Source organism: Ambystoma mexicanum, chromosome 1q, assembly GCF_040938575.1.
Source record: "Ambystoma mexicanum isolate Mex_15411 chromosome 1q, UKY_AmexF1_1, whole genome shotgun sequence".
Classification (NCBI taxonomy): Eukaryota; Metazoa; Chordata; class Amphibia; order Caudata; family Ambystomatidae; genus Ambystoma; species Ambystoma mexicanum.
In genome coordinates, this window is record NC_090922.1 from 1,379,938,737 (window position 1) to 1,380,082,915 (window position 144,179).

Genomic DNA, 144,179 nt, shown 5'->3' on the forward strand with positions numbered 1-144,179 from the left:
TAGGGGATAAAGAATATTTGTTCCTAGTGGATACAGGTGCGACACGCTTGTGTATACGTGAAGGCAAGTTTTCTTTATCTGGCGATGCCATGAATACCTAAGGTTTTACAGGAGCTACGAGCCGCGTTGCTTTCATAACAGAACTTCCAGTTTCTACAGGAGAATGTGACATGAACGTGCCACTATTAAGTTCGAGACAGACGTCTGTCAATATATTGGGATGAGATTTGATGACAAACCTAAATATGACAATCTCGTTCAGTGAGGAAGGCATAATGTGTTCAACTACAGGAATGCATTATTTAAACGTATGCAAAATTATCAGAACATACGCAGGACGAATGGCCATGAGAGCTATTCCATTAGAAACTGAGATATTTGCATATGGAGTGCACATATTAATGTCATGGCTACCAAGCCTTGCAGACAGAACAATGAGAACACCAGAGGAGTTTCTGTTCAGACCAAGAACACCTATGCATGAGGAAAAGGGACAAGTGTTTCCCTTAACAATACATGCAGCCATAGTGCGAAGAGAAATGGCTTTGCTTGATGGCTGTGATGATGAAGGCAGACAATGTTGCACAGTAATCGCCATTGGAGAAGGTTAGAGGTTAACTGTCATAAGCACTACTCCCGAGGAGCCAGGACTGGCCCAGCGCCCCCGGAAGCAGACCCTTCTTCCACATCTCCGGACCCAGCAGACCCCTACAGGGGCCCTTTGGACCATGTCCTGGCGCCTTTGGCGCCAGGCTCATAAAGGACTTCAGTCCCCGCGCCATAGGCGCCGGGCTCATATTGATAAACTGTGTAATAATTCTTGGGTGGACTTATGAGGCAGACCATGCTGTATACTTACCCAGAACAATCCAGTCTGGCTGAAGTCCCCAGCCATCAGGGCTGGGAGGAACTATTTCCTCTATTCAGGAACTCTTTTCTTACCTGGGTGGGGCCGGTGGAAGAACACACACCTGAAGCACTTCTCTGCTATTTAAACCACGCCCGATGGAATACACGTGCTTCGCGTTATTCTGCATCAGCAGCAGGACGCTCACCGAGTCGGCTCCTGCATCCTGGCTCCTGACACGCCCGCCAGCACCCGGAACACCTGCAAACAGACAAGAAAAGAGAAGGCGAGCATTAGAAATTATACTTACCGGAATCCGGACTCAGCAATCCTACCTCCGACGATCCTGCAAAGGAAAGGTACAAGATTAGCAGCGCTCGCAAACGCTCGCAGCCGCGCCGCCTTGCCTTACCCATCCGTGGCCTCGCCGAACTCCACCGCGGCCACGACGCCGGCAGCATCTCGGCACCTGAAAGACAGAAAAAGACAGTCATTAGAGGTGCCCGCTCTAAAGCGGCCACATTTCTTCCACTTACTTACGTGCTTTATCACGCGCGACAGCGGCTGTGTCGCCGGCAGCATCTCGGCACCTGTAAGCAGAAAAAGACAATCATTAGAAGTAAGCAGTCGCTTTTCTTTCACTTACCTTCCTCCACCGCGGCCACGCTGCCAGCTACATCCCAGCACCTGCATAAGAGGAATACATGGTGAGCACTAACTAAGCACGGAGAACAAATACTCACCAAGAGACTTACCTGCTTTAGGTTTCTGGGCCCCGGCTCCTGTGGAGAAAAGACACTCATACTTACGGCTACCGCAGGAGAGACGAAAGGACACAATGTCCGCAACTATTTCCCATCCAGTGACGTAACTGGATCCTACGCACCCCTGCACCTGAAGCAGGATGGAGAGCTCATCTTTACAATACCTAAGGTGAGAGCTCACAGAAACCAAGTTGGGGGTCAAGAAGAGTGAGAAACGGGAGATTGGTGGGAACACATATCCACCCCAACTGGTAATCAATCCCTTTTCTTCCACCTGCAGAAAACTTACTCTACAAGCCAGGCAATCCAAATTCGGAGGCCCCGTCCAGAGCATCTTCCGGGCCCTGCGCCTCATGATAGAAGAAACGTTAGCAGTCCAGTTCGGGTCAGCGTCTCTGTGGGAATCAGGTGAGCATTACAGAACGCGAAGCCTACCAATAATCTCCTACCCAGGCGCTATGGAAATTTCTGATACAGATCAACTGGCCCAGCTACTGGGGGAATTAAGGGCTGAAGTTCATGCTGCTCGCCAGGAGACGAACGCCCTAAGGAGAGAGTTAATAGTGTCAAAGGAACGAACTGACGATCTTGCCAAACAGTTATTACAGAGCCAAGCGGGGCAAACCAGGGGGGAATTTTACCCCAGTTACTTCAACCAATCCCGTTCAAATCAACCTACCTGGAAATGTGCCACTGGCACCACCTGAACGTTTTGCTGGAGACCCTAAAAGATTTGCAGTGTTCATAAATCAATGCCGATTGCACTTTCTCTGCAGACCCGCGGCCTTCCCGAATGACCAGACCAAGGTAGCATTTGTAATTTCGTATCTTAGCGGCAGTGCCGCTGATTGGTCAGTTCCACTGGTTACACAAGATGATCCAATCCTTCGGAATTTCCAAGCCTTCCAGACGAGTATGGAAAGACTTTTTGCAAGGCATTCCCAGGGGCAGGCCCTGGACAATGAACTCCTTTCCCTACGACAGGGCAACCAGGATCTCTTAGCCTACATTGCATCCTTCAATAGGTTAGTTGTGGAAACTGGATGGCCCGAGGAGAAAAGAATTACGCTATTTCACCGAGGTCTACGCGGCGAACTCAAAGAAGTCCTGGCCCAGGTCGTAAATCCACCTCAGGACTGTTCGGATTATATTGATTTGGTGGTCCAATTAGATCACAGGCTTCAAAACAGGAAGGCGGATCGATCCAGGTTTGAAACCCGAATCTTCACTAAGACTCAGAGCAACTCCAAAAGTGTTGATGGCACCGAACCTATGCAGATTGGGGTTGTAAAGGGCCCCTTTACCCAGAAAGAGCGTGACAGAAGACAGCAAATGCAACTGTGTCTCTATTGTGGGAACTCGGGACATTTCCTTCGAGACTGCCCTGTAAAACCACCTAAGAAGACCGTAGGAGCTTCCGACAAGAATTCCGAAAAGTCTGAGCCGGGAAACGACCTTGCCCGACAAGCGTAGAGGTCCGCTTGCTGAGCTTAAAAACCAGTTCTTTGACCTCGCACTTCATTATGCCAATGGTCCTCGTAAATCCAAAGCAGCCAGAAAGATTGCATGCAATTAAGGCATACGTGGACAGCGGAGCTATAGGAAATTACGTGGACCGCGAGTTGGCTTCCAGGATGAACCTACCTCTTTGCCCAAAAGCTGTTAAAGATGTCATCACCACTGTGGATGGGACTGAGATCGCCTCCGGGCCGGTAACCCATACCACTACTGAAGTGACATTACTAGGCCAAGACGGGCATCGGGAGGTAATAGTGTTCAACGTGATCAAGGCTCCGCAATTTCAAATAATTCTGGGAATCCCTTGGTTGGAAAAACACAATCCTCAGATTGATTGGCGAGCAAAGACGATAACGTTCCCAGAGTGTGCACAAACCTGCTATCTACGATCAGACATTGGCCTAGCGTCAGTAACGGCCGACAGTTTGCAATTACCGCTAGAGTATCGAGAGTTTCAAGATGTTTTCCAAAAGGAACAGGCTAACACCTTACCACCCCACAGGTCATACGATTGCCAGATAGATCTACTACCCGGTGCAACTCCTCCTTGCAGCAGGATCTACGCTCTTACCGAGCCCGAGAACCTTCACCTGTGACAGTACCTGGACCAGTACTTGGCCAATGGTTTTATTCGTCCATCGAAGTCCCCTGCATCCTCGGCTCTGTTAATTCGTGCAAAAAAAAGAAGGTGACCTCAGAACCTGTATAGACTACCGCGCTCTGAATCAGATAACGGTAAAAAACAGATACCCTTTACCTCTGATCCCGGAACTCCTTGACCAGGTGAAGGATGCTTGCATATATACAAAACTAGACCTACGGGGGGCTTATCACTTGGTACGGATCAAGGAAGGCGATGAATGGAAGACGGCGTTTCGCACTAAATATGGGTTATTTGAGTACCAAGTGATGCCTTTCGGACTATGTAATGCACCGGCCGCCTTCCAATATTTTATGAATGATGTCCTCAGGGAGCTCATTGACGTCTGTGTTGTCGTCTACATAGATGACATTCTTGTTTACTCCTCTTCGGAAGCAGATCACCGAAATCATGTTAGAACAGTACTTGAAAAACTTCGCCAACACAAACTATTTGCCAAACTTGAAAAATGTGTTTTCCATGCCACTGAAGTCGAATTTCTGGGTTTTATCCTGACACCCAAAGGAATCCACATGGACTCGTGAAAGGTGGACGCTATTCTCAAATGGCCATCACCTACTTCTGTAAAAGGCGTTCAGAGCATGTTAGGCTTTGCCAATTTTTATCGCAGATTCATTCCGGAGTTTTCACGAGTGGTACAACCCATCACGGCTCTCTTAAGAAAGAGTAAACGTTTTGAGTGGTCTGAAGAAGCTGAACAAGCCTTCCAAGAGCTAAAAGCCAAGTTTACTTCTGCGCCAATACTGAAGCACCCACGCCCAGATCTCCCTTATATCGTCAAAACCGACGCATCCAGCTTAGCAATGGGAGCGGTCCTCTCACAAAGAGACCCAGAGACTAACCAATTACATCCCGTGGCGTTCTGGTCTCGAAAATTCTCGGCGCCTGAGGTTAACTACGCCATCACAGACAAGGAACTGTTAGCTATTAAATCCGCCTTTAAGGCCTGGCGTCATTATCTCCTTGGGGCCAGACACACCATCACGGTGATCACCGATCATCAGAATTTACAGTATCTGAAAACCGCCAAGGCTCAATCCTCTCGACAGCTCCGCTGGGCCCTGATCTTTGCCTAATTTGATTTTGTGATCACTTACCGCCCCGGCAGCAAAAATGGCAAAGCAGATGCTCTTTCCCGGATTGGAATGGGAGACACCATTGTCAACCCAGAGCCTGTACCAATAATTCCTGAACAAAGGATCTTGGGCCTGATTTCTTCACAATCCATCGAGGACATTGAGGCAAAAGTTAAACAATTTCTGAAACCAACAGACTTGCAGAACTGGCTACAAAAAGGAATGGATTTCACTTTAAACAATGACTTGCCTTATTTCCGAGGACGATTATTCCTACCACACGCCGACTTGCAAAGGCAAGTAATCTCCTGCTATCACGATTCATTGATAGAGGGCCACCCTGGCATTGCCAAAACAGAAGAGAAAGTGAGAAGACAATTCTGGTGGCCTTCGTGGAGAAAAGACATAAAAGAATTTGTGATGTCCTGTGGTGTGTGCGCTCAAAACAAGGGTCAAAAGAAAAGACTGGCTGGTCTTCTCCAACCATTAGACATTCCACCGTCTCCCTGGCACACCCTTTCTATGGATTTTATCACAGACTTACCCTCCTGCTCCGGGTACAACACTATTCTCGTTATTGTGGATTTGTTTTCCAAGATGGCCCACTTCATTCCGTTAAAAGGCTTACCCTCAGCTTCGGTACTAGCCAGAAAATTCCTTGAAAACATTGTCCGGTTACACGGATTCCCATCGGTACTAATCTCAGATAGAGGAAGCCAGTTTATTTCCCATTTTTGGCGTAGTTGCTGTCAATTGGCTCAAATCGATGTAAGACTCTCAACCAGCCATCACCCCCAGACCGATGGTCAAACTGAAAGAACTAACCAGACTCTCGAACAATATTTACGATGCATGCTACAACAGTCAGAGAGCAACTGGAAGGACATCCTTTGGATAGCTGAGTATGCATACAATAATTCCGTTCACTCTGGAACCGGGCAAAGCCCCTTCTACACTTTGTATGGAATTCATCCTCGAACTTCCAACCTCGATCCACCTCAAGATCTTGGAACACCCGTCGTGGATCAGTTACACACTGCTATTACCAAAGCCTTCAAAGAAGCTGCTGCACAGTTACAACAAGCTAAAGAAAGGTACAAGAGAGGAGCAGATCAACACCGAAGCGAGGCCCCTCAATACCAGATTGGGGACCAGGTCTGGTTGTCCACCAAACACTTATCACTCAAAGGACCTCGCACTTTTAATCCCAAATATCTGGGGCCATATCCAGTTACGGCCATAATAAACCCAGTGGCAACTAAACTAGGATTGCCTGCTCATATGCGAATACATCCTGTTTTTCACATATCGCTTTTGAAACCCATGCAATCTGGAACCAGACTAACCAAACCTCCAGAACCAATTCAAGTGAATGGAGAACCTGAATTCGAGATGAAAAACATTTTGGACTCTAAGATCATCAGATCAAAGCTGTTCTACCTGATTGACTGGAAGGGTTACGGGCCTCAAGAGAGGTCTTGGGAACCCTATGACCACGTCCATGCTCTTCGTCTAATCAAGAAATTTCACCGAACCTTTCCGGATAAACCAAAACCCCCGGGGAAGACAATTTTGGGAGGGGACTTGACAGGGGGTGCTGTCATGAGCACTACTCCCGAGGAGCCAGGACTGGCCCAGCGCCCCCGGAAGCAGACCCTTCTTCCACATCTCCGGACCCAGTAGACCCCTACAGGGGCCCTTTGGACCGTGTCCTGGCACCTTTGGCGCCAGGCTCATAAAGGACTCCAGTCCCGGCGCCATAGGCGCCGGGCTCATATTGATAAACTGTGTAATAATGCTTGGGTGGACTTACCTGAGGCAGACCATGCTGCATACTTACCCAGAACAATCCAGTCTGGCTGAAGTCCCCAGCCATCAGGGCTGGGAGGAACTATTTCCTCTATTCAGGAACTCTTTTCTTACCTGGGTGGGGCCGGTGGAAGAACACACACCTGAAGCACTTCTCTGTTATTTAAACCACGCCCGATGGAATACACGTGCTTCGCGTTATTCTGCATCAGCAGCAGGACGCTCACCGAGTCGGCTCCTGCATCCTGGCTCCTGACACGCCCGCCAGCACCCGGAACACCTGCAAACAGACAAGAAAAGAGAAGGCGAGCATTAGAAATTATACTTACTGGAATCCGGCCTCAGCAATCCTACCTCCGACGATCCTGCAAAGGAAAGGTACAAGATTAGCAGCGCTCTCAAACGCTCGCAGCCGCGCCGCCTTGCCTTACCCATCTGTGGCCTCGCCGAACTCCACCGCGGCCACGTCGCCGGCAGCATCTCGGCACCTGAAAGACAGAAAAAGACAGTCATTAGAGGTGCCCGCTCTAAAGCGGCCACATTTCTTCCACTTACTTACGTGCTTCATCACGCGCGACAGCGGCTGTGTCGCCGGCAGCATCTTGGCACCTGTAAGCAGAAAAAGACAATCATTAGAAGTAAGCAGTCGCTTTTCTTTCACTTACCTTCCACCACCGCGGCCACGACGCCAGCTACATCCCAGCACCTGCATAAGAGGAATACATGGTGAACACTAACTAAGCACAGAGAACAAATACTCACCAAGAGACTTACCTGCTTTAGGTTTCTGGGCCCCGGCTCCTGTGTAGAAAAGACACTCATACTTACGGCTACCGCAGGAGAGACGAAAGGACACAGTGTCCGCAACTATTTCCCATCCAGTGACGTAACTGGATCCTACGCACCCCTGCACCTGAAGCAGGATGGAGAGCTCCTCTTTACAATACCTAAGGTGAGAGCTCGCAGAAACCAAGTTGGGGGTCAAAAAGAGTGAGAAACGGGAGATTGGTGGGAACACATATCCACCCCCGCTGGTAATCAATCCCTTTTCTTCCACCTGCAGAAAACTTACTCTACAAGCCAGGCAATCCAAATTCGGAGGCCCCGTCCAGAGCATCTTCCGGGCCCTGCGCCTCACGATAGAAGAAACGGTAGCAGTCCAGTTCGGGTCAGCGTCTCTGTGGGAATCAGGTGAGCGTTACATTGACTGACATCACTGATGACAATCTATTTGAAGAACACATAGGTGAAGATGAGATGACACTTGAGGTTAATCTCATCTATTGGGTGAAAATGATTAAACGAGAGGTGTCCCAGAGGATGATGTTGATACAACAACGTCCTGAATATTTTCATGATGACATGGCAAAGGTCCCTGACTCAGTATGGACTACAGGCCCTTATTACGTAGGCTTACTGAAAGGAGTTGGAGAAGTGAAGATTAAATTGAAACCAGGAGCAATTTTACCAAAAACACAACAGTGTCCCATTTCTAGGGAGGCAGATGAAGGGATTTTTAAGACAATTTCTGCCATGATGGATCAAGGTATCTTAGTGACGTCAGAGTCATCATGCAATACTTCGATTTACCCAGTGAAAATAGGGAAGGGGGTCTTGGAAGCTAGTACAAGATCTTTGCCCGATAAACCAGATAGTAGAGGCTGAGTTCCCTCTAGTCCCTAACCCGTCTAAAATTCTATGTAACATACCTGTTGAGGCACGTTATTTCACGGTGATTTGTGCATTTTTCTCAATCCCATTGCACAAAGATTCACATGATTTGACCTCTTTCACGTTCAGGCAAGTTCGTCTGAAAAGCACAAGGTTGCCTCAAGGATATTGTGAGTCTCCTTCAATTTTCAGTACAGTCCTGCAGATGGACTTAAGCAACATTGCATTAAAGAGTATTGTTCTGCAATACGTGGATGACATTTTAGTCTGCAGCACAACAGAGGAAGAGTGCAGACGTGATTCCATTCTGTTATTGACTATACTTGCTGAGAAAGGATATAAAGTTGACAAGGAGAAGTTACAGTATTGTCAACAAGAGATGTTGTACATAGGCCAATTAATTTCACATGAGGAAAAAAAAGGTTACTCCTGAAAGAGTTGAAGTTATTTTGAAAACAGCTAAGCCACACACTGTAAAACAAATGCAAATTTTTCTAGGATTATGTAATTACGTTAGGGCATGAGTCTTTGACTACAGCTCTTACCAGGCTCTTATTATAAGCCTTAAAGAAAGCTCAGGCAACAAAAGAAAAAATAGTTAGGGCTAAGGCCATGGTGGAAGGGTTTGATGAACTAAAAAAAGACCATGTGCAAGGCAACAGTTTTAGGGATTCCCAATTATGGAGATGAATTCTGCCTGTTTTCACACACAGATGGTACTGCTAAAACAACAGTCCTTACACAGACAACCACGTTGGGGTAAAAGACCCTGGCATACTACAGTGGGATTTTAGACCCAGTAATGTAATAAGAGGTCATGCCGCATTCGCCATAGAGAATGCTACAACCATTGTGATGGGGTAACCAATGACATTACTTGTTGAACACACATTATTCGCCATTTTAGAGAAACCGAAAGGTACATTGACATCTAGCGATTAAAATAGTTTGATGCAGAATAGTGAACCCAGGTATGTTTATAGCAGGGCCGGTTACTGAAAGAGAGCCAATACATGATTGCGCAAACTATGAAGAATTCTAGGTTGAGATCCCAAGAGTAAAGGAAAAAGCATTGGCAGAAGGAGAAATCGTCTTCATTGACGGTTCTTCGAGGACCGATCAAAATGATGGACAACGATATACAGGTGCCGCTGTGGTAAAGCACACGGCAAATGGGGAATTATGAGTACTTATTAGGGCACGTTTACCCTCTCATTTTTCGGCACAGGCTGCAGGATTATTGGCATTGATACTTGCGCTTGAGCATCGCGCAGATCAGGAAGTAACGGCATACATATGACTCTGCCTGTATGACGTCAAAAGTACATGCGCTGGAAATGGAGGGGCTACCTTCAGTGCAGCACACCGCCTTAGAGGACAGGCTCATTAAGGCACTACAACTGCCAGTGGGCATATGTAGAACTCAAGCAGCAGATGCTGTAGACAAGCATGTGGAAACTGAAGCTGCCATTTTAATGGATGTGAAAATGCCTGATGTGCATGAGAAAATGATTGTTGTAAGAAGTGAGCAGGAGGTCTACAGTAATATGTCAAAAACACAGTTAATGGAGCCCAAGGGCAGGCACCATAGTTAGAAAAGAACCTTTGGAAGCAAAGAGGTTGTTCTTTAAACCCCTCTGAGGCTGTGTGGCGACAGGACAGCACTGGTAAACCAGTAATACTTATAGCCCTACTGAAAATAGCACTGGAACAGTTATATGATCCAGTGCATATAACAAGAGAGAATCTAGCAGCAACCATTGCCGAAGACTGGTTTGTACAAAACCTAGCGGAGCATGTTGCATTTTTTTATGATAAATTGCATAGTCTGTCAGAAATTCATGGCTGGGCATACACTATGTGTGATCAGAGGAGTCATTCTAATGCATAATGGTCCTTTTCAGCACTTGCATATCGATTATGTCTATATGATTCAAGTATGGGTACAGGTATCTAATTGTTGTGGTGTGTCCGTTCTCTAAATGGATAGAAGCAGGTCCATGTACACACCCAGAATCTACCTGTGCAGCCAAATTCTTGGTAAGGGAGGTGTTTCCCAATTGGGGAGTTTGTGAAGTGATGAGGTCAGATAACGGTACTCATTTTATTAATGCAGTATTTGAACAGATCAGCGTGTTGCTTGGTATAAAGCACAAGTTTTCGTCGGTGTATAATCCGCAAAGGAATGGGATATGCGAGAAGCTCAATGGCTTGTTAAAAGAAAGAAAGGATAGCCAAGTTGAAGCTTACTCTGAGGAAAGGATGGTTTCACTACCTGGTTCTGATCACCATCTTACGCCACATGAAATTTTGATGGGCAGAAGAATGCGGATGCCATTAATGATTTGAACTAGAGCTAGATGTGATGCTCAGTCAACAGGAGAAGTGTTAGGAATGGAAATTCAAAACTACCTGAACGGTATGACTTCCAGTTTTTTTGTAATTTCAGGACAGCTGCAGCGATGGCAAGGAGGGTCTAGGGCAGTACAGAACACAGAAGGAGATAACACAGCTGACAAGATTCCGGAGTTAGGTGTACCCCAATGATACCCTGGGGATACCGTCCTAGTTCGGAATCACACAAGTAAAAGGTGGGACGAGCCAAGGTTCCACTGCCCTTTCATTGTGGAGAATATTACACCATCTGCAGTCAAGTTACAGGGAAGAAGAGCTTGGATCTTCCTTGGAGACATCAAGCCATATATTAAAGAGACCCCTCTGCCCGCACCCCAACCAGAGAAACTGCAGACAATGGGGAAGAACCACAGCACATGCAGACGAGAACTATGACAAGGAAGAAGGATGCATGACCAGTCAAATGAAAAAAGCAAGGAATGCTCTGTGATAAGGTTGTAGCACATTTATAAGACATTTCCTTTGAGAAAAATAAGGGAAAAGGACACACATACTGTCAGGATCAGTTAAACCTCCCTGTTCCATCTCCTCACCTGATACGTCAATGGAGTCTTCAGGACTCTCAGTCCCTTTCTTCCTTCTAGTCTTCTTAGTTTCTTTAGCTTTCCTTTCCTTCTTAACGTGCAAATAAGGGCGTGCTCCCTCAGAGGCCACCTTGTCCTGTGGGGGATCAAGATCAGCGGGGACCCCGAGGAGCAAGCTCCTAAATTGTCCAGGGAAAAGGCCCGTTTTGGATGAAAAAAAACCCTGTGATGTTGTAATGAATAGGTCAGAACCTATAGTCGATGAATCAGGGAAACCAGAATATCCCAATTCCAGGGAAAGGATCTTCAATCCAATAAGAAGATGACAGTCTCTGAAGTGTCTGGGAAGAGTATCAAGTCCTGTGTATTTGTGCATTGTTTGTAATATTTTCATTTTTAATTTGTCTTTGTTCACATACTGATTGAGGAGCTGCCACAAAGATTTAAACGATTGTTTTTGTATGTTGCACATTGAGGTGCACAGCCATTTGTAGACGGGGCGATTGGTTCGGAGGAATGGAGAGTTGATTGTAAGTTTGTTGGGGATATTCTTGCAATCAGCGTTTCTTCTGCCATAATGGTACTGTCAACCTTTTCATACCTTTGGCCACTGCTATATATGGAAATTGGGTTTGTTTGCTCTTGTTTGTATGCCTCTTCATTGAAATATGGCTCTGTGCTGGTTGTGTTAATCCCCTCCCCTGCATAGACTTTTGCAAAGCTATCTATGTTGAAATTGCGTTTGTTGCAAAGTACTTTTTGTAATTTACTAATTAATTTTGTTAGCGGTTTCATTCTGTTTAAAAGCAATATAAATAATTCCCTTTTGAGGAGCATTGCACTGTCCATGAGAGCTTCCAGGATCTTTTTTCTGCAGTAACTTTGAAGGGGTGAGCTTGATTGTTCCCCAGTTTTTATAAGGTTCTGAAGGATTCTATGGTGGAATTTATTTTGTAAAATTCATTTTTTGGAATGCTTACTTGAGGCTAGTTTAATGTTGGTAGATGTAGTGTTAGCACTACTGGTAGTTGCATTCTTCTTAATACATTGAGTTTTGTTTTACATTTTAGAAGATAAGTCACACTTTTTTTCCTGCGGCCTGGTTCTGTTTTGCTCAGTGCCTGTATTAGCTGTTTTGTTTGAACTTTCTGTACAAAGTCTGCCAGAGGTGGATGCCATTTTCCAAAGTTTGAGTTTTATTTGCTCTATTTCTGCTTTGATTTCTGCAGAGTTGTTTTTTGGTAGCCATTGTCTTGTGTCTGTTGGAGAAAAATGGAAAGTGTGGGTTTGGAAGTTGTGCAATGTATTTGTGTGTACTGTGCATGAGTGTCAGAATATGAGGATAGGTGTACGTAGAGGAGTGTGATTGTGCAAAGGGCTGTTACTTTTGGTTGGGAAGGTTGTACTGGTATGTGTGCGTGTTCCTATGGAAAATGTTGTTTCAGTTTGTATGACAGTGTAATGTCTGTTCCCCCACCCCTGCTCATGCCCACGTGTCTCCCCTATTCCCCCCCACCCCTGCTCATGCCCCTGTCTCCCTACTGTTCCCCCCATCCCCCGCTCATGGCCTGTGTCTCTCTCCTTTTCCCCCCCACCCCCGCTCATGCCCCGTGTCTCCCCTGTTCCCCCCAGCCCCCCGCTCATGCCCCATGTCTCCCCTGTTCCCCCCCACCCCCGCTCATGCCCCGTGTCTACCTCCGTTCCCCCAACCCCTGCTTATGCCCTGTGTCTCCCTCCTTTTCCCCCCAACCCCGCTCATGCCCCATGTCTCCTCTGTAAACCCCCACCCCCCGCTCGTGCCCCGTGTCTCCCCTGTTCCCCCCCACCCCCCTGCTCATGTCATGCCCCGTGTCTCCCCTGTTCCCCAGGCCCCCCGCTCATGCCCCATGTCTCTCTCTTGTTCCCCCCACCCCCCGCTCATGCCCCGTGTCTCTTTCCTTCTCCCCCCACCCCCCGCTCATGCCCCATGTCTCCCCTCTTCCCCCTCACCCCCCGCTCATGCCCCGTGTCTCCACTGTTCCCCCCACCCCCCCGCTCATGCACTGGGTCTCCCCTGTTCCCCCCTACCCCGCGCTCATGCCCCGTGTCTCTCTCTTGTGCCCCTCACCCATCACTCATACCCCGTGTCTACCTCCATTCCCCCCACCCCCCGCTCATGCCCCGTGTCTCCCCTGTTCTCCCCCACCCTCCGCTCATGCCCTGTATCTCCCTACTGTTCCCCCCACCCCTTGCTCATGGCCCGTGTCTCTCTCTCTCTTGTTCCCACCCACCCCCCGCTGATGCCCCGTGTCTCCCTCCTTTCCCCCACACGTGCTCATGTCCCGTGTCTCCCCTGTTCCCCCCCACACCCCGCTCATGCCCCGTGTCTCCCCTGTTTCCCCCACCCCCCCGCTCATGCCCAGTGTCTCCTTCCTTTTCCCCCCACCCCCCGCTCATGCCCTGTGTCTCCCCTGTTCCCCCCACTCATGCTCATGTGTCTCACATGTTCCCCCCACCCCCCGCTCATGCCCCATGTCTCCCTACTGTTCCCCCCACCCCCCGCCCATGGCCCGTGTCTCTCTCTTGTTCCCTCCACTCCCCGCTCATGGCCCGTGTCTCCCTCCTTTTCCCCCGCACCCCCCACTCATGCCCTGTGTCTCCCCTGTTCCCCCCCACCCCCGCTCATGCCCTGTCTCCCTCCTTTTCCCCCGAACCCCCTGCTCATGCCCCGTGTCTCCACTGTTCCCCCCCACACCCCGCTCATGCCCTGTGTCTCCCTCCTTTTCCCCCACCACCCACTCATGCCCCGTGTCTCCCCTGTTCCCCCCACCCCCCACTCATGCCCCATGTCTCTCTCCTTTAACCCCCCACCCCCTGCTTATGCCCCATGTCTCCCTCCTTTCCCCCCACCCCCCACTCATTCCCCTTGTCTCCTCTGTTCCCCCCACCCCCGCTCATGCCCACGTGTCTCCCCTGTTCCTCCCCACCCCCCGCTCAAGCCCCGTATCTCCCTACTGTTCCCGCCACCCCCGCTCATGGCACATGTCTCTCTCTTGACCTCCCCCACCCCCGCTCATGCCCCTTATCACCCCTGTTCCCCCCAACCCCGCTCATGCCCACGTGTCTCCGCTGTTACCCCCAACCCTGCTCATGCCCTGTGTCTCCCTACTGTTCCCCCCACCCCCCGCTCATGCCCCATGTCTCCCCTGTTCCCCCCATCCCCCGATCATGCCCCATGTCTCCCCTGTTCCCCCCCACCCCCTGCTCATGCCCCGTGTCTCCCTCCCTTTCCCCCATCCCACGCTCATGCCCCTTGTCTCCCCTGTTACCCCCCACACCCGGCTCATGTCCTGTATCTCCCTCCTTTCCCACCCAACCCCGCTCATGCCCTGTGTCTCCCCTTTTCCCCCCCACCACCGCTCATGGCCCGTGTCTCCCTCCTGTTCCCCTCATCCCCTGCTCATGGCCTGTGTCTCTCTCTTGTTCCCCCCACCCCCACTCATGCCCCGTGTATCCCTCCTTTTCCCCCAACCCCCCGCTCATGCCCCGTGTCTCCCTCATTTTCCCCCCCATCCCCGCTCATGCCCCGTGTCTCCCCTGTTCCCCCCAACCCCTGCTTATGCCCTGTGTCTCCCTCCTTTTCCCCCCCACCCCCCTGTTCATGCCCCTTGTATCTCCTGTTCCCCCACCCCCCGCTCATGCCTACGTGACTCCCCTGTTCCCCCCCACCCCCGCTCATGCCCCGTGTCTCCCTACTGGTCCCGCCTGCCCCTGCTCATGGCCCGTGTCTCTCTCTTGTTCCCCCCAACCCTCTCTCATGCTCCGTGTCTTCCTCCTTTCCCCCCCAACCCCCGCTCATGCCCCGTGTCTCCTCTGTTCCCCCCACCCCCGCTCATGCACCGTGCCTCCCCTGCTCCCCCCACCCCCCTGCTCATGTCATGCCCCGTGTCTCCCCTGTTCCCCCACACCCCGATCATGCCCCGTGCTCTCCCATTGGCTGCATTGGTGAAGCATGCAGTGTGTCGTATTTTCAGTGACGCCCGCCATATTAGTTTATCGTTCGCATTGAGGCAACAGAGACCCTGCATACAAGCTGTCCCGGGCTGCTGCAGACTGCCAGGAGACACGTCATCCCCACACAGTGGCCTGCGGAGGGCCAAGGAGCGGATATCCCGCCCCCCCAACCCCGCTCATGCCCCGTGTCTCTCTCTTGCTACTCCCACCCCCCCGCTCATGGCCCGTGTCTCCCTTGTTGTCCCCAACCCCCCGCTCAAGTCCCGTGTCTCCCTCCTTTCCCCCCCACCCCCACTCATGCCCCTTGTCTCTCCTGTTCCCCTCCACCCCCTGATCATGCCCGTGGGCTCCCTCCTGTTCCCCCCACCCCCCACTCATGGCCCGTGTCTCCCATGTTTACCCCCACCCCCGCTCATGCCCCGTGTCTCCCTGCTTTTCCCCCCCACCCCCCGCTCATGCCCCGTGTCTCCCTCCTTTCCCCACACCCCCTGCTCATGCCCCGTGTCTCCCCTGTTCCCCCTACCCCACGCTTGTGCCTCGTGTCTCCCTCCTTTTCCCCTCCACCCCCCTCTCATGCTCCTTTTTTCCCCTGTTTCCCCTCCAACCACCGCTCATGCCCACGTGTCTCCCCTGTTCCCCCACCCCCCGCTCATGCCCTGTACCTCTCTCTTGTTCCACCCCACAGCCCGCTCATGCCCCGTGTCTCCCTTGTCCTCAACCCCCCGCTCATGCCCCGTGTCTCCCTCCTTTTCCTGCCAACCCCCGCTCATGCCCTGTGTCTCCCTCCTTTTCCCAACACCCCCACTCATGCCCTGTGTCTCCCCTGTTCCCCCCACCCCTGCTCATGCTTGTGTCTCCCTCCTTTTCCCCCCCACCCCCGCTCATGCCCCGTGTCTCCCATGTTCCCCCCAGCCCCCCGCTCATGCCCCATGTCTCTCCTGTTCCCCCCATCCCTGCTCATGCCCCGTGTCTACCTCCGTTCCCCCCAACCCCTGCTTATGCCCTGTGTCTCCCTCCTTTTCCCCCCACCCCCCCTCATGCCCCATGTCTCCTCTGTAAACCCCCACCCCCCGCTCGTGCCCTGTGTCTCCCCTGTTCCCCCCCACCCCGCTGCTCATGTCATGCCCCATGTCTCCCTTGTTCCCCAGACCCCCCGCTCATGCCCCATGTCTCTCTCTTGTTCCCCCCACCCCCGCTCATGCCCTGTGTCTACCTCTGTTTTCCCCACCCCCCGCTCATGCCCACGTGTCTCCACTGTTCCCCCACCCCCCGCTCATGCCCCGTACCTCTCTCTTGTTCCCCCCACCCCCGCTCATGCCCCGTGTCTCCCTCCTTTTCCCGCCAACCCCCGCTCATGTCCCGTGTCTCCCTCCTTTTCCCAACACCCCCGCTCATGCCCTGTGTCTCCCCTGTTCCCCCCACCCCGCTCATGCCCTGTGTCTCCCCTGTTCCCCCAACCCCGCTCATGCCCCGTGTCTCCCCTGTTGCCCCCCACACCCCGCTCATGCCCTATGTCGCCTGACCCACCAGCCCCCGCTCATGGCCCGTATCTCCCTCCTTTCCCCCCCACCCCCAGCACATGCCCTGTGTCTCCCCAGTTCCCCCCGACCACCCGCTCATGGCCCGTGTCTCCCTCCCATTCCACCCCCACGCTCATGCCCTGTGTCTCTCCTTTTCCCGCCAACCCCCGCTCATGCCCTGTGTCTCCCCTATTCCCCCCAGCCCCCCGCTCATGCCCCATGTCTCCCCTGTTCCCCCCACCCCTGCTCATGCCCCGTGTCTACCTCCGTTCCCCCCAACCCCTGCTTATGCCCTGTGTCTCCCTCCTTTTCCCCCCACCCCCCTCATGCCCCATGTCTCCTCTGTAAACCCCATCCCCCGCTCGTGCCCCGTGTCTCCCCTGTTCCCCCCCACTCCCCTGCTCATGTCATGCCTCATGTCTCTCCTGTTCCCCAGACCCCCCGCTCATGCCCCATGTCTCTCTCTTGTTCCCCCCACCCCCGCTTATGCCCTGTGTCTACCTCTGTTTTCCCCATCCACCGCTCATGCCCATGTGTCTCCCCTGTTCCCCCACCCCCCGCTCCTGCCCCGTACCTCTCTCTTGTTCCCCCCACCCCCCGCTCATGCCCTGTTTCTCCCTCCTTTTCCACCCCACAGCCCGCTCATGCCCCGTGTCTCCCTTGTCCCCAACCCCCCGCTCATGCCCTGTGTCTCCCCTGTTCCCCCACCCCCGCTCATGCCCACGTGTCTCCCCTGTTGCCCCCCACACCCCGCTCATGCCCTGGGTCGCCTGACCCCCCAGCCCCCGCTCATGGCCCGTATCTCCCTCCTTTCCCCCCCACCCCCAGCACATGCCCTGTGTCTCCCCAGTTCCCCCCGACCACCCGCTCATGGCCCGTGTCTCCCTCCCATTCCCCCCCCACGCTCATGCCCTGTGTCTCTCCTTTTCCCGCCAACCCCCGCTCATGCCCCGTGTCTCCCTCCTTTTCCCAACACCCCTGCTCATGCCCTGTGTCTCCCCTGTTCCCCCCACCCCCGCTCATGCCCTGTGTCTCCCCTATTCCCCCCAGCCCCCCGCTCATGCCCCATGTCTCCCCTGTTCCCCCCACCCCTGCTCATGCCCCGTGTCTACCTCCGTTCCCCCCAACCCCTGCTTATGCCCTGTGTCTCCCTCCTTTTCCCCCCACCCCCCTCATGCCCCATGTCTCCTCTGTAAACCCCCATCCCCCGCTCGTGCCCCGTGTCTCCCCTGTTCCCCCCCACTCCCCTGCTCATGTCATGCCTCATGTCTCTCCTGTTCCCCAGACCCCCCGCTCATGCCCCATGTCTCTCTCTTGTTCCCCCCACCCCCGCTTATGCCCTGTGTCTACCTCTGTTTTCCCCATCCACCGCTCATGCCCATGTGTCTCCCCTGTTCCCCCACCCCCCGCTCATGCCCCGTACCTCTCTCTTGTTCCCCCTACCCCCGCTCATGCCCTGTTTCTCCCTCCTTTTCCACCCCACAGCCCGCTCATGCCCCGTGTCTCCCTTGTCCCCAACCCCCCGCTCATGCCCTGTGTCTCCCCTGTTCCCCCACCCCCGCTCATGCCCACGTGTCTCCCCTGTTCCCCCCCACCCCCCGCTCAAGCCCTGTATCTCCCTACTGTTCCCGCCACCCCCCACTCATGCCCACATGTCTCCCCTGTTCCCCCAACCCCACTCATGCCCCGTTTCTCCCCTGTTGCCCCCCACAACCCGCTCATGCCCTGGGTCGCCCGTCCCCCCCAGCCCCTGCTCATGGCCCGTATCTCCCTCCTTTCCCCCCCCACCCCCAGCACATGCCCTGTGTCTCCCCAGTTCCCCCCGACCCCCCGCTCATGGCCCGTGTCTCCCTCCCATTCCCCCCACCCCCCGCTCATGCCCCGTGTCTCCCCTGTTCCCCCCACCCCTGCTCATGTCCCGTGTCTCCCTCCTTTCCCCCCACCCCCGCTCATTCCCCTTGTATCCATTGTTCCACCCACCCCTGCTCATGCCCCGTATCTCTCTTGTTCCCCCCACCCCCCGCTCATGCCCCGTGTCTACCTCCGTTCCCCCACCCCCCGCTCATGCCCTGTGTCTCCCTCCTTTTCCCCCCACCGCTCATGCCCTGTGTCTCCCTCCTTTTCCTCCCCACTCCCCGCTCATGCCCCGTGTCTCCCTCCTTTCCCCCCCACCCACCTCATGCCCCATGTCTCCCCAGTACCCCCCCACCCCCCGCTCATGCCCCGTGTCTCCCTCCTTTTCCCCCCACCCCCCGTTCATGGCCCTTGTCTCTCCTGTTCCCCCACTCCTGCTCATGCCCATGTGTCTCTCCTGTTCCCCCCCACCCCCGCTCATGCCCCTGTCTCCCTACTGTTCCCCCCGCCCCCCGCTCATGGCCTGTGTCTCTCTCTTGTTCCTCCCACCCCCCGCTCATGCTCGTGTCTCCCTCCTTTTCCCCCCCACCCCCGCTCATGCCCCGTGTCTCCCCTGTTCCCCCCAGCCCCCCGCTCATGCCCCATGTCTCCCCTGTTCCCCCCCACCCCCGCTCATGCCCCGTGTCTACCTCCGTTCCCCCCAACCCCTGCTTATGCCCTGTGTCTCCCTCCTTTTCCCCCCACCCCCACTCATGCCCCATGTCTCCTCTGTAAACCCCCACCCCCCGCTTGTGCCCCGTGTCTCCCCTGTTCCCCTCCACCCCCCTGCTCATGTCATGCCCCCTGTCTCCCCTGTTCCCCAGGCCCCCCGCTCATGCCCCATGTCTCTCTATTGTTCCTCCCACCCCGCTCATGCCCTGTGTCTACCTCTGTTCCCCCCACCCCCGCTCATGCCCCGTGTCTCTTTCCTTCTCCCCCCACCCCCCGCTCATGGCCCGTGTCTCCCCTCTTCCCCCTAACCCCCCGCTCATGCCCCGTGTCTCCCCTGTTCCCCCCCACCACCCCGCTCATGCACTGGGTCTCCCCTGTTCCCCCCTACCCCGCGCTCATGCCCTGTGTCTCTCTCTTGTTCCCCTCACCCATCACTCATGCCCCGTGTCTCCCTCCTTCCCCCACACCCCCCGCTCATGCCCTGTGTCTCCCCTGTTTCCCCCCACTCCCTGCTCATGCCCCCTGTCTCCCCTGTTCTCCCCCACCCCCTGCTCATGCCCACATGTCTCCCCTGTTCCCCCCCACCCTCCGCTCATGCCCTGTATCTCCCTACCGTTCCCCCCACCCCTCGCTCATGGCCCGTGTCTCTCTCTCTCTTGTTCCCCCCCCACCCCCGGCTCATGCCCTGTGTCTCCCTCCTTTCCCCCCACACGTGCTCGTGCCCCGTGTCTCCCCTGTTCCCCCCCACACCCCGCTCATGCCCCGTGTCTCCCCTGTTTCCCCCTCCCCCCCGCTCATGCCCTGTGTCTCCTTCCTTTTCCCCCCACCCCCGCTCATGCCCTGTGTCTCCCCTGTTCCCCCCCACTCATGCCCATGTGTCTCATCTGTTCCCCCCACCCCCGCTCATGCCCCGTGTCTCTCTCTTGTTCCCCCCACTCCCCGCTCATGGCCCGTGTCTCCCTCCTTTTCCCCCGGACCCCCCACTCATGCCCTGTGTCTCCCCTGTTCCCCCCACCCCCCGCTCATGCCCCGTGTCTCCCCTGTTCCCCCCCACCCCCCGCTCATGCCCTGTGTCTCCCTTCTTTTCCCCCGAACCCCCTGCTCATGCCCCGTGTCTCCCCTGTTCCCCCTCACACCCCGCTCATGCCCTGTGTCTCCCTCCTTTTCCCCCCACCACCCGCTCATGCCCTGTGTCTCCCCTGTTCCACCCCACCCCCCACTCATGCCCCATGTCTCCCTCCTTTAACCCCCCACCCCCCTGCTCATGCCCCATGTCTCCCTCCTCCCCCCCACCCCCACTCATGCCCCGTGTCTCCCCTGTACCCCCATCCCCCGCTTATGCCCCATGTCTCCCTCCTTTCCCCCCCACCCCCCACTCATGCCCCTTGTCTCCCCTGTTCCCCTCACCCCCGCTCATGCCCACGTGTCTCCCCTATTCCCCCCCACCCCCCGCTCAAGCCCTGTATCTCCCTACTGTTCCCGCCACCCCCGCTGATGGCACATGTCTCTCTCCTGTCCCCCCACCCCCGCTCATGCCCCTTATCACCCCTGTTCCCCCCAACCCCGCTCATGCCCACGTGTCTCCCCTGTTCCCCCCAACCCCGCTCATGCCCTGTGTCTCCCTACTGTTCCCCCCACCCCTCACTCATGGCCCGTGTCTCTCTCTTGTTCCCCCCCACCCCCCGCTCATGGACCGTGTCTCCCTCCTTTTCCCTCCACCCCCTGCTCATGTGCCCCGTGTCTCCCCTGTTCTCCCATCCCCCGATCATGCCCCATGTCTCCCCTGTTCCCCCCCGCCCCCTGCTCATGCCCCGTGTCTCCCTCCTTTTCCCTCCATCCCCCGCTCATGCCCCTTGTCTCCCCTGTTCCCCCCCACACCCCGCTCATGCCCCGTGTCTCCCTCCTTTCCCCCCAACCCCGCTCATGCCCGTGTCTCCCCTTTTCCCCCCACCACCGCTCATGGCCCGTGTCTCCCTCCTGTTCCCCTCACCCCCTGCTCATGGCCTGTGTTTCTCTCTTGTTCCCCCCACACCCCGCTCATGCCCCGTGTCTCCCTCCTTTCCCCTCCACCCCCACTCATGCCCCTTGTCTCTCCTGTTCTCCTCCACCCCCTGATCATGCCCGTGGGCTCCCTCCTGTTCCCCCCACCCCCCACTCATGGCCCGTGTCTCCCATGTTTACCCCCACCCCCGCTCATGCCCCGTGTCTCCCTGCTTTTCCCCCCCACCCCCCGCTCATGCCCCGTGTCTCCCTCCTTTCCCCACACCCCCTGCTCATGCCCCGTGTCTCCCCTGTTCCCCCCACCCCACGCTCGTGCCTCGTGTCTCCCTCCTTTTCCCCTCCACCCCCCTCTCATGCTCCTTTTTTCCCCTGTTTCCCCTCCAACCACCGCTCATGCCCACGTGTCTCCCCTGTTCCCCCACCCCCCGCTCATGCCCTGTACCTCTCTCTTGTTCCACCCCACAGCCCGCTCATGCCCCGTGTCTCCCTTGTCCTCAACCCCCCGCTCATGCCCCGTGTCTCCCTCCTTTTCCCGCCAACCCCCGCTCATGGCCCGTGTCTCCCTCCTTTTCCGAACACCCCCGCTCATGCCCTGTGTCTCCCCTGTTCCCCCCACCCCTGCTCATGCTCGTGTCTCCCTCCTTTTCCCCCCCACCCACGCTCATGCCCTGTGTCCCCCATGTTCCCCCCAGCCCCCCGCTCATGCCCCATGTCTCTCCTGTTCCCCCCCACCCCTGCTCATGCCCCGTGTCTACCTCCGTTCCCACCCAACCCCTGCTTATGCCCTGTGTCTCCCTCCTTTTCCCCCCACCTCCCCTCATGCCCCATGTCTCCTCTGTAAACCCCCACCCCCCGCTCGTGCCCCGTGTCTCCCCTGTTCCCCCCCACCCCCCTGCTCATGTCATGCCCCATGTCTCCCTTGTTCCCCAGACCCCCCGCTCATGCCCCATGTCTCTCTCTTGTTCCCCCCACCCCCGCTCATGCCCTGTGTCTACCTCTGTTTTCCCCACCCCCCGCTCATGCCCACGTGTCTCCCCTGTTCCCCCACCCCCCGCTCATGCCCCGTACCTCTCTCTTGTTCCCCCCACCCTCCGCTCATGCCCTGTTTCTCCCTCCTTTTCCACCCCACAGCCCGCTCATGCCCCGTGTCTCCCTTGTCCCCAACCCCCCGCTCATGCCCCGTGTCTCCCTCCTTTTCCACCAACCCCCGCTCATGTCCCGTGTCTCCCTCCTTTTCCCAACACCCCCGCTCATGCCCTGTGTCTCCCCTGTTCCCCCCACCCCGCTCATGCCCTGTGTCTCCCCTGTTCCCCCAACCCCGCTCATGCCCCGTGTCTCCCCTGTTGCCCCCCACACCCCGCTCATGCCCTGGGTCGCCTGTCCCCCCCAGCCCCCGCTCATGGCCCGTATCTCCCTCCTTTCCCCCCCACCCCCAGCACATGCCCTGTGTCTCCCCAGTTCCCCCCGACCCCCCGCTCATGGCCCGTGTCTCCCTCCCATTCCCCCCCCACGCTCATGCCCTGTGTCTCTCCTTTTCCCGCCAACCCCCGCTCATGCCCCGTGTCTCCCTCCTTTTCCCAACACCCCCGCTCATGCCCTGTGTCTCCCCTGTTCCCCCCACCCCCGCTCATGCCCTGTGTCTCCCCTGTTCCCCCCAGCCCCCCGCTCATGCCCCATGTCTCCCCTGTTCCCCCCACCCCTGCTCATGCCCCGTGTCTACCTCCGTTCCCCCCAACCCCTGCTTATGCCCTGTGTCTCCCTCCTTTTCCCCCGACCCCCCTCATGCCCCATGTCTCCTCTGTAAACCCCCATCCCCCGCTCGTGCCCCGTGTCTCCCCTGTTCCCCCCCACTCCCCTGCTCATGTCATGCCTCATGTCTCTCCTGTTCCCCAGACCCCCCGCTCATGCCCCATGTCTCTCTCTTGTTCCCCCCACCCCCGCTTATGCCCTGTGTCTACCTCTGTTTTCCCCATCCCCCGCTCATGCCCACGTGTCTCCCCTGTTCCCCCACCCCCCGCTCATGCCCGGTACCTCTCTCTTGTTCCCCCCACCCCCCGCTCATGCCCTGTTTCTCCCTCCTTTTCCACCCCACAGCCTGCTCATGCCCCGTGTCTCCCTTGTCCCCAACCCCCCGCTCATGCCCCGTGTCTCCCTCCTTTTCCCACCAACCACCGCTCATGTCCCGTGTCTCCCTCCATTTCCCAACACCCCCGCTCATGCCCTGTGTCTCCCCTGTTCCCCCACCCCCGCTCATGCCCACGTGTCTCCCCTGTTCCCCCACCCCCCGCTCATGCCCGGTACCTCTCTCTTGTTCCCCCCACCCCCCGCTCATGCCCTGTTTCTCCCTCCTTTTCCACCCCACAGCCTGCTCATGCCCCGTGTCTCCCTTGTCCCCAACCCCCCGCTCATGCCCCGTGTCTCCCTCCTTTTCCCACCAACCACCGCTCATGTCCCGTGTCTCCCTCCATTTCCCAACACCCCCGCTCATGCCCTGTGTCTCCCCTGTTCCCCCACCCCCGCTCATGCCCACGTGTCTCCCCTGTTCCCCCCCACCCCCCGCTCAAGCCCTGTATCTCCCTACTGTTCCCGCCACCCCCCACTCATGCCCACATGTCTCCCCTGTTCCCCCAACCCCGCTCATGCCCCGTGTCTCCCCTGTTGCCCCCCACAACCCGCTCATGCCCTGGGTCGCCAGTCCCCCCCAGCCCCCGCTCATGGCCCGTATCTCCCTCCTTTCCCCCCCACCCCCAGCACATGCCCTGTGTCTCCCCAGTTCCCCCCGACCCCCCGCTCATGGCCCGTGTCTCCCTCTCATTCCCCCCACCCCCCGCTCATGCCCCGTGTCTCCCCTGTTCCCCCCACCCCTGCTCATGTCCCGTGTCTCCCTCCTTTCCCCCACCCCCGCTCATTCCCCGTATCTCTCTCGTTCCCCCCCACCCCCCGCTCATGCCCCGTGTCTACCTCCGTTCCCCCACCCCCCGCTCATGCCCCGTGTCTCCCTCCTTTTCCCCCCACCGCTCATGCCCTGTGTCTCCCTCCTTTTCCTCCCCACCCCCCGCTCATGTCCCGTGTCTCCCTCCTTTTCCCAACACCCCCGCTCATGCCCTGTGTCTCCCCTGTTCCCCCACCCCCGCTCATGCCCACGTGTCTCCCCTGTTCCCCCCACCCCTGCTCATGTCCCGTGTCTCCCTCCTTTCCACCCACCCCTGCTCATGCCCCGTATCTCTCTTGTTCCCCCCCACCCCCCGCTCATGCCCCGTGTCTACCTCCGTTCCCCCACCCCCCGCTCATGCCCCGTGTCTCCCTCCTTTTCCCCCCACCGCTCATGCCCTGTGTCTCCCTCCTTTTCCTCCCCACCCCCCGCTCATGTCCCTTGTCTCCCTCCTTTTCCCAACACCCCCGCTCATGCCCTGTGTCTCCCCTGTTCCCCCACCCCCGCTCATGCCCACGTGTCTCCCCGTTCCCCCCCACCCCCCGCTCAAGCCCTGTATCTCCCTAAAGTTCCCGCCACCCCCCACTCATGCCCACATGTCTCCCCTGTTCCCCCAACCCCGCTCATGCCCCGTGTCTCCCCTTTTGCCCCCCACAACCCGCTCATGCCCTGGGTCGCCCGTCCCCCCCAGCCCCCGCTCATGGCCCGTATCTCCCTCCTTTCCCCCCCACCCCCAGCACATGCCCTGTGTCTCCCCAGTTCCCCCCGACCCCCTGCTCATGGCCCGTGTCTCCCTCCCATTCCCCCCACCCCCCGCTCCTGCCCCGTGTCTCCCCTGTTCCCCCCACCCCTGCTCATGTCCCGTGTCTCCCTCCTTTCCCCCCACCCCCGCTCATTCCCCTTGTATCCATTGTTCCACCCACCCCTGCTCATGCCCCGTATCTCTCTTGTTCCCCCCACCCCCCGCTCATGCCCCGTGTCTACCTCCGTTCCCCCACCCCCCGCTCATGCCCCGTGTCTCCCTCCTTTTCGCCCCACCGCTCATGCCCTGTGTCTCCCTCCTTTTCCTCCCCACTCCCCGCTCATGCCCCGTGTCTCCCTCCTTTCCCCCCCACCCACCTCATGCCCCATGTCTCCCCAGTACCCCCCCACCCCCCGCTCATGCCCCGTGTCTCCCTCCTTTTCCCCCCACCCCCGTTCATGCCCCTTGTCTCTCCTGTTCCCCCCACTCCTGCTCATGCCCATGTGTCTCCCCTGTTCCCCCCCACCCCCGCTCATGCCCCTTTCTCCCTACTGTTCCCCCCACCCCCCGCTCATGGCCTGTGTCTCTCTCTTGTTCCTCCCACCCCCCGCTCATGCTCGTGTCTCCCTCCTTTTCCCCCCCACCCCCGCTCATGCCCCGTGTCTCCCCTGTTCCCCCCAGACCCCCGCTCATGCCCCATGTCTACCCTGTTCCCCCCCACCCCCGCTCATGCCCCGTGTCTACCTCCGTTCCCCCAACCCCTGCTTATGCCCTGTGTCTCCTTCCTTTTCCCCCCACCCCCACTCATGCCCCATGTCTCCTCTGTAAACCCCCACCCCCCGCTTGTGCCCCGTGTCTCCCCTGTTCCCCTCCACCCCCCTGCTCATGTCATGCCCCGTGTCTCCCCTGTTCCCCAGGCCCCCCGCTCATGCCCCATGTCTCTCTATTGTTCCTCCCACCCCGCTCATGCCCTGTGTCTACCTCTGTTCCCCCCACCCCCGCTCATGCCCCGTGTCTCTTTCCTTCTCCCCCCACCCCCCGCTCATGGCCCGTGTCTCCCCTCTTCCCCCTCACCCCCCGCTCATGCCCCGTGTCTCCCCTGTCCCCCACCACCACCCCGCTCATGCACTGGGTCTCCCCTGTTCCCCCCTACCCCGCACTCATGCCCTGTGTCTCTCTCTTGTTCCCCTCACCCATCACTCATACCCCGTGTCTACCTCCATTCCCCCACCACCCGCTCATGCCCCGTGTCTCCCTCCTTCCCCCACACCCCCCGCTCATGCCCTGTGTCTCCCCTGTTTCCCCCCATTCCCTGCTCATGACCCCTGTCTCCCCTGTTCTCCCCCACCCCCTGCTCATGCCCTCATGTCTCCCCTGTTCCCCCCCCACCCTCTGCTCATGCCCTGTATCTCCCTACCGTTCCCCCCACCCCTCGCTCATGGCCCGTGTCTCTCTCTCTCTTGTTCCCCCCCCACCCCCGGCTCATGCCCTGTGTCTCCCTCCTTTCCCCCCACACGTGCTCGTGCCCCGTGTCTCCCCTGTTCCCCCCCACACCCCGCTCATGCCCCGTGTCTCCCCTGTTTCCCCCACCCCCCCGCTCATGCCCTGTGTCTCCTTCCTTTTCCCCCCACCCCCCGCTCATGCCCTGTGTCTCCCCTGTTCCCCCCCACTCATGCCCATGTGTCTCATCTGTTCCCCCCACCCCCGCTCATGCCCTGTGTCTCTCTCTTGTTCCCCCCACTCCCCGCTCATGGCCCGTGTCTCCCTCCTTTTCCCCCGGACCCCCCACTCATGCCCTGTGTCTCCCCTGTTCCCCCCACCCCCCGCTCATGCCCCGTGTCTCCCCTGTTCCCCCCCACCCCCCGCTCATGCCCTGTGTCTCCCTTCTTTTCCCCCGAACCCCCTGCTCATGCCCCGTGTCTCCCCTGTTCCCCCTCACACCCCGCTCATGCCCTGTGTCTCCCTCCTTTTCCCCCAAACCCCCTGCTCATGCCCTGTGTCTCCCCTGTTCCACCCCACCCCCACTCATGCCCCATGTCTCCCTCCTTTAACCCCCCACCCCCCTGCTCATGCCCCATGTCTCCCTCCCCCCCACCCCCACTCCTGCCCCGTGTCTCCCCTGTACCCCCATCCCCCGCTTATGCCCCATGTCTCCCTCCTTTCCCCCCCACCCCCCACTCATGCCCCTTGTCTCCCCTGTTCCCCTCACCCCCGCTCATGCCCACGTGTCTCCCCTGTTCCCCCCCACCCCCCGCTCAAGCCCTGTATCTCCCTACTGTTCCCGCCACCCCCGCTGATGGCACATGTCTCTCTCCTGTCCCCCCACCCCCGCTCATGCCCCTTATCACCCCTGTTCCCCCCAACCCCGCTCATGCCCACGTGTCTCCCCTGTTCCCCCCAACCCCGCTCATGCCCTGTGTCTCCCTACTGTTCCCCCCACCCCCCACTCATGGCCCGTGTCTCTCTCTTGTTCCCCCCCACCCCCCGCTCATGGACCGTGTCTCCCTCCTTTTCCCTCCACCCCCTGCTCATGTGCCCCGTGTCTCCCTTGTTCCCCCATCCCCCGATCATGCCCCATGTCTCCCCTGTTCCCCCCCGCCCCCTGCTCATGCCCCGTGTCTCCCTCCTTTTCCCTCCATCCCCCGCTCATGCCCCTTGTCTCCCCTGTTCCCCCCCACACCCCGCTCATGCCCCGTGTCTCCTTCCTTTCCCCCCAACCCCGCTCATGCCCGTGTCTCCCCTTTTCCCCCCCACCACCGCTCATGGCCCGTGTCTCCCTCCTGTTCCCCTCACCCCCTGCTCATGGCCTGTGTTTCTCTCTTGTTCCCCCCACACCCCGCTCATGCCCCATGTCTCCCTCCTTTCCCCCCCACCCCCACTCATGCCCCGTGTCTCCCTCCTTTTCGCCCAACCCCCCGCTCATGCCCTGTGTCTCCCATGTTCCCCCTCAGCCTCCGCTCATGGCCCGTATCTCAGTCCTTTCCCCCCACCCCGCGCTCATGCCCCATGTTTCCCCTGTTCCCCCCTCCCCCTGCTCTTGGCCCGTGTCTCCCTCCCGTTCCCCCCAACCCCCGCTCATGACCCGTGTCTCCCTGTACCCTCCACCCTCCGCTCATGGCCCGTGTCTCCCTCCTTTCCCCCCGCTGCCCCCTGCTCATGCCCCGTGTCTCCCCTGTACCCCACGCTCATGCCCACGTGTCTCCCCTGTTCCCCCACCCCCTGCTCATGCCCCGTGTCTCCCTACTGTTCCCCCCACCCCCTGCTCATGGCCCGTGTCTCTCTCTTGTTCCCCCCACCCCCGGCTCATACCCCGTGTCTCCCCTGTTCCCCCCACCCCCGCTCATGCACCATGTCTCCCTACTGTTCCCCCCACCCCCCACTCATGGCCCGTGTCTCTCTCTTGTTCAACCCCACCCCTGCTCATGGCCCGTGTCTCTGTCCTTTTCCCCCCCACCCCCCGCTCATGCCCCATTCTCCCCTGTTCCCCCCCACCCCTGCTCATGCCCCGTGTCTCCCCTGTTCCCCCCACCCCCCGCTCATGCCCCATGTCTCTCTCCTTTTACCCCCCACTCATTCCCTGTGTCTCCCCTGTTCCCCCTCACACCCCGCTCATGCCCCATGTCTCCCTTGTTCTCCCCCACCCCCCACTCATTCCCTGTGACTCCCTCCTTTTCCCCCCACCCCCCCTCATGCCCCGTGTCTCCCCTGTTCCCCCCCACCCCCTGCTCATGCCCTGTGTCTCCCTCCTTTTCTCCCCCTCTCCCCGCTCATGCCCTGTGTCTCCCCTGTTACCCCCCCACCCCGCTCATGCCCTGTGTCTCCCTCCTGTTCCCCCCACCCCCCTCTCAGGCCCCGTGTCTCCCCGTTCCCCCCCAACCCCCGCTCATGCCCTGTGTCTCTCTCCTGTTCCCCCCACCCCCCGCTCATGGCCCATGTCTCCCTCCTGTTCTCCCCACCCCCCACTCATGGCCCGTGTCTCTCTCTTGCTCCCCTCACCCCCCGCTCATGCCCCGTGTCTCCCCTGTTCCCCCCCACCCCCCGCTCATGCCCTGTGTCTCCCTTCTTTTCCCCCGAACCCCCTGCTCATGCCCCGTGTCTCCCCTGTTCCCCCTCACACCCCGCTCATGCCCTGTGTCTCCCTCCTTTTCCCCCAAACCCCCTGCTCATGCCCTGTGTCTCCCCTGTTCCACCCCACCCCCACTCATGCCCCATGTCTCCCTCCTTTAACCCCCCACCCCCCTGCTCATGCCCCATGTCTCCCTCCCCCCCACCCCCACTCCTGCCCCGTGTCTCCCCTGTACCCCCATCCCCCGCTTATGCCCCATGTCTCCCTCCTTTCCCCCCCACCCCCCACTCATGCCCCTTGTCTCCCCTGTTCCCCTCACCCCCGCTCATGCCCACGTGTCTCCCCTGTTCCCCCCCACCCCCCGCTCAAGCCCTGTATCTCCCTACTGTTCCCGCCACCCCCGCTGATGGCACATGTCTCTCTCCTGTCCCCCCACCCCCGCTCATGCCCCTTATCACCCCTGTTCCCCCCAACCCCGCTCATGCCCACGTGTCTCCCCTGTTCCCCCCAACCCCGCTCATGCCCTGTGTCTCCCTACTGTTCCCCCCACCCCCCACTCATGGCCCGTGTCTCTCTCTTGTTCCCCCCCACCCCCCGCTCATGGACCGTGTCTCCCTCCTTTTCCCTCCACCCCCTGCTCATGTGCCCCGTGTCTCCCTTGTTCCCCCATCCCCCGATCATGCCCCATGTCTCCCCTGTTCCCCCCCGCCCCCTGCTCATGCCCCGTGTCTCCCTCCTTTTCCCTCCATCCCCCGCTCATGCCCCTTGTCTCCCCTGTTCCCCCCCACACCCCGCTCATGCCCCGTGTCTCCTTCCTTTCCCCCCAACCCCGCTCATGCCCGTGTCTCCCCTTTTCCCCCCCACCACCGCTCATGGCCCGTGTCTCCCTCCTGTTCCCCTCACCCCCTGCTCATGGCCTGTGTTTCTCTCTTGTTCCCCCCACACCCCGCTCATGCCCCATGTCTCCCTCCTTTCCCCCCCACCCCCACTCATGCCCCGTGTCTCCCTCCTTTTCGCCCAACCCCCCGCTCATGCCCTGTGTCTCCCATGTTCCCCCTCAGCCTCCGCTCATGGCCCGTATCTCAGTCCTTTCCCCCCACCCCGCGCTCATGCCCCATGTTTCCCCTGTTCCCCCCTCCCCCTGCTCTTGGCCCGTGTCTCCCTCCCGTTCCCCCCAACCCCCGCTCATGACCCGTGTCTCCCTGTACCCTCCACCCTCCGCTCATGGCCCGTGTCTCCCTCCTTTCCCCCCGCTGCCCCCTGCTCATGCCCCGTGTCTCCCCTGTACCCCACGCTCATGCCCACGTGTCTCCCCTGTTCCCCCACCCCCTGCTCATGCCCCGTGTCTCCCTACTGTTCCCCCCACCCCCTGCTCATGGCCCGTGTCTCTCTCTTGTTCCCCCCACCCCCGGCTCATACCCCGTGTCTCCCCTGTTCCCCCCACCCCCGCTCATGCACCATGTCTCCCTACTGTTCCCCCCACCCCCCACTCATGGCCCGTGTCTCTCTCTTGTTCAACCCCACCCCTGCTCATGGCCCGTGTCTCTGTCCTTTTCCCCCCCACCCCCCGCTCATGCCCCATTCTCCCCTGTTCCCCCCCACCCCTGCTCATGCCCCGTGTCTCCCCTGTTCCCCCCACCCCCCGCTCATGCCCCATGTCTCTCTCCTTTTACCCCCCACTCATTCCCTGTGTCTCCCCTGTTCCCCCTCACACCCCGCTCATGCCCCATGTCTCCCTTGTTCTCCCCCACCCCCCACTCATTCCCTGTGACTCCCTCCTTTTCCCCCCACCCCCCCTCATGCCCCGTGTCTCCCCTGTTCCCCCCCACCCCCTGCTCATGCCCTGTGTCTCCCTCCTTTTCTCCCCCTCTCCCCGCTCATGCCCTGTGTCTCCCCTGTTACCCCCCCACCCCGCTCATGCCCTGTGTCTCCCTCCTGTTCCCCCCACCCCCCTCTCAGGCCCCGTGTCTCCCCGTTCCCCCCCAACCCCCGCTCATGCCCTGTGTCTCTCTCCTGTTCCCCCCACCCCCCGCTCATGGCCCATGTCTCCCTCCTGTTCTCCCCACCCCCCACTCATGGCCCGTGTCTCTCTCTTGCTCCCCTCACCCGCCGCTCATGCCCCTTGTCTCCCCTCTTCACCCTACCCCCGCTCATGCCCCGTGTCTCCCCTGTTCCCCCCACCCCCGCTCATGCCCCTTGTCTACCTCCATAAACCCCCCACCCCCGCTCATGCCCCGTGTCTCCCTCCTTTTCCCCCCCACCCCCGCGCATGCCCCGTGTCTCCCCTGTTCCCCCCACTCCCCGCTCATGCCCTGTGTCTCCCTCCTTTTCCCCCCACCCCTGCTCATGCCCAGTGTCTCCCCTGTTCACCCCCACCCCCTATTCATGCCCCGTGTCGCTGGTTTTTTGTAATATCTGTCATTGTTTATTGATTTTCAAGTTTTATTTTCTTTATGTTATTTAATTATGTTTTTAATACATTTGTTCTAACTTCAAGATTGGTGTTGTGTACTATCATTGGTTTTGTGCATGTCTCAATGAACATTGCCTCAGTCATGTGTTGTCACTGTGTGGCTCTGTGTGCATTTACGCATGGGCATGGTGGTTCTTTTAAGACTGTCATGGCATAGGTAATTTGGGTGGCAGTGGGTGCTGTGGATGGTTGCATGCTTGTACTGGGGGGCAAGGGGGATTTGGATTGGCATTAGGGACATGGGTCTGTTTTGTTAGGACATGTTGTTTGGTAGGTGGGGGTTGTGGGGGGACATGAGTCGGGGCCTACTGGCAGGTGCCCGTCAATGGGGGTGGGTGGGGGTTTGGGGAGACATGAGTCCGGGTCTGCTGGCAGGTGCCCGACAATGGGGGTGGGTGGGGGTGTGGGGGGACATGAGTCGCGGCCTGCTGGCAGATGGCCGTCAATGGGGGTGGGTGGTGGTGTGGGGGGACATGAGTCGGGGCCTGCTGGCAGGTGCCCATCAATGGGGGTGGGTGGGAGGTGTGGGGGGACATGAGTCGGGGCCTGCTGGCAGGTGCCCATCAATGGGGGTGGGTGGGGGTGTGGGGGAACATGAGTCGGGGCCTGCTGGCAGGTGCATGTCAATGGGGGTGGGTGGGAGGTGTGGGAGGACATGAGTCGGGGCCTGCTGGCAGGTACCCATCAATGGTGGTGGGTGGGAGTGTGGGGGTCATGAGTCGAGGCCTGCTGGCAGGTGCCCGTCAATGGGGGTGGGTGGGGGTTTGGGGGGACATGAGTTGGGGCCTGCTGGCAGGTGCACATCAATGGGGGTGGGTGGGAGGTGTGGGGGGACATGAGTCGGGCATGCTGGCAGGTGCCCGTCAATGGGGGTGGGTGGGGGTGTGGGGGTCATGAGTCGGGGCCTGCTGGCAGGTGCCCATCAATGGGGGTGGGTGGGGGTGTGGAGGGACATGAGTCGGGGCCTGTTGGCAGGTGCCCGTCAATGGGGGTGGGTGGGGGTGTGGGGGGACATGAGTCGAGGCCTGCTGGCAGGTGCCCGTCAATAAGGGGTGGGTGGGGGTGTGGGGGCACATGAGTCAGGGCCTGCTGGCAGGTGCCCGTCAATGGGGGTGGGTGGGCATGAGTCGGGGCCTGTTGGCAGGTGCCCATCAATGGGGGTGGCTGTGGGGTGACATGAGTTGGGGCCTGCTGGCAGGTGCCTGTTAATGGGGGTGCGCGTGGACTTTAACACCTGATTTTGCTAGCGCGGGCGGGTACGTGTATTCTGGGGGTGCATGTATACTTTCACACACGATTTCGCTAGCGCGGGTGGGGTCTGTGTATTCTGGGGGTGCGTGTGAACTTTAACATGCGATTTCGTTAGCGTGGGTGGGGTACGTGTATTCCGGGGGTGCGCATGGACTTTCACATGCATTTTCATTAGCGCGGGTGGGGTATGTGTATTCCGAGGGGTGCAAAGGGAGTTTTTCATGCATTTTCGCTGGCACGAGCGTGGTACGCATATTCCGAGGGGTGCGCGGGGTGTCTTCCACGTGTTTTCGCTGGCACAAGCGTGGTACACATATTCCAAGGGGTGCGTGGGCGTTTTTCATGCATTTTCGTGGTTGGGGGGCTGTATGCTGGTCCACTGGCCTTTGCGCAATGTAGGGGATTTGTACAATGTTTTTGGTGCACGGGGCGGGAATGGGGGTGTAACTGGCACTGTTGCAGGGTTGCTGCACCACTCTGCGCCACGGCTGGTTATGGATGTTAGTATCCATGAATACGCTGTGCTCTAAAATGGGTTTTGGTGCACGCGGCTGGTGCAGACTGCCGCACGCACACTCTGTGCGCTAGCCGCGTGCGCCACTTGTGCGTTAAATTCTATTAATTACCCCCATTATGTATCTGCAACATTCCTGTACACAGTTGTACTTTCTCAAAACAGTTGCGAAACAGTAGCTCGGGTGATTGTTTCCTCCAAAATGGATTATTGTAGTATCCTCCTGGTGGGTATTCGTAAACGGGAAATAGCCAAACTACATGTAGTACAAAATAGTACGATTAGAGCCATTATAGGGGATGCGGAAATGATAGCATGTGTCCAAGGTACAGAGAGTCTTCACTAGCTCCCCATAGAGGCCAGGATAGAATTTAGGTTACTGACTATCACCTACACATCTTTGGCTGGGATATTTCCAGAATATATAGCTCTCAGACTCAAAAATGAAATGGAAACTAAAACCCGGCATACTAATAGTCAAAAACGTCTTCAAATACCCAAAACTAACCTAGTTCTGGTTAAAAGGAGCGCGTTCTGGGTGGCTGCTCCCACCTTCTGGAATTTCTTGCCTCTTGAAGTTAGAAGTTGTACGTCATTAGATTGTTTTAAGAAACAACTTAAAACACACCGTTTTAGATAATGTTCATCATGGGTTCTCTTCCCTCGGTGGGCCTTCTCCTCTGGGCCCCATTTGGCAGCACCTTACAAATAAGTAAAGTAAAGTAATGATAATGAGTTTGAGCAAAACCAATCTATTGACCATGAACTGGTCTTAATGCAATCTCATTGAGCAAACAGCCCCCTTCAGTTATACATAAGCAACTTGTACTCTCAGAAAGAACCCTAGCGGAGCTGACTCAACGCTTCATCATTCCAAGGCTTTTATGTTGGGTACATGTTGGGTACCTTTGAATTGAATAATGGCAACATCTATTGTCAAAGCAACTGAATGCAGAATTAAGTACTATATACACTATTATAGTATTATCACTTTCCTAGTTTATGCCTTTTACACTTGTTTATAAGAACGCACCTCAATAATTATTTAGAAGAGATGGACCTTGTCATTCCTGCATGTCTCTATTGAAATTAGGATCCATTCTGTCACATGTAAGGTTCTGCTGATTTACCGGGCTTCTAAGATCTCCTTGAACTACTTCCGGTCAGAAACTTCTTAAAAGTCTTTGGATAGAAGTGCCTCGGCATTGTTTTCATTTTGAAGATGCTGGTACGCTTTCAGCGATACTGCATTTATGGTTTGCTATTCTTCTCAGCATCTTTGTTAAAGTTTAAATCCGGGGCATAGTTACATATTTTAGCATTTTCCCATGAACTGGTGTGCCCGGATTTCGAACAGAGTAGCACTTAAGTCTATTGTAGATCCTTGAACCGTGCACACTGAAAGAATCATTTGGGAGATGATTGTTCCGGTTAAGTGTACTCCAGTGTGTTTTTCTTTATGTTGAATTTAAATAGAAATACGAGGTACAAAATGCGTCTCCAATAATTAAAAAAAGGCTACTTACATTTCCAAATACTTATAATATTCTCCTCTTGGAGAGGCAGAATGTGCATGTTATGACAGCTCAATGCTCACCACTGTCCATCACTGCACTCATAAAATCAAGGACTGGAAGACTTTCAGGACGTGCACTGGTCAGAACTGCGGTCACAAATCCTCAGCGAGAACAATAAGGTATCATGACGGTCACAAGAGCTTGACCTTGAGCAGGCTTAACTCCCTTAAGCCATAAGTTGGTGGCTACTGACACACCACAAGATCAATACATTTGTGTTATCCTCTGCCAAAGCAATCATACGTGAACAGCATCATTACATTCATTCTTTGTATTTCATGCTTTGTACATTCTATATTGTTTATTTATTCTGTACTTTGTAAATGTGTCAGTGTAACTCAAGATATGCGCCCAGATGCCTTTGGGCCAAGTGCGCTATACAAATAAACAAAATACAAATACAAATACATTTATGAGGGCCTGTCAGCCTCCCTCACCAGTCACCCCAGAGACAGTCCTTAACAGGTGTGCAAGCAAAGTTTCTGACAATTGGAGCATCCTCAAAGATTGTAACTATATGAAATGTGTCAAAGTGCGCTCCTCTTCTTTGTAAAGATTAATTCAATATGTAATGAGCACGGTTCCCCAATTACAGTGTTAACACACCGTTCCAATAGTTGCAGTGGTAGCAGCAACTTTTTTCACATTGCATTGGAACATTCCTCAACAGCAGGCAAAACATATAGATGGTGGCTGTGATACATGCAGGTCACTACGTTCATGTGTATTATTATTTATTATTATTAAGCTATTTATTGTAGCCCAGATCTAGCTTTGGGAAGCAACAGAGCACTTTACAACAACAGGGGGAACAAAACGGTGAGGGGAGCAGAGAAACAAGGGCGTGGAGAGCTAACAACAAGGGAGGGCCAAGGTGGGAAATTCATGCTTCAAAATTGAGCCTGCTGCATGCTTTTTTGTGCCAAGTAGATACTGGTGCAACCACAAAATGGCAGACAGCAGAAGCACCACATTATAAGTATGTAGTACTTCAACATGAAAGAATAACTGATATTAATGTCATACCGTCTTGACAATGATGAAATCGATGAATTCGAGCCCAACATGAACTTGAAGACAATCATGCCAATATTGCTAATCTTTGAGTCCTGCATGGCGGTGCCCATTGCCTCAGATCATGACGCCATGATTCTGTAAAAAAGTGTTTTTAATTGTATCATGTATCGTGATCATATACAATGTCAAACGTTTATGTTGATTGGATGTTGTTCCGTAGACATGACAACCCTGTACATGCACCCTCATTTCCTTTAGCCGCCTGGAGTAAAGTATGTGCAAGGCACCATTATAGACACCTGCTGTGAGCTGACAGAAACCCCAATCCTTTCGGTCGAGGGGCCAACCCCATGGAAATGGACTGGTCATTTGCTACCAGAGTTGGCTCATAGAGAGTGGACGAAGTGAGATCCAGCAGTCTCATCACCCCTAACAAGGCACATCGTTATGCCATCCAGCCGGGTGGAGAGCTCAGGGGCAACATGCTTGTCTTAGAAGCAAGAAGAATCCCTGCCCCATGCTTAGAGACCGCTCTACTGTATTAAGCAACTTATACAATAGTAATGAATTAATTAATGATGACCTCAACTTCGGAGTATAATATAAAAACCTGCATGAGTACTTCTGGAACAGTTCTGCCTGACAAACTGAAAACTATCAAACACAGGCTAGCATTCATTCACAAATATGCATTTTCTGTGGATTATTAATCTGATAGTTACAGAATTTACCTGCTTTACAGACAGAAGAAATAAAGTGACCCATGCAGTCAGAGGGAGATGCCACAGAAACCCGCTCTTCAGTCTTTGGAAAATGAAGAAGGATTCTGGCAGATGGGAACACAATCCAAGATAGCGCCAACGGTTTATAGTGAAAAGACCGAAAAAAAATATCGAAAAAAAGGTCGAACCAAAAAATATTGAAAAAAAAAAAATAGAATTTTTTTTTTTCAATACTTTTTTTTTAAATGGGGGGATTCCCCCCCCCCCCCCAACCTCCTTTTTACATTTTTTTTTTCCCCCTTTTTTTTCTTACCTGACCCCAAAAATACATATAAATAAATAAATAAAAATTTTGTCATTCGATATTTTTTTTTCAGCCTTTTGACTGACCACCAGCGCCAATATTTCAGAGTGCCTATACATTTGCAGAAACACCATTTGAGATGGATTATTTGATTAACCAATATGGAGAGGCCTTTTATTATGGCTTCAAACAAACTTTAAGAGAAACCAAACAAAGACTCCATCAAAACACTGAGACAAAATCCTAATATCCCACCTAATCACGAGCACAAACATGTTTAATGAACCCCTTTAGGCAATATAAAAACAGCTGGGTGAGTTCAGAGAAGAGGGAAGAAGACAAGTGGTAGGAGGGCATTGTTCTAGCCTCTTCCTGCTGAGACAGGGTGACCATTACTGGGTCAAATGGGGCTAATTATTTGAGGGGCTACTTGCTACCAGGACCCAGATGCAAGCATATGAATCCTGCTGGAGCTCTAGGAAGGGCATACATGCTGAAAAACGAAAGAAAATATGATGGAGCGAACAGACAAGCACCTGCTGTAAAACCTAAACTGTAGAGAGAGACGAAAAGTAATTTCTGTGAAACCAAGTTTATGGAGACTTGATGAAGGGCATGGTATGAACAGCAGGTCATGGGTTCATCTGAGCAAGTGAATAGTGTGAAATCAAGGTTGTGGGGAGACCTGTAACAAGTGAATGCTAAACTTTGTGGTCTGGAGAGGCAAGTCTTGCATGCCTCTAGATGCCTCTAGGTCTAGATGAGACTTAAAAGTTTGCCTGAAAGGCCATAGGTTTGAGATTCACCTAACAGTTCAGTAAGAAACGCTGAAGACAAGACCAATACCAGATAGAAATTAGTCATTGTGATGCCTGAAGAGAAGTGTGATCCCATTTGGATTGCAGGGCACGTCTGTTCTGTTGTGCATTGTCAGTGCTCTCATTCTCATAATGACACAAGGGCGTTGTGCAAAGACTCAAAGCCCCAGATCCCCTAAGCCACAGTCTGCTGTGAGATGACAGAAACCCCAATCCTTTCTGTGAGGGAGGCAAACCCCATGGAAATGGATTGGCCATTTGCTACCAGAGTTGGCTCATAGAGAGTGGACGAAGTGAGATCCAGCAGTCTCACCACCCCTAACAAGTCACATCGTTATGCCATCCAGCCGGGTGGAGAGCTCAAGGGCTGGATGTTGTTCCGTAGACATGACAACCCTGTATATGCACAATGTGTTCATTGCGATTGCATTGATGTTTAATACGATGGCTAAGCTTTTTTTCTTGCGTTCCCTTTCATACATTTCCGTTGATACTAAGTTTATAAGCAAACCTACCTACATGACTTAATTTGGACAATGAGCTCTCAATATTAGTGGTTCCTCTGGGGTCTGTTGATTTTTCTCATCAAAAACTCTCAGCCTCAAAATTAGTAATGTATGTCGATAAGAATTTAAAATACTTTGTTTTTACAATTTAGGTTAGCTTCAACCAGGGTGAATATTTTTTGTGTCATTACTTTAATATGAAAAGCCAATTCTCTACATCATTTTTGAACACAGTCTAAAAGAGCAATAGATGTTTCAAGATCCTTAAAAATCATAGGTTGATGAGTGTGCATTCCTGCTACAAAAATATATAGACAGAAAATACATCTTTTATGATTTAAGGTAATACCATAATACATTTGTGCATCTGACTTTCTGACTCTGATCTCCCATTGGGGGGATTAATGGTCATTACTTTATGTGGACGAGCTTGAAGGGAGATCATGACAATGCTTCACTTAACACATTGAATCCTGGCACATCAAGCTCATGATGGACTTCTCAACATTTCAACCTCCGAGACTAACTTTGCATCAAGCTCATATCAGTTGATTGTACCTTTCCAGATTCTCCAAACTGTATGGGCACCATTATTTATCTGCCCCATGCACCATCCAGCAACATGTTCTAAAATGAAGGGGTCCTCTGTCTCCTAGAGTGCTGTTTATGCTATTTATTTATTTGTTTCTTGAATAAAAATTGTAAGGAAAACAATGCATTTTTTGCACAAATATGCTTACAAAATGCTTTAAAATGTATTTACAGAGCAGAGGACCAGTGTCCTTAACAACGGGTGAGCCTATATGGATATAATTCCAGATGGTGCAGGAGAGGTCGACACATGAGCCTGGGAGATGGACAGTAGACCAAGATATAGGAACAGGATCATAGAGGATGTGCTACGTTTTTTGGTGAAGGGGAGAGGGATAGGTACTGTGGAGTTGTTGTAGAGAGGTAGGAGGAGAGGCGAACATGAAGATGTGGTGCTGTAGAATGCTATGGAAGTGGTTCTTTAGAAAGGAAGAGAGCTAGGACGTTGGATTTAAATAGAGAGTGAGAATGGTGCTGAGAAGGAGATGGCGAATTTTCCAGAGTAAGGGAGCAAGGAGGGGAAGAGGGCAGAAATGAGAGCCAGCTCAAGGGGCAGAAAGGTGGCAGGGAGGTGAGCTGAGGATGATCATATGGAGAGAGGGGCAAAACAGGGAGTGAGATGGCCAGATAATTATGGTGGGGAAAGTCAATGTATATATTTAATGAAGATGTGAATGAGTTTATACTTTTCCCTCTATCGATAATCCGTCTGTCTCACAACTGGGCGAGGAGGTGGAGGTGAAGCGGGAAAGGTTCACAAGTGTGCAGACATCAATGTTGGGGACTTTGTTGAGAGGTGAAAATGTAATGTTGGGAAGCCAATAGAGTACACTGACACATTAGTTAGACCAAGAGAGTACTATAGAAGAGATTCAGTGCTTAGCAGTGATGAAGGGAAAAAGATGTCATATTTTTCTGATGTTGAGTAGATTGAATCTGGCCGCTGCAGCAGATTTGGAGATGAAGAGTGAGAAGTTGTTTGACGGGTTGAAGACAACACCAAGATTGCGAGCAGAAGCTGAGTAGGGAAGGTAGATAGGAGAGATGAATATAAGAGGGGGAGAGGAAGAAATAGTCTGTTTGCATGGGAAGTAGCGAACTTCATTCTAAAAGGAGTTGAGCATGAGTGAGTGAGATGCCATTGAATATTTGATTAGCAATGTTTGACCGTTGTGTGTAAGATAAGGAGGAAAAGGAGAAGTAGATCCGAGTTGTAAAGACTGAAGAGGGGTATCTGTACTCCTGCTATCTATATGGCAGAGTAGAAGCACAGGGCACCCCAGCCTAAATTCTCTATATGGTAACGTTGGATGTGCAATCAAGGGTTAAGCTCTCAGGACGTGATGCAGGCTGGTACTTAATTACAGTGTAGTCCTAAACCCCCACAAAGGAATGTCCACACACTATGTTAGTGAAAACACAGTTCTTTTTATAAATCAGGTTCAGAATATATACACACACAATAACACACTTTGTGCTCCGGCAAAACTATAATGATAAATATGTACAATATCTATGTGGTACCACAATTCACTCTTGACTTCTTTAAAATGCACCAACTGCTGACTGTTGCACTGACATACTAGTCTAATAGCAATATAAACCAACACCAGGCATAGGACGGAAACAAGTGGTGAAACAATTGGCAGAATACTTTGTCCCTACACAGTTCTGTATGAGGATCCCTCCACCTGAGCAACCTGTAAATAAAGTATACTGACAAGCCCAGTCGATATATTGTTTAGCAGATTCTTGTTTCCTTCTAAAAATGTTCTACTACCCCAATGTACCTGGTTTAGCAGAGTTCTTCAATGGGTTGTCGACGGATACTCTGTAGTTCACTCCCTTTAAGGCAGGAGCCACAGATCGTTGAGATTCCTTGAAGAAAAGGAGAACAATGTCATTGAGGCAGCAGTTTTGGTCCTTGCGGTGCTTGTCGAAGATCGATCGTAGACATACTGCGAAGATGAGGCGTGCGGTGCACGCCGATGATGAGAGAGTGTTGCCACAAAGAGTCAATGAAGAACGTAGGCCCAGCAAGGGGTCAGGTCATCAGCGTTTGACGTCAAAGATCGGGACTCGGCTGGCTTTCGGATCTTCGTCTGCATCTTTCTGGACTTTCAGGGAGGGAAACACACTGGTATATTCTCCTCGGTTTGTCAGCGACCTTGACTTTCTCCGGTGGAACAAAGCGGTCGACGGTGATGAGCAGGGAAGTCCTTGATGGCAATCGAGCATTGCACCTCCGGCGGACGAGGTTACAGCGGTCCTCTGAAACTCGGTCAGCGGAGGTGGTCGTCGATGGCCTCGATGTCCTGGCACTTCACTTCAGATTCCTTGGCGGTCTACGTCTCCGGTCAGCAGCTGTTAGAGGACTGACTTCCAGGGAGCCTTGGTGAAGGTTAGCTGGTGCGCGATGTTTCCCCATAGCTCGGGAAGAGGTTGCCTAGTCAGGTCCTCTCTTGGATCAGTTCTTAGAGACACGACACCTTTCGGATTGTGTCAAAGGAAAGTAGCAGCAAATCCTTCTTCCAGCTGGGCTTCAAGGTTAAGCATCAAGTTTCGACTTCAGCTTCTGAACAATTCTGGAAAGTGAGAGGTCCCAGGATATACTGTTCCATCACTCATTCACACTGCTCAGCTCAGGCAGCCAATCATTCAGAAGGGCATTCAGCAGGCAGGCAGCCAATCAGGCTCACAGTGCATTCAGGCCATTATTCTCCATCTAGACACTCACAACAAGGAATGTAGATTAGGACAAGCACCCAGCCACTCAGCACTCCACACTGCATTCATAACAGTTTCTGGCAGGGATGTCTCATTCATTGCATCACATACTAGAAACCAGACACCCCTAATATGAAATGTATATTGGTCACACACTCCAGTCACCCAGGTCCCACCCCAAGTGTGTACCCACATCATACAGTGACTGGGAAGGCTCCAGCCTGTCTGGCCTGGACTGCCCCACAATACCATATATGAAACTTCCACCCGACAGCCAATCAGGGCAAGGGACAGAGTCAGGCCTTCCCAGGACTTTGGGTAAACAGGGTAACATACAATAGAAATCAAGAGGCCACGGCAGTCATCTTGCCTCCTATCAGGAATCAACTGATTCCAATGGCAGGGCATGGGTATCCCACAATGGAGGATACTCAAAGCACCTGTCAAATTCAGTATGGAGCTGCCACCAGCCCATACCCTTTTCTGTAGCCCACATACAGGTGCCCACAAACATACACAAGGGTTACAGGGTTGTAAAACCACCCATGGGTGCCATAAGGGTATCCCAAGGGTCTGTTCACTACAACAAAAAAGAGGAAGAGCTGCACTGCCAGGAGTTCCACATGGACTCCTGTTCAGAAAACAACACAGATCACACATAAAAAGGAGTAGAAGACAAGGCATTTCCAGCATCACAAAAGTGTCGTTAGCTAGCATGGATATGAGACACCATAGGCAGAGATCAAGGTGCTAAGAGCAGAGGAAGACATACTGAGAAGAAGACCCAGTACTTACCCTTATGAAACCCCAACAGTAAAGGTGTGAGTGGGGAGGTAAGGCTCTGAAGGCAATTCATTATCCTGCAGTTTGTTCTCAGCCCTGAAAAACAGTAGGCAAAATATTTTACTCTGTTTTCCTACTTATTCAAATTTGGGTTATTTGCATGCAACATTTTGGCATTTTGTACTGTGCATCATCAAGACTACAACGTGCCTGTCCTATATTTTGCAGCCAGTTTTCACATATTTTCTTATGATGGCATTGCATTTTTAATAGCAATGTGGTAAGATAGCTCAGCAGGTTGAGTGCTGACTGCTGCAGTCTGTGTGTGAGCTGCAGATCGCATGTTCCAATCCTGGCAAGGCCAACTCAGCCTTTGATTCTTCCGAGGTTGATAAATGAGTACCGATTTCGGCTGGGCTAATAATTGTATGTAAATATTTGCTGTGTACCACACTTTGGCGAAAGTGCTATATAAATCACAAAAAAGTGTCATTAATTAATGCTCCTGTGACTTACATCTATTGGATTTTTGGATACTGTATTATCACAGCAACAGGCAATATAGGGGCTCCACTTTTCCTATAATGACAATACCTGACATGCAGCTATAATTGGCACAAAATAGATGTAACCGGCCATCCAATGCTGAAGCAGCATATCTATGGTAGTGTCTAGGACTATGTTGTATTGTTGGGTCTAACCCTTTCATATCAGGACTCCATCTATTCCATATGAAGGCAGCACCCTTCTTAAAATATGGTTAGTGGGGTGTTGAATATTTTAAAAAATCGACTTGTCCAAGGGATAATATGTTTGACAAACTGATTTGTCCTGTAAAAGTCTTGTCAATCTGTTCCCTGAATGTATTAAATATGGCACACAGAGCAACATGCTATTTCATCTATATTTATAAAAGTGCAAATGTGTGGGTTTGTTAGTGGCATGGCAAAGCCTTTTTCCTTACACAATTCAACTCTGTTGCACAAATGTGCACCAACATTTGCATAGTTACCTGTTTGGACCCTCCGGACATTACTGGCTACATGACATTTGGACACCCCATCCCTTCCCACGGATTTCACAAAAACTCTAAATCTGCTTGTGGGTGTGTGGCTTGGTGAAGCATTGTTCCTTACACAATTCCACAATGTTTCACCAATCTCCACCAATGTTTGCATAGTTCCCTGTTGGGACCCTCTGGCCAATAATGGCTACATGACAATTGAACACCCCAGCCCATTCCCTGGATTTCAGCCAAAGTAAACATTTGTTTGTGGGTTTGTGGCTTGGTGAACCGTTGTTCCTTAAACAATTCCACACTGCTCCACCAATCTGCAGCACATTTAAAATGCATAGTCACCTGTTAGGACCCTATGGACATTACTGGCTAAATAACATTTGGACACCCCACCACTTTTCCCAGATTTCAGCACCTTCACACATGAGACGGTTGCCTGAAAATGGCAAATCATCAATATGGTCATAGAAGGACCAGTCCTCAACCCTAGAAAGCACAGTTTCAGGGACACTTGCACCACAATGCACCGCAACGAACTGCAGGGTGAAGCAAAAGGTGGGAAGATAGCACAGAATTCCCGGTATGCAGTAGCAGTACATCAAATCTCCCCTCCCCACACACACCCATTCTCAGTGCAGTTTACTTCAGAGTGCAAAGCACATCAAGCAATAAGTGAATCGGAACAGCGATCTACGGGATCATTGCTTTTCAACAATTTATGAGAGTGTTGTCATGACTTCCCAAAGAACCCATTCAGAGAATGGGTACTTTTTGCTAGTATTTGGTAACTCTCAAATACCACACAGATACATGCTTAAAAATGAATGCAACATAGCATGTTCAGCTTACTAGAACTTGGTCTAAGTGTGTGGCTTTATGCTTTAAAATAAAAAATAAAAAAGTAGGGAATAGCATGTGCAAGGTATCTCTTGCATACTTCCCTCCTTCCCAGCAGTTCAAACTTTGGCACCTTGCTTCCACTCTTTCTCAGTACTACTTAGGTGTTAGGAGTTGTGTGGTCCCTGTATTGGAGCACCGGAGTCTGTTTATAGTGTCTATTGAGAAGAGGAGGTGATATTCTGCTGGGACAGACTGCAATCCTTTAACCTCCCCGTTTGTGAGGGGAGCTGAGTGGGGACGGAGTGGTCTTTTGTGGGCCGAAGCTCACCTGCTGTCTGAGCAACTCACTGGAATGGTAATCAGAACGGAAAGGTAAGCTGAATTCGATTTGCTGCAATGGTTGATTTACTGACTGTCAGCCCTTCGTGACAGAAGTATTGGCGACCATAGAAGCATCTATGGTGGTAATCAGTGTTGTTCTACACCACTCTGCATTGGCTGAATTGATAATCTCGCACTTGCGTGCAATTAATGCAAGCTAAGCAACTCCATGTAACTGCCGCTCTTGCTCCGGTTTTATCTTTACATGCTCTCAGCTGAGCTTGATTGCCCTTCCTCCTCCCCTTTCAAGGACATCAAAGGCACATTATTGCAGGAAGGTGTGGACATCACTGCATGTGCAATTGCCTTTTAGCTGGCACCTCGGCTACTTGGTAATTTCGCTCAACAGCAGAAAACAATCCGCAGCACTAAAATGTGCCTTTTACTTAGAACTAAGACCAGATGTCAGTTTACTATTCACTATTGATGGCGAATCAATGTTGACACTTCACTATTTGTTGAACCTTAATGGAACTTTTTTAAAAGAACATTGTCGGTGGAATTTTAGTGGAATTGTTTTAATTCCAGAACAATATTTGTGGAAATCTCAAAGGAACAGGCTACCGTAAAGTGGACACACAGAATATGCCACATGGGTGGGGGGTTGTGTTAGGCAGAAACCTGTGCAGTTCCCTCTGGGACCACTGCAAAATATTTAAGACTACAGGTGTTTGGCAGTAAACCCACTTGGTAGCAGTCTGTACCACACAGATTCACTTGGCAGCTGTGGCTGAGCAGTCAGACTTCCCTCAAGAAGAGTTAGGCAGTATGTGGAGTATTCAAGATAGGGCAATTTACACAGTAGAACAAGCAGACACGGAACAGAGCTTGGGTGTAAAGATATATAATTATTTATTTTAAAAACACATCTATGGAAAACACACTGGCACTAATACGGCAAACAACTTCAATTACAATTACTATAAGTATATCAATCCCCTAACAATATTTTGACAAGTCTAGGTTCAACGACACCACTTATTTGCAGACAGAGGTGAATGCTTTAACCTAGTTGGCACTATAATATTCGTTAGATCGGGAGAGAAAAGGCAGGGTATGAAACCAACTCGGTACCAACACTTTTATGAAGCAAATGCAAGACAAGTAAGGCAGGGTCTACTGTAGATCACAAAGTTCAGAGGCCAGGCCCACTCGGAGAGAGGCAAGGCGATATGTCCCAAAAAGTATCACAGTGGAAATGCAGTTCGAGTCTCTGTAGCAAATTGTCACAGAAAGGATGGACCAGTTTAGAACAAAAAGTTAAGAAGGTCTGGAGGCGACCCAATGGAAAGGTAAGGATTTAAGACACCTCACGCTAACCGTCACAAGGGAAGCCAGGTGGACACAGTACCTTGTAAGTGAAGGGACAGCTCCGGCGGGGGCAGTTGTTCCTGGTGGTGGATGCAAGTCGGGGCTTTGCTAAGAGATGAGATGGTCTCGTCATCGAAGGAAAGTTGTAGATCGTTGCACCACCAAGGAAGGGACCAGCCGCGGAGTGCTCCGTCACAAGGCACCACCTTTTGGTCGCGGTACGGGCTAGTGGCTATCCGGTTGCCGGGGTGCTCAGCACGGGCAATTCGACCACTACGCCCAGGAAGCAAAGAAAAAGCAAAGGGACTGGTTGTTCCCACCAGTCAGGGGAAGAAGACTCTCCAGCAGGGAGATCTCCCCTATCGTTGGGAAGTGGTGAGTCAGTTCAGCAGGGCTCCACCGGAGGTGTCGTCGTTGCCCGTCTGCTCAGCTTTACCCTCGTCGGATTCTTAGGTCCTGTGGCGACTTCTGAAGATCCAGTCCCAAAAGCCCTGCTTTTATGCAGAAAACCCCACATTCATTCATTCAGCCTAGCTGTCAATCAAAACACGCTAAGTGGTGAGCGGGGTGGCTTGGGCCAATCACACCAGAGTGCGACTGGAGTTTGCAAGGCAACTCAGTCCAGGGTGCCTAAACCCCCTCCCACACCCACTGTGGTACCCAGACAGAATGGCACCACTTTGGAGGGTTTCTGGCAGAAGCCCGCCAAAAGTGGAACAAAGCGCTCAACCTTTGGTTCGGAGTTACAGAGGCGAACACACATGCCATTTTAAAAACCGAGTTCTGGCAGAAAATACCAACCGGTGGATTTATTTAAGACAAATAAACCAGCGGTATGTTAGAGACTAATGTGAAAAAGTATTAGCCTCCAACAATGGGAAGAATCCCATAGGAATATATTCGAGGTCGAATGTAAAAAGTAGTTTCTGCTGCCACCAGCCAAAACTCGACGAGGGGGGACGGGACAGTGCCCCCCCCGAACAACAGACCCATGGGTAATCGAATTACCCCTACCAGTACGTCCACAATAGGATGGTTTGTACTGGTTCTGTTAGTAAATTTAGGTCTAGTAAAGCCAATGGTGACTTTACATGCCCTGAGAGACAGTAGTTAGTCCCAGGGTATGGAGTCTATGGTGGGGGTCACCTAGGACACCCCAGTGTTACGGCACAGAGGGTGCTGTGTAACACACATAGCAAAACACATGAGGCCCTATGGAGTAAAAGACCCCATAGCCCACCGAACACATTGACATTCAAAGAAATCTACCACAAATCATGTCCAAGATTGGGAGAAAAGAGTCTCACTCTTGGCAGGATGAAAAAAACAAACTCCAGAAATCCAGCAAAGCTGCTGGGGGACTCACTAGGTTAGGAAATTCAGCCTAAACAGAGAATTCTCCCTAAACGGTTGCACTGTAGCAAGTCGGGCATGCCCTGCTCCGTATCATCACTCAACCATCCAACTTGTCGTATTTTGAACTGTATGACTTGTAGTATTTTATATTGCCACCATCACTACAATTGCTGTGACAGCCTTTTGGCCAAGATTAAGCTTCATGACAATTATTCCCTGACAGTGCTTCTTATTTATCGACCATCTTCGGAGACAACCGCCTTCGAGGAACAGCTTGCCAATTTAATTTCTAAATCAATTATAGCCAAGACCTCAATGATTGTCATGAAAGACTTCAAATTACGGGCCAATGACCCTAGTGACACCCATGCTGTCTCCCTTCTTGCCACCCTCAAGTCCATTGGTTTAGTTCAACATGTGGCTACTCCTACTCATAATGCTGGTCACCCGTTGGATTGGGTCATGACCCACCATGTGTCTATAGCTGACCTGGATATCGCCCAGTGTCCTTGGTCCGATCACTCTCAGATTATGGTTGATCCTTGTATCCCTAGTCGGTTTATTCCTCAGAAAGTGACTACTCAACAACAAGTACTTGTTAGAAATTTCACAAAGTTCTCTCCCTAACTCTTTTCCTCTCATCTGATGCGCTTGCTAAAACCCAGTTATTCATTCACTAATTCTGAGGACCTTGCAAATCACCTTATTAATAATATCAATCACATTATTGATTCTGTCACACTGAAGAATTCTCGATTAAAAGAATAAAGGTCTATACTAACTCCTGTATGTTGATTCCATCACTGCTTTGCGACATGACAAACGGAAGTTTGAAGAGTGTGAAGAAAAGATCCTACCCTTTTGCGTCTTACCACTTACAAACGCCTAGCAGCTAACTTGAAGCAAGCCATTATAGCTGCCAAATCTGAAAGCTATAATAATCTCCTCTGCCAAATCTAGTACACATTAACTATTTACCATCCTTAACGAATTTGAATGTAAAACCCAAGTGGGTCCTTCTTTTCAGAAGGACAGTGATTGGTGTCAGCTTATTCACAACAAATTTAATCAAAAAACCTTGGGGCACAAAGGTTCCATTGACTTTCACATTAATCAGGTTGTTTCCATGACACCCGGTCCCCCAAAACTCACAGATATACCCCACATATAACCAAGGAAAATTCCCAGCGAAGGTTATTTTATTTGAAACACATCCCCCTGTATGGGGGATCTTTGCCCTTCAAGGCTCTTCAAGGACTGTAATGAAACACTGGCACCATGGGTTGTTCAGTTGGTAAATGTTTCCTTTAAGGAAGCTAGGGTGCCTCTGTTGCTCAAGGAGTCATGGATTACCCCCTGATAAAGAAAAGCACCTTCAATCCTTACAACCCATCACAAAATCTCCTTAAGATACTCAGGCTTTTGAGCTAAACATGGGACCGAAACCGCACTCTGCTCAGATCAAGTGTGGCAGGCATTTTGACCAGGGGTAAACCAGCACTCCTGATGCTTCTTGACCTGTCCGCTGCAGTTGATCTGATTGACCTCTCATTGCTTCTAAAAAACACTGCATAATCAAGCACTGTGTTCTTCTGTGGCCACCCAATGGATTGCGTCTTTTATGGGTCCAGATATGCGTGCGTATGCGTGGATGATGCTTGTTCCCATCTGGTACCCATTATTTGCGGACTGCCACACTGTTCCTGCATCTACACGACATTATTTTATATATATATATATATATTCAGTAAAAAAAACTTTGTTAAAGGGTTAAGTTGCGCTACAAAAAACCTATGAAATTCAGTGAAAAAACTTTGTTAAAAGGGACGTTATGGTTAAGTTGCTCTACTGAAACCCTATCATATTCAGTAAAAAAATTTTGTTAAAGGGACGTTATGGTTCAAAGTAAAACCGAAAACCCCCTGAAATTCGGCAGTTATGGTAAGATAAGCAACCATAACTCGCGCCACCGTGCACTGCTAACACTAACACCCAGGACATCAAAGATGACATCACAAATGTCATTGATGACATCACTGATGACATCACATGGCTGGCTCTCCCTTTTTTTTCTTTACTGACATATCTAAGCCACATAGTTTTCTACTGTAACAGTCAGGAAGTAAAAATTGAAAAGGTACTATATTTGTAGACTTAGGGTCAAGTCATATCATATGAAACATATATATAGCGGAAGACACAGGCTTGAAAGAGAGCAATCCTTTCTGTGCATGAAGATAATCATTTGGCAGCACCTATGGGGTCCACAAGCTCATTAGCCCTGGGCAAGGGGTGCGCGTCAGTTTTGGTGACGGCATTGACTCCTCGATAGTCCACACAGAACCTCCAATCCTTGGTGCCGGCCTGGGAACTTGCCTTGGGGACAAGGGCCACTGGACTGGACCAGGGACTGGTTGAGGGTTCAATAACACCCAGATCCAACATCTTGGCGACCTCAGCCTGGATGTGGTTCTTAACCGTATCTGACATTCGGTAGCTCCTGCTCTTGACAGGCACGCTGTCACCAGTGTCAATCTCGTGCTTACACCATGGTATAAGGCCTGGCGTCAGCAAAAACAGAGAGGCATACTGCTGGAGCAAAGTCTGGCAGGCCCTCTGCTGCTCGGTTGTCAAATCTGGAGAGAGCTGCACTCCCTCCACTGAGCCATCCTGAGGGTTGCTATGCATCAAATCAGGAAGGGGCTAACTCTCATCCTCTTCTTGCTCTGAAGCCAGCAAGAGACATGAGACTTCTGCTTGCCTGTGGAAAGGCTTGAGCCTATTAACATGGAATACCTGAGGGGCTACCCCTGGGATTCCCATGTCAACCAGATAATTGACCTCGCCCATCTTGGAGACTATCCGGAAGGGTCCAGTCCATTTATCTGCCAATGCCCGAGGCTTGGTAGGCTCCATCAGGAGGACCTCCTGTCCCGGAGTCCAATCCACTTGCGATGCTTTAAAGTCATGCCAGTATTTGTTCAATTCCTGGCTGGCCTTGAGATTCGCCGTTGCTTGACCCATCATCTGTGTCATCCTCCGTCTGAGGCCTAACACATAGTCCCCCACTTGCTTGGCGGGACCGGGAGGGGTGGCTTCCAAGCCTTCTCTGAGCAAGGCGAGGGGCCCCCTCACGGGGTGTCCAAAGAGCAACTCAAAGGGGCTGAAACCAACACCCTCTTGAGGTACGTTTCTGTAAGCAAACAGCAGGCATGGCAGGAGGAGGTCCCATTTCCTCCTTAGGGGCTCTTCCAAAGGACCTAGCATGCCATTGAGAGTTTTATTAAAACTCTCAACCAGACCATTGGTCTGGGGGTGGTAAGAAGTGGAGAACGTGTAGGTTACCCCACACTCTTTCCACATGGTTTTCATGTAACTAGACATGAAGTTGGATCCTCGGTCAGAGACATCCTCCTTGGGGAATCCAACACGGGTGAAAATGCCCAGGAGGGCCCGGGCAACCACTTTGGCAGTAACAGTCCGAAGGGGTATAGCCTGTGGGTACCTGGTGGCATGATCTACCAAAACCAGGATGAACCGATGTCCACCTGACATTGGAGGGTCAAGGGGACCGACGATGTCGATGCCCACCCTCTCAAATGGTGTGCCAACCACTGGCAATGGCTGCAGTGGGGTGATGACACTGCCTCCAGTTTTGCCAGACAACTGACAAGTTGGGCAGGTCCTGCAGTGGGACTCAACTTCTACTCCCATCCGAGGCCAGTAGAAATGGGCAGAGAGCCTCTGCTTAGTCTTCTTGGTACCAAGATGACCAGCCAAGGGCACCTCATACGCCAACTGCAGTAGGAAGGACCTGTAAACCTGGGGTACCACCAACCTCTTAAGGGCACCAGGTTCAGGCTTAGTGGGCTCACTAACAAGGAGCTCACCCTCCCAATAAATCTGGAAAGTCCTAGGGACTTCTCCTTGTGCCTGGGACAGGGCCTGTTTCCTCAGACCCTCGAGAGAGGGACACTCTTTCTGTCCTTTACAGAAGTCTGCCCGGGAGGGTCCCCCTTCAGCTAACAAGCATTGAAGATCGGGATGATCCTCCGGGTTGAGAACCTCTCCCACAGGAGAGTCTTCTGGCTCTTCTCCCACAGGAGTTGAGACGGGGTTTACCACTGGACCCAGCCCGTCCGGAGCATGGATCCCAATGGGCACTGTAGGAACAGCAGGAAGAGAAGGAGCTCCCTCCACAGAGGTATCCTTCTTGCTCTTCCTTCGTCTTGCCTTAGGCTGCGCCTTCGGCTCGGGTACCTGACTCACAGCCAGACCTGGTGTCACCTGTGACCTAGTGACCGCAGCAGCTGTCATGGGAAGACCATCCGTGATCAACCCCAACTCTACTAGATCGTTACCTAACAGAATGTTAGCAGGGACATTGTCCTGAACCAGGACCGGAAGCTTTGCTGTCTTGTCTCCAATTACGAGTGTGACTCGGGCTACAGGGGATAATTTGGGAGGCCCACCAGCTAACCTGGTGGTTCTCAGAGGAGCATCTACATAGTCCTCTGGCTTGAGCAGGGTCCTGTCCACCACTGTCTTTCTTGCCCCAGTGTCTTTCAAACCAGTAGAAGGCTGGCCATCCAGGAGGACACTTCTCAAAAATCTACGGGTGTTCTGTGGGATAGTCGCCAGTACTTCTGCGTACTGGTCCCAGGCCCCAAGGGACACTAAGGAAATCCCTACAGGAGCACCAAAAGTGATCCCTGTAGAGGAGGGGGGGGCAGTGGCCTCCACCTCAGACATGGGGTAAGGGTAGGTCAGGCTGACAGCCTGTACTCCGAGTGCCTTACCTTTACACTTGGAGTCACCCCTTTTGTGATCCAGAGCCCCACAGTCCCAACAAGTGCCGGGAGTGCGGGGTATGGTACTGGAACCACTGGGAGCCTGCTTTGCAGCAGGTGGACCACTACTCTTATTCCCACCCACAGATGACTTATCCCCACTAGATCTTTGGGTCTTAGGAGAGGAGGGTTTAGGTTTATTCGACTGTGACTGCTTTTGGGACTCCTCAGCTTTCTGAGAGGCCCCCTTTTCTTTGTCCTTGTCCTTCCCACTGGAGTCCTTGGGGGACACCCGGTGGGAGACCCACTTGTCAGCCAACCTAGCCAGCTTAAAGGGATCCAAAATGTTCTGGTCAGCAACGTACTGACGCAGCTCCGGTGAACAGGCTTCAGAAAAATGCTCAAAAAACAACAGGTGGGACAATTCAACAAAAGTTTTCACCTTGTAACCATCAATCCACCCGATCATATTCATGTGCGCAGCACTCACCCAGTCAACTCAAGACACATTCTCTCTTTTCTTAAAATCCCTGAACCTTTTAAGGTATTGGGTAGGCGTCTTGCCAAACTTGGCAATCAAGGCAGATTTCATACACTCATACTGACCCCTTTCTTCCACACTTAGCTTCAGAATACAGTCATATCCAGTTTGAGGCACTCTGCTTAGAAAACACTTAGCCCAATCTCTTTTGTCAACATCATGAATTGCACAAGCCATTTCAAACGCTTCAATCCATAGGAGGATTTCAGAACCCTCCGAAAACACACCAACCAAATCCTTCATAAATTTAGTTGCTGGGGACCTGACACTCTCACTGGGTTTCGCTGAAGTCTCCACTCGAGCTTTCTCTAGCTGGATTCTCTGACATTCAGTGTCCTTGTCTTTGAGTTCAAGATCCCTATTCTTGAGTTCAAGATCCCTATTCTTGAGCTCCACTTGTTGCGCCAGCTCCTCTTTCTTAAGCTCAGCATCTATTTCCAACTTGCGATATTCAAAGGCCAATTTCATCCTTAATAACTCAAGTTCCAAGGTATTGCTGGGGTTCGGAACAGAGGCAGCAGGAATGGCGGCATTCCCAGAAACAGATTCAGTAGAAACCCCAGGGGCAGAGTCCTCATTGGTTGCAATCCCCCCCTCATCAAGAGTTTCACCATCGGTCTGGTAGTCCACCAGGGCAGCTATCAGCTCAGCCCTAGACTTATCCACAAAGTCTAACTCCCTGGCTTCACAAGCACTCTGGAGAGCCTATAAGCTCATCCGAGTCAATTTACCATTCGCAATAGACTCCATTGCTTGTAATGCAGTTATTTTGTACACACCCAAACCTTAATCGAATAAAGTGCAGATATTTTGTAAGTGGTACGGTTATACACTGATTCTTAAAACCACATGCATCCCACCGCTGCCACCAGTGTAAAGACTGGTAGGGGGTGTCTGTACCTCTGGCCTAGTTAACCAAGGCCATTCATAGTGGGCTGATGAGAACAGTCAGGAAGAGGCAATCTAGGAAGAGGGCTACTGTCAGGAAAGGTATGGAAGTACATTTAAAACAACAATTGCCAGCAGCAAAAATGAACTCTAAAGTGTTACATAACTCGCAAGTCTAGGCATCTATTTCAGAATCAGTAGTTCCCCAGTCATTAGAAGCCACTGAACCAATCTTGTCAAGCAAGGTCACTGTTAATGAGATTAATTACCTAATCAATAATATAATTGGCAGCAAACGAATTAGTGGACATGTGATAGGAAAATAAAGATTGGGTGGTATGGTTGGACAAATGTGTAGCATCACCACTAAACACTGACCCTATGGTCTCCATAAGTAATCAGGATTCACAGGCTGCACTTCAAAAAGTAGAAAACCATGTTAACCCTAAAGGAAATTAACACAACGCTCAACCACCAAGAAATAAGAGAGCAGAGAGACCATATGAAGAGCCCATAGGTCTGGTGAAGGAACAACAAAGAGAATGTCAGCGAGGGCCTGTCTGGAGGAAGCGCTGGTTTAGGTATCAACGATAGGGAGGCATGGGGTGTAGACCATAATATCCTTTTTGAACTTCTTCCTACCAGACTTAGTGAGAAGGGTTGGATAGTCGATAGAAAAACAGTTGGAGAAGATAGAAGAAACAGAGAGCATCATAGATGATGCAGAGGAGGGGGACGAGGAGAGCTGGGAAGGGTGAGGGTGGGGAGTGAGAGAGGAAAGGAAGTGGGGAGACACTGGGGGAGAACACAGGGGGCAGAAAATGGGGGTGAACACAGGGGGTGTGCAAGCAGAAGAGCAGGGCTAGACAAGACAAGTGGTAAAATAAATAAAACAGATAAGTAAGCTAACTAGATGGAGGGCTCAGGAGAGCGCACACAAGAACACTGGGCAGTATGAAGAACAACAACCAGGTTAGCTGGGCAACAAGAACTAGCACAGTCAAAGAAGAGAAAGTAAGAGCACAGCAGTACAAAAGACAGTTCAGAGCAACAATAGAACGGACGATGGAAGAGGAGCTAGAAGAGGGGAACAAGCATGACAGAACAAGGATGATGGAATAGGATATAGAAGAGGGAGAAAAAGCAAGGAAGAACAGAGAGCATTAGACAGTATAATCAGCAAAAACAGGGTTGTTGACGAGGCACCTGGAGACAGGAAAAGAGCGGCAGAGACATGAAGCAATACAGCAGGACAGAGACCATAGAGGGGGAGAGCACAGCAGAAACAGAGCAAAAACCATGGGCAGAGAGGCAGCAGGGGGGAGTGCGAGAGGAGGGCCAGCAGGGATGCAAGGAGGATCGGGGGGGCATGTAGGGGATTAGTGAGCAGGAGAGGAAGGGCGCAAGGCACACATGATCAAGGATTTTGAAGGAACATGTGGTCAAAGGACCGACACTGCAAGCAAACCAAGGAAGTGGGGGGACAGCAATGTCAATAATGTTGTTCAATCAAAACTGAGAATTTTTTGCTGACTACACAATTAGTTCATCCAGAGGAGGTGGCATTTAAATGATCATGGGCATGTTACTGACCAATGGGTTTGGGTTGTATAGGTTGTGGTTAGGGTTTTGCATAGGGGCTTACCAATGGGGAGTGTGGGATTAACATGCACTTGATATTGGTAACAATTTTGTTTTGTAGTTTTCCTCTATGGAAACTGTAAAGTAATATGGGCGTGTCACAAGTGTTTTCACTTTTTTCAGTTCTACGGAGCTGACTGATTCTCCATGCCACATTTGCAGGTAAAAACCTGTATTTCATGAAAAAAGTGCACTCTATCATTGTTTAATTGATTGTTTTTTCCTATCAGTTTTTGGGATTAACATACAGCCCTCTAACTCTTCCCTTTTCTCTTCTACCTTCTATTCAAACACACTACTATTCTGGCTATTCTAAAAAAGAATTCACTTCATCATTCTCTTCCTTCTCATTTTGAACCTAAATCTCTTCTCCTCTTTCTATCTGAACTTCTGGAATGTGTGGTATATTCTCAGTTCTCTGCATATCTGGAACAGCACTCTCCTTCCTCTGGATCAATAAGGTTGCTGTTCTATGCACTCAACTGGAAATTCTTTACTCTATGTCACCAACTCTCTTCTCATTGTGTGGCCAATTCAAACTCTCTTCCAGTCTGATACTATCTGACGATGCAGCCACCTTAGATACTGATGAACATTCTTCTTAACACACTCTCATCCCTTGGCCTTCCAAGTTCTACTTTCTAATGGTTCCCACCTTACTGATCTGACCACACTTGCTCAGTCTCTTGGGCTGGCACACAGACTTCTTATCAACTCCAGTTTGGCGCCCATCAAGGCTATTACCTTGGTTCCCTTCAATTCTGTCTCTACAACTCTCCCCTTTCTGCTGGTAGAGCCACATTTTGCTTTTCTATCCACTTTTATGCCAAATGCAAAGACATTTGTCTCCTGGCAATCCTCACTCATCTCTAACCAACTGTTTTCTTAAACTCCAAACTTGGAGGCACTCTGGCTACCACCATCTAAATCATTCTGATAATACAATAATTTTCCCCTCCTCCTCTATTTCCTCCTCACCCTCTCCAACCAGTTCTTCTCCCCTTTCCATTCACTGCTCTCAATCTTGGTGTCCTCTTCGAATTCAAATCTTAACTTTTCCGCCCATATCACCATCATATATAATTTCCAATTGTTTAACATTTATATGAGCTCTACTTTCCTTCACTGCAACCAAACACTTTTTTTAGTTTTCTCTTAATTATTCTCCTTTTCAAAGAGCCCTCCCTGCCTACCAACTCTTCACTATCTATAATTTCTCAATTTGTAATCTCTTCTGCCTCCCTCCTTAGTCTTCTATTTCTGCTCCCTTAGTCCTGCTATCCTGGTTCATTTGAATGCCACCTTCTCTTTCACTTCTTTCCATTGTCTTTAAATGACTTAATGGTCTCCGCCTAATCTGTCCTTCTTTTCCTTTACAATCTGCTTCATCTTCCTCTTGTGTCATGTTGTCATCTTCCTTATCCTCTTTGTCCTCGAAATCCAGCCTCCTAAGAGGATATATTCTGTATGTGCCACTCATCACTTCTTCTCTTATGTCCCTGCCTTCTTCCCGCTTATCTGTTTTACAACTTCTTAATGCACCACTGCTCTCCTTTCTGTTCTTGTCTAGACTGTAACTTCTCCTTCTCATCACAACGTCTTCCTCATTATCTGATCCTGCATGTCTGCTCATAATGTAATTAACTTCCTTGCAGCATCTCTCTAAGCTACTCTCTCTTTCCCTTCGTTCACCTCACCATTTCTCTCTCACTTTCTCTTACCTTCTTTTCTTTTCCCCTACTTTCTCTTCCCGTTTCCTTTGTCTTTCTTTCTCTTCCTCTCACCTGTCCTCCCTTTCCTTCTCTTCCTGTTTCCTTTGTCTTTCTCTTGCCTGTCCCCTCTTGCCTTCTCATCCCTTTGTCTCTCCCTCTCTCTCTTTTCCCTCCAACACTGTCTTACTCTCTCCTCTGCCACTCTTTTCTCTTCTTCTTTCTCCTGTCTTTCTGTAACTTCACTTTCCTTCATTAGAATCATTGATGCCCTTTTCATCCAGTTTGAGCATTTTCAGACACCCTGTTCATTCATCTGGGACAATTTCTATCTCGCCCTTGTCATCTTGCCTGCCACTCTCTCTGCACCTCTTTCATCGGCTTCTGTTAACCTTGCTTGCAATTTGTGGCACTCGTCATATTCAATGTTTGTGGACACTGGTCTCTGTTTACTTATTTTCTCTCCACTGGTATTGTGATCACTGCTATATGCGGGAGGTGCATTTATGGGGTTAGTATATTCTGCTGCTTCTTTTAATACATGTAAATGGGTATAATCCCTGTGCCGTGGAGGAAGAGGAGGAGCCATGGGTTTCATACATCCTTCATCATGCAGATTAAGCATCCATTCCTTCGTATATCAGGCTCTACGATTTAATCTCTGATCATTTTCCATAATTCCAGTATCCCTAATCTATTCTGTAACTGTTTTCGCTTGTGCGTGACATGTAAATATGTGCACATGTGTTACAGTACTGTCTTCGATTGGGTGCTTTCTTGTGGCCAGGCCAAAAACATTGTGCCCACCGTATCTTTAACCCACTCTCGGTGGTATTTAATAATGATGTCCTTATATCGGGGTAATTACTTACACAAATGAATAATTGGTGTCCCCCCATTGTAGCAATTCACAACACAATTTACCAATACTTACCAAACTCTATCTCAATTCTCTCACACCCTTTTTTCCTCCTTTTCACACTCAGACCCTTAAATACCTCTCCACAATTAACATTTCTGCATCTCTCTCTCTCTCTGAGAGCACGCCTCTTGTGCTACCCTAATCCTTCTGAGTGGCATCACAACACACTAATCACACTCAGAGCAGTCACACCTTGCATCTCCCTCACCAGACCACACTCCACAGTCCACACCACCATTTTCCTTCCTCCACAAATACACACAATGCCCAAGTTATCTTACAACAGAAGGCAGGCAACAGCAATCACTACATGATGAAATACAATACAGCTGTTATCTCGCCCTCTGTGAGGAATATGTCTCTTTTATTACTGCCCCATCACAAGGCTTACCACAATATATTTTCCAACCCTTGTCGGAAGATATCTCTTTTTCTTTCCTTAATCTCTTTATTTCTTCACAATCCCACATTCACACAAATACCTCCACCCCATTTTGCCATGCCTATATCATACTTACATCCATGGATCTGCTGAAGGTCTCTAGTGTTGAGTCTCCCCTATCAGCCTGAGACCCTCCATGCCCTAGAGGGCACCCTCAGTGACCGGACAGGACTTATCGCCGAAGGGGGCTCCTGCTGACCATTCTCTGTTTCGTGTACTCCGCTCTGCACAGGTCACCTCCACAGTCCTCAGGGACACAGTGGGGACTACTCGACAATCCAACGTCACTTAGCCGACCTAAGCCAACCTTAGCTGACCTTCCTCTGTAACCATTTGTTAAAGCAGTCCCAAACAGACCCAAGACATAACCCAGCTTAACTATCATTCAAATAAAACTGGTAATGCATACAAGCATTCAAATCTTGTGACTCTCGACAAGTTAATACAAGACAATTGTTTAAGTACTACAAATGCGTCCTCAATGACATCATAACATAATCACAGTTTACAAAACCAATTGGGATCAGGGATTGGTTAGTGGATTTGGCCACATATAGATTATATAGGTTTAAACATTACAATGGGTTACACATTTATGATGGCTCTACCTCAAACCTGCCTATATTGATAAAGGTAAGGGTACATAATTTCCACAACAAATAATTGGTTGGCACAATATTTGAATGGCAGCATGGCACAAATGGTTTTGATAGGATAGCTCCATGATAACCAACCTTGGACACTTGATAGGTCATCAAGATATGAGCTAGACAGAAAGTAGCGGGAGTGGCCTTTGTTCAATTAAAGAAATTACTATCCCTCCTTCTCAGGCCACTTGACCGGGCAATCTCTTTGTATTTGACCTTGTGGGCATGTCTTGTCTGTGTGTGCTTTTAGGGAGTGCTGCAGGAGCTCTATATTGTCATCTAATGAATAGGCAGTGTTCTCCAATTATAGGTCACATGCTAGAAGACCATGTATGAAATTAAATGAACTTCTATTTATTAAATTTAGCTAATATTAATGTATATGTCCTGTTTTCTGTTCCCACCAGGTACACTCTTCAGTTATTCTACATGGAGTCTGGTGGCTTACTGTGTTACTGCACATGCCTAACAAAGACTGGTTGTATTCTTACAAAACTTTAATTAATCTGGGAGTATCCTGCTTGCCCCCTGGGAATGGCTATCTTGTGCCTTTGTTCCGCCATGTCCATCTTCCCTTATTTTACTTTAACTTTGGCAATAATTGTTAGCTATTGTCTAAGCACTGCACAGAGCTGTTTTTCTATGGATTCAGCTTGTTGGCCCTTGCGAATTTAAAAGCATGCTTCGGCTTCCATTTTTAAGAAGATGGCTGCCCAATTATTCTCTTGTTTCTATGTCTGTGAGCTATGTTTGTATGTCATTCATATTACATTCAATTTATACATTGATCATGTTAGTTTTCTTCAAGGCTTCTGGATGCTATGTTAATATTCTTCATGTATAAATGCATATATTACCTAGTCTACGTGTTCTTTTTGTGGAGTGTATGTTTGCTTTGTGTCTAATGCATGTGCTTGTTACTGTTACATCATCAGCTTCTGTGCTTTTGCCATCTTCAACTTAAATTGTCTTCAGGCCCTGCTGTACCTGCATGGGATAAGGGTGGTACGTGTGATGCTGGAAATGCATCGGAGGGACAGGGCCTCCGGATCCTTGTCCTTTACTGCTTTTAATTGTGTGTTCTGTCGTGTTTTCCGCGCAGGAGTTCATGTGGGACTCCTGGTGGTGCAGCTCTCTTTCTTTTGGTTTGGTGAACGGACCTGTGGGATACCCTTATGGCACCCATGGGTGGGGGTACAACCCTGTGCCCCTAGTGTATGTTTTTGGGCACCTGTGGGTGGCCCGCAGAGCAGGGTATGGGCTGGTGGCAGCTCCATGCTGAATTTGACAGGTGCGCGGAGTATCCTCCATTTTGGGATACCCCGGCCCTGCCATTGGGATCAGTTGATTCCTAATGGAAAACAAGATGGCCCTGGTGGCCTCTTGCTTTCTATTACCCATTACCTTGTTTTCCCAAAGTCCTGGGAAGCCCTGACTCTGTCCCTTCCCCCTGACTGGCTGTTGGGTGGAAATGCCATATATGGTGTTGTTGTGAAGGCCCGGTCAGACTAGCTGGAGCCTACCCGGTGATGTATGTTGTGGGTACCTCCTGTGGGTGAGACCTGGGTGAATAGAGTGTGTGACAAATATGCATTCTGTGTTGTGGGTGTCTAGTATCTGGTGGTTGACACAATGACTGAGACAACCCTGCCTGAAACCGGTATGAATGCAGCTTGGAGTGTTGAATGGCTCGGTACTTGTCCCAATACACATAACTTGTTGTGAGTGTCTGGAGAGAAGTGAATGGCCTGAATACCTCATGTGCCTGATTGGCTGCCTGCCTGCATGAATGCCCGTAGTCGTGATTGGATGCTTGAGTCTGACCCAGTGGAATGAATGGGAGATCAACAGTATATCTGGGGACCTCTCACTGCTAGGAATCGTGTTCATAAGCTGAAGTCCACTACGACGAGTAACTGGATTAACTGACGCTTGACCTTCAAACCCTGCTGGACGAGAAGAATTGCTGTTGCTCTCCTTCACAATCTGAAAGCTGCTGTGCCTCCAAGGACTGACCCAGAGAGGACCTGGTAAGGCGCCCTCTTCCCGAGCTACGAGGGTCCTTCGTGCACAGCTGATCTTTGCCAAAGCTCCCTGGTAGACAGACCTACGACAGGCTGCCGACCCGATACGGGGACTGCTGCGGAACTCCAAGGGGAAGCACTCGGACTGTTGTCCGCCACTGTCGACAACCGCCGTCGCTGACCGGAGCCGCCGTGCTCCCGTTTGCCTAAGAACTTTCATTGATCATCGGACACTCTTGCTTGCATCGTCATCCGCTTGTTTCCCGCTGGAGAAGGCCCGACCGTCGACGCGCCGAGGAGCCTCAACCGGTGGGTTTCCCGCCACCTAAGGCCCACAGAGACACCGACGACTCGACGCCCTTGCTGTGCCACAGTCCTTCATCATCTCTTTGTGGTCCAGAACTATTGTCACCAAGGTGCCCCACACGCCTCTTCCTTGCAGGACGCCAACGCTCTGTCATCGACGAGCACCGCTAGGAACGAAGCTGCCACTTCACTGCCGTAGTTCCACCTGTTCACCGTCAGATGTTCGACGTTCCGTGACTCCCGCGTTAAAGGGAGGGCACTCAAGAACGCCAAGTTCGCCGGCACCGAACGCCAAGATCCCCGACACCTTTTGACGATCCGTGGCCAAGTTCGCCGACACCGAACGCCAAGTTCCCCGACACCTTTCGACGATCCGTGGCTCCCGCCTGAAAGGGAGGCATTCAAGAAGGATCGGTCGACGCATCGTCAGAGACCTCTACTCCACCAGGTACATTGGGGGGGTAAAAACCTTAATAGGAAGAAGTGAGACTATTGAACAGATGGACTGGGCTTGTGCGATATATCTTATTTTACAGGTTGCCCAGGGATCTCCTCACAGAACTGTGTCTAGGGTACGGGGCCAGTATTCTGCCTACCGTTTCAACCATCTTGCGTTCCTTCCTATCTCTATTGCTGGTTTCCTCGTTATTAATCTGTGTGACATTTTAACCGTACAGTTGATGCACTTTAATGAGATTTGATAACATTGGTGGTACCACTTTAGAATTGTATATATTTATCATTATTGACTTCCAAGTACAAAGTGCGTTATTGTGATCGTGTACATACCCTTGAATATTAATTATATAAAGACTGTGTTTTCAGTAATACAGTGTGTGGACATTCCTTTGTGGGGGGTTAGGGGACTACACTGTACTTAAGAACCAGCCTGCATCACCTCCTGAGAAGCTAGGCCTTGATTGCTCGTCCATTGCTACTTTATAGAGAAGCTTGTCTCCTGTGCCTCCCCACTACCATATAGAGAGCGGAAGTACCGACACCCCCTACCAGTCTTCACAGTACGGTTCTCCAGTTATAGGTCACATGCTAGAAGACCGTGAATGACATGGAATGAACTTCTATTTATTGAGTTTAGCTAATATTAACTTTTATGTTGTGTTTTCTGTTCCCACCAGCTACACTCTTGAGTTATTCTACATGGACTCTTGTGGCTTACTGTGTTACTGCACCTGGCTAACAAAGACTGGTTGTATTCTTACAAAACTTTAATCTGGGAGTATCCCGCTTGCCTCTTGGGAACGGCTATCCTGTGCCTTTGTTCTGCCATGTCCATCCTCCCTTATTTCACTTTAACCTTGGCAATAATTGTCAGCTATTGTCTGAGCACTGCAGAGAGCTGTTTTTTCCATGGATTCGACTCATCGGCCCTTGCTAATTTAAAAGCATGCTTCGGCTTCCATTTTTAAGAAGAACACTGCCCAATTATGCTCTAGTTTCTATGTTAGTGAACTATATTTGTGTGTCGTTCATGTTACATTCAATTTATACATTGATCATGTTAGTGTTCTTCTCGTTTTATGGATGCTAGGTTAATATTCTTCATGTATAAAAGCATATATTACCTAGTTTACATGTTCTTTATGGGGAGTGCATGTTTGCTTTGTGTCTAATGCATGTACTGGTTACTGTTACATCATCAGCTTGTGTGGATAAGGGCTGTACGGTTGCCTCAGTAAGTAACATTTCTCACCTGTGCGGCATTGGCCAGGGGAGGTCCCAAATCTATGGATGATGTCTTCTTCTGCCACCCAACAAATGCATTCCCCTTTTAATCTAAATAATATTTTAAGAAATATGTGAAAGGTGCACCTTCCGGAAGTCAGGGGCTGGCTCTCACACACTAATTTATAAATATTGCTGGGTGGATGTCGTGCTCCTGTTGATGTTTGGAGAAGCATGTTCTGTCATCCTATATACAATAATGATCTGGTTTCTTAATATAATATTGCTAACTCATCATAACCCTGACACCATTTTTCTTCATATATCATTTTATTGGTCATTTGATGTTCTTTATTCTGTGCATATGCAATCTCTCTACATATGTTGTTCCCATTTCAGCATAATAAAGTGAGCAAGTCTGTACGAGAAACAAGTCAGTGAGTTTATTGTTTGTATCTTGATCCCCCTAGGGATAATTTACAAACATAGTATGAGTAACTTTGACTTACCCTTGACTTAAACTTGGGGGCACTATTTCAATCACATATGAGGTGATTATGATTTACTCTTGAAATACTTCTAATCATTTTTAATAGAAATAACTTTATATGAGTAACTCTGACTTATCCATCTGACTTACACCAGGTGAGACATTGTTGATTCACAAAGATAAAGTATTGATAAAATCTGTTTTTCTTATGGCTCACTCCTCCTCAGTGAGTTAGTTGTAAGTCTGAGTTACTATTTGAAATTTTTTGTTTTTAATTTGCATTTACTTAAACTTCTCATCTGGTCTTTCTCACCCTTCTCTCTACTCTCTCTCTCCCTCATTCCCTGCCCCCTCTCTCTCTTTCCATCTCTTGCTCTCTCTTTCCCTCTCTCTCTCTTTCCCTATCATCGCCCCAATGGTCTTCCCCAGCCTTCTCTCTCTAGCTCTCCTGCAACCCCTTGTCTTCCCCACCCTCCTCTCTGCTGTCTATCCATCTCTCTGTATCTCTTATGTTTCTCACTCTCCTTCTTGCTCTCTATTTCCCCTACTTCTTCTCCCTTCTATTCTCCAAACTCCACCTTCAATGCATGTCTCCCCTCTCTTCCACCCTCACTTCCACTTTCTCTTTCCCTGAATGGGATAGATTTGATCAAAAATATTTTCCCTAACAGAGAAGCGGCCAAATGTATTTTACCGCAAATCGAAATTAACTTTTATACTTTTTGTACTTTTTTTAATGTGGTTTGAGACCCCTCACCTGCCCCCTTACCTCCCCTACCCCTAACTTTTACCCTTACCCCACACCCAACCTATTATGCACTACACATATACCACATTTCCTACCATTTTTGGTCAAATAGATGTGGTCACTTCTTGTTAGGTAAAATTGCATTTGGTTAAATCTACGGTATCGTCTTTCACTCACTCTCACCTTCCAAACTCACTCTACACTACTTCCCTATTCTCTCATCTGCTTACTGTATTACCCAACACACACTCTCAAAACAATATGTCTGCTCTCTCACACTTGCTGCCACCTCTCCTAAACACAATGCATCACTTGCACACTGTTACACAATATCCAACACGTCCTCAGCACTCTATTCAAAGTTCTGTCCCCTGCCTAGTCTCTTTGTCAGCATCCTCTCCTGCCAACCTCACCAAACACCCTTCATCTACTTTCATCCATGCAGGTCTTTTGTACCAGGCCTTCCTGTTTTTTTTGTTTCCTCCCATATTGTTCCTTGTTCCTACCTGACCTCATGGACTAGTCTTGCTCCTCTATTTCCTCGGGGGTAGGGTTACCGGTTTCTTTAAAAACCATCACAAGCCTAGCCCTCTCTCTTTTTCCACAGCAGCCTTTGTTGTGTTCCTGTAGTTGCGTCCCAGCTTTTACAGCCACTCGGGTAGCAGTTTTGCTGTCCATGGAAGTCTGTGTTCTGGCATGGGAGTTCTGGTTCCAATAGCACTGCAATAGAGAAGAGCGGACTTTGGCATGACACAAGTCTGCAATGCATAGTGCATCAGATAATAGTACCAAGGTCACAGTTTTCTGATATGATATGATAGGATAGGTTTATTTATAATGTGCTTAATACCCAGAGGTTTCTAAGCACAGACCATGGGATCGAACCTGTGGTGCTCTGTGTCGTGTTGCTTACAAAGCGAGCACGTTGCTCCTGAGCTATCCTCCCGAGAGTTATCCTTCTGGGCACCAAGAAGGGTCTACCTCCCTCACTCTGCCTCCTCTGCGGTAAGGTTGCTCTGGCATACAAACTATTAGTCTGCCTATGAAAGGGCGGGAGAGGTCCCTGTATCCACTGATAGGGTCAAGTCTCTGACCCTGTTACACAACATTGACAACAAAATAAATTTAGCCAGCATCATACAAAGATTTACACTGAAGCAACCCATCAAAATATCTGACTTGCATCTACTGTATCAGACCTGTGTCCCAAATCCTAAAACCAGAAAACAAATCTGAATTTGAACCTGCATCAATTCCTCTGAATGTCATAAATATGTGTAATTTGCCCCCAAAAAGTTCTTTCGATGTGTCCCATGCAGTAAAAATCCAATGTTATCCAAAAGTGATAAAATAGTTTTTATTTCAAAGTTTCGCAATTTTGTAAAATGAAATGTTTTCACTGTCCCATCATGCTCTTACTGAGGTCCTAATTGTTGACGCTGTGTGGCTTGTGATATCATAACTGTAGGGTGAACTTACTATCTATTTCTTTTTGCATGATTTCTATTGCAGGACATCATCACTAAGGCATGTGCTGTGTAGGGGCTCTGTACCTGGTGTTGGCCAGGGTAAGTTAGTTGCTTTCTGACAACTTGAGAGTTGGTGAAGGATGATGAAAATTTTGTCTGAGAAGATCTTCAAACCACTCACTGTTTTCTTCACTGAGTTTCGCCATCGCTATGTTAACATCAGACACATTGATTGGCAGATCACGGAGATACCCCAGATGTAAACGTTAAGTCTTTGGTATGAAGCAGAAGATTAGGTCCGAACATTTCAGCTATTTCTATGTTCATGTTTTCTACAATAAGAGTATAGCAGTTTTACAATGGAAGGTATCTTGAAACTGATCTTTAACAGTTGTGGTGTTAGGGAGTCAGTTGTCCATACACACGATGCTGTTTACCCATCTAGCTGTTAAAGGAGTTGCCATATCAAACTGCAAATTGGGTGACATATTTTAGCTCCTCTGTCTGAAAGTGGCTGTCTAAAGGTCTCGATGTGCCTTGTACTTGATGAGAGTATTTCAAAGGCCACAGGAATAGAAAGGTTGTATATCTGGCTCCTTGTGGGGCTCAATGTGAGGATCTGAGTAGAAAGAAATGGTTGTCGCCGCGCTTGCTGGTAGATAGAAGGGGGTGGCTGTGCTTTCTTGAGCCTCTAGTTCTGGTCATAACACTGATTTGTATGTCGTCTTCGTGAGCTGTTTCCAGGGATCCATCTTCCACAGGTGTTGGACCGTTCAGAGACCATGTTCTACACAGGGTCTACAAGGGGTCTCTTGCTGGTTACAACAATAGGGATGTGAATGATTTGGGTCTTAAGGTCTATCGGGTTCTCATTAAGGGTTTCTGAGTGTATGATCAGATGCACATGTTCTAGCAGTGATATAATACTGATATGCATAAGTGTGGGCAGCCCTTCATGAGTAAAAACAGCTTGCTATCTGAGTTCCCAGGTGGCCACCAGGTGATGCTAACACACATAGGGATTTTGTCTAAAAAAAATCTATTTCACAAAGAAATAGATCAAAAGAATGTATGACGGTCCGGTAACAATGGTGCCGGTAAGCTACCAGCATTGTTGTTACCGGATCGGCATACTCTGAGTGCTGCGAGCAGGTCCTTTTCAGCCTGACAGGTCTGACCTGGTGGGCAGAATGGCACCCGCTCGCAGACCTTGACGGTCGCACCGGCAGCATTCACAAATGGTGCCGGTGCTCCCGTCCTCCACATTCCCATTGAGTCCAAAGGGACTCGAATGTGAATGAGGAGTCATTTTTTTTCCGGCAACGGCAATGGGGAATTACCGGCACCGCCGGGGCTGTAATGCCACGGTAAATCCCCATTGCTGGGAGCTTGAAAAAAAATTGTGCCGTTTTTACCCCCACGGCTGCTGCCAGAGTCATAATGAGGCCCAATCTACTTAGAGACTTGTTTTTTCATTTGGAGCACTTTCAAAAGTTAAGACTATTACATATAATTCCTGAAACCTTTCGGAAACAAGCTTATTAACAGTGAATATATCATGTCTTTTTGTGTTTGCCATTTGCTGCAAATATTATACCTTCCCTTTTAATCTGGGGTCTGCAAACTGTGTCGTCTCTCCTGGTATTATGGTCCCTCAATGTTGATAATGCTGCGTAAGACTGATGGAAAACGTAGTCAAAGCACCTTGCAGCCTTTGCAGATCCCTGCACACCAAATTTGGTCAGGTCAGCTGTTTATCACTGGAACAGGAAAGTAAACCTGCAATTGAAAATTACCTTTTTTTATATAGACAGAAAGTGTTGCTAAGTGGGGTCATGTCATCTGTCAAATCTAACCTTAAGCCTTCTCAAGTTTCATGCGACCCATGTCATTCTAAGAATGGGCATCCAGGGAATATGTTACACTTGACGTGGTGGTGGGGATTCTGATGAGTCATTGACCTGCATTTTGAAAATTGCTCCATCGTTTCCTTGAACACACTGCATCATTTTGATTTGACGTGAAAAGAAAAACAGAGAGATTGATGAAAATGTAACAGATATGATTTTTTTTCAAAATTGACTACATGAGCACATCAATAAATGTATTGGTCTGATCACTAATACTGGGAGTACATACATTCAGGTGGATTGCTTACTGCGTAAATGCTGGCCACTCACACAGGAGCAGTCTGAAGTTTGAATGAAAGCCCAATTGTTTCCCCATCCCTTGTGGTGAGTGGCACCTCTTGTGGAAGGCCCCTTGAGGCCAAGAGGACTACATTTTATTATTGACTGCCCAGGCCTTCCAACATGGCCACCGAGATTCCGGGCTCCCTCTGAGGCACCCACCAGCCTTGGTGTGGCTGCTTGCTTGGGTGAAGACTTTTACATAGAATCGATTGGCCCGGGAGCCCTTTGGCAAGTGCCGGCCCCCGCCAAAGGGCCTTCATCTAATGGCTATGTCTGACCCTGTTGATCCCTGCCAGGAGCTGGAGGGAGCCCCTCCCCCCTGATTTCCAGGCCAGGCACATCCTGGAACGAATGGACTGTGATTTAACAAAGATAGGACTTGAAAAACGTTGGCCTTGAACAGCAGAGCTCAGGGAAGCAACTTTGTCCACCCTTCCCTCTTCATGCTCCCATGCACACAAGTTTTGTGGCCTCCTCAACCCGTGTCATGTCCCCACTGCCACGTTCCCTTCCTTGAGGCATCTCTGCCAGCAGTATCTGCGTGCTCCTGCACTAGGTCACCGCTCAGCTCCACCTCCCTCATGCCCTTATTAAATCTACATTTCTCCGGCAAGCTTCTCACCAGTGTCACTGTCCCTGCTGTGACCTTCTGATCCATCTTGCTACCACCGGATGTGCTACCCTGGTCTTACTTTATCTGCCCTCCCACCTATGGATCTGCCTCCTACATGTTCCCCTAAACTGGTATCTCGCCACCTATATTGTGTACATGTGCTATCTACATCAGCCTGCCCTGCTTCACTGTTTGTGGTTCTGCCTGCCTTCACTCTCTCTGCACGCTGGCCTTCATTGGACATAAATTCCACTTGTGTTTCGTTTCCTCAATCACTCCATCCGCTCTAAGAAGAGGGCTCATGTTAAAGCCCGTAATTCTGGGGCCACTAATACCATGGCAGAACTTTTTAAAATCTGCAAGGAACTTTCAAATCCTACTGCAATCTCCTCTTCCCTCCCAGGCATGGACCAGACACTGGCCTGGCTGAACTCCATCCTTTCTAATCGACTTTCCCAAGTGCAACTGGGCACTTTTCTCTCTGCCACCTCACTCTGTAATTGTGGCTTCCCTCAGGGCTCTATCCTATCGCTGTAGGTTTTCAATGTGTACCATGCCCCTCCGGCCCACTTGATCTCCACCTTCTCTCCTCGCTTCCAGTGTTATGCTGATGAGATACTGATCGGATTTATGATTCCCTCCTCTACCTCCTCTTCTTCCTCTCTTATACCTGACTGCCTGCTATTCAGGCATGGTGCTCTGCTAATGATCTCTGCCTTAATGGCACTAAGACTGAGATCCTTCTCATTGGGATGCCTGCTCCCTGCTTTCCTCCCACTCTCTGGCTGAACTCCTTGGGCTCCACCACACCCCATGTGAGGCAAAAAAGCCTGGAGTCATCTTCAATGCCTCTCTCTCCTTATCCCGTCATATAGCAGACCTTGCCAAAAAGTCCAACTGTCAGCTCCACCTCCTCAGACGCATTCTCCCTTTCCTCACCTTTGCCCAGAAGCTCAGTGTCTCCAGAGCTCTGGTTCTCTCTAGACTGGACTACTGCAACCACCTCCTCCTCAATCTTCCTCTTTCCTCCTTTCACCCTCTACAACTAATCCAGAATAGGGCTGCAAGACTTATCTTTGGCCCAGGCACCACATCTCCCGAGTTCTAAAATCTATCCAATGAGAGTACCTTTCCCATGCCTACACAAAATTCCTAAAGTGTTGGCATTGCCAATGCATGTTCGTTTTGCGGTTGATAAACAGAGTAGTGTTTAAATGGTTGACAACACCACCTATGCTGACAGTGATTTAGAAGTCACAGGAATACGACATAAAGATCTTTACAATTTAACATAACGGGGTGAAGGGATAGCTCAGGGGCAACACGTTTATCTTGTAAGCAAAACAACACAAAGCAACACAGGATTAATTCATTATATGTTAACATGAATCATATTATTACGTGCAAATAAAGGGGGTATATGGTTGGCTAATGATGGCCGCAAATTTCTCAAGGGAAGAATATATATATATAAAGCACAGAAAATGTTACAGAAACGTTGCACTGGTGCAACGACAGTTATCCCTATGACAACAATTGCCCTAGTTCCAAAACCTATTCTTTCCATGTTTTTTTTCACTAGGGCAATGGTTGATCAAGTCTTGTCCTTTGACCGAGTGAAGAAAAAAAAAACACCTTGAAAAAATATGTAATGCTTAGCACTAGGACAATTATTGCCTTAATGCTAATGTTTCTGAAATATGGCCCTTAGTGACCATGGAGTACCACTTCCAAATGTGCAAAAAATTACATAAATATACAAATGGAACTCAACATTAAATATGTTATTCAACTTTTATGCTGAGCAGGTGGCTCTGTGAGCACAATTGTGTCAACAGTTCACTTGACAAGTGGAAAATACTTCAAGATTTGCAGGCTATCATAAAATCCAAATATAACTTTGAGAAATGGGACTAACAACCTTTTTGCTGCAGGTCCTTCGATAAAAGCCTGCAGCCGCAATTTACTCACACGGCTATAACAAGAGCAACATTTCAACTCTTTAAATGTAGCAGTCATTTCTGGCCAGACCTGTTGCCACTCTAATAATGACTTCCTTCCCACAACTCCATGGTTTGCCTCAGCTGTTAAACTGTGTTCTTTATTTACAGGAGTCTGTAAAGTCGAAAGCAATTTCCAGCGTGTTTGCCTTTTAGCAGCAGGCAGAGAGGGCGACTTTATGATCTCCGCCTGTTTCCTCGCGTTGCCAGCCAGCATCTGATGTGCAACTGCGTGCCACCTCCAGCAGACCTGTCGTTCTGCCATTTTCTAAATGATCCGTCAATCAATGTCCTGCGATGAAGTGTCAAGTCCCCAGGGTGCGCCTGGAACTGCGCAATACGCGTCTCTGTTACCATCACGCATCACGCTGGAAATTAACCTGACAAATAGGCCTTTAATGGAATCCACACTTGTTATTTTTACACGTTTGCATTTCATTGTTACATGGAAGTCTTATGTCCCCACATCGACTGGAAGGGATATAAAGTTGCATACATTTTTTTAGGCTCGACACAAATATAAAACGGCTCTAATATTTCTCTCAGGTCACAGAAAAGGAATTGTGCAACAGTGGAAGAAGCAGGAAACATAAACAAAGTGATGGGATTACAGGTATTTTATGCTATACCTTGCCTTCACCCCTTAATGTGCACTTGAAAAAGCCAGGCCTATTTGCTGTATCTAAACTGTTAAATGTATCATACTCACTTACTCTGCCTGTGCAGACCGTTATCATCTCAGAAATTCAAGGGCTCTGAGCGACTGTTTTTTTTCCCCATCTTCCCTCCCACCTTGAGCGCTTTGAAGCACTGCCTGTGTATAGGCGCTTTATAAATAAACATTACCATTACCATGCTGACAGGCTTTTTTAAAGTGCTGAATCAACACTGCTGTAGATTCAAAGCGCTAAATCCTTGTCTTGGAGTGCTGCGCCCGAACTGGAGTAACCTCACCTTACCCTGCTGAGAAGAAGTGCCAGAACAAGGGTGGAGTAAGCGGGAGTGGAAAGCGGTAAAGGAGTTAAGGCTTCCATGTTCTAAATATCGCCTGGCCTTGTGCATTTTAGAAGTCTTTGGAGAGTGCAGTGACCAATTCACTAACATATTTCTCAATTTGCGCAATTATTCACTCGATTGAGGAAATTATTCAGCATCCTGGTGCTGGAGGGGAGTGAGGGTTTACAGAAGTGGCTATATCCGTACAAATTTGTGCTGTGGGTTCTATGTTCTTTCACCTTTTCGTAGAGTTTTTCATGAAAATTATTTACAAAAAAACACAGTTTTTTTGTTGTTGTAATAGTTACTCTGTAGGGAGTGGCCCAAGTCTCTCCCCTATTATTTACTCCCTAATCCCCACACCCCTACCCGTTATATCCACTTACACACCCCCCAATTTTTTTGTCTGAGTTTTTTCGTTGAAACATTTTCAGGAAAAAACGAATTGAAAAATAACCTGGCGATGTAACAACGTCGTACCCTGTGGGCATATAATCTTTCCCCCTTGGAGTATTTGAAGCATGGGGGCATGCCACATGAGTGGCTATCACATCCCAGAGTTTAGCCCTGGAGGAGCACGTTGGCAGTCCCTGTGTGTGTTCTCTGCCCCTTCCATCTCGAAAGTGAAAATTAAATTGAAATGCACAAGTGTAGTTGTACAGTCCTGTCACTGCATTGCACTGCCTCTGATAGCAACGGGCACCTAAAGTAGGAGTATTTCTGTAATTAAGGGTAATTTCATTGTTTAAATCCATGACTGAAATAAAACATTTAATGGCATGTCATGGAAAATGTCTACTGACTTAGTGGGAGCAGTTAATGATAATGATAATGATGTGTTATTTATATAGCGCCTTAATCCAAAGCAGTTGTTCAATTCATTGCATATTTTCACCCCCAAATAGTGCATCCACTGCAGACATTCAAACAGATGAGGAATCATGACAGTCCTAATATGATGTTGGTGCTTGAAGTGACATCCTCTGCATCTCCTGAAGCCACTGTTGGTCCCTTTTCCTGCATGTAAGCACAATATATTAACTACAGAACGTTCATGCCAGGCAGTACAGTGCATGATTTACCCCTTGCCATCTCAATCAGCATAATTTATGATTTGACTCCCAAATGTTCTTTTCCCCCACATTTATTATTATTATTATTATTATTATTATTATTATTATTATTATTATTATTATTATTATTATTATTATTATTATTTAAACTGGGTCTTTTGGATCAAATGAGCGAGCAAGGCCTCATTACACACAAGTGAAGATGAGGGCCATCAGTTGCGGAAAGGTCACTATCCCAAGAGATAATGAACCCTCCCAAGGTCTATAAGGCTAGGTGGAAACAATAAATCAAAAAACAAGCTCCTGTGACTGCACCATATTACTGCGCCAGAAGAAAATAAGGCTGAATCCAGGTAGGGTTATGTGATAGGAAGGTTTAATTAAATTGCCCTATAGATTACACGTGTTTCGGCAAGGTGCCTTTCTCAAATCAGGGCATATCTAGATGCAATAAATCATAAGTGAAAATAGTACGTATGCATTCAAAAAACACCATATTCCATGTCACATTGCAAAGATCAAAAATGGGAAAGTCAAGAGAAAAGTGCAGTCAGCCATAACATAGAAAAGAAACGTTCAGCAATTGACGTATTACCCATATGCATTTACATTAGAGTTCAACAATGACAGAGAGAAAGGGTGGAGGATAGGGGAGGATGAATAGGGGTAGAGAAAATCAGAGCTATACAAAAAATGAAAAAATAGTGAGTGGTTGTGATGAATCAATTTTGTGCTAAATGTGCAGTAAGGTAAAGGGTCCTTTCTTAACCAGAATTGTTTCTTGTAACCATTACTGAAGATGTACTAACTGGGATCAATCCCAACTGCGATGTAGATGGATGGGGGAGGGAGGAAAAACAGTGGCGGTTTTTATCATTAGTTATACCTAGTCTGTTCATTACGTTCAGTTTCAGTTCAGACCTAAAGATACTGATCTTGTTGTGTTAGGAGGCAAAGCTCCCGCTGCCCTTGGCTCTATATAAGTGAAAATGCATTTTTAGAACCATTCAGGGTTCTTGTTGCTCGTGCTGCCCTTGGCTCTATATAAGTGAAAATGCATTTGTAAATGCATTTTTAAATCCATTCAGGGTTCTTGTTGAGATACACCAGCTACAATGCACTTAGGTATCAAAGAGTCATTGTTTAGTACTCATGCATATGAATATTTTAACACTTCTTTGAATGTAAAAAGCCATGAACTGGCAGGTGTGTTACTAATTACTGCCTTTGTCTCCATGTAAATGAAAATGCATTTTTGAATCCATTTGAAGTTCGTATTAAGGTGCACAGTTTCTGAGCATGCTAAATTGCACTTAGGTCGTGTTAATACAGTAGCGCTCTTGCCACTCATGGCAGTGCACATTGAAATAAGTGTTTAAAACATTGTTTACATGCATGAGTGCCAATTAATGACTTGTTTAGATACCTAAGTGCAATTTAGCATGCTCAGGAACTGTGCACCTTAATAAGAACTTCGAATGGATTCAAAAGATGCTACCTCTCTCATCTGTTCACCCCCTTCAACTAATGCAGATTAGGACTGCACAATTTATCCTTGGCCTTAAACCCATGGATCCCATCTCTACAGCCCTCAAATCTCTCCATGGCTCCTGGTGGCTGCAATGATCCAATTGAAGACCCTTTGCATCTTCCACAAGGCATTCTCTTCCCAAATACCTCCCTGCTGTACCCATTTGGTCCTCTAGCTTCAACTCTCTGCTCATCAGATGCTTTTCCAAGCAAACAGTGGAGGAGAGGTCTCTCTACGGCAGGTGCCTCGATCTGGAATGACCTATCTGCCCCTCTCAGACTTGATCCAGACCTCCTTAAGTTGCAGAAGCTTCTCAAGACCCTTCTCTTCTCTACTTCCTTCCCTCTCCCTTGCTAATGCCCACTTCTGTCACTGTGACTGGCAGCCTGGTCCCTTATGACTCTTACAGGGCACAAGTCCCTGTAAGACTCATATAGACTAGTCTATATCAGCACTCCCAAACCAGCACTGCCCTCCCAGTCTCCTTTCCATAGCTAGCCTGGTGGGTTGGGCATTCCTCCTGATCCTGGTTCACCCCAATCCCTTGCGCTTAGAAGGGAGTACTCCTCTGGCACTTCTTGGCATTTGCCCCACTGGGCTCCCCCCAGAAACTGCCTAGCACCTGGGACTTTTTTCCTTCACCCCGCCCTGTTTTTTATGCATCTCCCCTAACTGTCCCCTATACCCCTCCCCCTCTGTCTCGCCTCCCACCTTTTTGCACTTCTTGCTACTGCACTTGCGCGATCCGGATGTCACAAGGCCTAGTAGGACAATTTTTGCTGTTTATCTCCCATGTCGCCCCTCCCTCTTTTGTCTTGTGGCTCTTGGAAACTCCATTTTTGCTGTATAGTGTGCCTGATAAATAACCAATAAAATAAAATAAAAACAAAACATATCCGATGTCTCTCTGGCACCACTCTAAATGTGTCTTCCATTCCCACCCCTAGTCCATAATCATCAATCCAAGCTACATGTCTTTCAAGCAGTAATGTCAATGGGTGGACACAATTTTACACAACGACTCCAAAAAATCCACGCACAACAACCCACTTATTTGGAATTCACCCTCCCGTTGTTTCTCTGCAGCCTTCCAGTGATATGTTTCAATTTGCTCTTCCATTACACAAAAATTCTTAGGACCATTATTGTGTCTGGCAGTAATGCTTTGATGTATTCACTGAGTTACCACCAAACTCATTTAGCCTTACCACCTTTCAGTCCAGCAACTTGCCCTGATTATAAGTAACAGTAACATGGTATTGATCCCCATTGTTGGGAACCCTGAGGACTGCATGTGAATTTTTGAAGATTTACGACAAATTGCAATTTTACCACAGTACATCTGCTGATCTTTTGGGGGTATGTTGCAGATCGATAGTTCACTTCACCTCCAGTCTCAGATTTCAGTGGTGTGGTAAAATTGTTAGAATTCCATTACCACAAAAAGTGACAGTAACAGAATGTCTGTCAAATATTATTCCACAACCAGATTTGTAATCATACCAATGAGCTAATTTACACAAAAAGTTACTAGAATAGTGCTGAGATTGTGCTGTGCAACACTATATCTCGGCGAGCTGATTCACAAAATAAAGGCAGCGCAAACTCCAACAACACACCCCAGCGCAGCCCCACACTACGCAATTTGACGATACATGATGTTTGAATACGCTGAGGACCACTGTATGTATGTTGTTGTGGACACACTCCATGCATTCTGTCACGGCCCCAAGAAGAATCACCCTACGTTGCTCTCTTTGCTTATGCTTCTAATGCAACATTTGCACATTCCACACAACATCAGTTTAGTGTGTGCAGCACACGCTTACCTGAGGTGGCGACGGATGGAAGCCAAGCAGGAAACTGGTTAAATCACTCATTTTCTACTGATGCCTAGGTTGTAGAGGTTTAGGGCCGTCAGTGTATCAGGCTGTGGAAGTGAAAGGCTACAGGGTTGGTTGGCACACAGTTAAAGGAGGATATTGTTGAGGACCAACCTGACAGCCAACACTGGGAAGTGATTAAATTATCTAAATTCCTGTTTGCTGCCATGATCATGGATGTGGTTTACTGAGATGGTGTTACTCATGTGAAAGCCATTTGTTACCTTTGCCAACACGTACATTGTCATTGGATACCCATAACAGAGGATGATTAGGGTATTCATGAGGAGGAAGCGGATATAACAGTTAATATGTGTTGCCTCTATTGTGCACTGTGCATGGTTAAGAGCATTGAGAATTAACTGGACACCTCCATTCAGCCAATTGTTCCATGACTGCCATGAACATGTAAAATAATAAGGAAGACGATGGGTTGAATGAGAGGCATTGTGATGAGCAAGTCTACTCAGTCCCTAATTGAATATTGACTGTCCTTGGGTGGGGGTGACATGCAGTTCAAGCTGACTGTGTTTGTAGGTGAAAGCAGGAAGCTGTCAAAGAATACTTAAAACAAGCAGGTAATGTGGAGGTGCACTAAGGTTTATGTGCATGAACCAGAGTGAATTAGGGGGACACCTCTCACCATGTTCCAAAAACAGACTAAACATAGTAAGCCATTGTGAATCAGGGCCGTGGGTGTAGGTGGGTGACATACAGGTACGAGTCATGAAGGAGTACATTTTGTGAAGGGAATTATCTGGCCAATAAGTGGTACATGTCATGTAGGTGAGTGCATGGTGGGAAACATCAATCCGCAGGTAGTGGTGGCAGTTGTATTGCATATGCACCCTATGGTGACATGTGTGAGGTAGCCGCAATGCCATGTTCATGATATTCTCTGTAAGCAGCAATGGCAACAATGAGTGGAGATGGTGTGTCTGCCCTTCAGGGAAGGAGATGGGCAATGAAACCTTTACAGAAAGCACACCTGATGTGTGCGTAAGAGGCCAACTTGTTGTGCTACCTCATGATTCAAAGTGGTCCATAGCAGAACTGTGCTGCAGTATGTTGGTATGATCCTTAGAATGGATGGCACAGAAATGGCCAGTGACCTAACAGTGAAACCAAACAGGAAAGCAAGGGCATGATATGACAGGTGGGTGGGTCAGGGTTCACATCACCTCCAACCACTGCCACAAGCTGTCCTGCTGTGCAATGACACTTGTCTCCCCCAACAACAGACATCACTCCTTCATGGTGAACATAGCAATTAACAAGGAAAAACATCAATAGCAATGCCATTAATCCCAGAAAAATAAATCGTCCAAGCCGTGGTCCCCTCCCACCTTCAAGGCCTCTTCTAAGCCCTTATGGATGCCACCATTACACACCAGAAAGGTGTCCTACATGTTGTGCCATCAAGTATAAACTGACTGCTAACACAGCTAAGCAACCCTCAACAAACAGCACTGGCTGACAACTCAAACACAAATCAGCTTCAAAATAGCACACACTATCTACAAGCATTTCTTCCTCAAGTCAGGCAGCCATCTTCCTGATGAAATATGCATCCCTTCAACCGTGTTTTCCAGCAGAAGCAAGAACATGTGCAGACCTACACTATGCTGATGAATGAAGAAAAGGAGCACAAACCCTCCAACACCTTCTCCGTCGGCATCCAACCAATAAACAAATTCCTCTCAGGAATAGGCCCAACACCATTACACTCAAAACCATTACAGCCCAAAACCATTTAACACCATAGATGACTCACCCAAAAGACTACACCACAAACCCGTTAGACCTTCTTAACCCCCCTGCAACATCACCTGGTTGCATGCACATTACTTACTGCAGATTTTCCTACCTCCACAAACACCTGCAATGATATCTTGCCAACTGTGCACTTCCACGTGCACAACCCCATATGCACCAGCAAGTGAACTTCCTGAATTAAGCTCCACCATAAAGAAACACACAAAATGAAATCAACAGGAAGAATAGTTTAACACGTTTCACAGCCCACATCACCACCTCACTCATCCACCCTCTCGCCACTTACACCAATTAAGTGCTTGTATGTCTACTAAACAGTGCAAGCTGCAGACAAAGATATGTGTTGGCTAGAAACATGTCAAGACTGTGAACACATCAACAGCCAAAACGAATCATTGACTATCTACATACAGCAGGTCACAATACACTGATACATACCTGCACAGTTTTATGAAGCATGGACATATGGCCTGCAGGCAGTGGTCGAAGTGGGCGGGAGCGGTCGGGAGCAGTGCTCCTCTACTTCTTTTAATGAAGTTTTACCGTTCCTATACTTTTATTTAAAAAAAAAAAACGGAACGGTTTCGTATTATTATAAAAATGTAGGAAGCAGATGAAACGATGGGGTTTGTGGGGAGCTGTGCAGACCAGTAGGGAACATAGCTCCACTACTTCTTTTCGTACACTTCGACCACTGCCTGCAGGAACATATCTATCACCTGAATGACCCACTGAGTATTGCATCTAACACTCACACCACATAATTGGAACATGCAAATTGCCAAACAGATAGCGACCTGCACACTAAACCACCGAGACACGCATATGACAACAATCACACATATGCACTACAAACTACAATAACAATCAAACACTAGAGATTGCCATACAAAATTAAGGACTGTATTGAACGAGCACAAACTATATGGTAATTTAAATTAAAATATATGTACAAGAAGATACCAAAGATTTCACAAGAAACCTTACCCGACCCTTCCCAACTGTATTAAACAAGCACAAACTATATGGAAATTTAAATTAACAAGAAACCTTACCCTACCCTTCCCAAATAATTAAAAAAAAACCCACATAATATATATATAGTTTCATGTTATTCTCCTGTGGCCAACTTTCCTATCAAACTGGCCTCTTGGAGTTGTGCTTCCTTCTTTATGTGGTCGGACTCCATGACCTGCCTTATCCTTGCCTCAATGTCTTGGGCAGACCTCAGAGACTCTTTCACAATTGACGCATGAGTATGGGACATGCTGTCCTCTGATTCTGCCCTGGCCCTAGCAATGGCAGCCTCAAGTGCCACATGCTGTGATGCTCACTTCTCCTCCTTCTGCTTCCTTGTTTCAGCTTTCACCGTGCGCGTGTGCTCTACCTTTGCTTGGCCTTCTGCCTTGCATGGGTGATGTTCTCGATCTGTTGCACCCTCCGATCTGCCATAATGTCAATGACATGCCTTCTCTGATGCAACAAATCATGGTGTCTGGGATTCTGACGTAGCTCCTGATTCTCGCTCTGCAAGGATGATTGGCTGTGGTGAGAGGAAGCCATGCTGACACAGCCCTGGAGTGACTCTGCAGTCATCACAGCCTGTCCATTCTGAGCACCATGACAGGTCTAAAAGCCTGTCCATCCCCTTGCAGTCCAGTCATGTATGTTACCTCATTTGCCTTGGTATGGTCTCCAGCAGCGACAAAGTCGCATCTGAATAGGCCTATGGTAGGAAAGCAACAGAGGATCAAGTGGGAATTTCAGACATCAGGCCTCACTTGAAGTTGTCTAGGGCACAGGTTTGTAGTCGAAGGAGGAGGTCACTCAATTATGCTGTCCCTAGTGGCCATCTCAGTTCAGTGCATCTTCCAGGTAGTTGAAGAATATTACCACATCTCTGTGATGCAAGTGGCATGCACAGCCTCATGGAGTGCATTGGTACGATACACTATATCTAAAAGCAGTGGCAGGGCAGTGTCCTAGGTGGTTACTTCAGCTGAAGAAAGAGCCAGTGTCTAGGTGGAGGCATCAGGGAAGATACGTAATGATGCAGCCGATGAACTTGTTACAGGGGAATGTACAGCCACCTCCGCCTGTGTCCTGCAAAGTCTCATGTATCTTGTCCAGGTTGCAGCATTTATATCTGAGTGACTTGATTTAGGCCCTCTAGAATGTGGGCAAGTGATGTCCAGTGTGTGGATATGTGGCGCACTTGCTCCATTCATTTGGGAGTGTATCACATGATGTCAGTACACGATGATGATACCAGTACATGCCACCACAATCCCAACAGCTCTCCTACCATTGTACAAGTCCATTCAATGATGTCTGGGGATAATGTGGAAATTACTGACCAAGGTGTTTCAGTGGTATTGTGGCCAATATGATTGGCATATGTGCTGTGTAGATGTGTCATGGTAGGACATTTCTGCACACACCACATGCCCACTCCATGACATGTAGCTTGCATTGCGTAGACAGTGGGAGGAAGTTTAAAATGTTCAAATCCATTGACTGTGTTTGGTATGAAGAAAGTGCAATGTGCATTGCAGGCATTTTCAAGGACAGAATGCTTATGTGATGGTGTGCAAGACATTGGCATTGATGGACTATTGCATGTAGAGCGTCGGTTTGGTTTGGTTTTCCAGCATGTAATGTGCTCTGTAAGTACGTCATATGAGATTAATGTAAGGGACCAGTGGCCTGCTAGAATGCATGTGAGGCTTTGTTATGTTTTTATTATTTATTATTAGTGCATTATTGATGGAAAGTAACGTTTACACTCTACAAATGTATTTATTTATTTAAAATTCAAATCAAACATATACTGTAAATAGGGAGCAGCAATCACCAATGTGGTGACAATAGCAGATAAAAAAGAAAGTAATGTACTTAAATTCACTCTTTAGCAACACACAAGGAAAACACCAGAGAAAAGAACACTTTTGGCTTGTTTGGAAAGATAGCACTTAAGTTTGGATTTCCACCTGCAATATTCCTCAACCCACAAATAAACAATTCTAAATAGAGATAGGGACGCAGCAGGTAATCAGGAATAAGGAATAGAAAACAGAATTTGAATCCAACCTTTCCTCTCCAAATAAGAGAGAAGAACGGATTTGAAATCTTACACTTTAAAATGATATTCGGAAGGTGCTGGGTAAAACAATGAATGTGTGCAAAAATCCTTAAATCAGTACAAATCTCTATGGGAGCAACATTGGAAAGGTACTAACAATCATGAGCTATAGTTTGAGCAAAAGTAAACACTTTGAATCTGAATACAAGGTTGAAAATAATTAAAAATAAAAATCACACATGCAAAACTTTGCAAAATTGTGGAACCCACCTAAAATTAACCAAACTGTTTTTAATATTTGGAGTGTGGCTTTTGGGTGGGGATGTAGCTATAGGTCTTAGGTATAATCCAGAACTGAAATGAAGACTCTAGCTATTAAACTGAGGAACATATGCAATGTTGAATGAGAGGCGTTTTTAGGAAAATCGGGCAGTGAAAACAGGAAAGAAACTCAGTTTGGACAAGAAAGTTTTTACTATATTTGTACTCTATGCTAGAGCATTCTGGCCAGAATACCAAAGAGGGACACAGTAAGCTCTGGAGTTGATTCATGACTTCAACCCCAGATCCCCAGTGCCCACTCCAGCGGAACCAGACCAACCACTCGAAATAGGATTGATAGGTTAGGATTTACACAAGATAAAATCACTAAAGAAATGGCTCTTAGCACGATAAATCAAAGACAGGTTTGCAATAAGAATTCTGACAAGGTTAAAAGTTCTTAATGTCGGATAGTTTAGAGATTGGGATGAGACAAGGCAAGGCAATTTATTCTATGGTTTTCTATGATTCCTATAATACTAACAGTCCACTTTAATTTAGGATTTTGGACCATCAAGGGTTCTGGTCTTCACACGTTTCGGGTCTAACCAAGAAAAGCTGGGCAAATTGGACAGGACAGGATCATCTATGCTGTTCTTGTCACCGGAATGCACTGGACTTCTGGTTACTGGAGACTGAGATGGCAATGGCGAGTTTGCAGCCATGCATCTAGCAGTAACAAGCCAGACGGATTAAAATGCTTCCCTTAAGTTTTTGGGATTTTTAGAATTTGAGGCCTAGCTGAAAAGGGGTTCAGCAATGCATAGGCCTTGGCTTTGCAATGAAATCTGGAATCAGGATCCAGCAGGATAAAAAAATCAGAAACAGGACGCCACACAGAAAATCAGGAAGAAAGTCAGGAATCAGTGTGTTTGTGTGTTGTCAGGTTCCCTTATTTATCATGCCAGATGGCATCACTACAGTATATGGCAGGGGCAGGCTTACTAACCACACTCATAATGCTATGATTGGGCAAGAGCATAGTTTCCACCTTGCTCTTCGCTGATTGGATCACAGAAAAGGCTATCATGTTAATGGGATGATTTTTACAATGACTAGAAACCTCCCGTAGCTACTAGAACCAAAATCTCATTTGACCACAAATACATATTTATACATTTATAACCTATGAGAAAATCAGATACACAGGTTACATATTTTGTGGGTCACATTTCAATCCAAACCCCCTGTCTGTGGCACCTGGTTTTGCGTTTCTGCTACATTTTGGCAATTTTAACCATGAAAGATTTGGCCTAAAATGTCCCAACTTTGTACACAAATGCACATTTACCCCTGGGATGTGTGTAGAAAACTTTATGTTCGCAATATCAATACTTTCCCCACAATATGTCATTCTTTATAACTTCTTTTCCTTATGCAGTAATGTGTTCTACCAAGTTTTCAAAGAAAGAGCATACAATTAGATTTAAACTACACATGTTTCATATTTTTCCTCGTTCTTGCTGCAAAGTTAAATGTCTTGAAGTTCAGTTACAAAATAGGCTTTTTAAAACCAAAAGGAAGTCTATTGTCACTTAATCTGTTTTCTTTTTCTTTTCCTCAACTGCAAGCAAATGTCAATTCCTTTGAAGCAGTATGAGGGGCCTCTCTTTTGATTGAAGTTTACTACCCCTCACACTTGACAGGTTAGAGTTTCAGGCTGCCATTGTTCCAGCCTGGAGCAAAGACAAATGTCTGATGTGACTTGGAAAGTCCCTTTGTCCTGGGTATTCAAAGCCCCCAAGCTAGCAATTAGCCACTTTCCTGTTCAAGAAGTTTATGAGGTGTCACCCTTTCTCAGGGCTAGCAAAAGGCAGAGCAAGTTTTTAAAAAATGTTTTATATAGTTTGTCAACTCAGCCTGGGTTTTAGCTTTGATTATCTCCTTTCCTTTTAAATCTTAACTTTAAACCTATAGAATTAAAGTGTATAGGTGTATTTCTCCCAGTAACAAATCCCTTTACATTTCTAAGTAATCAAGCCTTCACTCAACAATCTACTTTAAATATGCGATTTTCCCCCTTCAGTCAGGAAAAATTTCATTTTACTATTTGTTTAAATTCGGTTTTCAACTCCAGCAAATGTACACTCTCTGCAGCTATAGTTCTTTTCTTGAGTGCAGGAGTTGTTTTGCAGCATGGATACAGTTACAGGCATCTATAAGATTAGAGTCTTTCTCTGGACAGCTGATCCTTGATCCCGTTGCAAAGAAAATATACGCATGTCCCGTGTAAAATGAAAACAAAGCCCCGGGTTGATTTTTCAAGGATACATTTGACAGGAGCTGTCATTCAAATCAGGCCCAGTTCCTCTGAGACACAATGAATGATCCTGGGCATTGCAGGGCCTTTTCACTCACAGTGGGTCATGAGAAATTGATGAATTTAGCACCCAGCAGAACTTTTAAGGTTGAGAAAATGTCATTTTAAAGAGGCATTTTGGGTTTTCATCAAAATATTGCTGCTTGTTTTCCTTCACTCCATGTTAAATGTTGCAGAGCCCACTGGCATATTCATGCAGTGAGAACTCTGTTCCACCCCACCTGAAATGTGTGACTGCTAGGGTCGTGCAGCCATTTTCTGGTTGTTACAAAATGCAGTTTAGAGATCTTGGCACGGCCATTTTGTGCTGTCTCTTGCACCAATGCAGTAAAGTGATGTAACATAGCACAGCTGAGTTGGTCAAAATATCCCACAACATGTTAATATGCCCCTCTGATGCTGGTAGTGTTTTTTATTGGTTTACATGTTCATAGCTTTTCCTCTAACCACATAACCTAGCTAGTGTCACTAACTGATGTTTTAATGCAAAATAGTCCAGATTCCAATTTATGTTCCAGTATTTGGAATTAAGTCCTTGTTTGATCTTTTAAAACCATTTATACTTTTAAGTGTGCACATTGTTAGAGTGTCTGCCATTAAAGCCATCAGAGTGCATGCCTACTTTGTGCAGGCTATCAGATAAAGCTGTGCACTCCTCACTACTTATCTTACCTCCAATGCGATATGATCCAGCTCTATGTGGAAGCCTGGACAGGTGAACACGAGGCAATATCAGCACCATCCTCCACATGGTCCCCTCAATGTTATTCACTAAGCTAAATTTCAACGGGCCGTCCACCTCAAGCCTACATAAGATGAACAAAACCACACATTGTGTACAAACCTAAAGCATGTCCCTCATGCTATTCCTTGCCTTGTTTTGCACACATATTCTAACTGCATTCATCAGCATAGTGGCATCTAGCATTTTATTTAGTTTAAGCATCTTGTATTTAATGTTTTATTAATAGTGATGCCAAGATAGCTGTAGGTATCTACATGGGTAATGATTGTCTGTCCCAGAGACCATTTATCAGCCTTGTTTGCAATACACATAATTCCTGTCTTCCGGCTGTTTATCTTAAGATGATTGGTCAGTGCATATTCATGTAATGCTACAAGGCATTTAGCTTTTCCAATGGGAGTGTGATCTTGCAAGACCATGGCATCTGTATATTCTAGCCACTGTAAATATGTGCTACCAAGTTTTGGTGGAAATTGTCTTACTTTGATAGGAGTTATCGGAAGGTCATCTACATAGATGTTGAATAAAATGAGTGTAAGCACACACCCCTATGTTAACCCTCACTGAGTAAGGATTTCTCTGACAATAACCAATGTTGTTTAGTCTCAACTGTCCCCAAGTATCATTATGCAATTGCATCAAGACATTAAGTTTACCAGAGAGGAGATTCCAGCCAGCAGGTTTATTCTAAAGAATCGCAGGTACTAAACCATCAAATGATTCCGAGAAATCAGTGAATATTAGAAATAATAGTAATGGGTTTTCTTGTTAAAAGATTTAGCATCAATATGTTATGTCTGGTGGCCAATCCATGACAAAATCCTGTTTCAAATGGGCAAAGTAAAGGAGATTATTTGACTCAACATTGCATATCCTGGCGTATAAAGGTGGAACAAATCTTGTTAGGCACAGTCAATTGAGCGAATAATCTGTCATTGTTTGGATTTAAACTAACCCGCTTTTTGCATACAGGGCTCAGCAAGTATTCTTTCCTGAAACAAGTTTAAGTGACTCCAATCAAGCAATCCCACTAAGTCAGTGCCTTGTCTGGGATGCCCAAGGGAAGCCCTTATTTATATATTTTTATGGCAAATTATAATCTGGATGATGAACCCTTGTATAACACCCCTCTCTCAGAATCCCCCTGACCACGCTGAGCCAAGAAGTAGGTTTGTTTTGCAAATTTAAAAGGTTTATTTGAAAAGTAAACAATATATATATATATATCACACTTCTATAAATAAATTTATAATGGATAGTACACTTGTGAATATGAGCAGTAATCAGCTAGAGGTAATTCTACAGTAGCACAGTTCTTGGTTACTTATGAATAGGAACAGAAGAATAAGGAGGGAAAGAATGCTTTATATGGTTCAAGGAAACGCAATGATGAATGAATTGCAGTACAGAAAATAACTTGATATGGCTTCAACAAAAGACAATGTAATCACTTTTCCTTGACAATTCACTTCCCCCCCTTATGCAATATAAGGAGTTGGAAAGGAGAGCACACAGTTCTCAGGAATGCAATCAAATACAATACGAAATTCAGTTCCCCCCAGCAAGCTTAGAGGAAAACAGGTAGAAGTTTGAAACACAGGCCCAAAATGCTTTGAATGTGATGGCAATGAAGTGAGAAATGTGCTAACAATGCTTTTAATTCCCTCTAGAGGTTCAGGGTGGGTGATATCTAGTTTATATTAGTTCAGGCTTGCTTTAGCAATGCTCTATGAGTAACTAGCAGGTTAAAACGAATTTTAGCAAAGGAAAGCAAGGAGCTGCTGATTTTTACACTTGGCTGAAATTGTGCAAAATGTCAAATAGCGGCAAATTTAATTGCAAGCGTCGAGCGTAATTACGGAGGCCCTATAAGGAGTACCAAGTCAGTTCAAGGTTCGTTGGAAAGCCTAGAATCTTAGCTTTAAGATAAACATTTCGCTCCTAGCACAAACGGTTCCGGGGATACAGACAATTTTGTGAAGGTAGTTTATCCGATTTGAAATTTAAAAGTTCAAAATGACAGATGACAGACAGTTTTCAGCTTTAAAAAAAACAGGATGACACACACGATTCCTTTGAGTTAGTTCTAAATAGGTTAAAATAGTTTTAATTAGATTATTTTAAACTAAGAGATTAGTCTGGCACAGTCCTAGAGTACTCACACTATCTTTTGGACAGGAATGGCTTTGTCACCGATCGGGTCAGGATTGGCTGGACTTCTGCTAGCGGTTCTTCACAGCGGTCTGGTCTCTGGTTCTGCTCTCAGCACTGCACAGTTCTGGTCTCTCTGGATCTCTGGTCTCTCTGGATCTCTGGTCTCTCTGGATCTCTGGTCTCTATAGGTTGATGGATTTGAAGTCTGGAGTCACTCGGCAAAGCGTCCACAAGAAAGTGGAAAGTGAATGTCTCTACCTGGGTTTCAATGTTCCTTTTTATGTGTTTTGAAAATGGGTGTGTGCCTGGGCCTAGCTAAGCCTGCCCCTCTCACTTGTCATTGGCCCAGTTCTCCCCTCTCCCTTGATTGGGGAGCTGGGTTGTGTGTCATCTTTATGGCTTACAGAAAGACACTCCCCTTGTCAATGTGCACACAAATCTATTTCTGATCCAAATACATATTTCCCAGATACACAATTTGTTGAAATTACATGTACATATTACAGATGAATTAAGACAGGTCTCTGCTCAAGCCCCATGTTCCTGCGAGCTGGGATTCAGAAATGACAACATTTTGCGCTTTTTGGTCGGTTTACCAATATCGGACATTTACCAAAAATTACACAAATGTGCGCAAGGAGTATGGACATTAATTGATGAAGTGTCAGATTTTTAACACGCAGACATTTGGAGTAAGACCCTCTTTTCCGCTAGCAACCCCCCAGAATACACCACAGGGTCCTAACACCTCTTAAAAAGTGCACAGAAAAGTCACAAGAATAATGATATTACTTATATAATTCTGACCAGTCCGCACTATGAGTTATCTATCTTTTTAAAATGATGCCCTGATTAAAAAGGGGTGTGGCTTCCCACATCACATGGTGGAATAACTGGTTTATCCACTTCCCCCAAGCTCAGCTGGCTCTCACAGGCACTGCCCCTCCCAGTTTCTCCCAAGAGGAAGCCATTTTATGACCCCCCCAATATAACATTTGCCTGAGCCCAGGACAGGGCTTTGTTCAACTTCCTGCAGTCTGCAGGTACCCCTCCCTTAATTCAATCAGAGAGGTGTGATCTCCTTTTGGTGGGGGAAGCAGGATGCAGCCAGGCCTGGGAAGAGTTGTTGAGCCAGTTCAACTCCTGTCGGGGGTAGTTGTCAGGCAGAATTCATTTTCTTTAAGCCAAGCTTCAGCTAAATGTCCTGTTTGTTCCCAGTTTAAATCAAACTTACAATTTTTACACATGCAGCTAGAATGCTGATTCTAAGTTCAAAACCATGACATTTAACAGTTGCAAACTATGTGACACTCAAAAGTAGGTCACTCATTTAATTTAAACATTTCGATTTTACTGGTTTTAGTCCAATTTCACTTAAGCTGCTGACATCCACATCTCAGCCAGCTTTGTTATTAACATTGTTTTGGGCTCTTCATCTTCCCAGATTTTGTATGCACACAAGAATACATTCTGCCAAATGTCTGCTGGTGTTCATTGAGATTTTTGAATATCTTGTGATGTTTAAAATAGGCATTTTGAGCTTGCATTCAGGGAAACTAAGGTGATTTTAAAGCACTTTTAAGCTAACAGGCCTGTTATTTTTCCTTTGACACCACCTTTCACCCCTGGCGCTTCTGGTCCATCATGCTGGCACTTCTGGGTGGCAGGTTAGACAACCATTTTGGTGTGCGCACAACCGCGCGGTTTTCCTGGTTCTGGGATGGAATGATTGGCGGCGACAGCTCATCCCCACATCCACCCAGTCTATTGATTTAGTTTTGTTCTGGGATAGAATGATGGGCGGCGACAGCCCATCCCCACATCTACCCCGTCTAATAATTCAACATGGGTCAAAACCCTTGACAAACCCCCCCCGCCCGACTGCACTTTGAATTTGAGTCGAGGGGGAGTCGGGTGCAAAGAATGTTTTGATTTACACTCTGGTATGTCCGCATCATCTTCTCCCAATTCTGTAGATGGCACAGTTCTGCATCTTTTCCTCCATCCGGTTGGATCGATCAGTTCTCCTCGCCGGTCCTGATGGGAATATTGGGCCGTACCCCGGGCCCCTCGGATCTTTGCTCCCGGTCCCCAGGTCGCCTTCCGTGGTCAGTCTCCATGGTTTCATCTCTCCTAGGATGATAAAGCAAAGCGGCAATACACATTCCTAGACATTTTTCCACCACTATTAATGGTGTGGTGAACATATACATTTTATAAATCAGAAGATATGAACATATACATTTTTTTTTTAATTAGTAGACAAGAACATATATATTCAAGAATCACAGAATTGTATATGCTATATGTGGAATATTTTAGGGTTGGAACTGAATTACTCTAGAGCGGTCCCCTCTGGTGTTGCAGAGGACTCCTCCAGTTGCTGCAGAGTGTGCCTGAGATTGCAACACTTTAGCTGATTTATATGTACCCACTTGTCTTCCCCTTCCGCCAGACTACCTTTGGGATGCGGATCTTATACGCTACAGGGGAGATATTGTCTATAATTTCAAATGGTCCCTTCCATGTAGGCAAACATTTTCGCAGTTTGGCCTGGTTCCTTTGGAAATTGTATAGATAGACCGTGTCCCCCACCTCATATACTTTCCTGGTGGTTTTCAGGTCGTAGTGGGTTTTCATGCTCTCAGCTGATCTTTCTAGATTCCGCTGAGCATAGGCAAAAGCATGTTGGAGGTGTTTCCTTAAATTCTCCACATACTCATGAGTTGTGGAGGCATTTATCAGTGTCTGCTGTTGGGTCCTGTAGAGCAAATGCTGGGGAAGCACCATTTTGCGTCCAGTCATCAACTCAAATGGTGACATTTTAGTTGCAGATGAAGGGGTAGATCTGATGGCCATTAGGACCAGAGGTAGTCGGATATCCCAACTTGGCCCAGAATCTGCCACAAACCTTTTTAAGATGCTCACAATGGTTCTGTTGTATCTCTCTACTGCTCCAGAAGAAGCTGGCCTGTAAGCAATATGTAGCTTCCTTTTGACCCCCAGTATCTCCCACTTTTTTGTCATTACTTCACTGGTGAAGTGGCTACCTCTGTCTGACTCAATCCTTTGAGGTAGACCAAAACGGGAAAAGATGTGGTTAATCATCAGGGCAGCTGCTGTTTCTGCCTTGCAGTTTGGGGCCAGGAGACATTCCACCCACTTGGTAAACAAGCATGTAACGGTCAACATATACTTGTTTCCTCTAGACGAGCGAATTACAGGGCCTACGAAGTCGATTTGCAAATCTGACCATGGCAGTGTCATCCCCCTCTTTTGGAGAGGTGCACGGTGTGTGAGGGATGTTGGCTGAAATTGTGCACACACCAGACACCCCTTCAAGTATTGGTCGAGGTCCTGCCCCATGTGTGTCCAGTATGGAACCTCTCTTAAGATTTCCAGTGTTGTGTGAAACCCCCAATGACCGGCGGTGGCCGCATCATGGGCGTGATTTAACATCAGGCTTCGGAATGAGGTACGGACCACTCACTGATCATGGCCAGCTTGGGATTTCCTTACCAACAAACCGTCTTGGAATCTGAATCTTTTTGGACATTTCATCAACACTCTTAGGTCTTCCTTCCCAATGTAATCAGTATCCGTCAGGGGAAAGTTCTCAGGGTCCTCAATGTGTTGGTAAAACTTACCAATTATTGGATCCCCCTTCTGAGCTTTAATCAAATCAGCATCAGAGGGTCTCCTTACTCCATTGTGCAGTTGAAAGATCATTGTGAGCATTTGTCTGGGACCTAGAGATAGCAGTGACCTGGATTTCCCCCAACAGGGAATCTATTTCTATTAGCTCCCCTTGGATGGCCCCGGTTTTGGCCAGCTGATCAGCTAAGTCATTTCCAGTTTTGTCTGGTTCCTCTACTTTGGAATGACCCTTGATCTTTTTCCAGTAGATGGTCATCCCATTCGATGTGACCAGATCATCAGTATTTTGGATTAGCTTCCCATGTTTCAGGGGTTTGTTATTAGCACATAACATGCCTCTGGTTTTCCAATTGACCAGGTGCTCCACGAACCCGTTCCGTACATAATCCGAATCTGTGATTATGACCAGTTCGTGGAGTTGATGTTGGACAGCAGTGAGGATGGCCTGATGCACAGCCATCAACTCTGCCACCTGACTACTTCGGGGACCAATTTTGTATCCAGCGGAGGGTTCTGGAAACTCCTTCACCCATGCATTCCCTACGCCAGCCACCAGTTCTTTCTCCCCGTTGTTGTCAACATGGTAAGAGCATCCATCCACATAGACAGTGGGCATTCCCTCACACTTGTCTTCTTCAAAGACTTTGTGTGGGGGATTAAGGTATGCTTCCATGTTGTCCTTGATTTTTAGACTTTCGTCCTCGAGACAGTTTTCTCTGGCACAATCATGCAAGTCAGCCAGACCTTGCGCGAGGGGACTCTTCTTGTTTTGGCCATATCTGACCTCCACAGGAAAGCCTTGCATTGACAGAATCCAGGAAGTAATTTGGGAATTACTCACATTTCTGGCCCGGATTCTGTCACTTTGGAGGTATTGCAGAGGCTGGTGTGGAGTCTCCACTATGATGAGTTCCCCCTGGATGAACGGGCGGTAATTTTTCAATGCCCACACCGTTGCCAGGACTGCCTTCTCACAATCGTAGAATTTTTCCTCCACAGAGGATAAAGTTTTGCTCGCATAGGAGATTACTTTATTGACCTTGTCATGCTTTTAGTATAATACTGCTGTCAAGCACGTATTAGAGAACCTGTCTCCAGGAAGAACTCCTATTTTCTGACAGGGTAAGCTAGGCAAGGCTCTTGTGAGAGGCTTCTCTTGAGTTGTCTTAGTGCCTCGGATTGTTCAGGACCCCATTCCCACTTGACCCCCCCCTTCAAGAGATGAATCAGGGGTCTGGTGATCTCTGCGTAGCCCTCAATGAACTTTCTGCTGTAATTAGTCAGTCCAAGGAGGCTCCTTAGTTCCCGCAGAGTGGTGGGGTCTTTCAGTTTCTGAAGTGCTTCCACTTTCTTTTCCTGGGGACAGAGACCCTGAGGAGTAATCTCATGCCCCATGAAATTAACACAGGTTCTACACCACCGTGCTTTCTGAAAGGAAAGTTTTGCTCCTGTGGCCCTCAACTGTGTCAGAACATAACGGATCTCTGCTATGTGTTCTTCCACCGATGAACTTTTGATGAGGACATCATCTACATAAGCCAGGTTACCCCTCACACCCAGGTCGGGCATGGCCTTATGTAGGAAAATGTTGAATTCATTGCCAGAGTTGAGGTATCCGAAGGGAGTCCGGGTACATGTGTACTGCTGGCCCCCAAAGGTAAAAGCCAGTTTGTATTGGTCCTCCCTACTGAAAGGCACGGCCCGGTATCCATTGGTCAGGTCTATTGCAGTGAATACCTGTGACCCCTGAATCTGGGCAAGCAGTTGGTCAATGTAGGGCAGAGGCCATTGGGAAGTATGGACCCGTTTGTTGAGCTCCCTAAGGTCAGCGCAGAGTCTCCACTGGCCGTTTGGCTTCAATATTCCCAGCATCGGATTATTGAAGGTGCTGTGTACTGGACAGATTATTCCCCGGGACTCAAGGTTCTTAATTATTTCAGTAAGGGACTCCATGGATGCGAGAGTCAAGCGGTATTGCTTCACAAACTTTGGAGTCATGCCAGGGTCCGTGGGAATTGTTGTTGTGTGGATGCCGGTGCGACCACAGTCATATGAGTCTACCGCAAAGAGATCTTGAAAATCCAAGAAAAGTTGTTTCAACTTTTGCTTCTGTTCCAGAGTCACACAGGCATCAGCTAGGTTGACTCTCTCTTCCACAATCTGCCTGAAGCCTGGAAAGACCTCTGGTTTGGCTATCTCAGCGGCCTTCTCCAGCTGGGTGGAGAAGTCCCTGGTCAGAGTGCTGATTTGGACTCGAGGCTTCAGGTGGGAAAGGCAGCCCTCATGGACCTGGAAAATCACCTCATTCCTCCTGAAGTCACAAGTCACATCTTCCTTACCATAAGGGCAAGAAGTGTACACCAGGAAGATCCTCCCATGCCGGGTGAAAATCCTGTCTCGTGTTGTATTGTCATCACTGTCACTGTCAAAACAGTCCTTGGGGATTGGTCCTAACAGTTCATTTCCTAAATCAATGGAGAAATGGCGGTCATCAACCGCCATTCCAATAATGGTGCCTGCGGCTACAGTAATACTCTTTAAGTCGCTGTTATCCACCTCTATTGGAATGGTGTCATGTTCTATGTTGACTAATGGTGTTGGGTTTACCCCCAACCCTTGCTGTTGGAGAGAAGCATTTAGATGAATATAAGCATCAAGGTTTTTCAATTTTTGTCCTCTTTTAACTTTCACTTCCAGAAAGAATTGTCGGGTCCTTTCTGGGATGGTGACTTCCTCTTTAATCTGAATTTCAACTGCATAAGGTAGCAATTCAGCTGACCTAAATGCTTTTTCTGGATCATCAAAGCCCATGGGATTATCGGATAATCGGGACCAAGCTTTGAAGTTTATTAGGTCCAAACTAATGGCGAAGCGATTGAGAATGTCACTGCATAAGTAAAAGGTGGCAGTGACGTCTCGCACGACCCAACAATTATGGACTATGCTCTTGTTGCCAATGGAGATTTTGATCATACACCTGCTTGGCAGGAGATGTTTGGAATTGGGTGTTTCCAGATCCATTTCCCATTTGTCTATCAGTTTGAATGTGGGAATGGCTGGATCTTTTGGGAGTTGGCGGAACATGGCTTCGCTGATGAAGCTCTTACCGTTGTTCACACATACTCGAGCGAGAACAGAGTCCTTCCCATCATTTAACTGAACAGGGATGAACAACTGCTCTCCAATTTGCTGAATAGCTCTGAGCTGATTTCACATCTTTCTGGACTATAGGAGTGGGAGTGTCTGATTGTGGATTGGTGAAGAATTTCAGAGTGTTTCCATCCAGTGTGGAATACCACCTTAAGCTGGAAGGAAGGTTGATTTTCAGAAATAGAGAGGTCCCCCCATCACCAGTCTGTTGCCCTACTGCTATTACTGTCACGTCTGGAATTTGGTTGTTCTGGAAGTGAAATTCTACTTGGTCAGATTTTTATTCCACCATGTGGCAGGTGCCGTTTAAACTAACATGGTTGACACTCTGTTTTAATTTTATTGGTCGGCTAGTCTGGGTCCAGAGGACCTTGTTCACGCAATCTATTAGGGGTGACAACCTTTAAGGAGGTCATTCCCTAGTAAACAAGGGGTGCCCTCTGGAGTCACTACTATGACCGGGTGTTTCACCTTGTGTCGCCCAATTTTGATGTCCAAATCTGCAGTCCCCTCGACGGGAATTTCCTTCCTGTCAAAGTTCTGGAGTTGTCCAGGAAGAGAGGTGAGAGGAATACGGTAATTCTCCCCCCTTCCTGCATTTAGTTCATCAAAGTCCCTTTTGGACAGAAGGGTAGCTTGGGATCCAGTGTCCACCAGTGCCAAAATTGTACCCTGCCCCTGTACTTGTACCGGGGCATAGTATCTTCCCTCCTTCTCCTCAAGGGGGCACAGATAATGCACATTTTTGGACAACTGGTTGGCTAATTTTCTGGTTTCAGACATGGCGAGAGAAGAGATTTGGGCAGAATTTTGTGACGAGCCTGGGGAATCTGAAAGAAAAAGTTGGCAACTAGAAATGGTTACGGGTTCTGGGCCGCCCCCCCTTTTTGGAGGCAGTCATCAGGATGGGTTTGACCCATGGTATTGTTGGTTCTGGGATAGAATGATGGGCGGCGACAGCTCAATCCCCACATCTACCCAGCCTGTTGATTCGGTTTTAGGTTCCCCTGGTTCCGGTTCTGGGCCGCCCCTGCCTTTTTGGAGGCAGTCACCAGGATGGGTTTGAACCAGGGATTTTTGGTTTTGTTGGTTCTGGTATAGGATGATGGGCGGCGACAGCTCAATCCCCACATCTACCCAGTCTTGATTGGAATCTCTTGGGACCCATTTTTCCTTGGGAGGAGTTCCCCCATCTCTGAAGGAGAAGATCCTTTTCCCAGCGTCCTCTGAGGATCCCTCTCCCTCAAATTGGAAGACCTGTACTTCATCCACAAAATGGGTCTGTTTGGGTCCTTTGTTTCTCCTACCTCCTCTCTGCTCCTTGGGTGGCAGACTTTCAGGGGTAGGAGATTATGTTTCCGGTTCCTGGTTTTCCAGGGGCTGTTTACAAGTTGGGAAGGAGGCTTCCTCCAAGGCTTTACACCCCCTTCCCCTTGTGCCTCCTCCCTGGGAACCGGTGGGTTATCGGGTGCTGCCCCCGTCATTGTTCTGGAGCACCAGGCCCATATTTTGGGGCATTCTGCGGTGGCATGCTCATTTGAGGGTTCTGTTGAGCCCTCAGTATGTGACCCAGATCCCGTGCCATATTTTGGACCTGGCGCTCAAGTTGTGAAACCCGCTCAGGCTGATACGGGGCTCTATTTTCTCCCCTGGGCTGATCCCGGGAAGGGTAGCTATCCCTTCTCTGGTAATACCCCGTATTGGGAAGATTTGGGTACCCCTCCACCCTTGGCCTCCCCTCTCCCGGATTAGGTTGTCTGGGCTCAGGGAATTGGGGAAAGAAGGATGGATGATTTTGGGGCTGGAAATTGGGTGGATACCTGGGAAAAAAGTTCTGCCCAGGATTTGGTGAATTTCTGCCCTCCTGGGGGAAGTTAGGAGGGAAGTTCCCTGGGTCAGGTGCTTGGCTGGATCCACACTAGAGGAGACTAGAGGAGTCCACACATAACCCAGGATGGGTCGGTTTCCCTTGTAGCGGGGACTTATATAATCAGGGGAGCCGCGGACCCCATTTGTGGGACTACCTCCTCGACTCCCTGTCTGTGACTGGCCTGAGGGCCTTCTAGGGTTTGAATTATTTGGTGCAGTCAGGTTTTTAGGCCCCCCCAACTCCAAATCTAAAACGGGGGCTACCTTTTCCTCCGCCACCTTGGCAGCAGCAGGGGTGCTGTTGGTTTTGGGTTTTTTCTGTGCATTACTTTTATTTTCTATGGGCTTCTGCACCTCATAGATCCAGGTAGCCTGTTCAATGACCCAGTCTAGTGACCTCTTCTCGTGAAAATCTCTCACTAGCTGGGTCATGATGTATTTGGGCAAGGCATGGAAAAAAGTATTGACAAATTCTCTGCTGTCCATGTGCACGCTTCTGGTGGTCTGCGCAAAGGCACGCTTCAATTCTTGCAGGAATTCTTGTGGGGCCTGATCCTCCCCACATTGCAAATTGTAGGCTGCCTTGCGAGCCTCCTGAGGATTTCTATGAACAGAAAAATGTTTCAAGATGGCCGCCCTATATGCGGACCATCTTGAATGGTTTTGGTCCTCCAGCCCTGCAAAGAAACTGGAGTATTCTGGGGAGAATGTCCATTTGACGTACTGGATGCAGCTACTGCTGTCCTTCAAATGAATAGTCTCCATCATTTGCTCATAGAGCTCCAAGTGTTCCCAAACAGAATACTTGGCGTTCTTATGATAAGGCGTGATGACACTCCTTATTGCCTTTATTTGTTTCAATGGGTCCTTAAGCAAGGTCCTTTTTACCTTATTGGCCTTTTTGGTTCTAGTCACCCTGGTCCATTCATCCTCTGACTCCGAAGCACGGCACCCAGAGATGCCCGTCTGATCTTCCAGGTTTTCCCGGATTCTGCGAGCCTGGGAATGGCTTGCAGAATGTGGGGACCTGGTCTCCTGTGTCCTGTAACGCTCAGAGGAGTCTTCGGATCCCTCCTTGCTGCCAAGATTTGATGGGTACCCCCCCACTGACCTAACTGGGCAGAGGTTTTCAGGATGCCCTTAATGGGCCTACTCTCCTGGGGTTCCCCACTAAATTGCACTGTGCTTGGGTGCCCATACCCAGATGCCCGCCCCTCCATTCCTGGGTGGTACTGCCCTATGAGCCCCAAACTTTTGGCTGGATAGTAATCTGCCATCCCTGTGGCCCTGTGCTCATGTGCGCCAGGGGTCATGGGGGTGGCAGAGTCCAGGGACTGAGAGAGATGAAGGCCTCCGGTACTAGGGCTCCTGAGGGCTCATCTCTGTCAGCACCTGCTCCCTGTTGCTATGCAAGAGCCTGCGCCTTCAGTTCCTCGGTTAAGACCTTACTAGACTCTATCAGTCTCTCCTGCATCGCTACCTGTTTCCGGAGCCTATCATTGTGCTGGCAGATAGCCTCATTCTCTCTCTGTGCCTCCTGATTGGTCCTGGAGTACTGGGCCAGTCTTTGCTGCAGGAGGGTTACCTCCTGAGTCCCATCCCTACTGGCCTGCTCCTTTCTTGCCAGAGCATCTTCCACCCTCCTGGTGTGCTCTAGAAGTCGTGATGCTCTTTTTGGAGGTCACCCAGCCCCTGGAGGGCCAGGTGATTTTCTTCAATTTTTTCTTTTAGTTGGCAGACTTCCTGGCCTAAGGTGTCCCTTTCCTGACTAAGAGCCTGCATCTGTGCCGCCAGGTCGTCCCTCTGCCTTTGAAAGGCACCAACTTTCTGGCGCTCTTCCTGAAATTCTGTCTGGATGTCCAGGTCTTTCAGAATCAGTTTATTGCTCTCCTCTTTTTCTCCATCCAATTGGCTTTGCAGGGTGGCTACCTGCTTTGTGCATGACCTGTTGAAATCTATCTGTTGCGACAGCGTTTTCTGGCTCTGCAGTAAGGAGTCCAAACTGTCTTGGTGCTCCTTCTGCAAAGCCAGAATTCTGGTATCCTGGTCAGCCTTTTCCTGTTGCAGGATATCCATATTCTCCTTTATTTTAGTGATGTACTGTCTGCTGTCATTTTCTGACTCCTGGCTCCTGAGCAGCCTCTGCTCAGAAGAGTCCAGATCAGATTGGGCCTTCTCTAATGCAATCTGTCGCCTATTTGCCAGATCTTGGCCTTCAGCACATTTATCCTGCATGGCTCCCATATATAGGTACAAATATGCCGCTATCCTAACAATCTTATTGTGTTCATCTTTGGCTTTAGGGGCCATATATAATTCACTCAGGGCCACATGTAATGGACCATGATCTCTCCATATATCTGACCCTGTTTCAGTGACCTGTTGCGCGATTGCCTGCAACCAGACCATTTGGTCCTGATGAGTCCACTCACCTCTCACAAATAGCTTATGTAAGAAGTGCTCTCTGTCTATTTTGATGTCTACCAGTGTCGTCATTCTGGAGATTTGAGTTCCTTCCTGACTTACCGAAGTTTGTATTTTATTTTGCAAAACAGACCTTCTCCTTAGAGCGTCCCTTTGAGGAGTGCTTTACAGCATACCACAGCGTGGTGATCCGACCGGATGTATGTATCCAGTCAGTTGGCACACTGTATTAAGCTGCACATGTGGTAAACCTAATCCAGAATCCCCACTCTGTAAGGGACTCCAATCAAGCAATCCCACTAAGTCAGTGCCTTGTCTGGGATGCCCAAGGGAAGCCCATATTTATATATTTTTATGGCAAGTTATAATCTGGATGATGAACACTTGTATAACACCCCTCTCTCAGAATCCCCCCGACCCCGCTGAGCCAAGAAGTAGGTTTGTTTTGCAAATTTAAAAGGTTTATTTGAAAAGTAAACAATATATATATATATATATATATATATATATCACACTTCTATAAATAAATTGATAATGGATAGTACACTTGTGAATATGAGCAGTAATCAGCTAGAGGTAATCCTACAGTAGCACAGTTCTTGGTTACTTATGACTAGGAACAGAAGAATAAGGAGGGAAAGAATGCTTTATATGGTTCAAGGAAACGCAATGATGAATGAATTGCAGTACAGAAAATCACTTGATATGGCTTCAACAAAAGACAATGTAATCACTTTTCCTTGACAATTCACTCCCCCCCTTTATGCAATATAAGGAGTTGGAAAGGAGAGCACACAGTCAGAATGCAATCAAATACAATACAAAATTCAGTTCCCCCCCAGCAAGCTTAGAGGAAAACAGATAGAAGTTTGAAACACAGGCCCAAAATGCTTTGAATGTGATGACAATGAAGTGAGAAATGTGCTAACAATGCTTTTAATTCCCTCTAGAGGTTCAGGGTGGGTGATATCTAGTTTATATTAGTTCAGGCGCACTTTAGCAATGCTCTATGAGTAACCAGCAGTTTAAAACGAATTTTAGCAAAGGAAAGCAAGGAGCTGCTGATTTTTACACTTGGCTGAAATTGTGCAAAATGTCAAATAACGGAAAATTTAATTGCGTGCGTCGAGCGTAATTACGGAGGCCCTATAAGGAGTAGCAAGTCAGTTCAAGGTTCGTTGGAAAGCCTACAATCTTAGCTTTAAGATAAAAATTTCGCTCCTAGCACAAACAGTTCCGGAGATACAGACAATTTTGTGAAGGTAGTTTTTCGGATTTGAAATTTAAAAGTTAAAAATGACAGATGACAGATGACAGACAGTTTTCAGCTTTAAAAAGGACAGAATGACACACACGATTCCTATGAGGTAGTTCTAAATAGGTAAAAATAGTTTTAATTAGATTATTTTAAACTAAGAGATTAGTCTGGCACAATCCTAGAGTACTCACACAATCTTTTGCACAGGAATGGCTTCGTCACCGATCGGGTCAGGATTGGCTGGACTCCTGCTAGCGGTTCTTCACAGCGGTCTGGTCTCTAGTCTCTGGTTCTGCTCTCAGCACTGCACAGTTCTGGTCTCTCTGGATCTCTGGTCTCTCTGGATCTCTGGTCTCTCTGGATCTCTGGTCTCTGGAGGTTGATGGATTTGAAGTCTGGAGTCTCCCGGCAAAGCGTCCCACAAGAAAGTGGACAGTGAATGTCTCTACCTGGGTTTCAATGTTCCTTTTTACGTGTTTTGAAAATGGGTGTGTGTCTGGGCCTAGCTAAGCCTGCCCCTCTCACGTGTCATTGGCCCAGTTCTCCCCTCTCCCTTGATTGGGGAGCTGGGTTGTGTGTCATCTTTATGGCTTACAGAAAGACACTCCCCTTGTCAATGTGCACACAAATCTATTTCTGATCCAAATACATATTTCCCAGATACACAATTTGTTGAAATTACATGTACATATTACAGATGAATTAAGACAGGTCTCTGTTCAAGCCCCATGTTCCTGCGAGCTGGGATTCAGAAATGACAACATTTTGCGCTTTTTGGTCGGTTTACCAATATCGGACATTTACCAAAAATTACACAAATGTGCGCAAGGAGTATGGACATTAATTGATGAAGTGTCAGATTTTTAACATGCAGACATTTGGAGTAAGACCCTATTTTCCGCTAGCAACCCCCCAGAATACACCACAGGGTCCTAACAGCTCTTAAAACGTGCACAGAAAAGTCACAAGAATAATGATATTACTTATATAATTCTGACCAGTCCGCATTATGAGTTATCTATCTTTTTAAAATGATGCCCTGATCAAAAAGGGGTGTGGCTTCCCACATCACATGGTGGAATAACTGGTTTATCCACTTCCCCCAAGCTCAGCTGGCTCTCACAGGCACTGCCCCTCCCAGTTTCTCCCAAGAGGAAGCCATTTTACGACCCCCCATTATAACATTTGCCTGAGCCCAGGACAGGGCTTTGTTAAACTTCCTGCAGTCTGCAGGTACCCCTCCTTTAATTCAATCAGAGAGGTGTGATCTCCTTTTGGTGGGGGCAGCAGGATGCAGCCAGGCCTGGGAAGAGTTGTTGAGCCAGTTCAACTCCTGTCGGGGGTAGTTGTCAGGCAGAATTCAATTTCTTTAAGCCAAGCTTCAGCTAAATGTCCTGTTTGTTCCCAGTTTAAATCAAACTTACAATTTTTACACATGCAGCTAGAATGCTGATTCTAAGTTCAAAACCATGACATTTAACAGTTGCAAACTATGTGACACTCAAAAGTAGGTCACTCATTTAATTTAAGCATTTCGATTTTACTGGTTTTAGTCCAATTTCACTTAAGCTGCTGACATCCACAGCTCAGCCAGTTTTGTTATAAACATTGTTTTGGGCTCTTCATCTTCCCAGATTTTGTATGCACACAAGAATACATTCTGCCAAATGTCTGCTGGTGTTCATTGAGATTTTTGAATATCTTGTGATGTTTAAAATAGGCATTTTGAGCTTGCATTCAGGGAAACAAAAGTGATTTTAAAGCGCTTTTAAGCTAACAGGCCTGTTATTTTACCTTTGACTCCACCTTTCACCCCTGGCGCTTCCTTTCCATCATGCTGGCACTGGTGGGTGGCAGGTTAGACAACCTTTTTGGTGTGCGCACAACCGCGCGGTTTTCCTGGTTCTGGGATGGAATGATGGGCGGCGACAGCTCATCCCCACATCCACCCAGTCTACTGATTTAGTTTTGTTCTGGGATAGAATGATGGGCGGCGACAGCCCATCCCCACATCTACCCCGTCTAATAATTCAACATGGGTCAAAACCCTTGACACAAGGGATTCATCCATGTGCCTCAATACAGTCCAATAATTGGTACAGTATGTTACTTTAGCAATTGGCTGTCCCTTAAGCATGTGAATTTTTGTATTTTAAGTATGGTTTCACTTATATCCTTAATTGAGTGACAAGATCCGTAGACCACTGGCAATCATCATTTATCTGAGCCTCTGGAAAAAGCTTGCTGTAGGATATCTTAATATGGGCTACCCATGAAAGATCACTTATAGAATTGTTCATGACAAAGGCTTCTGACATTCTGTTCTTATTAAATATTTCCCTGAATTTTGATATTTTTTGTCAACACGTTTAGCACCATCTGCCATTTATCATTTTGTATAGTGAACCTCGATCTTTTCAGCCAATTGTGATACTGAGTTTTGGCAGCCTTCTGCAATGAATTGCTGTAACAAAGTGTATATCTATTTTGCCTTAAAATGCTTCTTAAGTATCTCTTGAGCAACCATTTTCCTGGGCTACCAGTTGATCCTATTTAAGTCACAATACAATCGGAAAAGCCAAGACATGTGCCATCTATGCAACCATAACCTGTGCCCCCACTGTGCACCGTTAAGACTTAGAGCCAGGACATCAAAGATGACATCACAAATGCCATATTTGATGACACCACTGATGAAATAACATATGCATGCCCATTTCTGTTCACTGACTATGCAACTTTTAAAATTCCAAAGGTGCTGTATAGCTAGATGTTAATCTTATAATTTGTGTTTAAGGTACTTTCCTTAGGGTTTGGCCTGTGCTCATAGCACACACACATAGGACAATAAGCAGGCACCAAGCAGACAATAATCTTACTATCATTTTCTGGTCATGGTGTTTTTTTCTTCCTTACCAGTTGTCGAAGTGAGAGGGAACGGTCAGGAGTGGAGTTCCACTACATTTATATTTACTGTTAATAGTTCAACTACTTTTTGCAACCATTTTCACCATTCCAGAACTGTTCTTTGTGAAGCTAAAGCACATTTCTCCACTTTACCAACTAATAGCATTTACAGCTACATTGAAATATGTTTCAAATCAATTAGCTTTCAAACAGCATGGCTGCAACCGTTGAAAAATGTGTAGTAGTATATTTGCCATTAGATCTTAAAGAAAATGTAGAAACTCTAGGAATACGACAGCCAATAGAATAAACTTTGATTGTACTAGTTAATGGTGTACCAACAAATGACAACAAACTTTGGCAACAACTAGTCAACTTTAACAAAGTAAGACAATCCCTATAATATTTTAAAGAAAACAATGACTACTACAGTGATAGAAACATAGATGAACACTTAAGAGCTTCCCCCGAAAATAATTAGAGATTCACCACAAACTGGACAATTTGTACATTTGGATCCTTTTACTGCAGCCAACATTGTAGACCAGTATAGAATTCACCCACTTCATTCCAAAGACACCATAGAAGATTCATTTGAATGATATAAAATGTGTCAAGCCAAAGGATCCCCAATGAGCATATGGAAGAAAGATGTAGAAGCACATTATTTTCCTAAAAGAAAAGGAGAAAAATGTGATGAAAGATCACCACAAATTAGTGCATCAGAACATTGCACTCTATAAATGTATTCTGAAGACTCAAGATACAGACAAAATGTAAAATACATTTTCCACCTCCTGTTCAAAAGAGAACTAGCAACTACATGTGTAAACACATATTGAAAATAGGCTCTAATTTCTTAAACATGTCTACTACTGAACTGCTTCAAAAGATAAAATACAAAGTTGATGTTTTGCAGTCAAGTATCGCAAATCTCTTGAAAACATTCTTGGTACAAAAGAATACTAGTTCTGACATCACGCTGAGGTTAGATGTATGCAAAGGAAGCTAGGCCTACCCACATGGTTTGTTAATGTATGTTGTGCAGAATATGCATTGGATGACTTGCTTTACTTCTTATGCACTCAAACCAAAATAAAGAGGGAATAGATATTATGACTCTATCAATATTTCAAAGCACTTTAACCATCGCTTCATTGCCTTGCTGCACTTCATCTGCAATAAAACTACCCCACCACTCCGAGAAGTAGAACACTTCTTATGGAGAAAGTAAAATCAATTCAGAGGAGCACCACACATCAAATATGTTTTTGGGGATAAAACATGCTCCTAAATTTGGCCATGACAGTGATGCTATTGTTTTACAATTTATTGAAAAATACATTACCTGTGATGTTCCTATCAGAAAACACATATAGTGACCTACGTACACAAATCGTACAATTAAGTTTGGCAAATTCTGACGACATCGATATAAAAACACAGGCAAATACTATACCAAATGTTGCTTTGGCTTCCCTACACCATTTTCTGTAAAAGAACAAGTCAACAGCTTGATGTCTTCTGTTACACACAGCATAAATGGGAAATCCCCTAAAAACACATACATCATTAAAAGGGATGAGGCATCTGTAACGCTCTCCTGGTATCCACAGGGACGGCACTCAGCCTATTCTGACCTCTTACGACCTTGAACCCTTCCCTGGAGTCTTCTCGACTGGAGACTGGGCCTGAAACACAGGATTGGTAGAGTTTAACTCCCTATTGTCTCTGTGTGCTTGAACCCCTTCTTCCCCGGGGTATAACCCCTCCCTTTGATCCACAGCTCACCTTGTTTTCTTGGAAAGTGTGCTCTCCGTCCTGATTTCAGCGCAGGGGCGCATTGATTGATGCAGGCTCGTTGCTGCCTAGTTACTTCACTGGCAAGAGTCCGAATGGTAAGTATAATGAGTCTTTGAACAGTTCTCTAACTTCATTCCTTTCCTTCCTTAGATGATGGCCGGCGTCCAGGGATGGCAACGTGCTGCTGAGATGAGTAGCGCTGAAGGTGAGTGAGAGTGCAATGCGCGATGTGACCCTTTCGTATTTGTATTGAACTGAGTTATTTTTCTGTGACTTTTAGGTGCCGCGACATTTTCAGCGTGGATGCCGGTTATGAAGAAGAAATGCACATGAGTACGACGGGTGAACAGCTTTTCCATCTCCTGCTGAAAGCCCCTGAAGTCATGCAGCAAAGGATCGTCTTGGGCCACAAAGGGTACAGACCAGTCCGCGGTGCTACTACTCAGGTAGGATAGCACAAAAGCGACCCGTGATTGGTCATTCGGGAAGGCGCCTGGTCTACAAAGGAAGTGCAGGCAGCACTGGTTCATGAACGTTGCAAACCTCTCGGGATCCCCGTAAATCGTTCGGGCGGGGCCAAGGGAACTGCCCCAGGAAGGGTTATCTGAACGGGATTGGCTGATGGTGCTGGCATCGAGGGCACGCTTCCCGGCAATGGTGCATGCCCTGCTTGTGACTGGAGAAGTTGCCGGCTTAAATCATCAGTGCATTCTGTGGCTATTATCAGCTCTCTCCTCCAATAGAGTTAGAATACACCAACAGGTATCTAACTACGAGTCCATTGAACATGGCTATGTATGTTAATAGGTCTTGATTCCCTTGGCGTAGGGACAGAAGTTTGTTGTCTAATGCCTTTTATTATAATACACATCAAACATATTATCAAACTTATGCTTACATAATATATCCATACCACCACAATATGTATTAGATGACATGTATATACTTTAAAACAATGTAAATGCCACATACTGTACATAAAAATAGTAGTTTTTTTAATCCTATTTTCCCAATAATTACTTCATGGTGATACAACAAGTGTAACACACACAGATGTTGTACCAAACTTAGTACATACAATGTACTAGTTATGAGGGTCAGAAAATGAAATGTATGTGTACAACTGTATGTAATTAAACATTTTAAAGTATTTTGTTTAACAAATTATATATATTTTTTCTTCATAGAGAGCCAACCACGGATTCCAGCCTTCTTACAATATTCGACAAAGCATCCATCCCCACTATCAAGATACAACTGTAGCCAAAATCACTAAGAACAAAATATTGTAACCATACACAGTATTTGCGATTGGATTTACGTGATTATTTTGATAACAAAAATTTGGAATACAAAATTACAAATTTGAAATGTTCACAATGGAAATACTCATGCACATTACCATCACCCGCCAGCCCCGCTCCCTCCACCTCCCTAACCCTTAAAACACCCACACTTACTTCCGGCCCCCAACTTACCTGTACACCTTCACTGCTTCGCAGCCCCTGCAATGTGAGTTCCGCCTCCCCATTGAGAGGCAGAACTTCTGCCACAGAGGCCTTTTCTTATTTATTTTTTTTTAAACCTCTTTATTTGTCCCCTTTTTTCATTTATGGATGCAGGGGACAAACCCCTCATGCCAAAATTTGCTTAATGGTAAATAAAGGGCATGGGGGATACCCACACAAAACGCTGCCGCCTTTATTTGACATGAGTCTTTTTGTTCTTAAAAGAAAAAAGAGTCCTCCTGTCGCGCTTCTCAAATAAAGTTATATGGTGGCACAAGTAGTAAGTTTGCAGGAAGTAATTTATTTGTTGATTTCAAGTCTCAAGGTATGAACACGTATGCGACAAACAGGTCTTGAATAGGGAAGAAAAAGAAAAAGTAAACAATCGAGCACAAATGAAAAAATAGTCTTATCAGAATTAAGTATTTTGTCCATGAAGGAATGTATTGTCCTTAGTTGGATTGCACTAAGCCAATCATGAATTCCTGATTGATTTGTTTTCACTTGTACTGCGATGAAAATCCAGTCAATTTCAAGATTTTAATGTCCTTAGTTGTTTGCACTAGGCATTGAAAATATGGTCCAAGTTACAAAAAGAAAGGTTGCAAATTGGTCGAGACTTGAGGTAACCTTAGTTGCTTTCACTAGGTTAGAATGAAAGTTGTGGATTGGCTGAGACTTGAAATATGCTTAGTTGCTGTCACTAAGTCAAGGTTGCAGAAATAAATTCATAGATTTGGCTGTGGCCTGAATGGTTGATTGATCCTGATTTCCGGTATTAGTATTTTTTTTCTCGTTATTTTCATTGGAAACCTTCACAATTGTGGTACGGATATAATTACCATATGCACTTCAAGGATATCGTTCCACCATATTACAAACACTGTACACTCCCACTAGCGTAGCTGTAATTACTATAGACACAGTACTATGGCTATGGCCAGTGTCCAGATTCTTGGGGGCTGTGGCCAGTGTCCAGATTCTTGGGGGAATGGCCTGTGGCCTGTGGCCATGACCCCATGAATCTGGCCACTGACCACAACCACACCAATAGAATGTAACCATATCATAATCACACACAATACACCTTCAAATACCATGACCCACCCAAAACCTCTTCCAATCCCAATGGCATCGGCGGATGCATGCCTGTGTCCACGGACAAATTGTGTGTCCGTGGCTCGGTATATGTCTGCGGACAGTAGAATTCACCACAGACTCGGCGACACCAGCAAAGCCTTATTCACCTATAAAAGTGGCTCCATATCCACATTTACACTCCGTCACCCCTTCTAAACACATCTTCAGTGACAAAATAACCCCAAATCTATTTTCCAGAGTATTTTCTCACTGCATTGTCCACGGACAAAGGCTGTGGTCCGCAGATTTAGAATTGCGACTGTTTAAAAAAATACATTGCAGTTCATGGTTTTCAACATCCAATCAGCATGCCTGTTTGATGTCCCTGAACAGCACACCATCATCTGATTGGTCTAGAGGCATCTGCAGACACTGAACCAGTAAAAAGTCTGCAGACCGGACACAGATATCACTAATTTCTTTGACTTACTTTTTGGTCATTTTTCCCAAAACTCCTGGACAGATTAAAGGCATGGTCTAGTAAAAATGTTTATTGTCCCTACGGGTCGGCCTTGTTTTTTTAAGCCTAAGTAGCTCGATTTTAGAAAACTTTCCTATGGACCTTACCCAAGTTTTCGTCCATTAAAGGCACGCAAAAACAAGCACCAGGGAGCCGCCATTTTCTGATAATCCTATCTTTTCCCCCATCGCCCTGGCTGACCTGCTTTTGCGGCAATAAATCAATTCCCCCGCCCCGTCATCAGCAGACTCATACTGCCCATTTCCCAACGCCTAAGCACGTCTCGTGTCAACATTCGCTGCGCTTCAGCTAATGACGTGTCGCCATGGAAATGGCAGGACGCCTCTTTGCTCAATAAGTATAAACAGACCGTTTCACAAGACACAGCAGCAGATTTTCGATTCCATTCCTCTCTCTGTGTTACTTGGAGTATTCTGTGACTCGTTTCAGTGCTCTGGTCAGCTACCTTCGCCGCTTGTAGCCCGTGTGAACACCTGTACCATCTCGGTAAATTATTTTACTCTGTTTACCACACAATGGCTACAATAATGCCCTACATGTACGAGCCCGAGTATACCGAGGAGGAACTACTGGAAATGGAAGCACGCGAAAACGATGGGGATTCGGACGGCAGTTGGCAGGACGAATCAACAGATGAAGAGCCTGGGCCTAGTCGAATGGACGGCGTCTCCACCTGGTGCACATGCAATCGGTGCGAGCTAATGCCAACTGAGGACGAGAACTGCTGCTGCCGAGAAAACTCGGGATGCCTGGCCTACATTTCGGAAGGCGAGCCACGACCGCAATGCATCACCGAGCTGCCAGACTTCAGGGTAGCCTGCCTCACACGGGCCGTGTTGAGAATAATGATGGTGCTTATGCACGAACTTCGCGCAACTGTTCGTCCTCGTAATCCGAGTAACGAGTAAGTATACACTGCTTGTCATGCTACTCCTATTTCATGTTCTTCTACTATATCCAAAATTACATCTACATATCATTGTAACGCATGTAAGTCGTTCAATAGTGTGCATTGTCTAGATAGCATTTGTCCGTGCAGAATGCCATTAGTTACAAGAATTGTCATTGACAACAAACGTTTATTAAACTTATCTTGGTCATTTAAAAACAGTTTGTTTCATTCCTTTTCACAAGTGGTACAGGCTGGTGGCCTATCGTTCCTTTACATGGTGGCTCCACGGGAGGCTTGGACACCGCGTTCGAAGAGTGATACCCGCCTGTGCCATTCGTTCCATTAGAGAAACGTTCCCGAGTGACAGCGGTCAGTACAGGGGATTTTCTCTCGCTGTGCTGCAACCTGACCTGTATAATCTTTAAAGTCTTGTATTTTTGTGTCATGAAAATAAGATACAAAATAAAACACCACATATATTTTAACAACGTTTGTTTCGATTTTTTAAATGAATCAAGTGTGTCTCCATTCAAGGATGGACGTCAGACATCTGTGCTCCGAATGGGTGAAGGTCTGGTCGCTGTGAAGCAGGGTGGTCACTATCTATCTAAGCTAACATAACATATTCTCGATAATGCATGCACTAAATAACACTTGTTCAAAGTCTTTCAGTAGGTTATGTCTCTATAAAAGTCACACATATATCTATACTAACCATTACCATTGGATTATACAGGCCTTAGGGTCTTGACCACTATAATACACCGGTTGAAGTGTGGGTCTGTGCTCACAAGAATCTCCGGTATGTGGCATTTGTTATTGATAAGCAACGATATACTATCATTGATATAAAGGCGATATACTATATATTGATATAAAGGCGGTTCGCGTCGGTGGATGCGCGCTGGCATGGGGGGCTGTCAGGGGCGCGAAGGCCAAGGTGCCAAACTACATGTACACTTCAAAAGGTGTCCCACGCCAAGGGGCCATCGGTCACATGGCCTCCTCAGACTCCGTGTCTCCAGCCAGGCCTCCCCTTGAAGCAGGCCGCCCCCCTGCAATCCACATAAGTGTGTCTCCATTCAGCAGTCTTCCTGTGCCTTATCTGCACGCCCCAGGCCCATCCATCCCATCCCCCTGTATCAAAGGCGGTTCGCGCCGGTGGATGCGCGCTGGCATGGGGGGCTGTCAGGGGCGCGAAAGGCCAAAGTGCCAAACTACATGTACACTTCAAAAGGTGTCCCACGCCAAGGGGCCATTGTTCACATGGTCTCCTCAGACCCCGTGTCTCCAGGCAGGCCTCCCCTGAGGCAGGCCGCCCCCCTGCAATCCACATAAGTGTGTCTCCATTCAGCAGTCTTCCTGTGCCTTATCTGCACGCCCCAGGCCCATCCATCCCACCCCCCTGTATCAAAGGCGGTTCGCGCCGGTGGATGCGCGCTGGCATGGGGGGCTGTCAAGGGCGCAAACGGCCAAGGTGCCAAACTACATGTACACTTCAAAAGGTGTCCCTCGCCAAGGGGCCATTGGTCACATGGCCTCCTCAGACCCCGTGTCTCCAGCCAGGCCTCCCCTTGAAGCAGGCCGCCCCCCTAATACCACGACATACATACGTCATTCATTCACAAACACACCCCAGTTTCTAATACTTTAAAAACCACTCAATATGTCTCATGAGAACATCTTTGTGCTTTGCAAGTCAACTCCTGAACGTGCTACCTGGGAACCACTGAGATCTATGCTAATCTGCTCGTCGTCGTGCTATCCGTGAACTTCTGTGACCGCTTCGAGCATACCCATCAGTGCGCTACCTGTCGCCATCCACCTTTTCTCCCGCAACATACTGCTCTGCTTGCTGAATCCAACTGTTTGTTGGTCAAGGTAAGGCCATGTATCCTGGTCATATTTCGCAGATTTTTAAATTTTTATCTATTTGCGAGTCGAGTACCCAATAGTGATATGTTCATTGGTCTCATTGCTATTGACTTGAATTTCCATTGCTATGCTAACAATAGATCTATTTATTTTCATCTGTGTCAATTGTCATCGAATTGCATCCTTCGGGGGTCCAGTCTATGATGTAAGCATGTTTCCTTCTCGTGCAATACAGAACATCCAAGGGATGAGTCACATGTTCAGTTTTTAGTCACATCATTTATACATTTCTGCAATTTATGCAAATACTAAGCCACACATAATGAACTGGTATAGTTCCTGCGACCAAAACAAACCTTGCATTGATCATTGGATGATTCATTTAATTTTGTATCAAATCTTTATTCTTGAAGATTGGATAATAATGTCGATATTTACTTTTCAGATTTATCAACAATGCCTGCCTGTTCGATTAGCGGTTGCCCTTCGAAGACCCATGCGAAATCAGAAGGCACTACAATGCATGTTTTCCCGAAAACTGTTGATCGAATAAGAGAATGGGTCAGACATTGCGGATATACACTGGATGAGCTGGAAAGTAGAGTCCAACAAGTCTTACAGGACAAGAGGGGTGATCGATACCGCATCTGCAGCCGGCACTTTTCCTTAGACGTGTACACAACATCTTGGGTAACAAAGAAGAATAAACGGCGAACGACACGGAAATTGCTTGAAAACGCTATTCCCACTCTATTCGTCCACATTCTGCCACCGGTGAGACAAGTGTCTGGATTTAGGTTTAGGCCTTGCGGTAGTGTGTAGGTATCCGAACGGATTAATTGATATTGTAGGTGTTCTATCCCTTGTAATAATTTCGATATTGATATGATTGTATAGTTTTTTGAATAATGACATTTACCAATATATTCTTTTTCGATTTCATAACCCACAAACGCAATGTATATATATATATATGGGAACAGGGAACTGTGCTGTATTGAGCATTTTACAAGTATTCTGTCGCCTTACATGGCTATTTTTAATATTGGCATTTCATTATCAATCATTAATTTACCTTTACAACTTCTTGACTATCCCTTGAATCTGAAGCAAGAACATTCTACATCCTTGACGTGGTCGCAGTTATCAACCACTTCTAGCGCGTATCAGGTAATCTTACTAGGCTAATCCGCTACAGACCTGTTTTATGCATGTCAAGTAATATTTTTATTTTATCGTGTAATCATTTTACCGAATGTTTGGTTAGTGCTTTCCAATTGATATACACCTTAGTTATCGTCCACTGGTGTTTGTTTTCGGTTATAATTAGTGTTATCCATACTAATGCAAGTACTGTCTTTCAGGGAGATGCTGAAGCATCCGCCACATCTACAACATTTCTAGATGTTCTTCAACAGCAGGAGGTATGGATACTGACAGCTCCATCGAGCGTCATCATCAGAGCTGGAATTCTTGTCGTTTGATTGTTCTACACAATGTTTCATTCGTGGTTAGCCGTTGATATGTACCTGTGCTGTCGACCCCAGGTGTGTGTTATGTTTTCACTATTGTAATCCTCACTAATGCAAGTTCTATGTTTCAGGCAGTTGATGGAGCGTCAACCCCTGCACTTGATGCAGAGCCTGACATTCAAGTAATTCCAGGGGAAGTGGAAGCGGGACCATGCGTATACGAATCGGCGCAACAGCTTTCGGAAGTGCGCACTACATTTGCAACATCCATAGATATTCTTCAGCAGCACGAGGTATGGATAATGACAGCTTCATCATGAGTGATCATATAACACGATTCCATTTGCTATACTTTCTTCCCTATTAACGCAAGTGCTGTGTTTCAGGGAGACGACGAAGCTTCCACTACAATCACAACATCCAATTTAGATGATGCAGATGTAAATAAATCGGAGAAATAAGTCGATGAAATGTGATCATATTTAGATTTTCCTTGATTCTTTTGGACAATGCATCATTTGCGGTTATCTCTTTATATGTACCTGTGCGTTCGACCCCAAGTGTGTGTTATGTTTCCAATATTGAAAACCATACTAATCCAAGTACTGTGTTTCAGTGCGACGACGGAGCTTCCACCACAATCACAACATCTCATTTAGATGATGCAGATGTAAAGGAATCGTTGAAATAAGTCGATGAAATGTAATCATATTTGGATTTTCCTTGATTCTTTTGGACAATGCATAATTTGTGGTTATCTCTTTATATGTACCTGTGCCGTCGACCCCAAGTGTGTGTTGTGTTTCCAATATTGAAAAGCATACTAATGCAAGTACTGTGTTTCAGGGAGATGCGGATGCCTCCTCTCCAATACAACCATTCATGGCAGTCCATGCAGAGCAAGAGGTATGGATACTGACAGTTCCATCGAAATAGATCATCACTGTTCGAATACTTCTCGTTTGATTGTTGCACACAATGTTTAAATTGTGTTTGGCTATTGAGATGTACCTGTGTGGTCGTCCTCACGTGTGTTTTATGTTAACAATATTTTGATACATAGTAATGAAAGTACTATGTTTGAGGGAGACGATGGAGCCTCATTCCGTGCTGTCTATGCGGATACAGAAAATATAGTCGTTGCAGCGCAAGAGGAAGGGAGGACATGCGGAAACGAATCGGAGCTACAGCGTGCAGATGTTGAAGGTCGAGTCAAAAAGTTGCAAAGAAAAAAAAAACAAAAAAAGGTTAGTTACAAACAGTTCATAACTTTAAAAAAAATGTTTGTGCTGGGGACTATTTTATGTTATTTTCCAGTCAATTCTACTACACTCCATCTTGTGTTTAAACTGAACATCCCTTTTCCAATCTCTCCTCCAGTTACCCGTGGGTGTCAGAACTATACACACACAGACAGTGAAGCGAATGAGAGATGTGGCTTGCCAGACCGTGTACACTATGGAGGAACTATTAATTGAGGCGAGGCAATCCAATGGCCAGAACATGAGATGCTCATGTCCAATGGCCAGAACATGAATTAACTGTGTTTGGAGACTACAGCAAAGTTGCATTGGACCATAGCTACAGTGCGACCGCACCACCACAAGAAGATGTTATTGAATGTATTGAAGATAGCTCTGAAGTAGTTGCAGATCAATTTACACAATCTACACCCGCCAAAAATTTGCCACCAAAAAACCTGTCGACATTGTTGTGTTCTCCCATCAATGTTGAAGTAATAGATGTCGAAATGACAGAGAATGAACCAGCCGCAGCATCCATAGACGCATCAGAACTTGATATCAGCGATATTACTTTCCAATGTGTTGAAATCTCCACAACGTCACAGGTCGAAACAACGTTGATGCCGGATGACAGTCTAATGAAAGAGAGCAAATACATTGTATTCGACAGTTGTTTGATGGAAATTATAAGTATGCTGAAATGTGTGCATTCCATTAGAGGGAAAGTATGTGGGAAGCCATTGATTAATGTGACTCGTCAAATAAAAGGCAGTAACGTCAAAATAAATGCCGCCTGAAGATTAACTCATAGGTTCTCATGGTCTGCACAACCGATGCTGGGGAAACGGCCAGCAGGCAATCTACTGTGTGCAGCTGCATCACTTTTTAGTGGCTCCAGTTTTAGAAAGTTAGAGGCTTTCTTTCAGTTTGTGGGACTCCATTTCATTTCTAAAGCGCTGTACTACATATACCAACGTGATTATCTGTTTCCGGCCCTTAGTGATGCTTGGAAAATTGAACAATTGTCTCTAGTAAGTACATTCGAAGGCAAACGATTCAGGCTAGCCGGCGATGGACAGTGCGACAGCCCTGGATTTTCTGCCAAGTACTGCACCTACCACTTTCAGGACATGGATAGTAAGAAAATTGTGAGTTCGGTGGTTGTGCAGGTAACACAATGTACATCGTCAGTGGCCATGGAGAAACTAGGATTTATAAAATCAGTGGAATATCTACAATCAAGGGGAATGCACATCGACCGCATAGCCACGGATAGACACGTTTCAATTGCCAAGACAATGAGAGAGCAGTTCCCACATATTAAACATCAATTTGACGTATGGCATCTTGCTAAATCAATCAATAAGAAAATCTCGGCTTCAGGGAAAAAAAAAGGTTTTGAAAGTATTTTGCAGTGGTCACATTCTATCACCAACCATCTTTGGTGGAGCTCAAAAACTTGTGAGGGGTCTGTGCAAATACTACTTGAAAAATGGCGGTCACTGATGCACCACTGTACCAACGTTCACCGCTGGACAGCAAATGAACATTTCCACCAATGTGAACATGGCCCTTTGTCCCCAGAGGAGGCACAGAAGAAGAAGTGGTTGATTCCATCTTCACCGAAACACAAAGCCATTGAGAAGATTGTTTTCGACAAAACTCTATCAAGAGATTTGAGAGGACTGACAGAATTCTGTCACACAGGAGATTTGGAGGTGTTCCACAATATGTGCCTAAAGTACAGGCCAAAGCGCTTGCATTTTAGCTTTCGGGGCATGAAACATGGCACTCTACTAGCGGTCTTGGCCCATAACAGCAATGTCGGATGTGAACAATCTAGGACTAGGGGTAAAGTAAGGATGCATCGCTACACTAAGGTGTTTTCAAAACGAAGTAAGCAATGGGTGATCAAACCAGTCCATGATGAAATGCAGTTCGACTTTGTGAAAGGCCTTATTGTTGCTGTGTTAGAGAAGCACAGATATGGAATTTTGGACGTTTCTGTGCAGAGCAGTGATCCATTGCCACCGAACATTGCGACTGTGCCATGCCCACCCGAAGCACAGCTGATTGTGAAGTACAAATCCCGGTTTAAATAATTGCAATACGATTGTCTTTTTGTAAATAAATGTTATTGTAGAGTGTACCTGTAAACCTAACCCCTACCTTCACCATCATGGGTGGCGAACAAGCTGGGTGTCATCTTTGAATTCTCTCTATTCACCTCACATATGTGTATGTATATATTTTTATCATGTCTCATCTCATGTAAGCGTAAATGCGGCGCACTGTTAACGGAGGGGAGGCTTGCGTATTGCAAATAATAAAACAAACAAACAAACAAACAATAAATCTCACTTGTAACTCAACTCCTGTGGTACTTTATACTTTCCCTGACCTTCCGCAAAAAATTAAATGTCTCAATTTGGGCTGCAAAGCTCGCAGACAACGGGGACAAAATTGGGGCACTTAGAACGCGCCAGCCAAGCGGGCTGTGGCATTTGGGAGAGAAGCCAGTTTGCATTTGCACATTGAGGCGCACTACATAGACGGATTCTAAACTTCAAGTTCTCACAGATGCCTATACTACGTGATGCTGCAAATAAAGAATGCAAAGGACAGCGGCTTTGATTTTCAGCTCGCGCCCAGATGAGGCCCACAGGTCGCACTGGAAGTATAAGGGTCTATTGTTTTTTGATCTTGAGACAGGGACCATGCCGAAAGAACTACATTTGAAGGGAATGCGCAATAACGTAAGAGACGTTAAGGCAGACAATTCAGAAACTAGACCGAGTTTCATTTTAGTTCAGTATATGAAAAATCGTTGTCAAGCGCACGGTCCGTTTTACAGACTGCATTACGAAGAGACACAATGGAAATTTCAAATATAATGTAAGTAAATCTTTACACGCTTTTATACCGGAATCAAGATTTAATGAATGGATGCATGAATAAATGTATGAATGAAGAGCTAGGAAAAGCAAGTAAAACGTGTTCGTAGTGGGCACATGGGCATGGAGGTCCACTGGTCTCACCGATCTCGGTCCTTGGCCCAGCCACTTTTCCCTGCACTGCCTACCTGCACTACGGGACTGTCTCTGTATCCTGTATCCAGCCCCTTCTCCCGGCATTTACCTTGCATTTACATTGCACTTGCCACCAGCTGGCCCTATTATTTAATTTGTATTCAACTAACCATGTACAGCCCTTCCCCATGCGTGATCAGAAAGACACCTGGCCTAGTAGGATCGTTGTCTGTCTGCCCTTGTTCCCCACCTGCCTCGTCACGCCTAGAAACACTTGAGTATAGGCGCGTTACAAATGCCATATCATATATCATATCATTCCTCACGCATGTAGACTAACTGTCGTTTATCATTGTGTGTTTGCCTCGATTTATCTTGTTACTTTTCGCATTGATTTTAGAGACGAACATACTCCATTGAACTATCCTTGCAAGCAAATAGTTTCTGATCGGCCGTAATAAATAAAATGAGTAATATTAATGAAGTTCGGCTAGCGAGACTAATTATAATTTTTTTGTTTTCATAACAGGTATTTGATCCCATTCTGCCACTTCCATCTGTTTGAGACACCGGCGGATGGATTCTTCAGCAGACACCTGCAGCTTCGTGTCAACAACTGGAGCACGATCACCATATTATGGGACAATCGCCAAGGGCCCACATGCCGTTACGCTGTACTAGTGGCTAGAAGCAACATATCAACCTTTAGGCTGGACTAGTGCCTAGTTGATGGAACAGCCTTGCGGTTCACCGTGCTTCCAAAGTGATTCTTTTTACTAAAATGAACACCCTGTTACCATAAAGGAACCGCGCGTGACTCAAGATGAAACGGAACAGTTATTGCGGATACAGATAAAAGAAAATAAATGGCTTCCGGAGTTCATATGGCAATTGCTGAATATTCTCTAAACATTGAATGTCAAATAAATGTACTTTACCAAATGTACCGTGTTGCTGTTTCATTTTAAAGTACAGTTTCATATTCCGAATTGTGGCGTGCTGTGTTGTGAGTTGATCTGTGTTGGTTTCCGGGTTCTGTGTGGAGTGGCGCAGAAGACGACTGGGCGCGTTTGCCTACGCAGCACAGTAACGTCACGGAGAGAGGCGGGGAATATGAATGTTTTGATAATGTCAGGCTCAGGGGCGGGGGAATTGATTTAGTGCCGCAAAAGCAGGTCAGCCAGGGCGATGGGGGAAAAGATAGGATTATCAGAAAATGGCGGCTCCCTGGTGCTTGTTTTCGCGTGCGTTTAATGGACGAAAACTCGGGTAAGGTCCATAGGAAAGTTTTCTAAAATTGAGCAACTTAGGTTTAAAAAAACATGGCCGACCCGTAGGGACAATAAAAAAATTTACTAGACCATGCCCTTAACACCCAGGACCTGATTCACAGAATGTTTTCCCCAAATGTACAAATGAACAAAAGCATGCTTTTCAGGTTGAAGCTGCTGCTCTTCGTGCAAGTTTGGTGCAAATCTGTCCAGTGGTTAAGGCTGTAGATGTGAGCACATTTATTTTTCCATTATGTCTATGAGGCTTTTAAAAGTTTTAGGACCCTCCTACAACTTTGCCCCCATTGATGAAAACTCACCAAACTTCTGGAACACATTCAGAGGTGACCATATACATGTTTTGCAAAGTTTGGTGAGGATTCAATGAACGTCACCAGAGTTGTATGCCCACCAAAACCAGCTCTTCCTAAGAGTTCAGCAACTTAACTATAGCTACACGGCTTCCACCGCAGGCTGTGTAATTACTATAAAACACAGGTATTTGAGCAGTTGTCAAACCACAGCATCCCAGATTAATAATCTCCCCATCGGTCGCCTCTGCTGACTTTGTTAAAACAGTAAAACCACCCACCATGAGCTGGGAGACTAGTCACTGCTCAAATTGCATGAACATGCCCAATTGTGCCAGTTTTTCCAAGCTCTTGGTATTACCCAAAAGGTGGGCGTGTCCCTGTGTATCCCATCATAAAATAGTAATATTTCATGGTTGCAAACAGCTGCAGCCCTGCAAGACTCCCGGAACCCGAGACCAATTCAGTGCCAAAACTAGTGTTTTTCAAGGCTATTGTGCATTCAGTTTTTCATCAAACCTTCCTTGTTACAACTCCCAACATTATAAAAGAAATAGTGTAAATCACTAGAATATTAGACTTGACCATATACCAGCACAAGCCAGCTAGGAGTGTTTGGTGAAGTCCCTAGTGCTTAAGGCAATAATGAGCAGGCCTGATTGCTCGTTCTACTCAAAGAATGTGGCTACTGATGTGGAAGACATATTTCAGGAACTCATGCATGGGCCTGTACACACAAGCCAGGATTAGGAGGAGTTTCTCTGGATGCTAGAGTCTGGGTCAGAGGAAGAGACCCAGGCCACTTTCCCTTGTCTGGCATGACTATGGCACCATAGCTGCCATTGGTTAGTACTGTCATGGACAGTGGGGTACATGTGAGTCAAGATTCATATTTTGCCTGATGTGTTGTGCCATCAACATCAGTAAGTCTCCAGTGCTGGGTGGGCCTAGTCCATCAGGTACAGATTGTTGGTCTTAATGACAGTGCAGGCCAATTTAATCATGCCTGTGTAGGACAAGTGTACGTGAGGGCTACTTGGCTGCAGGACCAATTTGAATGGAAAGAGTAGTTGCTGAATGCAAGCAGCAAACACGGACAAGTACTGCAAGAGTTGTCTCAGCATATGACCAAGATGGCAATGAAGAGGTAGCAGCATTGGGATACTCACCAGGAGATGTGTTCTTTGAGGCAGGACATTCATCAGGACATGGTGGCATTCAGGGAATGCATGCACCAGGAGATGGTGGCATTGAGGGAAAGCATGAACCAATACATGGCTGCCATTGGTGGTTCTTGCATGCTTTTCTGTTATGCCTTTCGCACTGAATGGTTTGAGTATTCTTCCAGTCAAGCATGCATCCATGGATGGTGGGTCCCAGTGACTGTGGACATGTTGCCACTAGTGGATTGGCTTAAATGTCATATGAATGATATTTGCTTAGCCCTGCCCTGTTGGTTTGTCAACATTGAAGGTGGAGTATGGGATGTCTGCTGGCGAGATGGGTTTTGTTGACATTGCAGTTCTTCTTTAGGATGTATATTTGTGATGTGATCTGATTTTGTTGTGGCTAACATTTTGTTATAACGTTTTGTTCCTCATAGTCATAGTCATGTTCCATGGCACAGGCTTGACTGTGATTGTTCACCTGCAGGTGTAGGTGAATACATTCTCTCACAGAGAGTGCACAGATCTGTCCTCATATGGATGTAGTGTTGTACTTTTGCTACATCTGTGTGGGTTTATGGCATCTCACACTAATGAATAACGTCTTCTTCCAGCGTGATGTGTGGTTATGTGTATTCTTTTCCATGTTCACGGGATGTGTCCTTGGGCTTTAGTGGGTTAGTCCTTAATATATTGGTTGCAGTGTGTCATCCCCTCATGTATGTGGGTTTATGAGGTTCCTGTATGGTGTTGGTATTGTTGGTAATTTGAATTATGTTATGGTATGTTATATTTCCATTTCACCTTCTGACATATGTAAAGGTGTGGAAGCACTGCAGGAAGCATGGCCCTTCAGTGACCATATACTGAAAGGACAAGAGATAGGAGCAGCACAATGCATTCTGCAGAAATTGTAGTTTAGGCATTATACGGAAAGCATGGACGTCTAGTGTGGAGGCATTGGAAGCCTAAGAGAGGATGCAGAGAGTTCAAGGAGTGTATTAAAGATGATACACCATGTGACAGCTGGACCAAACTCTTTTTGTCTGAGTCAGCAGTGTGCAATGGGTCCTAGTACTATAAGAATAATATATCAGGGATAAATAGTGTACTAACCCCTACAACAACTGTCTACAGTTGAACGATCTGCTAATCTTTACCTGCAATGTACATGCATATGGTAGGGAGTATGTGACATCCGGACCAGATTTTCGTAGGGGCTCAGCTGTACATACTATGGTGCAAAGAGCCTAATGCAGCAGACATGCACAGTATAATATTCCAACACATGCAACACATGCAACACATGCAATACATGCAATAGTGTTGCAGGACAACTTTTACTGTAACTAGCACTAGCACAGTATTAGCACAACGTGCCTCACAGTAGTCAACATGTGCATGTTTTAAAATATTGGCAAGGTAGGCCTCATAGTATATCACATGAGAAAATAATATTGTAAGTGGTCTTGTACGGCACCCTTCTGTTACGTTTGGTGGCCTTGCTGTGCTTGACTCTGTAAAAAGGAGGGGTGGGCATTAATGGGTCAGTGGGAGAGGCAGATGCAAAACCTGTGGTTTTGATGGGTGCAGACCACAAGTACACAGTTCCTATGTGCCAATCTGCTTTCTATGGTTTCACTGAGAAACCTGGGAGTCTGATATCAATAGGGAAAGGTCTGACAGACTACAATGCTTTGGGTCTTGTTAGCTGCTGATGGGGCTAAGGAGGGGAGCTCTGTCATGGTTTGGTTAGTGTTAATGTGCACATTGCTAAGACTGTTGTGACCATCTCTGGGGATTATATATGTGTAGTGTAATGAGGAAAGAGAACTTTGTGTAGAGTTGGATAGTCAGGGGAGTGGGAGACCAGGCTTACAAAGCAGAACAACCTGCAAACCTGCACTCTTACCACTACTCTCTTGCAGAGAGGTCCTATTATTTTACCGGCTGACATAGCCACTATCAATCCTTCTCTAGCTTTCTTTTGTTCAAAAATAAAACATTGTATTCCATGTGCATCAAAACTGGCATCTGCAAGTTGCCAGTTGATGAGGTAGTGGCAATATGGAAACTCCACTCAACTACAACAAACCCAATAAAGGAAGGAAATCAATGGCTCTTGATGAAGATATCCACTTCTGGAAAATCATCCATAAATTCACAAAAATAATGTATAGTATTCATGATATTGTTTGTTAGATTTATGAGAAATTATACCCATAAACAATACTAATTTCCTCATTGCACAAACCATGTTACTAATACCTGAATCCGTTTATAATTTAAAGCAAATAACAAATAATAATGCTTGTTGGAAACACATTAATGGCAGAAGGGTGTATATGGCAGAAACCAAAAAAAAAAAGAATAACATCTCAATTATACATACAAGTAACAGTGAAATAAAACTAAATAAGAAAATAGAAAAAGGAAACGTCCTATGCCTGGTAGCCAATAAAATAGTAGTGCTAGACTAGAGTAGAGAATGTGAATGTTTTAGCATTGGCTCTGCTGTATCGATCGCATCAATTGACATATATGGCTTGCTCTGTACTCAATATTTTAACTGAACACTAATGTTGTTTGTACTAAAAGTTTCAATGTATGGATCAAGCTAAACCCGACATTACATGTTTCTGTCCTTGAGTGCTCCTAATTCTGGGAATTCTTCAGGTTTTTGTTTCACCTTTCTGACTAGCAATTTCTTCTAGTTGCTCTGTTCACAATATTCTAATATTTCCCAGTTAACTTACTGGACATTGCTCATTAAGACACTGACAACTTCTCTATCAGAGATTGATTTCAAAACATCCTATTGATAATCATCTGTGCCTGATTTCAGAGAAATCTGTGGTCCTGTGTTTTAGAACAATTGGCCCTACATCATTTCCTTCCCAGCTGTCAATGAACGCCCTCTCCCTTGGCCCAAGAAACTAAGGATGTGGATATCCCCTTTGCCAGTTGATTAATACACAATTCCCAAGTATTTAGGATAGCACAAAAGACGAATTTCAAATAAAGTGTTGTTAAGAAATTATAAATTTACATTTTGATGATGGAACCCATTAAGAGCTGTGGTACTTAATAGGATGGATAACTGCACCTCTACTTACCTGGCCCCCAGTACAGATCTAATCCATCAACAGCAACAACCAATAAATAAGGCAGCTAAATTCATCTTTGCCTTGCAAGCATGGCACATTGTGATATCATCCATCGTAACACTATGATGATGCTCAATGGATCAAGGAATCCTCCTCAAGACATTATGTAATTCTACAAAGCATATCTTAGTTTTGGTCTAGTCTACCTCAAATTGGGAATAAGCAGCTACCAACCCCTAAGAAATATAAGGTCTGCCAACATCAAACTTATCTCCAACCTAAAGTTCGGATGAAACAGTCAAGGGGGCAGTCCTTTTGCAGTGTTACCTGAAACAGCTGACAGATGCATGGTAAGGTGGAATCTGGTCACAGCCTATTCAAGACTCTTAGCAAGGAGTAGCATTTCAAAGAGATTGTATAAACGCATCTACATCAACTTCTGTATTTTCCTCTTTCAGGATATTTCTGTTCTTTTTAGCGACATGTGTCTCTCAAATTAATTGAAGATATGCTGCTGTTTTGCATTTGATGGATTATGTGCGTGTACTTGTACCCACCTTCATATTTGCCCATACCACACTCTCTGAAGTGTTTTGTTGCTGCATTTATGGCATGCTACAAATGAAATATAACACAACACAAAATGCACAAGAGGATGGACCCCAAACTCAGCATTTATTTCTTAAAGAGATACAAAAATAATTAATCTCAACACCGTGAAAATCAAACCGCAAGCATTTGAAGAGTTACTTCAGCACAGACATCTGCCACATCAATGACCACATGGCAGATTCATGTATGATGTTCAAACAGACTTACTAGAAAGTCCGGGGCCAGATTGCAGAAACGTTGCACTGGTTAAAGGGCACAATTGCACCATACTGGCACTAAGGCAAACGTTTCCCTAGAGTAAAAAACACTGGTGTGCAATCGAAAACATTTGGGCCTTGACAAGTGCAGTTTCTCATGGTATAAGCACTAAAACAAAAATTGCCGCCAAAAAACATGCACTTCAATGCATTTTGTGCACCAGGGAAAAGATTGCTCTAGCGCTAATATAGAATAATATTAAACTGCACTTGTCATGGTGCAAATGATTTCGAATGCATCCCATTCGTTTTTGCACTCAGACAAACTGTGTCCTTATACTAATATAATGCAACTTTGCCCTTGCATTGGTACACATTTTCTGTAATCTGGCACATGGAGTTATAGTTAACACTGCACATCCTTGTGAATATGCAAATCCAATGCTTGCAAGGGGGCGCGCTTACAAGATAAAGAAGTAACACTGTTCTGCCAAATGTAACATGAAGGGTGACATCACAACACATGTATATCACACCTATATTAAACCCAATGCACCACACATTAGGGAAACGACACTGCACAGGGAGGTATACTTGCAAAAACACTGAACACACATATATATTTAACTAGCAGTTAACTAGGTATAGGTAAGCACAGCTGCAGCAATGAAAAGTACAAATGCAGCAATTACAATATTTTTATATTTCGTTTGAACGTAACTTAGAAGTGTAAAGAGTTTAAGGGTTCGGTATATTTATGGATATTAACAGTTTTGCCACATTGTAGTAGGCCCAAGGCAACTAGAAAGAAGACACTTTTTGTTGTTTTGAAAGGCCACAGCTCACAGTATAATTCCAGTTCCCAATCCTCTTGTCTGCTCTACATCAAGTGGGGAGGCTGGTGCTGTGATATATACCTATTTCCCACATCTTGCCCTGCTCAGGTTTCACAGTCACCTAAAATGGTGGACATTTATCTTCACAGGTAATATGTGTGCCTGTCAGTCCCTCTTTGATTTCCCATTAGTGCTACCTCACCACCAACAAGCAGTAGTGGTGTTGGTGGTGGCATCATGGCATTGGTGGATGATGAAATGGGTGCAGTCAGAGAATGCTTAACTAGATTCCTGTAGTTTCAATTTCACCATGCATCCCTCCATCTGACTATTTTCCCCTCTGTCAAGCTTAAATACTGCCATACCAATGACGAGTTCATGGGGTGAGATGTTCACTGTCCCACCTGAAGTCCCACAAGCGATGCCTATGCTTACCTTTCCTCCTATGTAAGGTCAGGCATAGGAGCATTATTCTCAGTCTCACCCTCCTCCTCAGCCATTTTCTGCTGGACACCTCTTCCAACTCTTGTTGTTGCTCTTTGGTCCCTTGCAGCAACACAGTCTGCTTGTCTGTGATGTAGGTGCCTCATGCCTCTGCCATGCACTCTCCCTGTTAAAACTGTTCCCTTCCCTTTGCCCAGTGGGCACTTTGAAACACAATTATTTGATGTATAAGCGCCTTACATATGCACAATTAATAAACAAATAAATACAACAAATTGCTCCCCCCCTGAACATCAAGTTCAGACAACCGAGAGATATTATCCAGCAAACCCTGCCGTGTATCAGCCGCTACCTTTCCCTCCAAGTTCCCACACACCTCACCAGCTCACTGGCATGGCCATCTCTGATGCCCTGCCTCCTGCACCTCCTGCTATTCCTCTGTCTCCTCATGCACCTGTTACAGCGGAAACCATCCTTCTTAGGCCCTGTCTCTTCCTATCTTTCCGATTCACCGCTAAACACCCTGCCAGGTTCGATAAATGCTCACAGCTTTTGTTCTGGGAATTTTCCTCCAAGACCAGGCGAACATCCAAGTTCTGTGAGAAATGAACCTCCTCTTCCTGCTTCACTTTTCTCTCCCAAGTACAACGCCCATTCCCACTTCATGATTCAGTTCCTTTGGAGTAAAGACTTAAAGAGACAAAAGCAACAAAGATAAGCTACAAGGGCAGATCATTAAATTCACTCAAGCTTGACATGGACAATTTCAAAGGGTTCTCGGATGCAGAAAGGAAACTGATAGAAACTCTGGAAGGATTCTGTGATTCTTGCACAAATCGGAATGTTTTAATTTTTGGTTCAATGAGCAATCAGGAATACAAAATAGATGGGCTTCTCAGTATTAGTGCGGGTAAGGACGCCTTAGAGATGGCGGCCTCACAAGACCATGCAGAACAAACACACACAGCCAAATGGGATTTGTAATGCAAAATGGAAAATTATCTTTTCTTTTTTTAAACTATCGGGGATATAAAAGGAAAGTGTTTCATAAAATTACATTTGTTCATAGTATTTGGAGTGGCACACAGGAGAAAAACAACAGGGTTGGTGTTTTAAAAAAAACTTTTTTTATGAGGGAAAGTAAGGGTAAAAAACGAGATCGCCCAAAATGCGACGATGCGGTCACCACAGACAACCCCCTTCACAATATAATGACTAATACCATGAAGTGTCGCCCTCAGTCCTTCTTCTATGTCCTTTGATTCCAAAGGGCTCCTTTCTGTCAGGTCTTTCTATTCCTTGTCAGCAACCTGTTTTTATAGATGTGCTCTTCCATTGACCATTATTATCGCCTTTGATGAAATTGTACGATTGAAATGTAATGCTGTTTCAATTTTGAGAATGTTTTAAATCTGATCACGTTTTCAAATACGTATTTTAAATGTCTATAGTTTATAAGACAAAATGCCAGCAGCTTCTGACAAAATGCCAGCAGCTTCTGGTTCGCAGTAGAGCGAGCTGCTCCACTATGAAACGGATCACAGCTATCCTTTTAGTAAATATGGGGAGCACACATACACCAGCACATCTTTCAAAACACGACCTAATGTGCCCTTGGTATAAAGATATTGGGAGACAGAGTCTGCGAAGAATCATTTTAGCAAGTCGTTAATCAAATTCCATTGAAGTCTCTGTATTGCCGAGAAGATAATGGCATGTCCCAAATGTAGTAGTACAGAAAGGTTACTTGGCATGTGAGGGAAAAGCAAGAACACAGACGGCCTCAGTCTAAGAATAACTATTTTGTGGAAAAAAATGTATTCCTAAATTCATAGTGGAGAACCAAGAGCGTGTGCAGATAATGCAATATAGTTATCGGAGGCTCGAACACTTAAATGTGCTAGATCTAAAGCAGGGGTAGGAAACGTGCAGATCGACAGCTGTTTGGACCTCCAAGCAGGGTCGGACTGGGACAAGAACTAGGCCTAGACACCCAAGAAAAAGTGGTCCACCCCTCGCCTCACGACCCATGACCTCTGATGACATCATTGGAAGTGATGTCATTTGACCCCACCTGAAAGTGACATCCCGGGAAGCGGTGAAACATGGGCTTTCACCCCTTGATAAAACAGGAAGTGGCATCAAATAGCATTGTTCCTAAGTACACTACGAAAAATATGGTTATGATTTCACTAATGTGATATACATTTCATACAAGAATGGATCACCATATGTATCATTAATATCTGTGTGTATAGATCCATATTATCAAATTACTGTGAATGCAAGCAGACGTCCAAGGCCAAATGATAATATGTTATTGTACAGTACTTCGACTTGAGCTCTTTTTTATAGAAAAAATACGCACACAATATCACCCAACCTGTGTTGGTACTCATTTATTGCCCTCAGAAAGATGAAAGGCTGAGATAGCCTTGCTGGGATTCGAACCTGCAGATCACACACACATTGCAGCAGCAAGTGCTTAACCCACTGAGCTATCATTTCAGCTGTAGTAAAATGAACAATTACTCTGTAGTGGATACCATTAAACTGGTAACTGAGATTTAACAGCAGACCAGTTAAGTTCATCTGCATGTCTTGTGCAAAGTTGGCAGCATGCTGCAGCAGCATGTGAATGATGCATGCATGCCTCATAATTTATTATGCACACATCATGCACGCAGATCAATCATAAAAGCAAATCAACGTGTGTTACCTTGCTTTGATGAATTATGCCGTTATGGGTGCTTTTTGTTTGTTTAAAAAAATTACTTTTTTTATTTCCAAAACTTAATTTTTTTAAAACCCGCCCAGGCGTGGGCAAAAACCGGCCCTTAGGGACTGCACATGATTTCGGCCCAGCCACGGCTGAGTGTCAGATGGGCCAATCTGACCCTGCCTACAAGTCTCTTTACCGATAGCTTAAGTATCTAATGGCAGGGGATCATGGGAGTTGTAGGCCAAACAACTCGAGATCCGACATTTGACTATACTTAATCTGAAGTATGTTTTTAACTGAGGTGACATGATACAGCGAGGAATTTAAGATACATTCCCCGGGATCTTGGGGTATCTATGTTAATCATACCAGGCTGCGTGTTATGGAGGAAATGTGGCAGGTGAATATGGGGCATATCATTTTGTTGCAGGTAGGCAAATGTGAAACTAGATGGGTGTAACATGTTGTCACTTTGAGATAAAAGTACAACAACATGTTTTCTTGGATGGATAGCTCTGAAGTTGACAAAGGAGCAGAATTCCATTCAGAATATCTGCCAAATAGTTTGGAAAGTGGATATAACAGAGCAATATTAACCTCTAAATCTGACATTTAAATTTGTTATTAACTTGCTGCCTGCCCAAATCCAATGTGTGTGAAGCAATCAGATGGAAAACATATTTCTCAAAATACATTTAAACAGCGACAGGGGTAGATGTGTAGGAATGCAAAGCATTTCTTTTTTGCAATGACATGATTTTTTAAATTTTATTTTTATTATTATTTAAGATACCAGCCAATGCCAATTTGTAATGATATGATATTTTATTTGTATCGCGCTCATACACAAGTCTTTCAGAGTGCAAAATTGTTGCATAGATGTTAGTAGTTATAGTTAAAGAGACCAGGCCTGTGTGGCAAATGCGGCATTGCATGCATTGTGCCCAAAATGCAAGATGAGGGAAATATCCAGCCATGCCTGCGCTCCCATGAGGACAGCCCATATCCCCAAACACCACAATGACTATTCATTGTTCTAATCGTGTTGCAAAGATGTGTTTTGTATTCAAGAGGAATGTCCCCTATAAGGCTGCGATCAGAGACAGGCGCCTGGTGTGCATGTTGTCTTACACTGGCAGAAGCATAACCCGGTACATCCCCAGACGACCACGAGTTATAGCCCATATAAATGACTGAGCCCTGAGACCCCAGAATTCCATGGCACCACATGCCCTCTGACCACAACCCTAAAAGGAACAAGTTCTCGATGCTCCAAGAGTCCAGACATTGTATATCGTTGAAATACAATCATGAGTTTTTATTGCAAGGTGCTGGGAGGGCTACATTATAGTTCAGAATGAGGGTGGAGACCTTGGAGCCGGATGGCGTAGAAGAGACTGAGTGAGATGTGAGTGGGGAGGTCAGAGTGCCCAAGAACCTCCTGTGAGCCAGCCCTAACATCTGGCAGGTGCACAGTATAATGACAAAGTCGCATTGTGATAGGAGTGTAGTTTGTTCTTTGACCATCGATGTGAGAAGAAGAGGATCACTGCAGCATCCATATGATGGAAGACGGATGGACTGGGCTGGAACCAATGACCTGGCATCTCTTATTTTTTTAAAATTTATTTATGTATCTATAACGCGCCGAAAGCTTGCAAGCATCAGGGCGCGACAGAGACACAAAGATGGAGAGTTCAACAGGCAATACAAATAGAAAGGCAAGAGAAGAAAAAAGAAAGGAGCATTACAAGAGGGCCAGCATGGTAGAGGTGTTGATTATTTGAAGAGTATGGTCTTCAGTTGTTTCCAGAAGGATTGGATATTATTTTCCAGTCTGATACTGCAAGGTAATTTATTCCAATGGGAAGTTGCCATGCTAGGAAATGCTCGACCTAGACCTGTAGATTTACCAGGGATGCTAGATTTAAGTAATCCTTGTTTTGTGGATCTTAAATTCTGACTTGGCTCATACCAGCTGAATTCCTTCTTTAGGTATGCTGGGGCCGTGCCATAAAGACAGCGATGGACCAAAGTCAGTGATTTGAAAGTAATACGTTCCCTCACTGCAAGCCAGTGAAGGTCGTTTCTGTCCTTTGTGATGGGATCATGTTTAGACTTTCTTGTGATGGACCTAACTGTGTTATTCTGAATTATCTGGCACTGTTTTATGCAGTTGCTACTAGCGCCAAGCATCAAGGCGTTGCCATAATCCAGACGAGACAAAATAGTGGCCCTCACGATCGTGGCACTATTTTTGATATTTAGTAAGGGTCTAATATGGCAGAGAAGCCTCTAATAATATTGACAGTTTCGCTTCAAGTAAGCGGTTTGGGCCTCGGCTCCTAATGATGATTGTAAGTAAATGCTGAGGGTTTTGACCTTGTTTGACACTGTGATAGAGGTGTCTTTTATACAGAACGAGGAGTAGTCTGAGCCTAGCTTGTTAAAGGCTTTTGCGGTGCCAAATGTCGTAAGCTCCGTCTTGGAGCTTTTGAGGCACATCCAATGTGTTATCATCCAGTTTTCAATTGTATTATAGATGGCGGATAGCTTATTATTGTCGATAGTATGGTTACCACTTAGCTCCAAGATGAGCTGTGTATCATCTGCAAAGTTGGTGAAAAAGATCCTGAGCTGTGATAAGAGGGTGCAGAGACAACGGATATATAGATTGAAAAGTAGAGAGGAGAAGCTGGCTCCCTGAGGGACACCACAATTCACTGGTTTCGGAGTGGTGGATTGTCCTCCCCAAGTGATTTTAGAGTTCCTATATTCTAAAAAGGATGATACCCATTCAATAGCATCTTGAGCACAATTTCCAGCTGTACCTAGTGCCTCTCGGAGCTTCACATGGTCTAGCAAACCGAAAGCAGCTGAGAGGTCCAAAAGGATTATCAATCCTGCCTTTCCTTTGTCAAGGATACTCAGCATTTTATTTTGCAAATCCAGCAGTGCTCATTCGGTGCTGCGTGCACTTCTTATGGAGCAGACAGATCATGTATAGGTGCAGACCAGCCAGCTGTGCGGATTTCTACTGTATATGTTGTGTCATAAGTGACAATGTTTTTCTTTAAAATATTCTGCTTGTACTACATTTCGGCACAATGTTATTGGCAGCAGAGTCTTCTGCTGTTGCGATCATCTGTGCATGAGATTAAAACTTGTTATCCTTACAAGATCAACTTTTCTTCCCTAGTGGGTTGTATTCTCTCTGGTGTGAGCATTCAGAGACTTGCCTTCAGGGACAAGGGAACGCAATGAGGGAAATTATTTGCACAACATACGTGCAAATCAAAGCTAGTAAGACCACAGTAATATAAAAAAGAGGGAAGAAAACAGAGAGATTACAGAGGTAGCTGCACCACGATGTGAAGTCCACCGAGCAAAAATTCTCAGCAGCCAAGTCCAAAGGAGTTTAGGGATATAATTTCACCAAAATGCATGGGGTAACGGTAGTAACATCAGGCCTTTTTGACTTCTGATGACATCACAGGACATGGTGTCATTTGACCCCCATCCCCAAGCAACATCACAGGAAGTGATGGCACATAACCTTTCACCCCTTGACAAAACATAAAGTGGCATCACATAGCATTGTTCCTCAGTACACTAAAATAAATATGGTTACAAAGTGACTGAAATATGATATACATTTCATACAAGAATGGATCACCATATGTAGCGTTAATATCAGTGTGTACAGGCCCACATTACCAAATGACTGTGAATGTAAGCAGACATCTAACACAACAACCTGGACTATTTTACATCACTAAGGCTAAACTGGAAACAGACAGACCAAATTGTAGAGGCCTAAACCCCAAAGGGCAGATATCCAGTACCTGCCAAGTGTCTGGCCACAGTCTGGAAACTGACCAACACAAGTCCAACCAGAAGACAATTAGAGGCTGTACCACTTCATGCTTTTACACAGCAACCCACTCCTGACAGTCACCCAGAGCCTGAATATTCCCCAACCATTTTTACCACGGCACCCCAAAATCTACTGCGAGTCGCTCAAGGGCCCTCTGTCAGCAGCTTTAAATGTCTGGCACCCACTCCTGCCCTCCAACACCTTACACCTCCAATGCCTTTCTGGAACATCTTCATGTTTACACAGTGCCACCCTCTGGCAACGTTAGTCTCCAGCATTCTCCAATGTCATCAACCTCAAGCAAACTATCAACTTAAGTCTCCAGTACCCTCCTTCAACAACCCAACAGTGTGAGTCTCAGTGACCCTCCTCAAACATCTTATATCTGCATTCAATGCATTTCAACTCTCTTACAACACATTACGACATAAACACTCTCTCCCAATATGTGTAAGTCACTAATACGTCTTAAGTCTCCAGTACCAGCCTTCATAACATTGGGCTTCATAACAAGTTTGCCGGCCCAGAAACAAGGGTGGCGGTGACCCGGCCAGGCAGAGTGGCCACGTTAGGCACACTGGTCATTGAAGCACCGGCACCGTTAGCAACGGTGCCCGTACTTTGTGGCGGGACAATGACTGATATGCAAATGGTTGCATTTTAAACTTTATACAGTGTATTCATTATGATTTTAGGATGCTCACTTTCTTAATAACCATTAATCAAGATTGTTTCTATTCACGTGTTGTTGCCTTTCAGATTTGTATTTCAGAATGGCTATTTTAATTGCGATTTTAAGTGTGTGCATTTAAGAGAGTGTGCATTCTTTTTGTATTCATGTTATGAACATAATTGTTATTATTTCTTCCTTTCTTAGAATGCATATTTTATAGAATGTTGTATTCTACTGTTCATAAAGTTTTAGCCACATGATGTTAATATCTTACTGTTTGTATTTGTGTCGCTTTCAAGGCTTAATGCCAAAATACATCTTGATTATGATGATGATGACGACATAGTAGTTTTGTTTTGGATCTTTCGTGATTGATGGGTGAGGATAACGAGCGCAGACAGAAGTATCCAATAGTCAAGTCGTGACTCTACTAATGTATATGTGACCTGTATCCTTTTCTGCATGCAAGGAATCTGAAGGATGTGCTGAAGGACAAGCAAATAGAACTGAGATTCGTTTTTTCATTCTTGGATCGGATGTGCAGCAGATATACGTTGTCAAAGACGTTTTTTCAAGTGTAGTGCCCGATTTTATAGGACCATGCTGGGGTAACAAAGGATTGAAAATTCCGAAGTAGATGATAACCATCTTCAAGGAAATCAGGCTGAAGCCGTTATTGATCAGCCAGTGATGAATCTGCACAAACAACCTCAGATATGATGGTGTAATGATGCAGAGCTATGGAGATGGAAAACGATCTGAGTCTCATCTGCTTGTATTTTAATAATGGGGTTCGCAACCCTAACACGAATATGGTTTTGTCTCTTCCTGACATCAGATAATATTAGGGGCCAAATTGATGGTAGCTATTCTGTTCCACAATTTTACTCAATGGAGGAATGGAGGAATGGCCTGTGAGGTTACTGGTTAGGGATTGAATGAGTTAGGTGCCCATGGCTTTTCGACTGACTCTGACCTTGTGGTCTTGACCCAATGAAGTGGGATTGATAGATCTCTATCTTTTGAGTACATGACTTACTGGGGGTGGAAAACATTTTTGTTTGTCCATTCTTTCCAGAGGTAGCAATCAGTAGGCTAGAGATCACATTGTATAGCTTACACTTCATGTGGGATCCCCCGTTTTTGTCAACTGGGACCAATCCCACATTGACACCATATGTGAGGAACCCGGAATGAGGCACAGACAGAGAGGACTCATCGTGATTGGTACAAACTTTTGTTTAAATAAAACAGGGGTTGGAAAATGCCTCACTGTCCCTATTCTAGGAAGTATGTCCCTACCTCAACAAAAACTAAGGGTCTGCCCTGTGTCAAGATGTCAAAAGCAAAAATGCCATGTGTCCAAAATCCTATTCCTCTCATCCTAAAGTAATTAAAAGGTGCTAAGGATTTTTTGTCTTTGGCTGTGAAAGTGCATACCTGTTCAAGCTCACCAAAATGTTATACATCCAACAACGGTTCCAACTGGACAATGTTCACAGTTCCATGGAATGATTCCCTTCCACAGGTTCCTCTTCACCAAAACAAATGTTCAAACAAATAAGCAAGTTCTTTTTAACTCAAGAGGATAACTTTCTCCTCTTGTTGTAGCAAACCACTCCTGTGGAAATGACTCATTTCCTCAAGTCTTTTCCCCATTTAATGCAATTCGAAATCCTAAGGGCATGAGTCTTCCTTGGAATTCTCTTTTCCACTTTCAATGTAACTCGAAATCCTAAGGGCATGGATCTTCCTTGTGATCCCTTATTCAAGTTACCACAATTTGGGTGCAGGTCTCAGATTCGCAGAATACCTGGTATACTCTACTCCCAGGTTCTCTTTTAATGCAACTCAAAATCCTAAGGGCATGAATCTACCTTGAAATTCTGTTTTGCAGTTCAATCCACACACTTGATATCACTTGGCTTTGCCTGGTAAACTCTCCTGCCAGGACATGATCACAGTTCCAAAATATATGTTCCTCCCTTTGGTTTGTAATTGTAATTGGTTATTTATAACGCGCTGTATGCCCAGAGGTTTCTAAGCACGGACCCGGGCATCGAACCTATGTTGATCCTAGTCATTGCCCCTGAGCTATCCTTCCAAGTCCAATTGCCTTAAGAGGAATTATCCTCTTCTCCTGGTTCACTCACATTCCTACATAGCCCGGTTCACTAACCTGCCAGTCTTTCTCTCTTCTTATTCAATCTTTCAACTTTATATCTCTCCTCATTAGGGCCAGTGCCCTTTTCGTACTTGGCTTCCCTTTGCCTTCTAACAAGTGGGTCCTTGACCCTTGTTCAACACTGTTCGTTCCTTCACTAGTGATGTTGCATTCACCTGTAGGGTTACGGTTCCCCACTCACTCTCTATGGGCTCACTGTGTGGCTCAGGTGCTCCTCGCTTCTGTCCTTCCTCCTCCTTCGCCATTCACTGACTCGGTGGGCATCCAGTTAGCCAGTTGGACTTTTCACCGCCTTCCTCTGCTTTTGGCTGCTTCGTTTGCCTGCAGGTATTCAACACAGCACTTCCATTGGCTCATTCATTCATAGAATCCAGCGCACAAGTAGCGCACGCGGCTGGCGCACAGCGTGCGCCTGCGATAGTCTGCGCCAGGCACGTGCGCTAAAACAGATTTCCGCGCACAGCGTATTCATGGATTTCAAGCTCCCAAACCAGCCGTGGCGCAGAGAATCGCAGCGAGCCTGCAGCAGCGCCAGTAACGCCCCCAAGAACGCCCTCGCGCAAGGAAAAGCCATCAAAATCGCTAAATCATCGCTAAGGGCTGCGCTAACCCTGGACCACTTCACAGGGCAGGCAAACAAGGAAAGAAAAGCGGGCAATCTTCAAATCAGGAGTACGCGGGAAGTACTACACGCGACTAGGCAGGGAACGTGAATTACAGGGGTACGCGGGAATCATCACACGCGAACAGCCAGGGTGCGTGTATTACAGGGGTAGCGGGAAGTTCAACACGCGATTGGCCAGGGTACGTGTATTACAGGGGTACGCGTGAAGTAGAACATGCGATAGGCCAGGGAACGTGTATTACAGGGGTACGCGGGAATTATCACACGCGAACAGCCAGGGTGCGTGTATTACAGGGGTAGCGGGAAGTTCAACACGCGATTGGCCAGGGAACGTGTATTACAGGGGGACGCGTGAAGTAGAACACGCGATAGGCCAGGGAACGTGTATCACAGGGGTACGCGGGAATTATCACACGCGAACAGCCAGGGTGCGTGTATTACAGGGGTAGCGGGAAGTTCAACACGCGATTGGCCAGGGAACGTGTATTACAGGGGGACGCGTGAAGTAGAACACGCGATAGGCCAGGGAACGTGTATCACAGGGGTACGCGGGAATTATCACACGCGAACAGCCAGGGTGCGTGTATTACAGGGGTAGCGGGAAGTTCAACACGCGATTGGCCAGGGTACGTGTATCACAGGGGTGCGTGGAAATTATCACACGCGAATAGGCTGGGTGGGCCCTCACAGGTGTACCCTGTACACCCTCCACGGCCCCTGCAGGCAGCCCACAAAACAGTGGACTACCCTGCACACCTGCTCATGTCCCCCTGCACCCCCATCCACCAGGGGCACCCTCCACCAGGCCCCCACCCATGTCTCCCACCACCCCCACCCCCCAGCAGTGCAGGGGCACCTGCCATCAGGCCCCCATCCATGTCTCCCACCACCCCCACCCCCCATCCACCAGGGGCACCCTCCACCAGGCCCCCACCCATGTCTCCCACCACCCCCACCCACCAGCACTGTGGGGCACGTGGCCAGCAGGCAGTCAGGCAGCAGCCGATGGCAGGTGGGAGCGTGCTCAGGGCTCTGGGGGACTTAAATTTGGCCTCCTGGCCAGGAGCCTGGTCTTTCGTGTTTGAACGCGTGGACAGCCTGATAGGGAGTGATTTTGCACGTGAAAACCCCACACTCAGCGAATCGCGCGAAAACCCGTCACCAGCATATGTGCGTCAATAGTTACCTGCACGTGCAGTGTCAAAGCGTGTGATTGGTGAAAATGGATCTACACGCAGGAGTGACAAAGCGTGTGATTGGTGAAAAGTGAGCTACACGCAGGAGTGTCAAAGCGTGTGATTGGTGAAAAAGGATCCACACGCAGGAGTGACAAAGCGTGTGATTGGTGAACATGGGCCAAGCACGTACACGCCGTAAGTGACGCTGTACGTGTGGGCCTGTATAAAAGGTAGTGTTGAACACCATTTCCTTGTACGTGCTTTTCGTGGAGAGCGAGTGGGTGAATTCTGTACTTCTTGTCGTTTCACACGCGATTTACTTCACGGCGTTTCCAGTTCGTACTCCCTGTTACCTCTGACAGCTTTTTCTCTTTTTCCTCTTGTACTGGTTTACCTGGGCCTGTTCCCTCAAACAGTGTCCCCTTCTACTGTTGTCCTGTCTCCTCAGACAGCGTACACATCTTCTTTTGGCGGGGGTGTTGCCAACCAAAAGCGCTCATTTTTCACGCTCTTTTACCTGGCAGACGGTGAGTCACGCACGTATCTAACATCTGTGCTTGCCCCGTGTGTAGCCTACCCCTTCAGAGGTCAATCTAGGCTGCGTGTGACACGCATACGTTCATTGTGTTACTGGATGCCACAGCGTAGTGCAGGGTTTTCCATCAGCACACGTGGTCTAGGAGGGGTATTGTGCACGTTCCTTAACTTTTTTGGGGTGCCTGTGCGTTGCGTGACCCGTCATCTTTCCCCAGGGGTGTCATATAGCCTTGCCACTGCACTAGGGTACGAATACCATCTGGTACCCAACCCCTTTGACACCCAATTGCCCAGGACAATTGTGCACACCGACTCCCATACGCACAATACCATCAGTGCCATGGTTGGGAGGCGTGCAAGCCGTAAGGGTGGCAAAGGTGGCCGAGCCACACGTGGTGGCCGTGGAGGATCCACTAGGGGACGTGGTTGTGACTTGCAGGGTGCCCCTGTCCCCCCCAGTCTGGAGGACCAGTCAGGGACACCCATGCCCCCCCCCCCCCCAGTTGAGAGTCATGTGGCTGATACCAACCCTGATCAGCCCTTGTCGGACCAGGCCATTGTGGCACCAGACCTGTCCAAGGGTGATCCCATCGCTGACATCCAGGTCAGCAGGTCCACTGCACGTGCACCGGTGCACATTGGTGTCATCAGGGCACGCGCATCTATGCCAGATAGGTCATCTGCTGGCCCCCGTAGCCAGGGTGTGGCTCCATCCACCCCACCTCTCATACACCCTGCCAAGACTGTGTCGGTCCTAGTTCATGCACCTCAGATCAGGCCTGACCCCATCCCACTACCCCCAATGCCTGCACCTACTCCCATGCTGAGTGGGCAATCCCACACACCCAGTACTGAGTCCACCACGACTCCTGCCCCTAGTGTCCACAGCGGCGAAGGACACTCTGGATCCCCACCCCCTTCCAAGCGCAAGAGGAAGAGTGCACGTCCGGCACAGGCTGATGCCCCAGGCACGGCTGCACAGTCCGGCCCATCAAGGAAGCCAAGCTTCACAGACGCCGAACTGAATGCACTTGTTCAGTATGTGTCAGATCATGATAGGGAAATGGTCATCGTTGCAGGGTCCAAGACCACACATGCCAGACGCCAGGCACACTGGCAGACCATTGCTGACAGAATAAGTGCCCTTGGAGTAGTGAGGCGCACAGCTAGTGATTGCCAGAAGCGCTGGAATGACCTTAAGCGCAGGGCAAAGGATAAGCTGGCCTCAAGTCATGCCGTAACCTTGGTGACTGGAGGTGGGTCCCCAGCACAGGATATAGAACTCACACCACACGAGTCTGTAGCTGGATCCTACGTCACCGAGGGACAACTCCAAGGTGTGGGAGACCTCCCTGATTACGAGGCATCATCCGGTGAGTGCACATGCATGTGTGTATTATCCATGTGCATGGTGTGTGTGTGAAGCATTCATGTTGGGTGCCTGTCAAGGGGGTGTGTGGCAGAGTTGATAGTGGCACCCATGTGCCTCATCCAGTATGTTCAGTGCAACACCATCTGGCCACAGCACTATCCCTACTGGCAACAGTGCACATATGGGCCGACACCATGGAAGTTGCCCTTGAATTGTCATTTTGTCACTACATTGTTGCTCATACTCCCCTGTCTATTCATCTGATGTCTTACATACCATTCCTATCCTTTCCCCCAGCCATTAAAGTTTCATCTTCACATGCCTGACATGCAATGATACCACATGCTAATGCGTCCTCTGTATATAAATGCCAACCAACATGCTGTCATACTGTGGATGTTGCCTTGACATCCACCTCCTACCTGTGGGCTTTGGTACCGTCTGGTTTCGAGCCCCATTCCCTCACACTCCATGCTGCTCTTCATGGTCTATCTTCCATGACTCCTACAGTTCAGACCATCGTGCCCTACTCACGACACCTGCTTGCCAAAAGTCAAATGAGGGCACCCTGCCCTCCAATGCGACCCACCCTATTGCTGACCAGTGCATCTGAGCCTACTCTAAGCTAACTCTCACTGACATCTGCTCATACATGCCTTTGCCTGTCCCATAGACCCTTCACATGGTCCCTGTCCTCTCTCCTTGCTCCTCTTCCACCATCATTGGTGGGACCCGTTGGGGTGTACTCCTGGCCTCCTTCCAATCCTCAGAGGCCACTATTGATGTGCATGGTAATGGGAGCGTCTCAGTCCAAGTCCCTTAGGCCAACCTCAATCTCCTTGAGAAATGCTACCCACATCTCATCAACTTCCTTACCTCTCCTGCTGTCCCCCCTCCTCTCTCCTCATCAATCCTGCACTGCCTCCCTGCACCCTCCCATGAACCTTCTCCGCCTCCCACTCCAACTCCTACACATGCTGCACCTCTGATCTCTAGCACTCCCCGTAAGTCCTCCAAGGCTGTCAACCTCCTCCACAATTACACTCCTTTCACAGCGGCTGCATCAGGCATTCCTCCGATATCTGTCACTTACATGAGGTTATGCACCTTGACATCCTTGGTCTCATGGAAACATGTCTGACGGCCAGCTCTGTCTGCATCCTTGACCCTCTCCTTGGCCCGCCACTACTGTGCAGGGGGGGTGTGCCCTTGGCTTCCCTGAGGGTATTCCTGCCACTGTCACTCCTACTTAGACCTACTCCACTCTGGAATGGCTTGTGTGAGGTCTCTCTCCACCACACCTTGACATTCTCAAACAGTGCGTACTGTGTCTGGGAAAACTGGTCAAATGTACTACTTCCTTTCTGAGTGTCCTCACCTCTCCTCCTCACTCATGTCCCCAGACACAGAAATCCTCATCCTTGGTGCTGTACGCATCCACCTGCATGCTTGTTGACGCCCCCACGTGACCTTTCTGTGACCTCAGCAACTCCCTCTCACCCTCTAGACTCCCGTCTGTCCCTACTCATTCTGCAGGGCACACTCTTGATGCTCTGATCTCATCTGACTTTCCCCTCTCCGTCCATCTCTGCACTCCTCTCTCCTGGAGTGATCACATTCTCCTCTCCTCCCAGCTCACCCTCACCACCCCACAGGCAAAGCCACCCTCACCACTGTCACACACCTTCTTGGTATTCTGACCCATGAAGTGTGTGTCAGTCGAGGCTCATGCAGCCAAAATCTCCCCCCCATCCAGCTCCCCCTTAGGCTCACTCCCATCCTGACAGGGCCCACTCCATGCTCCACTCCATGTCAGGTACACTGGATGTCTTTGCCACGGTCGTGACCACCTGTCTGAAGCCCCATGCCAATGCAGAGTCCTGGCATGACTCGGATCTTGTGAACCCAAACCACAGGTGCCGGGTGGCAGAGAGGGAATGTCCTGCATCATGGCCATCCTCTGGCAAACTGGCCTGCCACATGCTCCAAAGGCAATAGCGCCTCACCCTTTTCACCAAGATGAGATCCCCAATCCAAGGGCACATATCTGCGGCATGTGACAACTCTGCAGGACACATAGAAATCTGAAAGGACCTTGCCGAGCCAGAAGCAGTGTGTACCTCCCCTGTCCCCTCCGAGCCCACAGCACTGCATGATTGTCTCTGTACCCCTATAGGCCACCCCCCCAGCACTTGTCTGCGCCTAACACCATCTGCCCTTGACGTCAAGTCCTACTTACCTTGTACAGCACTTCCAGCCGCCACTTCCCCTTGCACTTCATTGTGCCACCCACCCCTGCACTTGCGTGACATGAATGACACCAGCACCAGTAGGATTGTTGACTGGCATCCCCTTCTGCCCCACCACCCCTCAGTGCTCCGCTGTACCTTCATACATTACTTGACCGGTGCTTCACGAATGCAATATGAATCCTTTACAGGTGATGGGGAGGTGGAATCACATTGTTTACTGCATTTTGTTGATGTAGACAAGGCACTGTGCATCGTTGCCAATTTGGACTAGCAGATCCATGTACAACATGTATACTTATGGATGTGACGATGCAATGTCAGGACCAGAGTGGTTGAAATCCAAAAAAGTAGCCCTCCTCTCCCTCTTCACTTGGTGGCTATGTCACATGCCATGTGTGTGATGGCATGTGCCTTTGACATGCCAATCACCGGCCAATGTGTGATGGCAGTGCTAGGCAGCAAGGTGAGCAGGCGTTGCTCTCCAATCTGTACATTGTATGCCCTGAGCCTCCCCTACAGACCCAGTGATGGTGAATGCATAGGAGGTCTCCCAGTCATGTTGGACATGTGTCGTAGAACTACTGCCTCTGTTGTTCATCAGCCCTTGGTGCATGCCATGGTGCTAATGCCTGTTTCCATTTTTCTCTTTCATGTCTTTGCAGGGGACGAAGCACTTGTTGATGCTGGGGATGTGGTGGTGGAGCCGTCCCAGGAGGGCAACCCGGGCCGACCTACCACAAGTGAGGGACGTGGTGTGTTTGTGGGTGAAAACCCACAAGTGCTGCAGGCCGTGCTGTCGAGGGGTGTCTCTGGGGGTTCCTCCCCCGAGCAGTATTCAGGTGTAGACTCGGAGGATGACACCTATGTGCAGTCGCAGGTGAGTGTTCTTGGGAGAGAATCTCCTCTGTCCGACCCACCTGCAGCCGGGCCATTGCCCTCAATGGGGATGTCAGTGTCGGCAGATCAGCCTCCGGTGGTTACGGATGCAGGGCCACACCACCCAATCTCTGATCCTGTTCCTGGGGCTGCAGATCAGAGAGGGAATGCAGTCCTGCAGCCTGAGGCCTTGCCGGCACAGCAAGGCGCAGTCCGCCTTGCCCCAGGCAGGTGTGGTGCCCGTCAACGTGGTGGCCGTATGCCACCTGGCAATACCGTTTGGGAGCAATCCATCTACGGTATGGCCACCCAACAGGCAGCATCATCCGAGATGATTGCACAGGCCATGGATAGGGTGGCCACTTCCATTGTCCCCCCAGAAAGGCTGATGGAGCGACTGGAGCAGGCTACAGAGTCCATCTGCCAGGCACACAGGGAGGATATGTTGGCGTCCAACATGGACAGGCGGGCGGCACTGGCGACTCTGCGGGAATCACTTTCCATGGAGTCCCAGCGCCACAGGGAAGGCCTGAGGGAAGAACTCCGTCACCTCAGGTCGACCCTGTTAGAGCTTGAGGCTTCATCCCATAGAAGGACAGAGGAGCAGCTGGAGCGTCTGACACGGACGCTCTCGGCCGAGATGCAGGCAACTCGTGCGGAGGTCAGGTCATCCCGGGAGTTACTGCATGGGGACCTCCGCATGATTATAACCCAGAACCAGAACTACCAGACCCGCCTGCTTGCAGCCATGGAGGAGCAAACTCGTGCTTTGCGTGGGCTGCCTCCCATTGTCACACCATCTTCTGAGGCAGCTCCCCCACCTCCAGAGTCAGCTGCAGGGTCTGGCCAGAGCCATAGCGACTCATCTCCCACAACAGAGTAGCCGTGTGGGCCACGAGCCTATGGGGTGTTTTCCTTTCCCATGATCCACACAGGTGGATTGTGGCGTGCATCCTGTCCTCGGACCTCATAGGTGCCCCCCCCCCCCCGCCGGCCCTTTCATGGCCATTTTTTCTCGTTTTTATTTTTATTTTGCAAGAGTGTTGCCTTGTGTGGGTACCTGGGCATACACTGTATTGTGGCTGGGCACATGCAGGCTTGTCCTGAGTTTGGTTTCGATGCTTGGGTAGCAGACATCCACACCCCTCCTGCTTCCGTTTCCATGGGCTTGCAAAGGGTGTGCCCAAGTGACAGCAAATTACACGGTGACATTGGACTCCCATGAGCTGTTGGCCAGTCCATAGTCAATACTGTGTAGACATTCATAGTGTTCATTGTTGTTGCACCTAACTATGCATGATGGTTTGATATGTGCCTCTACTTACATATGTTGCTCATGTTTTGCAGGTATTTCACACAGATCTTCACAAGGGCATACTCTCTGGAGTCAGACTACATGTCGGTAGATGTGCACTGACACTTTTGCATGGCGCCATCACTGTACATCTGGACGGTGAGGACATACCAGCAGAATCAGGTAATGAGACTACCATTGATTACATGCAATGTGTCTTGTTTGGGTGGGCTTCAGGGTGGGTTGGTGTGTAATTTGATTGAAAATACTCTTACACAGGTGTGTAGTAGTGGCTCCAGGGCGGTTAGCTGCTCAAGTGCGGCTATGTTCCATTTGGGGCACTGCTATTTGTGACACTGGTGTCATGTTGTGATGGCCAGTTTGTTTGCTGTCACATACCATGACATGGTGTCCTCAGTGGCGGGACTGTGAAGGGAATGGTTGACATGGCAATGTTGTCATGTAGTGAATCGCCTGTGGCAATGCATATTAGATTGATGGAGTTGTGTCTTTGCGTTGTGATGCATTGCTGGTGTATGTGTAGCTAGGGGTGCACACATATTGACACTTCCATGTTAACAATCTCAGGCTGATGTGTATCTGACTGTTTATTGTCAAGTAATTTTCAGACATTGTCAGGTAGTGTCATCATTGATTGTCAGATGGTATGTGCCAGAGCAGTGTGCACTAGCCAGCACTGTGATTCCTAGGTGAAGAAGTTGGCCACCAGTTGCGTACGGGCTGCCTCCCCCCGTGCCCTTTCCCCTCCCATGCGCAGCGGGCGTGCATGTGGTTGTGGATGTGGGGGCACCACCATGTCTACGGGCAGGCCCCGGCGTGTTGCAACGTTGTGCAGGACACATGCTGCCACTATGATCCTGCACACTATTCGGGGAGCATATAACAGCTGCCCGCCAGAACGGTCAAGGGAGCGAAAGCGTGACTTCAGCACTCCGAATGTGCGCTCCACTATGCCCCGTGTTGCAATGTGGGCTGTGTTGTACCTTACCTGGGGTGGCGTGGTGGGGTTCCGGATTGGGGTCATCATGTGGGGGCTGATAGGGTAGGCACTGTCCCCTGCGGAGGTGGTGATGGGTATCATTAGTGGTGTTGTGTCATGACCCAGTATCTGACATGCATGCATGTGCAGTGGCATTCATGCTCACCAAGCAGCCATGTATCTCCATGCTGGCCAGCCTCTAGGTCCCGGCATAGGGTAGACATTCTGTAGATGAAGCTGTCGTGGGTGCACCCTGGATAGTTGGCATATACTGATGTGATGATTCCCTTGGCATTGCATACAACTTGCACGTTGATGGAATGCCAGTGCTTGCGGTTTCTATGGATGTGCTCTGTTGCCCTGGGTGGACGTAGAGCCACATGTGTGCAGTCAATTGCACCAAGCACTTTGGGGAATTGAGCCACACCATAGAATTCCTGGATGCACGTCCGCCTTTCTGCATGAGTCCTGGGGAGATATATGTGCCTGCGCACTGATGGCCGTGCAGTGATGATGTTCAAGACCTGGTGTAGGCAGCGTGACTGCATGGCCTGTGACACACCACCCACTATGGCACTTGTCCGCTGAAAGGATCCAGTGGCCAAGAAGTGCAGTACATTCAGGACCTTCTGCAGGGGGCTGAGTGCTTGGGAGCACAGGGTGGGTGATGTGAGGTCATCCTCCCACTCACTGACCAGGTCCAGTATGATGTGTGCTGGAAACCTGTACCTCCCATACACCTGGTCATCAGGCATCCCGAATAGGCTGGTTCTGGGTGTGAATATTCTGGCCCTGACTCTCCTCCTCCTCCTCCTTTGGTAGCCCACTGCCACTGCTGCTAGGAACGGTATGTTCATCCTGGCATCTGGCTTGTTTATTGAAAAGTGCGCAAAATAATGCCTTGCGCGTGTTGTAGGCGAGCGTGTGAGCCTCGCACCCCTGGAATCGAGTTCCCACTCCAATCGCGTGTGGAAATTCCCACGCAGCAGGCATACAGGTGCGCTGACGTACTTGCTTGTGTAAGTGGCCGCGCGCCCCTGAAATACACGTACTTAGGCCAATGGCGCGTACGCGCACTTTTGGCCAATTACACGCGATGAAATACACGTACATAGGCCAATGGCGTGTACGCGCACTTTTGGCCAATTACACGCGATGAAATACACGTACATAGGCCAATGGCGTGTACGCGCACTTTTGGCCAATTACACGCGATGACACTCTGACGTGCAGTATTTCCACGTGTGCTCCGTCTTCACGTGCTGAGTGGGGAACGCCCGTGCGGATCACGTCAGACGCGCTTACGCGATGAGGGACTCTGGTCCAATAGAATCGCGTATGCGTGCTGACGCACTTACGCGCTAAGGGCCTTTCCTCGGATTTCACGCTGACGTGCAGGAATTTCACGTGCCAAATCACTCCGTATCAAGCTGGCCACCCGAAAACACACGGAACACCACGCTCCTGCCCCGAAGGCCGAGTTACTGCCCCCCCAGTGCCCTGAGCAGCCTCCCACGTGCTATCTGCTGCTGCCTGCCTGCCTGCCTGCCTGCTGCCACCGTGCCCTGCCATTTGGTGCCTGCACATCAGCCATCTGCAGGGGTCCACTTGCTGTGTCCACCCCTGCTGGAACTGAAGACTCCCAACTGGGATTACATCGCTCCACAGCCCAGCCCCAGGACCCAGTTGCCCACCCACACCTGCCTCTGGGGTTGCCATGTCGGGCACTTCTACATCTGGCACCAGTGGCAACCCCAGGCCAGAGGGGCAGAGGGGCACCAGCTTCACTGCCACCGAAGTTGGTGTCCTGGTGGAGCATGTCCTGGGGCAGTATGATGCCCTCTTTGGATCGTCCCGCGCCAGCAAGGAAGGACGGGAGAGGATCTGGGCCGACTGTGTGGTTGCCATCAACGCGGAGGGGGTGGCAACCCGCAACGTCTTGAAGATCAAGAAGCGCTGGGAGGACTTGAGGTCCAGGACCCTTGTGAAGGCCCGGCGCCTCGTGGAGGGGGGCCGGGGCCACATGAGTTCCATCCAGAAGAGGGTCCTGGAACACGTACGCCCAGCGCTCCACGCCCAGATCCTTGAGAGGGAGACCCGTCTGGAGTTGAGCGGTAAGTGTCCAAGCATCACTGTGTGAGACAGGGCATGTTGCGGTGTGCTGGTTCTATGATACTTGCCTGTATGTGTGCCATGGGCCATGTATGCATGTATGTGTGCTGGGACATCATGGTAATGCATGTGCGACCAGTGATGTGTGACCCACATGGTTGTTGCATGTGTTGAAATGCGGCATGGGGAGCACTATGCAGATTTGGGACATGAGAGCATGCCAGTCTCTGTACCTGGACATGGATGGGGGTGAAGGATGGGTGCTGATGCCAGGTACATATATGGTAGCCATGTCTGTGTGCCTGACCTGCATGTCTGTGACTTGTGCATGCCATGGATGCATGACTCATGTGTGTGACAATGCACAGATTCAGTGACGCACCCAACTTACCCTTGTTTTGCCTGTGTTCGGTGTGATTGGGGCCAGATGGATGTGACTGAGGTGAAGTGTGTGCATGTGATATGCATGAGCCATGATGCATGTGAGTTACATATCATTGAATGTTTCAAGAGTCAATTGGACATGCATGGAAATGTGCATGGC